Source organism: Aplidium turbinatum, chromosome 2, assembly GCF_918807975.1.
Source record: "Aplidium turbinatum chromosome 2, kaAplTurb1.1, whole genome shotgun sequence".
In the NCBI taxonomy this organism is placed as follows: Eukaryota; Metazoa; Chordata; class Ascidiacea; order Aplousobranchia; family Polyclinidae; genus Aplidium; species Aplidium turbinatum.
The window spans coordinates 56755947-56900125 of NC_137473.1; the positions used below are offsets into that span (position 1 = coordinate 56755947).

At 39.1% G+C, this 144179-nt stretch overlaps 3 protein-coding genes across 5 annotated transcripts; 2 read left to right on the forward strand and 1 right to left on the reverse strand.

Annotated features, from left to right (window-relative positions):
- The first annotated feature begins 17195 nt into the window (after nt 1-17195).
- LOC145787989 (mitochondrial adenyl nucleotide antiporter SLC25A24-like) lies at nt 17196-80427 on the forward strand. 3 transcript variants are annotated; one of them, XM_082599832.1, is made up of 13 exons: nt 17196-18199; nt 34061-34310; nt 39850-39976; nt 40283-40370; nt 57392-57503; nt 58376-58408; nt 59191-59349; nt 59527-59637; nt 70045-70197; nt 70399-70566; nt 71658-71808; nt 75291-75406; nt 79365-80427. In XM_082599832.1, exons 1-13 carry the CDS (start codon nt 17892-17894, stop codon nt 79434-79436), a joined length of 1848 nt encoding a protein of 615 aa, XP_082455958.1. In that variant the 5' UTR covers nt 17196-17891; the 3' UTR covers nt 79437-80427. The 3 variants fall into 3 exon arrangements, with proteins under 3 accessions (XP_082455958.1, XP_082455963.1, XP_082455969.1); XM_082599843.1 differs by lacking the exon at nt 17196-18199 and adding an exon at nt 32929-33310; XM_082599837.1 differs by lacking the exon at nt 58376-58408.
- A 22380-nt stretch (nt 80428-102807) lies between these two features.
- LOC145764674 (uncharacterized) lies at nt 102808-107706 on the forward strand. The gene is made up of 3 exons (XM_082576322.1): nt 102808-103085; nt 103488-103731; nt 106042-107706. The coding sequence occupies exons 1-3, from the start codon at nt 102856-102858 to the stop codon at nt 106345-106347; spliced, it is 780 nt and encodes a 259-aa protein (XP_082432448.1). The 5' UTR covers nt 102808-102855; the 3' UTR covers nt 106348-107706.
- A 6085-nt stretch (nt 107707-113791) lies between these two features.
- On the reverse strand, nt 113792-142838 carry LOC145764468 (sphingomyelin phosphodiesterase-like). Its single transcript, XM_082576082.1, has 12 exons — nt 142651-142838; nt 136036-136246; nt 135528-135620; nt 135160-135412; nt 134859-134975; nt 131496-131591; nt 130698-130868; nt 128884-129035; nt 123340-123483; nt 120844-121030; nt 116185-116290; nt 113792-114059 (listed from the first exon to the last, which is right to left on the reverse strand). The coding sequence occupies exons 1-12, from the start codon at nt 142836-142838 to the stop codon at nt 113906-113908; spliced, it is 1872 nt and encodes a 623-aa protein (XP_082432208.1). The 3' UTR covers nt 113792-113905.
- Between the last annotated feature and the right edge of the window lie 1341 nt (nt 142839-144179).

Below are 144179 nucleotides of genomic sequence, written 5' to 3' on the forward strand. Positions count from 1 at the left end.
ACCGTAGAAATAGAAGTTAGAAACTATGCATGTAGACTAGAGTAGGAGATAATTACATAAGGTTAAAATTTTTAGCATGCAGTGGTTTGTATGGCAACCACAAGGTTAAGGTGCCGTAGAAATAGAAGTTAGAAACTATGCATGTAGACTACAGTTAGAGATAATTTCAGAAGGTTAAAAAAATATTTGAAAAAACGTGGTACATTACCAGGTGGCGTGGATGTCTTTGTTGCAGGTCGTGAGTTCTGAAGATGTACTCGGGGTCACCATTGTAACAGAAGTGGCTAAGCTAACATTCTGTATACATAGATAGAGCACTACTGTTGTTTCTCCAAAAAGGTTTCTTTATTGATTACCCAGCATACAAGTCGATGTCATCAGATAGCCGAGACAAGGACGTGCTATCCCAAGTTGTGTCAATTTGAAAAGGAACGAATATTGCCATGCTAGCGTGTTTTATCACCAAATATTCATACGCGGGTTGCCAGGCGCAAAGCTAATTAAATAATAATTGAAACTTGAAAGGGCTAAACAGTAGAATTATGAGAACGTTGGACTGCACTGCAGAATAATGGCTGGTGACGAATATAAGACAGCAGTCGGTACAGGCCTATCAGTAGTTAGCACGGACACAAAACCCAAAAAACAAACAGCAAAAAAAAAAAAACAGAATCGAGAAGCACACATGTAGCCTAGTAATGAATGACAGCCTAATGAAAAGTGTTGTGGATTGAATTTGCCAGTTCCAATATTGATGTGAATGAGCAGTCATACGGTAGGCTAATAATAATAATAATAGGATGGAGAAAGAAAACTGGACATAAAAGAAACCCATCCTCAGGCAAAAGCCCGTTTCGATGTGGCCCAGGAGAGCAGGTGTTGAGCTCTTTCTATGGTCAGAATGCACATCACACAATAGCCTAAAACGATTGAGGTTGATATCCAGTTTAAGTTATTGTTTCTTGTCCTGGTGGGTGATGGAATGGATGAGTTGGTAGATGATGATGTCCTGATGGTGTTGATGAAGCTCTCATCCCTTTTTGCGGCGTGTCGTGTTGATTATGGAGTGTTGCGTTTGCTGTTAATATCTACAAACATAAAAGTAGCCTACAGCACAAGCAATCAATATTATTGTTAACTAAACCTTAATCTTTGTAAATAATGTCGGATTTCCACTGAAATCTTCACAAGAATGCAAGAAAACCTTTCTACGTTGTCTTTTTATTGCTTGTCCGTTTTGCTTAAATGTTGTTTTATAGTAGTTTGTGAATTAAAAGCAGGGACTTGATTAAAAGTGACTTTGTGTCAGTCTTTCTAATTGAAGAAGGAAATTCGTTCCATGTTTTCGCACCTGTGAATTCTATTGAATGCTGAGTAAGCGTTTTTGAGAAGTATGGAATGTTGAGAAAATTATTAATTATCATGGTTTCTTGTAGACATGCTGTGAACCTCTTTGACGGTAGGCTACCGTATTTAAAAAGGTTGGAGAAGCAATCTGGTAGTAAATTGTTGTAAATTTAAACACGAAAGCACCAATTTCCAGCTTGAACAATTGCTTAATTGATATCGAAATCTTGCTACAACTATCATTGTTGGGACGAAAAATACGATAAAATTTGTCACAGATGTTTTGAAGTTTTTGTATTTTAAGTCCTTCGTTGCCATATTTCTAAGTCGTAATGCAATCCCTCAGTTTACTTTCAATTAAAGAGTGGTAGGCTATAAGCAGATCAAATTTGACAAATTAAGACAGGGTCTAATCTTGGTAGGCTAATTATGATTATGATAATTACCGGAATGGCCCGTTTCGGCGAGTCCGATTCGGCGAGTCCAATTCGGCTAGTCCGATTTGGCAAGTGCCCTATTCGGCGAGAGCCTTTTTCCGCAATTTTTTGAATTCTTTTTTAAATTATTGGGTAGCTACCGTAGCTTAATCATCATTGCCGTTTTATGGTTAGGGGTTGGGGTAAGGTGTTAGGGTTGGAGATTAGGGTTAGGGGCAGTGATGTACGCGCATACAAAAATATTGACGCCGTCAGCGCAAACGCAAACGCCGTCACCGCATACGCCGTATGCGTCAACGTAACGTGTAAAAAGTTGGCGGCGTCAGCGCATACACTAGCGTAAACTAATTTTGTTTGCTAGGTGCCAAACATTCACAAGGTATAAACCACTCGAAACAAACAAGTTTTATTTTGAATTTCCACTAGAGAGATTTCCACGAAGAAACACGAGTGCAACCTAATTCGTACCATGAACAATTCGTACAATCAGTAATTCGTACCTTGAAAAGATCGAGAGAAAAAATTAAAAAAGCCGAAGTTGCTGGCTGCAGTTTCCTATGGGGCGCCGTTTGGAAAAACACAATTTAGCAATTTTGCAACACCAATTTAGCAATTTTGCAACACATTTAGCTATATTGCAACAATTTAACTAAATTGCAAAAATACGATTTAGTTATATTGCAACAATTTAGCTAAATCGTATTTTGCAATTTAGCTAAATTGCAACAATTTAGCTAAATTGCAAAATACGATTTAGCTAAATTGCAACAATTTAGCTAAATTGCAAAATACGATTTAGCTAAATTGCAACAATTTAGCTAAATTGCAAAATACGATTTAGCTAAATTGCAACAATTTAGCTAAATTGCAAAATACGATTCAGCTAAATTGCAACAATTTAGCTAAATTGCAAAATACGATTTAGCTAAATTGCAACAATTTAGCTAAATTGCAAAATACGATTTAGCTAAATTGCAACAATTTAGCTAAATTGCAAAATACGATTTAGCTATATTGCAACAATTTAGCTAAATCGTTGTTGTAATATGCTAATGAGGACAGCCGCGTTTCCATCTGTAATTTAAAGAATTGCCAAAGTCGAATGGGACGGTTTTTGCTGTTTAGGCTAGGCCTATTCTGTTTTGCATCTGGTACGGTACCTGTAGATAAGTAACGCGTCGTTTCTTACAGTTTGATATGTTTTAGAGCCCTAGATCAGTTGCGGCAGTTTTGGGATGTGGATTAACAATTGCTTTGGAGAACCAAGCTTAACTCAGTAGGCCTAACTGTCTGACTATTAACCGTCGAATGTCTTTCAGGCTAAAATTGACTGCTTGGACGAGGCATACCGTACCGGTGCAGAAATAAGTTGTGTGGCAAGTGTGTCTGGCTATTACAGTTTAGTGTGCTGCATATTGGTTAGCAAGATACCAGTAGTACCGGCAGGTTGCCATTTTGTATCGGTAGGTACAAGTAAGGTGGGTGCTTTTCCACAAGACGCCCTGTTGGTCAACCGGACAAAATGATGACGTCACACACATTGGAATGGACTATTATGAAGGAGGAAGTGCGGGGTGGAAATGCAATGAAACACACCAGAAGGAAATTGTCTCCCATTTATTGATTTGTTGTTCAATTTCAACAGATTTGCTATCGTTGAAAAGCACAAGCATAGATCTAACCAACTAAGTTAATACCAAGTCCCAAAATAGTTAATGCTTACATACATGATCAATGGGACAAGGGGCTATGTCCCAGGGGACACTTTGCTAGATACATCAATTGATTGTCAAGGGTATGATGGAATGAAAGAGACTCAAGAGAAAAAGAAGCAGAACTTGTTTTCTTGGTTTTCATCAATAAATAGACCCGCTTTTCTTTTCAGACATGATAAAATAGGACACTTTAAATGTTCAATGAATTGAAATCTAAAAAGGTATATACTTTTGCCATGATCTATAGCAAAGTGTAGTGTAATAAGGCTTTTCAAGATTGTACAAATTAAAGCAGTAGCTCTTATTTACATCCCTAGTGAAAAATACTTTTTAAGTGAAAAAAATTCCTTTTTATCATTGCAAATAAACTTTTGATAATGGTTTGAATTTGGTCAAGTTTAGGTGGCCACCAGATGGAGCTAGTACTATTTTGGGACTTGGTATTAACTTAGTTGGTTAGATCTATGCTTGTGCTTTTCAACGATAGCAAATCTGTTGAAATTGAACAACAAATCAATAAATGGGAGACAATTTCCTTCTGGTGTGTTTCATTGCATTTCCACCCCGCACTTCCTCTTTCATAATAGTCCATTCCAATGTGTGTGACGTCATCATTTTGTCCGGTTGACCAACAGGGCGTCTTGTGGAAGAGCACCCACCTTACTTGTACCTACCGATACAAAATGGCAACCTGCCGGTACTACTGGTATCTTGCTAACCAATATGCAGCACACTAAACTGTAATAGCCAGACACACTTGCCACACAACTTATTTCTGCACCGGTACGGTATGCCTCGTCCAAGCAGTCAATTTTAGCCTGAAAGACATTCGACGGTTAATAGTCAGACAGTTAGGCCTACTGAGTTAAGCTTGGTTCCCCAAAGCAATTGTTAATCCACATCCCAAAACTGCCGCAACTGATCTAGGGCTCTAAAACATATCAAACTGTAAGAAACGACGCGTTACTTATCTACAGGTACCGTACCAGATGCAAAACAGAATAGGCCTAGCCTAAACAGCAAAAACCGTCCCATTCGACTTTGGCAATTCTTTAAATTACAGATGGAAACGCGGCTGTCCTCATTAGCATATTACAACAACGATTTAGCTAAATTGTTGCAATATAGCTAAATCGTATTTTGCAATTTAGCTAAATTGTTGCAATTTAGCTAAATCGTATTTTGCAATTTAGCTAAATTGTTGCAATTTAGCTAAATCGTATTTTGCAATTTAGCTAAATTGTTGCAATTTAGCTAAATTGCAAAATACGATTTAGCTAAATTGTTGCAATATAACTAAATCGTATTTTTGCAATTTAGTTAAATTGTTGCAATATAGCTAAATGTGTTGCAAAATTGCTAAATTGGTGTTGCAAAATTGCTAAATTGTGTTTTTCCAAACGGCGCCCCATAGTTTCCGCAAACATTTTATAAGGGTTAGGGTATCGGATTATCGGTATCCGAAAACAAACTGGAAAGATCGAATTTCTCAATGTAGAGAGAAACAAGTTTTCTCTGCCTATAAAACGTTGAATTGTAGTTTTATTAAATATTTCTAAAAAAATAGAACATCGCTGATCGCAGTTTCCGTTTTTCCGCAGTTTTTGCAAACATTTTAAAAAGGTTAGGATTGATCGGAGTTTCCGCAAACATTTCAAAAGGGTTAGGGTGTTTCTGCAAACAAACAAACTGAAAAGATAGAGGGAAAAAAATAGAACAAAGCCTAAGTCGCTGATAGCAGTTTCCGTTTTTCCGCAGTTTCCGCAAACATTTTAAAATTTCTGGTAATGATCCTAAGAGTTTGCCGAAGTCGCTGATCGCAGTTTCCACAAACATTTTAAAAGAGTTAGGGTTGATCGGAGTTTCCGCAAACATTTTGAAATTTCTGGTAATAATCCTAAGAATTTTTGTTTGTTTGCGGAAAACTTTAAAATGTTTGCGGAAACTGCGATACCGTAAGTGACTTCGGCTTTTTTAATTTTTTCTTTCGATCTTTTCAAGGTACGAACTGATTGTACGAATTGTTCATGGTACGAATTAGGTTGCACCCGTGTTTCTTCGTGGAAATTCAAAATAAAACTTGTTTGTTTCGAGTGGTTTATACCGTGTGAATGTTTGGCACCTAGCAAACAAAATTAGTTTACGCTAGTGTATGCGCTGACGCCGCCAACTTTTTACACGTTACGTTGACGCGAAAAAAAAACAATTAAAAAAATTAAAAAGAAATTAAAAAAAAAAAAAAAAAAAAAAGAACTGATGGTACGAATTGTTCATGGTACCAATTAGGTTGCATCCAAGAAACACAAGCATCTGAAAGTGTTATCTGACACAGGGATTCATTTCATAGTATAGGGATCGCCAACTCGGCTGGATGTCTGACTAACGGAGTGTAAAAATGTTGCCAGATAATTTTGAAATTATTAGAAAAAAATCTCATTTTTGCGTTTTTAAAGTAGTAGTTGCCCAAAACTTGCCCGTGAATAAACCGATAAACTTTGGGCGAGCACTACTTTTTAAAAATGCCTAAAAATTAGTTTTTCTAAAAATGTTAAAAATATTTGGCAACACTTTTACACTACTTTGTCAGATATCCAGCCGAGTTGATCACCACCGTCATTCTGGCAGAATAATTCTGCGCGATCCGCCTAAAAAAATGATCCGTAAAAATTTGCGCGATAAACAATGCGATGAAAGTAGCAACACTCGGAAGCTGATAAAATCACTTCTCGTTACCACATCAAAGCAAATCTTATATTTTTTCCATAGCCAAATGAACAGTGAACACAGAAATTTAAATAAAAAACTCGACTTGTCAAAGATAAAGCAACTGCAATTGCGAAAAGTTAGACAAAAAATCGTATCTATTAAGACTGCTATATGTGATATGGCAAGAAAAGTAAGCATCACAAAAACGACTATAAAAATACTTTCCCGAAATATTTTTCGGAATTTTATTTTTGAATCGTGTTTTTGAATCGTGTATATAGTGACTCTGGTGGGGCAGACGAAGGAAACGCGAGCAGAATGGTTTAAAAATGGAAGAAATGTCTTACGTATTTAAAAATAAATAGAGATTTTAACGTTTATAGACGCCTTCAATCAAGCGCCTATAAAAATATTTTCCCGAAATATTTTTCGGAATTTTATTTTTGAATCGTGTTCAGAATTAAATTTGCTTTCCAGGGATGGCAAGCTTGTGGTGGGGCAGACGAAGGAAACGCGAGCAGAATGGTTTAAAAATGGGGTAAATGTCTTACGTATTTAAAAATAAATAGAGTTTTTAACGTATATGCACGCCTTCAATTAAGCGTCTATAAAAATATTTTCCCGATATATTTTTCGGAATTTTATTTTTGAATCGTGTTCAGAATTAAATTTCCTTTCCAGGGGTGGCAAGCTCGTGGTGGGGCAGACGAAGGAAACGCGAGCAGAATGGTTTAAAAATGGAAGAAATGTCTTACGTATTTAAAAACAAATAGAGATTTTAACGTTTATAGACGCCTTCAATTGACCGTCTATAAAAATATTTTCCCGAAATATTTTTCGGAATTTTATTTTTGAATCGTGTTCAGAATTAAATTTCCTTTCCAGGGATGGCAAGCTCGTGGTGGGGCAGACGAAGGAAACGCGAGCAGAATGGTTTAAAAATGGGGTAAATGTCTTACGTATTTAAAAATAAATAGAGATTTTAACGTTGATAAACGCCTTCAATTAGGCGCCTATAAAAATATTTTCCCGATATATTTTTCGGAATTTTATTTTTGAATCGTGTTCAGAATTAAATTTCCTTTCCAGGGGTGGCAAGCTCGTGGTGGGGCAGACGAAGGAAACGCGAGCAGAATGGTTTAAAAATGGGGGAAATGTCTTACGTATTTAAAAATAGAGATTTTAACGTTTATAGACGCCTTCAATCAAGCGCCTATAAAAATATTTTCCCGATATATTTTTCGGAATTTTATTTTTGAATCGTGTTCAGAATTAAATTTCCTTTCCAGGGGTGGCAAGCTCGTGGTGGGGCAGACGAAGGAAACGCGAGCAGAATGGTTTAAAAATGGGGGAAATGTCTTACGTATTTAAAAACAAATAGAGATTTTAACGTTTATAGACGCCTTCAATTAAGCGCCTATAAAAATATTTTCCCGATATATTTTTCGGAATTTTATTTTTGAATCGTGTTCAGACATAAATTTCCTTTCCAGGGGTGGCAAGCTCGTGGTGGGGCAGACGAAGGAAACGCGAGCAGAATGGTTTAAAAATGGGGGAAATGTCTTACGTATTTAAAAATAAATAGAGATTTTAACGTTTATAGACGCCTTCAATCAAGCGCCTATAAAAATATTTTTCCGAAATATTTTTCGAAATTTTATTTTTGAATCGTGTTCAGAATTAAATTTCCTTTCCAGGGATGGCAAGCTCGTGGTGGGGCAGACGAAGGAAACGCGAGCAGAATGGTTTAAAAATGGGGGAAATGTCTTACGTATTTAAAAATAAATAGAGTTTTTAACGTATATGCACGCCTTCAATTAAGCGTCTATAAAAATATTTTCCCGATATATTTTTCGGAATTTTATTTTTGAATCGTGTTCAGAATTAAATTTCCTTTCCAGGGGTGGCAAGCTCGTGGTGGGGCAGACGAAGGAAACGCGAGCAGAATGGTTTAAAAATGGAAGAAATGTCTTACGTATTTAAAAATAAATAGAGATTTTAACGTTTATAGACGCCTTCAATTGACCGTCTATAAAAATATTTTCCCGAAATATTTTTCGGAATTTTATTTTTGAATCGTGTTCAGAATTAAATTTCCTTTCCAGGGATGGCAAGCTCGTGGTGGGGCAGACGAAGGAAACGCGAGCAGAATGGTTTAAAAATGGGGTAAATGTCTTACGTATTTAAAAATAAATAGAGATTTTAACGTTGATAAACGCCTTCAATTAGGCGCCTATAAAAATATTTTCCCGATATATTTTTCGGAATTTTATTTTTGAATCGTGTTCAGAATTAAATTTCCTTTCCAGGGGTGGCAAGCTCGTGGTGGGGCAGACGAAGGAAACGCGAGCAGAATGGTTTAAAAATGGGGGAAATGTCTTACGTATTTAAAAATAGAGATTTTAACGTTTATAGACGCCTTCAATCAAGCGCCTATAAAAATATTTTCCCGATATATTTTTCGGAATTTTATTTTTGAATCGTGTTCAGAATTAAATTTCCTTTCCAGGGGTGGCAAGCTCGTGGTGGGGCAGACGAAGGAAACGCGAGCAGAATGGTTTAAAAATGGGGGAAATGTCTTACGTATTTAAAAATAAATAGAGATTTTAACGTTTATAGACGCCTTCAATCAAGCGCCTATAAAAATATTTTCCCGAAATATTTTTCGAAATTTTATTTTTGAATCGTGTTCAGAATTAAATTTCCTTTCCAGGGATGGCAAGCTCGTGGTGGGGCAGACGAAGGAAACGCGAGCAGAATGGTTTAAAAATGGGGGAAATGTCTTACGTATTTAAAAATAAATAGAGTTTTTAACGTATATGCACGCCTTCAATTAAGCGTCTATAAAAATATTTTCCCGATATATTTTTCGGAATTTTATTTTTGAATCGTGTTCAGAATTAAATTTCCTTTCCAGGGGTGGCAAGCTCGTGGTGGGGCAGACGAAGGAAACGCGAGCAGAATGGTTTAAAAATGGAAGAAATGTCTTACGTATTTAAAAATAAATAGAGATTTTAACGTTTATAGACGCCTTCAATTGACCGTCTATAAAAATATTTTCCCGATATATTTTTTTGAATTTTATTTTTGAATCGTGTTCAGAATTAAATTTCCTTTCCAGGGATGGCAAGCTCGTGGTGGGGCAGACGAAGGAAACGCGAGCAGAATGGTTTAAAAATGGGGTAAATGTCTTACGTATTTAAAAATAAATAGAGATTTTAACGTTTATAGACGCCTTCAATTAGGCGCCTATAAAAATATTTTCCCGAAATATTTTTCGGAATTTTATTTTTGAATCGTGTTCAGAATTAAATTTCCTTTCCAGGGGTGGCAAGCTCGTGGTGGGGCAGACGAAGGAAACGCGAGCAGAATGGTTTAAAAATGGGGGAAATGTCTTACGTATTTAAAAATAGAGATTTTAACGTTTATAGACGCCTTCAATCAAGCGCCTATAAAAATATTTTCCCGATATATTTTTCGGAATTTTATTTTTGAATCGTGTTCAGAATTAAATTTCCTTTCCAGGGGTGGCAAGCTCGTGGTGGGGCAGACGAAGGAAACGCGAGCAGAATGGTTCAAAAATGGGGAAATGTCTTACGTATTTAAAAATAAATAGAGTTTTTAACGTATATGCACGCCTTCAATTAAGCGTCTATAAAAATATTTTCCCGATATATTTTTCGGAATTTTATTTTTGAATCGTGTTCAGAATTAAATTTCCTTTCCAGGGGTGGCAAGCTCGTGGTGGGGCAGACGAAGGAAACGCGAGCAGAATGGTTTAAAAATGGGGGAAATGTCTTACGTATTTAAAAATAAATAGAGATTTTAACGTTGATAAACGCCTTCAATTAGGCGCCTATAAAAATATTTTCCCGAAATATTTTTCGGAATTTTATTTTTGAATCGTGTTCAGAATTAAATTTCCTTTCCAGGGGTGGCAAGCTCGTGGTGGGGCAGACGAAGGAAACGCGAGCAGAATGGTTTAAAAATGGGGGAAATGTCTTACGTATTTAAATATAGAGATTTTAACGTTTATAGACGCCTTCAATCAAGCGCCTATAAAAATATTTTCCCGATATATTTTTCGGAATTTTATTTTTGAATCGTGTTCAGAATTAAATTTCCTTTCCAGGGGTGGCAAGCTCGTGGTGGGGCAGACGAAGGAAACGCGAGCAGAATGGTTTAAAAATGGGGAAATGTCTTACGTATTTAAAAACAAATAGAGTTTTTAACGTATATGCACGCCTTCAATTAAGCGTCTATAAAAATATTTTCCCGATATATTTTTCGGAATTTTATTTTTGAAACGTGTTCAGAATTAAATTTCCTTTCCAGGGGTGGCAAGCTCGTGGTGGGGCAGACGAAGGAAACGCGAGCAGAATGGTTTAAAAATGGGGGAAATGTCTTACGTATTTAAAAATAAATAGAGTTTTTAACGTATATGCACGCCTTCAATTAAGCGTCTATAAAAATATTTTCCCGATATATTTTTCGGAATTTTATTTTTGAATCGTGTTCAGAATTAAATTTGCTTTCCAGGGGTGGCAAGCTCGTGGTGGGGCAGACGAAGGAAACGCGAGCAGAATGGTTTAAAAATGGAAGAAATGTCTTACGTATTTAAAAACAAATAGAGATTTTACCGTTTATAGACGCCTTCAATTGATCGTCTATAAAAATATTTTCCCGAAATATTTTTCGGAATTTTATTTTTGAATCGTGTTCAGAATTAAATTTCCTTTCCAGGGATGGCAAGCTCGTGGTGGGGCAGACGAAGGAAACGCGAGCAGAATGGTTTAAAAATGGGGGAAATGTCTTACGTATTTAAAAATAAATAGAGTTTTTAACGTTGATAAACGCCTTCAATTAGGCGCCTATAAAAATATTTTCCCGAAATATTTTTCGGAATTTTATTTTTGAATCGTGTTCAGAATTAAATTTCCTTTCCAGGGGTGGCAAGCTCGTGGTGGGGCAGACGAAGGAAACGCGAGCAGAATGGTTTAAAAATGGGGGAAATGTCTTACGTATTTAAAAATAAATAGAGTTTTTAACGTATATGCACGCCTTCAATTAAGCGTCTATAAAAATATTTTCCCGATATATTTTTCGGAATTTTATTTTTGAATCGTGTTCAGAATTAAATTTCCTTTCCAGGGGTGGCAAGCTCGTGGTGGGGCAGACGAAGGAAACGCGAGCAGAATGGTTTAAAAATGGAAGAAATGTCTTACGTATTTAAAAACAAATAGAGATTTTACCGTTTATAGACGCCTTCAATTGATCGTCTATAAAAATATTTTCCCGAAATATTTTTCGGAATTTTATTTTTGAATCGTGTTCAGAATTAAATTTCCTTTCCAGGGATGGCAAGCTCGTGGTGGGGCAGACGAAGGAAACGCAAGCAGAATGGTTTAAAAATGGGGGAAATGTCTTACGTATTTAAAAATAAATAGAGTTTTTAACGTTGATAAACGCCTTCAATTAGGCGCCTATAAAAATATTTTCCCGAAATATTTTTCGGAATTTTATTTTTGAATCGTGTTCAGAATTAAATTTCCTTTCCAGGGGTGGCAAGCTCGTGGTGGGGCAGACGAAGGAAACGCGAGCAGAATGGTTTAAAAATGGGGAAATGTCTTACGTATTTAAAAATAAATAGAGTTTTTAACGTATATGCACGCCTTCAATTAAGCGTCTATAAAAATATTTTCCCGATATATTTTTCGGAATTTTATTTTTGAAACGTGTTCAGAATTAAATTTCCTTTCCAGGGGTGGCAAGCTCGTGGTGGGGCAGACGAAGGAAACGCGAGCAGAATGGTTTAAAAATGGAAGAAATGTCTTACGTATTTAAAAACAAATAGAGATTTTAACGTTTATAGACGCCTTCAATTGACCGTCTATAAAAATATTTTCCCGAAATATTTTTCGGAATTTTATTTTTGAATCGTGTTCAGAATTAAATTTCCTTTCCAGGGGTGGCAAGCTCGTGGTGGGGCAGACGAAGGAAACGCGAGCAGAATGATTTAAAATTGGTGGAAATATCTTGCGTATTTAAAATTAAATAAGGATTTTGACGTTTTGGCAAGCCTTCAATTGAGCGTTTATAAAAGATAGTTGAAAAATTGGAAATTACATAAAATAATGGAAAAGACCTGTACAAAAATAAATTCCTTGTGTTACATTTGTTCATTAAGTTCTGTATTGTTGTAAGGTTTGCCCACCGCACCTTTGAGGCAACCTTATACGGTCGTTAGGTTTTTTGTTAACGCAGGACCTGTCGCCAGTAGCCATATTACACCTGCTTATACAGCACATCTTGAGTAGTGCAAAAAAATTGCACAGAATAGTTAATGATTTATCAATATTGAACTTTTCAGAATTTGACAAAATGATGTGTAAATTGAAGAGATCCTAATTTGAAAACTTAAATTTCTCTAGAAAGCGATTATAGGCTATACATTTCGAATGGGTATTTTTTTAAGTTTTAATAGATTACAGCATCTACAATGATTTGATTTAGAAATCACTAGGTTTGTTTGTCGTATCCAGACTTACACCTGGTGGTTGAAGATTTGGATTAAGTGGACACGAAAGCAATGAAGCCAATCTTCGTGTCCACTTTCAGGCATGCCTTTAAGTGTCCTGCCAAAGACACACCCGCATGCTCTTGAACGGTGTCGAACCCGGTGCTCTTTCGATTGCCTTTCCAAGTTCTCACCACTCGGCTATGCAGCCGACCTCACCACTCGGCTATGTAGTAGGTATCAGTTAATGAAGAATAATTTGTATTCTCTGAGCACAACATAAACTTCTAAACATTTGTTCAGCAAATCGAGTAGGATGCTGCGGATTCTTTTGCTGTATTCAGTCTTTAGCTTTTACGTAGAAAAACAAGTATCCGCGATCCTGTATTACCTTTGTCATTTCGCAGAACGAAATTCATCGAACTTTTTTGTCATTAAATTCCCAAACTACATTGGCTCCTTCTAGACAATAACAAATGTAATGGCCGTTTTCCTTCCCTTCACCAAAATGTGCAATGGCACTTACGAATTTGTAATTACATTCAACGCCATTTGCATCCTCAAGAGTAAAAGTTTCATCTGCTGTGACACATCTTTTGGATTTGATTACACCAGTATTTCTACCTAAAGACAGAACCAAAACTTTGGGGAAACTAAATATTTGTTTACTCGTAGTGCAGTTCACACTTGTACATTTACAACATGGTGACATTTCGTTGTCAACGAGCAAGTTCTTTAGATATAAGGATAAAAGATTATTTTCCGAAATCCAGTGGTACATTGGTAGAAATAATACTTTTTCGTTATTTCTATGAAGCTCTCTTTTTGAACCGCATTCAATACACTGGTGATACGTGACGTATTCCAGTGCCAATGTTATATCAGACCGCTCTAATAACAATGGCAATGACGATTCGCTAAAAAATTCGGCAGGGTCATGTTGCAAATCCAGTGGAAATTTACTTCTTATATCATTCAACGTGTTTTTAAGTAGTTTTTCTTCTACGTTTCTGTTAACAATAAGATTATGCATTATAAGAAGTAAATTTCTGTCTAGTTTTGCAATACCTTTGTCGTTTTCCAGCCACGATATTGGCACATCACATGTTATAATTACAAATTTAAGCGCTTGCAATGCAACGTTCAACCAACAGGAGTTACCTACAATTACTAAGCCAGGAGGAAGATTGCTATTAGGAGTTCCAGATAGAATCATTAAATCAGGATGAGCTTTGATAGCGTTTGTAACGATGTAATATATCATCCAATGTCGATAGGTTGTGAAAAAATCAACATCCAAATTTCTTTGGTTAAGCTTTTCATTGCTGTTGTTGCAAAGAATATCCGCTGTCATGCAAACGGCCACTCCACAAGTATTGTTGTCTGGTTGCATCAAGATGTGTTTAGTGTCTACGGCACAATCGTCCTTACATAGCCCGTAATCAACCAAGACATTTAATAAACAATCTACGCCGTCACGAAAGAACTTTGAAACATCACTGGACATGCCATTGTTTAATGAATCATAGCAATGTAACAACTCCTTTTGGATGGAAAAATGTAACAAACGAAAATGACCATTGCACAAGAAAGGCAGAAGAACGACGGGTCGCAGTTTGTCCTCGTTTTCTATCATGGCCGTTTTGAAAAATTTTATTGACTTTACGGGTGTTCCTTGAAGAAGCTTGCTTGTGGAATCGCAGTCTAAAGCTCCTATGGCGTTAATGTTGCTCGGTTCATTGACTTTTAGCAAAATGTAAGCGTCTACCAGACGTTTGCTTAGCCAACCAACGGCCGTTGGATTTGTATAGTGCTTTTCCAATTCGCTCTTGATTTTCCTACAGGGGTTATTACACGCCGTAAGTAAATCTAGCCAAGACACTTCGTGGTTTTTGTCTATTACGAGAGCGGCATCAGATAAACAGTTACGATTTATTGCCAAACCGTGCCACACCTTTGTTGAAAATTCTTTCATGTACTCGAAATCTTTTTTTATAGCAGTCCAAAAGTCATTTATCCGTTTGTCATCACACATAGAGGTTGCAAAAGCAGTGTTTTTATAAACAGCCGATGTGGACATGGAGTCACTTATGACATTGCCGTATCGAATATGCTTTTTTGATTCATTGTTAGTGTAAAACCCAGATGAACGACGTTTTTTTGGTTTTCTAAATTTAGAAACTACCAGACTAGTGCAATGGTTTGACTGATCTTTCAATGTTTGGTCGCTTTTGTTTTTGGAAGAAATGTGAGGTTTTCTGTAACCTTGGTGTATATAATGTGCAGAGTATATTTTTTCACTAGTTCTGATTTCATTTTCATATTGTTCCACAAAATTATCGATACTTACAACTCGCTTTCCTTTTAAATAAATTTGTTTCAAATCCCAAAAATGCTGCTCAATGATTCCTTGAGTTAAGTTATCCTGACAAATGTTTCTTAATTCGGAAGAAATAACATTTTTAAACCAAGAGGAATACCGAAAGTAGAGTTGATCATTTGGGCATTGATGATGAGACGAATGCCGGGATAAGTCTCCCAGAATTAGCTGCGAAGTTGTACTAATTCGACTTAAAACAATTCGAATGAGTTGGGAACAAAAGGTTTTGTCCATATAAACATTTTCGTGCTTTAGCTTTGAATTGCAATGGTTAAGGTGATACGAAAAGTTATTAGAATCTAAAAAAGCGACAAGTCGGTTATGGTAGCGTAAGTAAAATGGAGATTTCAATTCTTGTTTTTGATCCTCACGCATGTGCTGGTATGAAAATTGTCAGTCAGGTCGTTTACATCAGTTTCTTCAATTTCATTTGTTACTTTTGATTTAGTTTCGTAAGGTTTAACGCCTTGATGCAGTCTGTTAAAATGATAGTCCACTTGAAAAGACGTTCGTTCGCAATTGGTTACCCAAATAATGCTTTCCATTATTTCGTCCAGTTCACGCAGGGTTGTACATGCAAATAACAACGAAATCCAATGCATTGCAGTCAATCTGTGTTGTTTATGTTTGTAATGTTTTTTTGCCATAACTTTAGCTGCACGCATGGCATGACTCAAGCAATTGTGAACGAACGTTTTTTCTAAGTCGTACGTTATTGCCTCGCCTGTAACTACTCTCCAGCATCTGTTGTAATAATCTAACCTTGTCTCATTGCACATACCATTCTGCTCGCGTTTCCTTCGTCTGCCCCACCACGAGCTTGCCACCCCTGGAAAGGAAATTTAATTCTGAACACGATTCAAAAATAAAATTCCGAAAAATATTTCGGGAAAATATTTTTATAGGCGCCTAATTGAAGGCGTTTATCAACGTTAAAATCTCTATTTATTTTTAAATACGTAAGACATTTCCCCCATTTTTAAACCATTCTGCTCGCGTTTCCTTCGTCTGCCCCACCACGAGCTTGCCATCCCTGGAAAGGAAATTTAATTCTGAACACGATTCAAAAATAAAATTTCGAAAAATATTTCGGGAAAATATTTTTATAGGCGCCTAATTGAAGGCGTCTATATACGTTAAAAACTCTATTTATTTTTAAATACATAAGACATTTACCCCATTTTTAAACCATTCTGCTCGCGTTTCCTTCGTCTGCCCCACCACGAGCTTGCCATCCCTGGAAAGGAAATTTAATTCTGAACACGATTCAAAAATAAAATTCCGAAAAATATTTCGGGAAAGTATTTTTATAAACGCCTAATTGAAGGCGTCTTTTAACGTTGAAATCTCTATTTGTTTTTAAATACGTAAGACATTTACCCCATTTTTAAACCATTCTGCTCGCGTTTCCTTCGTCTGCCCCACCACGAGCTTGCCACCCCTGGAAAGGAAATTTAATTCTGAACACGATTCAAAAATAAAATTCCGAAAAATATTTCGGGAAAATATTTTTATAGACGCCTAATTGAAGGCGTTTATCAACGTTAAAATCTCTATTTGTTTTTAAATACGCAAGACATTTCTTCCATTTTTAAACCATTCTGCTCGCGTTTCCTTCGTCTGCCCCACCACGAGCTTGCCATCCCTGGAAAGGAAATTTAATTCTGAACACGATTCAAAAATAAAATTCCGAAAAATATTTCGGGAAAGTATTTTTATAGTCGTTTTTGTGATGCTTACTTTTCTTGCCATATCACATATAGCAGTCTTAATAGATACGATTTTTTGTCTAACTTTTCGCAATTGCAGTTGCTTTATCTTTGACAAGTCGAGTTTTTTATTTAAATTTCTGTGTTCACTGTTCATTTGGCTATGGAAAAAATATAAGATTTGCTTTGATGTGGTAACGAGAAGTGATTTTATCAGCTTCCGAGTGTTGCTACTTTCATCGCATTGTTTATCGCGCAAATTTTTACGGATCATTTTTTTAGCCGGATCGCGCAGAATTATTCTGCCAGAATGACGGTGGTGAGTTGATCATCCCTATACTATGAATCCCTGATCTAACATTTTGCTGTGTTTTGGTTCCAATATGTCTATGCCCATTGCAAACATTCTTTCAACTGCAGCGCTGGAAGGTACCGTATTGGTGTGTTGTAGCAAAAAAAAGACATTAAAAAGTATGCGTTGACGTTGACGCTATGCGTTAAAAAAACGCAAAAACTTTACAACGTAAAATCAAGCGCAAACTATCCAAAAAAATGTGGCCGCAAGCATTAGTGTAAACAAAAAGTCTATGCTGCAGGTCTGCGATGTAGAATTTGCGGCATATACGTACATCTCTGGTTAGGGTTGGGGTCTTATTTTAACGTTTTGCGTTATTAAAACGATGTAAAAGCGGCAATGATAATTAGGCTGCGGTACCCGATAATCAAAAAAAAAAAAAATTAAAAAAAATTGCCGAATAGGGCACTAGCCGAATAGTAGCAGACCCGATAATTACCGATGTTTCTTCGTCTACTTTATAAAGAATTTAAAATAGGAACTTCTGTCTGATCATGATTGTAGCCTAGTGGTTGGCAATATTTAAGCTTTCAATTGCGTTTAAGGTCTTGTTTACTTAGTTGCTTTTGATTAAGTTCTGATAGCCCAAGTTACATAAATTGTAAGTCATTGTTTCCAGTTATACAAATTAGTGTTTTATTGCAATTCAAAGTTTGCTAAAGGCGTGTAACATGTACCAAAAACCTACAAGTGCAATAGTCATAACTTGTTGTTAAAGTTTTGTTATGTGTGTTAATGTTTTGGTTCTGGAAGAAAATGATTATGTGGATGCTGAACTTCCAAGCTCATTAGTACATTCATCATCTTGCTTTGAACCTTTTTGTGAGAAACCAGTTCAACCTCAAACTTTGAAAGTCATAACAAGTGCTGCCAATAAGTCTATTGATCTGACAAAGCAATTTTTTTTTAACATTGATTGCAAATTTATTGTAAAGTTCAACTTGACTCTTCTGACCTCAAAATCTTTGTTGGATATTGGTTCATTTTCGTGTTTGAAAGAAATCTCATTTCACAAATCACAAACAAAATCCGGGTAAGATCTTGTCTTCACTCTTTTTTATTGCAAATTAGCTCTAGATATAATATATGGTGACTGTAGCTTTTAAGGCCATGGTCCACTCGCGACTATCTGCTGTGCCATAATTTTAATTACCTGTATTTTAGGGTGGTTCAAAAAAAATCAATTTTTGAAAATGATATGGGCTACCCTGCCAAAAGTTTCCATTTCCAGAAAAAATAACTTGTGTGAAATATTTTTGGAAAATATTATGATAATGTTTAAGGGTGCCCCAAGCCCCCTAAAGTTTTGGCGATTTTGTCATAAAAGCCTAAACTTAAAATGGCTGTGTTTCGAAAACGGTTCATGCTAACATACAAGTGTTTGGGTTCATTTTAATCAGCAAAGTGAGCTCTATGATTTGGCAAAGAGTAATAGTACAATAAAGTGAATTTTCAAATTTCCGATTTTCATGTTAAATTTTGTTATGTGTTCTAAAGTTGTGTTATTGCTGTACAATAGTAAGCATACAAGTCTATTGGTTATTACCAAAGTCCACACAAGGTCTTAGGTCATATTGGGTCCCCCCACTATGACAAAATGGGTGTTAGCTGTTTAAAACAAGGATTTTATGGCGACCAACCACTCACTGTTGCCCAATTAAGGTGTTCTTTGATGCTTGAGGAAAGCGTTTGCGATGCTGATACACAAGCTGCAAAAGGAACTGCAACTGGTCTTCACCTTTGGTCAAATGTCCAGAAAATGTTTTTACAAGGGCAATATTTCTTTCAGCATAGTCATTAGTGACAATCAGACATCTAAAGAAATCTTTGGTCATCTGATAATCACTGTTTCCATCCCATTCTGCAACTGGAAGGTGGAGAAAGGCATATGGGATTTTCAGTTTCTTGAACAGCAGTTGTGTGTTGGTTGTAGCGAATGTTGCCGATGTTTTGGTGTGTATGTTATCAAACAACACAGTAGCTCTTTTTTCTGGAGTCCTCGGTTTCCTCAGCGACCATTATTATCTAAAGAAGACAGACCCACCAACTCTTCAGAAAGGGGCCTCAAATGGCGAGCCATTTTTCTGTTGCGACTTTGGAGTAGGCTGTACCAAATTTTGGTGACTTTATCAGATTTCTTAGGAACTTTGCCAAAAGTTGTGGTTATACCACCGTATCAAAATGCAACAAAATTTTTTTTGTTTTGTTATGGTCTTACGCCTCCTAAATCTCGTTTCCATGACGACGCGGCTAAAATTGGATAAAACGTTATAACTCCTCAACCACTAGAGCTAGATCAAAAATTTTTTTTCCAAAAGATGCAGAATACCCAAGTTCCTATATGTTGTCAATACATTATATATATCTAACTGCTCAAGTTTTTGTGTACAATCCAAAAAATGATTTTTTATATAGCCTACTTTAGCTGACATTACAACAATAACACATGTATCGGCATGGAATTTTACTGGTATATTTTGTAATTTTCCATTTAGATGTATATGTCATAAAAGCTTATTGTTGTATATTTGGATTTCAGGTGAGCTTAGTCATTGAGCATTGCATTAAATTAAAAGATTGTTAATAACAATATTTTAATTCAATTTGTTTAATAATAATTTGTTATATTCAGCATAATTAATAAAATGACCTGGTTTCAGATGTGGTAATTACTGTATCTGATATTATAAAATGGGTAGTTCTAATCTTAGTACCGGTATTAGGTTAAGAAACAAACTATGGTTACTGGATGAATATGTACCCTTGAAGAATGATTCAGATAAAATAGTATTTTGTGGTGCATGCCCTCCTTCAGATCAAGATGTCTTCATGAATATTAAAGGACAGCATGCTAAACTTCAAGATGAAACCAGGAGGCAGTCTGAAGTTAGGGATGCTGCTGAGAAAACTGTTTTTGAAGTTCAAGATTGGTGGAAAAGAACAACTGATACGGACAATAGTTTGTCATCTTCTGGATTTGTAAGTGAATGAATGATAATAGCAACATGCTCCACATTTTTGTCTACATGATGCAGACCTTCAAGCATCTTCCCATCCTATTGTAATATAAACAAAGCATCAGGAACTTCAATTGATTGCTAAATATTATGATATGCTATATTTTGGAGCCAGCAACAGATCTTGCAGCATCTCTTTGACGATTACAGGTCATGATTGAAAGAGTAACCTGACCACTTGATGTTTCATGTGTTGTCACCGTATCAGCAAACACAATTTCAGTTAAAGCTCTATAACTGATTTGGTGTTTGTCAGCTACTTTACATATTTCCAGATTGATTAGATTTACTATTTTTGAGTATTTTTTGTGTGTCCAAGGAGGTTCAAAGTTTTCGTCATCTTGGCATATTTCAATTTCACTTTCTTCACTGTCAGTTTCTAATCTAGTAGTGGTTTTGATTGAATGTTCTTTTCTTTTTGCCAAAATATTTTCATTATTTGCTTTTCTCTTTAATTTTTGAGTTGTCTTCACATCTTTGGATCAAATGCTTTGTGGGGTCTTTCAATGCTTGCAACCATTGGAAATCTTCAATTAAAACAGGATTGGTTGAAGTGCTGGCTTTCCATTCAAATTCTGCAGATACAGCCCAAAAGATTTGGTTGCAATCTTGCAAAAATTAATTTCTAGCTTCTACTAGCTGCTTGGAAGAAATTTTTGGTTCTTTGGCAAATCCTGCTATCTTATATGTAAAGTCAAAATCATTTTGAGTAATCCTTTTTCAGATTTTAGTTCTATACCTGTTCTTTTCCACCAATCTTGAACTTCAAAAACAGTTTTCTCAGCAGCATCCCTAACTTTAGACTGCCTCCTGGTTTCATCTTGAAGTTTAGCATGCTGTCCTTTAAAATTCATGAAGGCATCTTGAACTGAAGGAAGGCTTGCACCACAAACTACTATTTTATCTGAATCATTCTTCATGGGTACATATTCATCCAGTAACCATAGTTTGTTTCTTAACCTAATACCGGTACTAGGTTGGTTGGTTTTGAATTTTTATCCTTGGACTGACAAAACTTTAATTGGTTATGCCTGGTAGTTTCGCATACTTGTAGAGGCTTTTGACCCAGGATCGATTACCGAGATTGGCATAGTGAAGTTTTCCAATTGTTGAAATGTTGTTGCCAGAGAATTATTCCATATTAAGATTAGAACTACCTATTTTATAATATCAGATACAGTAATTACCACATCTGAAACCAGGACATTTTGTTAATTATGCTGAATATAACAAATTATTATTAAACAAATTGAATTAAAATATTGTTATTAACAATCTTTTAATTTAATGCAATGCTCAATGACTAAACTCACCTAAAATTCAAATATACAACAATAAGCTATTATGACATACGTCTAAATGGAAAATTACAAAGTAGCCTATACCAGTAACATTCCATGCCGATACATATGTTATTGTTGTAATGTTAGCTAAAGTATATAAAAAATCATTTTTTGGATTTTACACAAAAACTTGAGCAGTTAGACATATATAATGTATTGACAACATATAGGAACTTGGGTATTCTGCATCTTTTGGAAAAAAAATTTTTGATCTAACTTTAGTGGTTAAGGAGTTATGACGTTTTATCCGATTTTAGCCGCGTCGTCATGGAAACGAGATTTAGGAGGCGTAAGACCATAACAAAACAAAAAAATTTTTGTTGCATTTTGATACGGTGGTATAACCACAACTTTTGGCAAAGTTCCTAAGAAATCTGATAAAGTCACCAAAATTTGGTACAGGCTACTTTGGAGATTGACTCATTGATGGTTGCATACTCCTTCAAGCTTTTCAGAAACACAGATTGGGAGCCTTCACAGCCAATGGAGCAGTAATCCATGCTTTAACATAAATACAAGAAAATAAAACACACAGTTCATGAAGTCCTCTCTGTTCATGCAAAGTCAAATGAAATTGACCGCGAAACATCCACACTTTGAATGTGTAGATGACTTAAGCCATCCATCTTTCGTGATGACAGCATCAGGATATCAAAACCTAGTTACATAAGGTAATGGGGCAACAAGAAACGATAACGTTAATTCCATGACCTCTCAATAATCATCTCGATATTGTCTTTCTGTGGTCAATTTTACAGTGGTAAACTCGATCATCTCTTCTCTAATACCTTTATATTATCTGCTGCATCATCCGTCAATGCATCTTTAAAATTATTTTGATCTATAAACTCTCAGGAATCTTTAAACCTTTTGAAAAGCAGGATGTCCGAGGCAGAAGATGATGGCATAATTTTATTAAAGACTGCGCCTGCAATCAGTTCTAAAACATGATGGTGACACACCAAATATAGCAGGTCTCTTCCAAGTAGCTGCTCATGAAGGACACAAGCTTCATTAATGCAACCAGTGTTTATGCTAGTGGTATCAAAACACACATGGCTTCAACGTCTTCTTCAATATGCCAATCTTTAAAGGCATCAAATACTGCATGAGCTTGAGCCTCACCTGTGCCAGATGGAAGCTTCGGTACTGACAACAGCTGTGTATCCCCTTGAAAGGTCACAAGGAAGAAAGGGCGATCGACGTGATTGTGTCCAGTTAAATCTGGGAGAAGGTTTCCATCCCAGTGAACCATTAAAGGAGCTTTCGGAGACAAGTTTTTCATGATTTCTGTTGTAAACTGTTTTCGATGCTGACGTCTGCTGCGCCTGATGCTTGAAGTACTGAAGGTTAGGTCTTTAATGTTATGTCCCAGACTTTTGGCAGTTTCACTAACGATGTACATTGCTGCTCGATTGGAGACATTAGCTCTGTATAGGCTTGCAAGTAAAGTAGGAGATAAAACCTTTTCTCTACCCTTCTGGGATAAAATGGAAACAGCAGATTACCCAGAGCTTTATTCCTCACGAGATAAATTCTTCAGCTGCTGATCTGCTGCTATCTTCCAGAATAGCCATTGTGGCTGATGTATCGTCGTTGCTTGTGTTGTTTTTCTACAGCATTTCGATGCCTTTTTTTCTTTTGTAATAGACTCCTATCGAGCTTGCCTAAACATCCTCTGCGACATCCTCAGCCAATCATCAAACATAGAATGGCAAAAGCAATAATGGTCGCTCAGGAAACCGAGGACTCCAGAAAAAAGAGCTACTGTGTTGTTGGATAACATACACACCAAAATCTTGGCAACATTCGCTGCAGCCAACACACAACTGCTGTTCAAGAAACTGAAAATCCCATATGCCTTTCTCCACCTTCCAGTTGCAGAATGGGATGGAAACAGTGATTACCAAATGGCCAATGATTTCTTTAGATGACTGATTGTCACTAATGACTGTGCTGAAAGAAATGTTGCCCTTGTAAAAACATTTTCTGGACATTTGACCAAAGGTGAAGACCAGTTGCAGCTTGTGTCTCAGCATCGCAAACGCTTTCCTCAAGCATCAAAGAACACCTTAATTGGGCAACAGTGAGTGGTTGGTCGCCATAAAATCCTTGTTTTAAACAGCTAACACCCATTTTCATAGGCGCCGACTTTTGAAAAAACCTTGGGGGGCGAAAAAGGTGATGACGTCATAACCATAACGCTATTTTTCTTAATTAAAATAGTGTTTTGATTAAGCTTAAGCTGTCTTGTTTATATTAACACCTAGGTCGGAAGCGAATTTATTAGAACCACTGCTTGAAACGATTAGTTTTATGCATGCAGTAGCAGTCCTCGAAATTAGCGGCGGCACTCGGCAATTGCCGTGGTAAATGCCGCCGTAAACGTCATAATGGCCATTCTGCTACGGCAATAAAAATGCCGCCGCAAAATGAGCACTTAATTAGGACAAAAATTGTTCAAAATTTCTTCCTGTGTTATTTACTCGCAGCGGGAGTTTAATCAGCAGAAACATCGTACCAAGACCTCACTTCGGACTATTTTACTTGCTGTGAACACTCACGCAGTCTTCGAAAATATTATATTTTATAGCATATTTTTACTAGGCAAAAACTTTGCCGAGGCCAAACAGCAAAAGTTGAAATTGCGTCGGCAATTGCTGTGAACGTTTATTACGACAAAATTGTACCAAAACATGTAAAACGAGAAAGGAAAAATATACTAGAGTAGTCGATCACGACCGCATCGTTTGATTTGTTGTGATGTTATAATACTAAAAGTAGCGATAAAGCGAGCAACGCAATACGCACGCTGTTACGTTAATTCACGTCAAATAACTCAGGGGGAAAGTAAGTTAATTTTGGGTTGATTCAACGTTCGAGTCAGCACAAATCGATATAATTTTCCAGGCTGGTTTATATTGCGCACCCAGACAGCAAAACCATCATTTCTACAGCGATTCAATGTCTACAGACGCAAAATCAATGCAAAAATAACGAATTTTGCTGCCTGGGTAACAACAATGCCCAAGAAGAAATTTACGTTTGTTTTTCGACATCTAGCGACGTTGAACCATCATAAAATAACGTTAATTGCTCAAACAGGTACAGGTAACAAATTATTAGCTCCCTGCGAGAAGATTGGCTCGATTTACGTATACACTCACATAATTTCGGCACAATTGGGATACTGCGTGCGAGCAACACCAAGTTTGTTGGATAAAGAACTAGTCAGAATCGGAATCATCAGATGCTATATCGGAGGATGAGGTTGTCGCGTCGTCACTGGAATAATTGAAGACGCAAAACTGCTCGTTCGTGAACGCGCGATGCCATATAATCAGAAGCATTATTTTACTGCCGAAGAACCATTTATCCAATTTTGTTCTACTTTTTTAACTTGACCCCGTAGCTTTTCTAATTTCGATTTATTTCCGTCATAAAATTGTTTATAAATTTTGCAAAATACCACACTAACTTTTCCTTCTGTTCCCTCTGTTTAATAACCTATAGCAGGTAAATTCCACTTTTTAACTGTATCTTCTTTCACGATAATTTATATTCGCAACGACATCGGTAAACAATAAGCATTCGATGAAAGAATAACTTTTTCGTAACAATTAAGCCAGTATTTACAAGATTGCAAACTTTTTACAGTTCACAAGAGCATTGTCAGCGCATAAAATAGCTTGCGTGATGCTCTCCGCTACCGCCGTATGAAACACGAAGAATAAGCGCATACAATTTCGTTTGTTTAAACTTTAAAGCATACGGCAATTGCCGCCGCAATCCAAGGTTTGCTGATTTGGCGACGGCAATGTTTTTGCCGTCGTAAATGGAAGCTAATTTCGAGGGCTGCAGTAGTAAGCTGCGCCCTTTTGGGGCAAATTTTTAATTTCAATTGGGGGGATATCTAAATATCTGTGTATGCCTGAAAAATGAAGGCAGGCAAAAAAAAAAATTTTTTTTGACAATGTTTAGACCCTGCTGTCGGCCCCGGAACATTTGCAGGTTACCGGAATTTTGAAATCCTCATAAAATCTTAATCTTTTGTGCTAGGTAGGGCATGTTGGTATTCATTTCTATTGTTTTTGGATAATTAATCCATTTATTAAGTTTACAGACAAATTTAGACATGTTTTAAAATTTTAATTTTTGCAACGGTGACAGATTTTCTTGCATTTTATGTAAATTTTTGTGGTTTCTGAAGGTTATGATAGTAGCAAGTTGGATTTACTGGTTCTGGTACATTCTGAAGCAATATAAATAGACTCATTAGTTAAACATTTTAACAGAAACAATGGCTAAGGAAGTCCAGATGAAAAAATGGAGTTATAATTCTTATATTTACCGGTATGTAACAAATTACATCACAGGCATGTAAGTATGTATGCTGTTTCTCCGCCCATTAACTTGATTCCGATTTTACCTTTCAGGATACTACGAAATATACCTACCTGATTTATTCTATTGAATGTATTGTATTAGCTGAGTGTAAGAATGGCATAACGATCTTCAATAAAGGATGATCCTTTAGAAATAGGGAAGTATGAGTCACTGAAAACATCCAAACTTCCGCTTCGTTTGAATGTACTCAGACATTTTCTCTATCTCCGTACATTTCAATTTATGAATTCCACAACATCTAGTCAACGAACTGCACAATCAACTCTACGAAGAGTCGAAGACATCATCAACATATATTCGCCTGCATCTATACCAGCCACAAAGTGCAAGAAGACCATCATAGACCAAATAAAAGAGCTTGTAGAATGTAGATTCTTAGGTTCAATAAAAATGTTTTAGGAAGTCTTAACTTTAAAATTTGTATTCTACAGAAAATGTGTTGCTGAAGGTGTCGTGGATCATCTAACCTCAATGAAAATTAACATATCTAACATATGTGTTATAATTGAGGAGATGGTACAAACTCTAATACTGGCTGGAAAGATGGTTCAATGGCCCATATCGAAAGAAGTATAGAAAGACCTTGTCAGCGTGTAGTTTGCTTACTTCACCACTGCGAGTTACCACTTCGCAAACTTTTTGAACACATTGATAGATCAACTTCAGGGCCAAACAGTTTTAATGGCCCAATCGGAAAATTGCTTGCCAAAAATGTATGGGAAATGGAGCCAATACTATTTGAACCACTAAATAATAAATATACCAAAATATCCTGAAATTTCAGTTCAAGTTGAGAAAAATCTTTCAAATGATGCAAAGCACCTGCAATCCTGCATAAGCAGGGCAAGGTGACCAATAGTGAAAATCTTCCAGAAAGTTTGATCAAGAAAAAAACTGGCCCATTGTGTCACTCGCGTTGGTTAACTCTAACTTATTGAACCTAAGAATCTATTGGTTATTTTTGTTTTTGTTCACAGTCTTTCTTTTGGTTTCAAGCTCTTTTATTTGGTCTATGATGGTCTTCTTGCAATTTGTGGCAGCTATAGACAGTGCTGTATTCGAGGGTATACGGCGGTATACGCAGTATGCTCTCTGCTTTTTCGAGCAATTATAGTATGCCCTCTGGTTTTCCAAAATAAATAATTTTGTACCTCTCGTCCAATTTTGATGTTGATATAATTAATGTTATGGTAGAATAAAGATTAGTATTTTGCAAGTTGTGTATTATTTATCATTTTGGCAAATCTGACAGTATACCCTGTGCTTTTTTTACGAATACAGCACTGGCTACATATGCAGGTGAATATATGTTGATAAGGTCTTCGTAGAGTTGATTGTGCAGTTCGTTGACTAGATGTTGTGGAATTCATAAATTGAAATGTACGGAGATAGAGAAAATGTCTGAGTACATTCAAACGAAGCGGAAGTTTGGATGTTTTCAGTGACTCATACTTCCCTATTTCTAAAGGATCATCCTTTATTGAAGATCGTTATGCCATTCTTACACTCAGCTAATACAATACATTCAATAGAATAAATCAGGTAGGTATATTTCGTAGTATCCTGAAAGGTAAAATCGGAATCAAGTTAATGGGTGGAGAAACAGCATACATACTTACATGCCTGTGATGTAATTTGTTACATACCGGTAAATATAAGAATTATAACACCATTTTTTCATCTGGACTTCCTTAGCCATTGTTTCTGTTAAAATGTTTAACTAATGAGTCTATTTATATTGCTTCAGAATGTACCAGAACCAGTAAATCCAACTTGCTACTATCATAACCTTCAGAAACCACAAAAATTTACATAAAATGCAAGAAAATCTGTCACCGTTGCAAAAATTAAAATTTTAAAACATGTCTAAATTTGTCTGTAAACTTAATAAATGGATTAATTATCCAAAAACAATAGAAATGAATACCAACATGCCCTACCTAGCACAAAAGATTAAGATTTTATGAGGATTTCAAAATTCCGGTAACCTGCAAATGTTCCGGGGCCGACAGCAGGGTCTAAACACTGACGAAAAAAATTTTTTTTTTGCATGCCTTCATTTTTCAGGCATACACAGATATTTAGATATCCCCCCAATTGAAATTAAAAATTTGCCCCAAAAGGGCGCAGCTTACTGCAGTAGCCTGCGCCTAGTAAAAAATTTTGATACTGTTAGCTCATAATTGGAACAGTTGGAAAACAAGCCGATTCATTTCCTTTTCGTGCAAGTGAATAACAACGATCAAGACAGTGAAGTTATCGAAATAAAACGCAAAAAATCATGATCTCAAGCGGAGTGGGAACCCACTATCGGTTTTATTGACCTCGTTTTGCTAATTACTTACCTTCAAAGCGTTAACAACGACGAAGTGTTTTCTCTTCTGTTTTTTATCGAATACCTTATATACTCGAGTATAAGTCGACATGTTCGCAAATGATTTTCACCTCAAAATAACAGGGTCAACTTATACGTGGGACAAGCTGTTGTCTCCAGCTCGGCTGTTTTCAAAATGAACGCATTTTTACTGCGGCAAAATCATTGCCGACGTAGATTACAGAGTTTAAAATGGCGTCGGCCGAAGTAAAAGTTTTGAATACGTTTATTTGCAGTGATTTAAACTTAATTTTCAAATTTAATGATTTTTTGTCAATTCTAAACTTTATGCACTTGTTGAGCAATATGCAAAGCTCACGAGACAAAACAGCGGAAGGAGATCTTTTAAGAGATCAATTTTTTTATTTTTACATATAGGATATAATCGTTCTTATTACGCAACATTCCATGATCGTTGAAGTCGATGTCAAAGCTTAGCGGCCGCATAAAACAATGATTTCAGGTTAGCTAGGTCATAATAGCGGTAAGAGACGTCGTTAATGCAAGCAATATCTGCGACCAAGACCATTAAACACCTTTTCTTTTATCGGTTTTCGATTTAATTCTCACACATTGCGAACAAAACAATGCGTTCGGTTCTGTTGAAACATGATTGATCTCACAGCGGGAAGACCTTATTGAAAATAGCGCTTCTAATTTAGCTGGTTTACTTGATATTGCAGTGAGTAGTTACGTGACTATTCCAGCAGCGTAAGTTACTCTACCATTTACTTTGAAATTTCCTTACCTTATTATGAGAAAGTCATACGATCAGCTGCTGTTTTGCGGGCAAGAGCAACGTAGGCTATTTTTCTCTTTCGGCATTCTTTAAGTCCGTTTAAATGATCTAACTCTCTTTCGCGAAGTGGTTTATCTTTGAAATACCACTTGTAATAACCATTTTTGTTGCCCCTCAACCATAAGTTTACCGGGGGCGCCGCCCCCCGGCCCCCCCGGAAGTCGGCGCGTATGCCCATTTTGTCATAGTGGGGGGACCCAATATGACCTAAGACCTTGTGTGGACTTTGGTAATAACCAATAGACTTATAGGCTTACTATTGTACAGCAATAATACAACTTTAGAACACATAACATAATTTAACATAAAAATTGGAAATTTGAAAATTCACTTTATCGTACGATTACTCTTTGCCAAATCATAGAGCTCACTTTGCTGATTAAAATGAACCCAAACACTTGTATGTTAGGATGAACCGTTTTCGAAACACAGCCATTTTAAGTTTAGGCTTTTATGACAAAATCGCCAAAACTTTTGGGGGCTTGGGGCACCCCTAAACATTAATATTTTTCAAAAATATTTTACACAAGTTATTTTTTCTGGAAATGGAAACTTTTGGCAGGGTAGCCCATATCATTTTCAAAAATTGATTTTTTTTGAACCACCCTACTGTCAGTGTTGGGCGCGATAACTCATTTTTCAGTTAAGCGATAACGATAATCGATTAACGAAAAATGCCTAAAGCGATAACGATAAACGATAAATCAAAAAAAAGTTAAGCGATAACGATAAACGATAAATTATCGCCGATAATGTCCGATAGCGATAATTTTTTTTTTTGTTGATTAGCGCTGCCCCATCCCATGCAGCACGAACTGTTTTTATCAACATGACGAAAAATCGAACATAATGTACTGTAAAGGGACAAAAACATTTTGTAAGTTATGCATGAATAGAATCGCAACAGCGGCAGTAGGTATCGAATCTTCAACCTCTTGATCCAGAATCAAACCACTGAGGTAACCGCCGTGCTTATAATTATACCTTCAGATACAGTGGCGTATTTAGAAAGTTTGTTAGGGAGGGGCCAAGACATTGTGTCAGTCAGCCGCATAGCGGCTAACTCAGCGGCTGGAGGCCAATAGGGGTAGTCTCAACGGTAGTACATGGAAAACTCAAATTTGGTGAAAATGGTTGTTAATTGTTTCAAATTTTTTCTACTTGGGTAAAAATTAGACTTGTTTGATCCTTTAAATAGGGGGAGTATGCTATACCAAAATGTCATATGATGCGTCAGAATGGGGGGAGAGGGTTAGTTGAAGCCGTCAGATAGGAGGGGAGGGGGTCCAAAATCAAGAGCGAATCCGTAGAAGTAAGTTACTGTTCCAATCAATGAACCAACAAAAGATATCAAACACTTCAGAACATAAACAATAAGTTAGTCCTTCCGACCTCGAATAGCCTACCTTTTGAACATTCTCGGCGATTCGCAATGACAATTTACAGTTTAATGCGATGGGTGCGCTTGGCAAATATATCAAGGACTGCATCATACTCGAGTATAATATCCTTGTTTAAATACATCTGAGCTAGACCATCCAAACGTGGCTCGGTCATGGTCGTGCGGTAATAATTTTGCAGGTAGGCTACTTTAGTGAACTGAAACATCGCTCATTGGAGGCAGTTGTAACTGGAAGCGTAGCAAAGATTCGAAGTAATTTATGGATAATTGCCGAGTTATTCAACAGCTTGACACGCATCCACAAAAGTCGAATGTATTTTATCCACAGAAACTGCAAGCCAATTCGCTCTTAGTAATTTAATAGTACAGTAGCTGCAAAGCAATTGCTTGGTTCAACATCCAGCATTTGATGGTAGGCATGGTAGAAGTCGAAAATCTCGTCGATCGGGCAGTTCTCATCTTCATGAATCAATGAAGGCAGATATATCATGTGCTGACTTTAAAAGCTAGCGAGCAGTGCTCATTGGATCTCTCGTGAATTTGTGCCATGCAATTGTCAAGAAAAGGAAGAAAAACTGTTTGTTTGAAATAGATCTCCGCGGTTTCAGCTGGAATGTTAGGTCAATGTTGCTGTCTAGGTGCTCTCCGCGGCATTCGGATTTCTTCGCCAAAAACTGAGCAAGTCTTGCCAAAAAGTTTGTGAAAAAGCCTATTATCGCCCCTTAGGTTTTGTGACACAGTTGCGCAGGATGAATCACCCAAGCAATTATGTCTTGTGCTACAACTTTTTTTTGCAAAATTTATGATTTTTTTTACCTGATCATTATAGGGGAGGCCATCACCCCTTATCCTCCCCCCTAAATACGCTACTGTTCAGATACCAGTTGGATGCTTTTATCAATTGAGTTACACTGCCGCTGACGTGCAGTAGGCAAAATAATTAAATCAAATGAAAATACCATAAAAAATTCCAAACTTTGTATTTTGCTTTCTGCTTCAAAGGCTGTTTACAGCAAAGTCAGCAATAATTGAAAAAATTCTGAAAAACGCAAAATGCTTGAAAATTTATCAGTAATCTTAAGCGTTATTGGTAGTAAAATTGTGCATACTGTGAAATTCATCAAGCTTGTCAAATTAGTCGTGTTTGTTCAAGAACAATAACATAATTATCGTAATTTACTGATAATTTCAGATAAATTTTTCTGTTTTCTTTGTGAACACCATCATTAAAGCAATGGCAGAAAGCTGAGTTGTTGAGATAAGAATTACAATATAAGGCACTGTATTAGTGGGATTAAAATATTTGATTGAGCGTTGGCTATGTCGCATAGGTAAATCGTCGTCGTATCCAGGCTTACGCCAGGTGGTTGAAGATTTAGATTAAGTGGACGGGAAGGCAAGGAAGCCAATCTTCATGTCCACCTTCAGGCATGCCTTTAAGTGTCCTGCGAAAGACAGTGCAAAGTAGTTGATGTTGCATGCATTTCATTGCATTGCAATTTGCAACTCTAAAAATGGTTGTGTTGTCAGGGCCTTCGCTGCAGGGGGCATGTCCCTCCCATGACAACGACCTGAGCACACACACTTCAGGCACTGAAGAAGAACTGGTTATAATTTTAGTTTCATGAACTATAGGTGGCTAGTAAAAATATTACTTTTCATGTTCTTTCCACTTGTGTGTTGATCCGAAATAAAATTTATCGGCGATTAATTATCGGCGATAATCAAATATTGCCTTTGGCGATAACGATAAACGATGACTGAAAAAATAATTAAGCGATAACGATAAGCGATAAAAATTTATCGCCGATAATCATCGCCGATAAATTATCGCCGATAATGCCCATCACTGCCTACTGTATTTCTGTTATTTTGATATGAAAGATAAAAAAAATTCACTGCACCTTATTGCACACATAATACTACATTTTCACTGTAAACGAGTAGGTTTGATACCGTAGCTGTACAATTAGGGATGCATAATACAGAATATCGAATCTTAGAGGTTCGAATCTCAATGTATTCGAATCACATTTGCAGTTTCTTTTCGGATATCAGGATTCGAAAATAAATCTGTTAAATGAACAGTGTGCGACGTTGACCAAATGTAAAGTTGATATTTTCCATCTTGCACGCCGACTTTTTTTCATGAGACTGTTTGTTCCAAACGCCTTTTTTCTTGCTTCATAGGGTTCGCCTAGTTATCAGAACTACAGACACGCAGTGCGTTTCTGTGTGACCGTATGATGATGCATCGTATGATGCTTGATTTATCATATTATGTTATATATTACTCTATTTGACATGTGATACTATTACTAATACAATTTAAAATAATGTACAAATATTTTTGCTTTTTGTTCAATATTATTTGGAAAAAATTGCCGCGTAATTTCAGAATAGATTCGAAATTCTGGATTCGAAATTAAGTATTCTAGAATATTCTAGAATAGCCACTAGCCAGGTATTCTGTATTGTGCATCCCTATAGTACAATGTATGATAAGATACTCTACTGATATCTAAACAAATCTTTTTATAAACATAATGATATAGTTGTATTTGTTGTTGTATTGGTGCCTAGCTTATGGTACCGGTACATGCTCAAAATTCCATTTCATCAAAACATCCACTTGAGCACATGATGTCATTGTTGAGTGGCCCTCTGCCTTTTGTAACTATACAGTTCAGTTGTTTTTTATTTCTGACCATCATATCAAAAACAATACACGTCAACATAGCAAAGGTCGAGAAAAGGGTGGAAGCGACAAAACGCAAACGTTAAAACGTGCTTGTGACCGAAGTAAGTTACAGTTACACGCAAGTGTTGCTTATTTAGAACAGCACATTGATGTATTGTATGTCAATGATGTGTTGTTTTGCTTTTTAAAATCGTGTTTTATTGCAGATTTTTAAACTTTGTGAATGGTTATGATGTGAATTTGATTGGGCAAGATATAGGTGCAACCAATTTCGTCCTAAGAAAAGATCGAGAAAAAAAAAGCAGCAGAGCCGAAGTCGCTGATCGGAATTGCCGAAACAGTTGACCACGCTAAGCATCTTGAAAAATAAAAGTTGATAAACCGGACCTCACTTTCGGGTTAAGATTATCAAATTAGGGTTTGGGTTAGTCACACTTATTTTGTGGTGGCCCATGAAAGTTCAATGATTTATTTAAGTGGAAAATTTTTAAATGTTTGCGGTAACTCCGATCAGCGACATTGGCTTTGTTCTATTTTTTTCTCAATTTTTTCAAGTGACAAAATCAGGAGGATGGAATTGGTTGCATCCACAAGATATAGACAATTTAGCTTCATTTCTATCAAAATAATTAGTCACGGTCAGTGTTGATGAATCCATGATTTTTTATCAATTAGAATTCTGCATTCCAAGGTTTTGTAGTTTAGGACAGCAACAGCTTAATGTGAGCTTATACTTTGTTCATTTGTTGCATATCTTAATTAGCTACTTCTTTAGCATAGGCAATGATGAGTTGCCATTTTAATAAATCCATGTTTTGGACTTTCACTAATTTCATTTTTTATGTAAACAGACACTACAAAACAATTGGATCATCGGATTTGCAACTTTGCAGTTTAAATTTTAATGACTTGACTCTTCTTGAGGTCCATCAAGCTATGGGAGTGGAAGACTCCTCACAGGGGATTTCCCCTAATAAAGAGGCATATTATCGTGAAATATTTAACAAACTTGATGTTGATAATGATGGAAGGATCGACGTTGACGAATTGAAACAAGCTTATGGCAAGATGGGGTTGCTCCAAGTGCCGGGCCAGGCAGAGGTTAGAGATGAAGGTCTAATTTTAGTAGCGTAGGCCAGGGGTCCGCAAATAGTGGGTCGCGACCCAAACTTGGGTCGCGAGACCATCCACAGTGGGTCGTAAAACGGTTAAAAATTACCATAAATATAACTTGTATGGCAAAAATAAATAGGCTACAATCATAAAGTTTTTGATGTGCTGAGTTTTGTACAATTTGGTAATTTAGGCTACAAGAAAATTTATACTTTCGATTGCATTATAGGCTACAGTAATTAAGCCCACGGTTATATAGCCTGGAAGACACCTTGAGGCAGGGCATGAAAACTCTCTCAGCTTATCTCCAGAACTGGCGACTGAAACCCAGCGAAACCAAAACATTGGCAACAGCTTTCCACCTACACAATCGGGAAGCTGATCGTGAGCTACAATGGAAAACTTCTGTCCTTCTGCCACGAACCAAAATATCTTGGGGTGGCACTAGACAGATCGTACACATATCGCCAACATTTGGTGTCACTGCGCAAGAAAATGACATCCCGCGCTGCACTACTCAAGCGCCTGGCAGGTTCCAGCTGGGGGGTGAGTGCTGACACTTGCGTATAGCAGCCTTAGCCCTTGTCTACTCTTCAGCAGAGTACTGTGAACCTGTTTGGTACTGCAGTGCTCACTGCCATAACACCGACACTGCCATAAACAGCGCCCTGCGCACAGTGACCGGATGCCTGCGTCCAACACCATTGAACAATTTTGCCATTCTCGCTGGCATCCAACCTGCTGAGCTTCGTCGCGAAGAAGCCACTCTGTTTCTTGGCCGACCGGCACTAGAGCCTAACCATCTTCTCCACCACAAGATATCTGCTCCCCCAAACCAGCACCCCAGTCGACTGAAATCAAGACACCCATTCGTGCCAGTCGCTCAATTTCTGATCAACGAAGCAGATGAACTTCATCTCTGCGGCTACTTGGGCGGACTATAAATGGAATTATGAAGGAAAGTTAAGTACCACTAGACTCCATTCGTTCATCCCCGACGCCGACACATGCTCCATTGGCCTGACACTACAAAGACAAGCATGAGAGCGCCTCAACCGTCTTCGTACGGGTGTCGGATTTTTCCGCTCATCCATGCACCAATGGGGAATCGGCCTCTTTCTCCTCCTGTGATTGTGGTGCCGAGGAACAGACTACAGACCACATCATCAATGATTGTACCATCTCCAAACCATCTAACAGAGTGGAAGGTCTGCGTGTGATGGATGATGAAACTATAAAGACTGATGGCTGCTCTCTATAGTAGCCTTCCAGTGTAGTCCGGGAATATCTTGAGTCAGGGGTGGTAAAAGGATTGAGTAGACCCTCGGCCCAAGAGGCTTGCACGACGAAGCACAAGGTTAACAGGTCCACCCGCTTATTAAGCCTAATTTGGTCCATTCCGGAATTACTGAAGGTATAGAAGTGGTAGAAAATTGTCCCCTGCTTAATAAGCCAAAATCGTCCGGTCCCGATGTGGCCTTAATAAGCGGGGACCACCGTATTGGAATTGATATTAATTTGCAAAGTGTTTTGCGCATTCCGAAACGTTTGGGTCGCGAAGATTTCGAACGATTGCTTTTTGGGTCGCACCAAAAGTATTTGCGGACCCCTGGCGTAGGCTATCGTAAATGTGTTTCCTTCTGGTATGCTTTTATGTAATGTTTATCAGCAAGTTTTATTACTTGAATGCATGAACAGTTGTCTTGCTAATAATTTACTTCAAGAGATTCATATTAGTGGTTCACACCTTTACCTGGTTAACCTTTACTATTTATAAGCTAATTCCGTTGAATAAACAGATGCCGCTGTGGTATTTTAAAGTTCTTCTAAAAAGGCTTTAAACTCCAAACATTAGCAGACCGTTGGAATGCCTCTCACCCCTTGAGAAAATCCTGCGTATGCTACTATCTGCAGTATTATCATCAAGCACAGTTTGTGGAAATAGACTTTACTGGGAATAGCACCTAAATGACCGCCTGGGCGCCGCACCTTAATATCCTAATGCCACAGTGCATGCATCTTTTTAGCAGCACCTAACTGTCAGCACCTAAAAGTGCTCTGATAGTTGGCCAGGCAAGGCTTGTGTATTTTTTGTTGTTGTCAAATTTCGAAATTGTTTGACCCAGAGATTTATTGTATATATATGTATAGCCAATAACCATTCCTCCTAGTTTGATCAAGCACAACAATATTTCAATATGATCACTCAGGTACAAACATTTCAAGTGAACCAGTTTAGGTGCAAACAGATTTGGATGCCAAAACCTTATTCAGACTGACAGAGTTTGTTGCATTCTTTGGGTGACAATAGTGTATACTGTATGTGTATTAGGGAGGGCCGTCGGAAACAGATTGCTTAGCAACTTGAGTTTCTTAGGAGGTTCGTCGAGTAAATGGCGAAATCGAAAACAATTTTTTAATTGGAACGCCAGGAAGATGGCGCACAACCAGGGGCGAGTTTAGCTGACAGGGGCTCGGGACACCCTTAGACCGGGGGGGCCGTGCAAAAAAATTTTTGCGCCTAGGGCGCGAAAAACTTTACAAAATAACTTGAAAGTCACCCACACGGTTGCTAATGCCTTTACGCCAAGCTCAGTCGCCACCCTGTGACTAAAATTAACCTTGAAAAAGAAGGCATTTTGCAGAAACTTCAAAGGCTGAGAGAAAATAATGATAATAACACAAAATCACATTTTTCACGTCGAGAGGCCCTTCAAAAGGTTGTCCCAGGGCAAATGCACCCTCTGCCCCCCTTAAATCCGGGCTTGTGTGGAACATGGTCCAAATAATCAGTAAATCACCCCATTTCATGGATATTACCCCCCACCAGTGGTGACGTTCTCCGCAAAAGCGCCCTAGTGAAAAAAATAAAAGCATGAAGAATAAGGACACCGGAGATTAAAAGAAGGAAATGGAGCTGCACGAATTGGCGGAAGCAGTGTTGACTAAAAAAGTATCTACGATTTCGCCACAGAGGCGATTGTTACGTATGAGGGAGTGATCAAGAAGATCTTGAAGGAATGGGCCATGGTTAAGATGAAGAAAAAAATCCCCACGGCGAGAAAGAAGGCTGAATGGAAAACTTCATTGAATGCCAGTCTTTGCCCCCACACGCTTTTCGACGTCGTTGACGACAAATTGCTGTAATCACCCGAAGTTGATTTCGTTATCGACCAGCATGGAGCACGCATTGGTTTCATTAGAAACGTCGATTGGGAGGCGTAAAATATGAAAAGAAGAGGGACGAGGGAAGGAGCAACTGCTTTCGCGAGAAAACGTGTGAAGAACGCAAAGATTGTACTCACGACTCGGATGACTACAACACAGAAGAAACTCCCCGCTGAAATTCCCAAGTCGAGCAGCAGCTGCCCTCGCAACCGCAACATTGCTGGACACAAAAGATGATTTCAATCCGACGATGATAGTCGACAAAAACAAGCTCGTTCGTGCACGAAAACTGCTCCGTTTTGAGACGAGTCACTTCGCTTCCAGTTCGCTCGACACAATAGTTGAAAGCCTTTACTTTGACGACAGAAAGGATAAAACCCTTAAACTGAATGGCATAACTAGCTATCGTCGAAAATAAATCGAAGCCCACTAGGCAACGAGATGCTGAAATTCCCAGGATCTGAATATATCGACCACGTTTCCATTCAAGGGTGTTCAACTGGGAAGACCATTGCCAAAACGATGTTGGCTGCTCTTGGCTGCGTCAAGGGACTAACGTGAAAGGCATTCGGGTCGTTGGATGCGACGGAACTGCCCTCAATGCAGGTATGCACAAGGAGCCATCACCACCATTGAGCAACATATTGGAAGTACGGTGCAATGATCGATTTGCCAGTTTCACCTCAATGAACTCCTGCTTCGGCATCTCTTCGGCGAGCTGGAAGGGAAATCATCAGGACCGCAAACCTTCAAAGGATTTATCGACCGTGTCGTCGTTAATGATAAGTGCAAAATGGGAGAACTTGCAGTCGTCGAGTTCGAGAAAATAAAATCCAATCTGACAGAAGTCGATGAGGTGATGGAATTAGTGGCGATCAAAAGTATCTGCTCGATGTGTTGGTCATCGAGAGAAGTCTGCCTCCAGAAAGCATTTGATTCCGTGATCCAGGAAAAACATGGTCATGCACGATGGCTTAATCTCGCTTCAAGGATATGCCGACTTTATATCTCGGAGCCAGAACCAACAGAGGCGCTGATAGAAATGACGACGTACATCGTTAAAGTTTACGCTCCCATCTGGTTTACTACCAAGCAAAACAAGAAGGTCACTTTGCTGCTCGGTCCTTCCTTCGGTTGGTTAAGCTGACTCGCTATCTGACAGGCCAATTAAAAAAGTCATCGACAGTGGCCTACAATCAAACGCCTTCGCTGCGCATTCGGAGAATGTAGTGTTGGCCCTTCTGCATGACGATTCTAAACCAATGCGTACCGGTAGCCTAAATCGGATCCAGAAAGCAAGAAATGAGTACACGGGTGGAATACGTCGCTACGAAATTCCTAAACTAGACTTTGAGTAGACAGATTTGACAACAAACTCGTTGCTCCGGTGGAACGAGCGGAAACTCATTGAGCTACTAATTCGACACGATTTCAGCATGGAACAGCTCACAGAGCTTTTCGTCGAGACCGATGTTCCTACATCGATTGACAGTTTTCCGTCCGGCACACAAGCAGTTGAGCGCGAAATCAAACTCGTCACCGAAGTAAGCGATGAAGCCATCGGCCATGACAACAGACATGAACTTGCTGACGCGAACTGCTGCTCGCTCACATCGTTCACGTTTTGAGTCAAAAAAAGATTACGTTCTGTGATTGTTTTCGTTGTTTTTCGTATTTTCTATTTTGTAATTATTTAATTTTTTTTTGGAAAAAAAATGTTTTTTTTACTTTTTTGGGTAATATTGACTTTTTTGTGCGGCGTCTTCCCACGCCCCGATCTAAAAAATATTTACAGATTATTTGTTTGTGACCTAAGCCTCCTATCTGAGCCGAGTTGCTAAGTTATTTGACAAAAAAAGTGCATTGACGGCCCTCCCTAATATGTATATACGGGTCTGCTACTGTTGGGTGAGTCCGATTCGGTGAGTTCCTAACCTCTAACCCCTAACTCATAACCCCTAACCCTAATACGACAATGATAATTAGGCTACAGTACCCAATAATTTAAAAAAAAAATTGAAAAAATCCCCCATTAAGGGATCGGACTCACCGAATTGGACTCACCGAAACGGGCCATTCCGGTATATACTGTTACAGTACTCGCATTTTGTTAGAGAATGATTGGTTGCTGAGAAAATTTGCAAATATATATAACAGTGAGAAGTTTGCACTGAATAGAACCGATCCAAAAATGGCAACTTGTAGAATTCCTTTAACTATTTTTATCTGCTTTCTTGATATTCAAATTTTTAGCACTGGTTTTTTAAATTTTTTGCAAAGGTGTACGTTTGGATTGAAGTGATATTTTTCCAGAAACGACATGCATTATAGGATCATGGATGGTTTCACATATTTTCAGAAATTTGTAAGCGCAAGTGACAAAAACAAAGACGGAGAGCTGGACGTGGCCGAATTCATTCGTTACCTCCATGAACATGAAATGAAACTGCGTCTAATGTTCAAACGGCTCGACAAGGACAAGGATGGTTTGTTTCATTTAATTCCTTCATTTGTTTGCTGAGTCAAGCTTTGACCGTCTAGAAATATTAACAAATATTAATACGTAAGAAACATTAATAGAAATATACGTAAGAAATATTAATAAGAAATAATAAGCCGTAAGAAATATTAATACAGGTAATCCGGTATCGACTTGATATGCTACCTTGCGTCCAATTTATACCACTTTGCACTTTATGTAATTGTCAATGTATAAAAAGCTTTGTCATGCTGCTTGGTAGAGTATTTACCAAGAGGTTGTTGCCAGTAGATACTTGTTGTTCTTGTTCAAGGTCGTTTGACCGCTGGAGAAATTGAGGAAGCTCTTCGAGCTGTTGGTGTCGAAGTAACTGAAGAAGAAGCGAAACAAATTACACAAAGGTTAGGTCTGTTGCTTCGTATCAGTAGATCCCAACCAGGGTGCCAGGATACCCATGATTTTATCACATCAGTCAGGGCATTCTTTGTCATACCCTATCCTATGTAATATTTCGTGGTCACCAATCTTTAGTGCGGCACCCTTGTATTGTTGTGGCTTGGTGATGTCTGTGCTGATTGTCGATTGTAGTTCAGTAGGTGCATGTTGTGAATGGAAAGGTTTTTGCCCATTTTGTCTGCTAAGGGAAGAGCGGTACAAGTTTCACACTGACTTCGAAATAATTAAATTTAAATAATTTGTTTTTTTAACATTCCGTTTCAAAATGGCGTTCAATCTCCAAGTAAAATTGAAGTGTTATTTTTAACTTCTCAAGGTGTTGCTATTAATCGCCTTTCCTGAGGGCAATACCGCGCAACAAGCGAACTTGCCTACTTTTCTTCACACTGCATTAGAGCTGAAACTGAAGTCATGTAGAGAAGCAATGAATAGCAACCATTTTTTACAGTCTTTGGTATGAAACGGTTGAGGTTGTAGTAAAACCATCCACAAATTCCTCTATTAGAGGAGTTTATCCCGATAAAATGCAGCTAGGTTGCAAACTGAAATCAAACTGAAAATAAACACCAGTAAAGCGACAAAGGAACTTAAGGCAACGTAGTAACAAAGCAATCACCAACAACATAAATTACAATGCAACGTAAAGCAATAACACGTCATTATTGCTTTACGTTGAGTGGAGTGAAATTCTTAAATACGTTGGTTGGGTGGACAACAATACGTACGTTGGGTGGTCAACAATAGGGTGGAGTGAAATTCTTAAATAAAAAAAGTGTAGTTCTTAAAACCCGACACATGGTCCAAAACCACCAAAAAAATTGATTTTAGGGGGGTTGCTACTTTCATTGTTCTGGTAACCGGCCACAAGATGGCCGGAGAGGCCCCAATTTCTGAAAATAACCATAACTCCTCAACCGATTACTCTAGAAACACGTGGTTGGTCTTAAAAGATGCAGAACTATCAAGTTTCTATATGTCCTAAAAGAAGGTTTTGGTCTAAAGCCACTAGAAAAAAAGTTATCTGAAAAAATCTATATTTTAGAGCAAGTGCTTCCAAAAGGCATTTTTAATGTATGTACACTGTACAGTGTACAGGGTGGTCCACAAAAATGTGGCACATTTCGTTTTTTCATAATTTCTACAAATCTGAAGATTTTTCAAAATCCTTTCAGCCGGAGATGGGTCATAGCTATAAGTTTTTGCCCTCAAAAGCACTTTTGAAAAAACGAATCGGTTTCTGAGTTATTTCAATATGTGATAATATGTTTGATCCATGCTCCTCGCTGCTGAATCATCGCTGCCACTCTCACATTGAAATTGTCCATTCCTCTCCCTAACATGTCCCTTGGAATTCTTCTAATTTCTCTTCTAATGTTTTCCTTCAGTCTGTCAATGGTATCAGGATTGTCCTGGTAAACTCTATCTTTCAGATATCCCCAGAGGAAGTAGTCAGGAGGGTTAAGATCAGGTGAATATGGCGGCCAGGGGTTGTTGGTCTTCCTTGAAATCAATCGATCCCCAGGAAAGTACTGATGCAGATACTCAAGGGTACGATTGGAACAATGCGGTGGGGCACTGTCTTGCTTGAATACAGCTGTATTCAAGTCGGTCCCCCTTCTCCTCCTTACTGCTGGAATGAATTGTCGTCTGAGCAATTTGATGTAATGTTCAGTGTTAACAGTCACCTGGCATCCCTCGTCGTCCTCAAAAAAGTAGGGACCAAAAATGCCATTACGTCCTATTGCACACCAAACTGTGACTTTTGTTACACTCAAGGGTGCTTGCACATGCACATGAGGCTGTGCCTCTGCCCAAAATCTCATATTTTGTTTGTTCACATGGCCACTCAAATGGAAGTGGGCCTCGTCGCTAAAGAGAACCACATCCAAAAGACCGGGATTGTTCTCAATCCGTTCACTGATTTGCTGACCAAATTCAAATCGTTCATCCTTGTTGGCTTGACTTTGAGTCTGAAGAAGCTGAATTTTGTATGGGAAAAGTTGCAAGTCAGCATGAATAATTCTATTGACAAAAGATCTTGAAATCCCCACTTCCTGAGAAAGTCTTCTGGTGGATTTCCGTGGAGACTTCTCCACACGAGTTCGAACATTGTGAACTTTTTCGGGGGCTCTTGCGGTGGAAGGTGGACCACTATGTTTCTTATTGTTGCTACAGTAGTCACACTGCCAGTGTCTCTGAACTTCTCCAACAAGCGTTTGATAGTATTCCGAGACGGTGTTTTCCTTCCAGGAAAGTCATGACGAAAATGTCTCTGGGTCAAGATTACAGATTTTCTCGAAAAGTAATGTTCAATGATTTTTGTACGCTCAGCCACTGAAAATTGATATCCCGGGTCCATACTGCTACACATAAAACTTATAGCTGTACTCTATAACTAACCTGAAAATCAAGAGGTAGAATTAATTTTTATGGAAATGACAGATAAACAAAATATGTCACATTTTTGTGGACCACCCTGTAAATGAGCTTGTTCTTTCGATCTAGAGGCATGATAAAGTGATATAAGAGTGCATATGTCTTATATTTCCTCAATCATCATTTGTTGGTTTACTTTCATTCACACTTACACAATATGTTCCTGTTCATTTTATTATTATTATTACTATGAAAATATACAAATATAAACATTAAACAATTCATTCAATTTGGTGTTTTTTTTGTCAAAAAAAAAGATATCTTATGTTAACATTTTTCTACAGAATTATTATCTTAAAAACAACTTCAGGCTTTTAATTGATTTATCTCATCTAATTACTTGACTCACCATGGTTACCAGAAGCCACTCCAGTTTTACGAAGGTACTTCACAGTGGCCACACCTTCTCAAGCATTGAAAGGTTTTATCAACAGACCCTTCCGACAAAAAGAGATGTGATTCAAAGAGTTCTGCACTTTAAGGAAAATTTCAGAACAAAAGATGTTGCAGCAAATGTGGGCAAAGAACTAAACCAACTGTGGATATGGTGATCTTCATCACCTTACTATCACCTTACTATCACCTTACATCTCTTCATCACCTTACTATTTCGAAAAAAAATACATGACATGATAAAGACATTTAGTGGAATAGATCGTTACAGTAAAAAGAAAAGAGGGGATACATTTTTGAAAAGGGAGGCAGACTTCATGAAAGACGTTGATAAACTATTCGATATTTTCTATGAAAACCTTCAGCAAAGAAAGATTCTGGAAGAGGAACATCATCTAAGAATGACAGAGGATGATAACAGATTCTATGAGGATCAAAAAGGACCACGTATTGGCAGGTGTTTGAATTCAATTGAGCCAACAACAGAATCTGACAGGATGTTCATCCGCAGATCAAGAGCCAAAGAGCCTGTCCAATCACGTATAATAACTCAACTGAATTTGCCATCACACTCACAGGTAAGCACACCACAATCACCACATGTTTCGGAACTGACATCAGATACTGAATCTACTTCAACTGTGGTAACATCCACATCAGAATACTCTCTACCTGATGCACAATCACTCGAACAAAATAGAAAAAGTTGGCCAAATCTCGCAAGAATGTGCGAACGATTCCAGCTATCTGATAGGGCTGCTGCTGCTGTCACAAATAGTGCTTTAAAAGATGCTGGTGTAATAACTGATACAGATGAATCCTATGTGATTGACAGAAGCAGGTTGAGAAGGGAGCGAAATAAATATAGATGTATAGTGCAGGAAGAAGAGAAGAAGTACTTTGATTTGGTCGATAGTTTGTATTTTGATGGAAGAAAGGATGCCACTCTGGTTATGCTTATGGGGGAAAATGAAAAATTGTATAGATCGACACAGTTACAAGAGCATCATGCTATAGTTGGCGAGCCTGGAGAGTTTTACCTCACACATATATCCCCTGAGAATGGTAAAGGTTGCACTATAGCACAAGATATATACAACACAATCAAACAGGCCTTAAAACTTGTGTTTTTTCCGGCAGCTATCGTGGCCTACCGAGAGCTCCTTCTCGGCGGCCAAATCTGCGTGCTTGGAGGCCAAAATACAAATAACGACAGCACAAGTTAATAGAATTAAACTTGCAACAATGCCAAAATGATCACTTAGTGTTGCTGAAGTCTGGGCGACGTCCTGCTATAGAATCGTTGTACCACACAATAACTGCTTTATCGGGACTGTAATCCGGTATTGCGGAACCAACTAACGACACTAAATTGTTTCAACTGCATACCGCTTTTCACAAAAACCTGGTCATTTACGAGTATACCGTTATGATGTCACCATTGAGGGTGTGAAGTCACTAACCCACAACGGAAACATTTCTCAACTCTGAAGACACGTGTTTTCCTTTTGGATGTCAACTAACCCACCCAGACAACAAAAATCCATCATTTTTACATTGATTTTACGTTTGCAGTTGTTAAATCAGGGTAAACATGACGAATCTTGTTGTCTGGGTAGTTCTCCTTTTTAATAACGATTCAATATCCGTCGTCCGACAACATTGAATCGACATAAAAACGACAATATTGCCAGCCGATGTAAATTAGCACTTCGGATTAACACTTTGTTAAAATAAACGTGACTTGGGTGATCACAGCTGGATATTTTCCATGCAATTGCAAATGTTTCCGCATAATGCAACAGTGGTGATTATGACGCGGTGACCTAATTCTGCGTCACTCTTTGATAATACATATTTTCGACAGTTAATCCACGATCATTCTATTGCGAAATTACATAATTAGCTAGAAGAAACCGGCGGCCGAATTGGCCGACTGAGGAGGTAGCACCGGCGGTCATTCAAGCACTACTTAGCGGCCATGGCCGCCGGCTGCTTTAAGGCTTGATCAAAGGTACCGATTTAGAGGAAGCGTTGGTTATTGCTGGGACAAATGGCACTGCATCTATGACTGGTGCAAAAAATGGGTGCATCAGAGCTTTGGAAGAACTAGTGAACAGGCCAGTACAATGGGCCATATGTGTTTTACACTGCAACGAATTGCCCCTGAGACATGTCTTTCTTAGTCTGGATGGGACAACTCAGAGTCCAACTACATTTTCAGGACCTATTGGCAAAATGTTGGGTGGGGTTGCTTCAGACTGGCCAGTGGAAAACTTCAAGCGGATACCAAACCAAAATTTCCCACCACTTCCAAATGAAATTATTGATGATTTAAGCCATGATCAATACTATGGCTACAGAATATGCATGGCAATCATTCTTGGTACGGTAGACACGGATCTAAAATTGTTGGAGATAGGTCCAATTGCTCATGCAAGGTGGCTTACTCTTGCTTGCTGAATCCTCCGGTATTATACCTCAACAAGGAGACTTAGTTGGTCTGTCTGCACTGTCTAAATACCAAAGGATCGGTCAACAGTCTAAATACTTTATTAGAAATCGATTTCATGAGAGGTCGTAGCCTTCACATCTTCAGTCTCGTATGAATGAAACAAGTTACGGTTCGTGCGAAGAAATTGAAATATACACACTATGACGTAATAAGAATAAAACAAGGAGACCATCCAAAAATTTAATACTCCTGGCTGAGTTCTGTGTTCATATCTATTTTCCTACTTGGTTTTAAATAAAATTAAAAAACAAAATCACTGATGGATCCAAGAATTTCTTCAATCTTGTGCAGAATCTTCAATTTCCCAACCAAGAAATTCGAGATATTTTATTGAAAGTTGTGCAAAGAAATGCATTCTTTGCACACCCTGAGAATGTTCTTCTTGGGATGCTTGCCGATGAGGAGGAAAATATCCGCAGGTTAGCAGTCAACAAAGTCCAGGCATTAAGGGGTCAAATACCTTTTGTAATAAGTGATATTTATCCTGTTTTAAGCTATATTTATCCTGTTTTTCCTTGCAACTCTGAAACCTGGAATATTTCAACAAAAATGGCAGAAAAGATTAATGCTTTTGAAATGTGGTGTTTCCGTAGAATGCAACGCATTTCATGGCTGGCAAAGAAAACAAATAAAGAAATTCTACACCAAGTGAAGCAAACCAGAACTCTGTTAAAAAGTATGAAAACCAGACAATATAAATTTCTCGGCCATGTAATAAGAAAGCAAAAACTGGAGCATCTCTCTTTAACTGGTAAAATTTTTGGAAAGCGGGCACCTGGCAGACAAAGACAAACACATCTGGAACAATTTAACGACAAAACAGAAACAATTATCCATGCAACATATAATAGGAACATTTGGTCTAATTATTCATCTGAGGCCGTCGATGCCTGGTTCAGGCAAGGCAATTGAAGAAGAAGAATAAGTGATAATAATTTTAAAGGAGGTTATGTTGAACGTGATGATGACAAGGACGATGCCAACTCTGATGCCAGATGCGGATCAATAAGGCGATTTCTATTACCCCGTCTCAGCCTCAATGCCAAGTCTTACCACAGACTTGTTAACCTCGATGCAGTTGACATCGAAGAACCTCCAGCAATCCTAAATCTCACTGACTCGCTTATTGAAGAACTGAGGATGAAACCCTTAACATTTAAACAACCCTGCCACAATCAAGCCGTACAAAGGCATGTCAAGTTAATTTCGGAAGCTTCCTCTGCTGTAATAGGACATGATCGAAGAGGTGGTATGATTCGTCAAAGAATAAAATCGAGGAGGCTGATGAAACGATTTGACACCAAGAAGCAATTTGTGTAAATAGGTCTGTGATGTGTATTTTGTAGGCCTATTGATCCTCAATGACTCTATTGTGTCAATGCAATAATTTAACTTATTTTTAACACTGATGATGGATAATTGGATATAGTCTTTATCCAAAATGTCTCATGAAGATATGAGTCTATTTGATAATCTGTTGGCTCTTATATTTTAGCGTTGATTAACCAAACGCTCCACTCATTTTGCTCCTGAATATATCTTTGCTTTATGCTTTTGGTCGTTCTGGGAGAAATGTACATTTTTTCACATAACATTTTTCTAGTTGACTTTAGACCAAAAACTTCTTTTAGGACATATATATAGAAATTTGATAGTTCTGCACCTTTTAAGACCAACCACGTATATGTAGAATGATCGGTTCAGGAGTTATGGCTATTTTCAGAAATTGGACAATGAAAGTGGCAACCCCCTAAAATCAATTTTTATGGTGGTTTTGGATCATTTGTCGGGTTTTAAGAACTACACTTTTTAGAATTTCAGGAAAAAATTTGTTTTCACTCCACATAGACTCAACATAAAACTAATGACATTTAACGTATAGGGCAGACTGTATTGTATCGACCTTCCACTCTCGCATGATCAGCAAATTTTGTGATTTCTGCATTGTACATGCCACAAGTAAGCTCGTTAACTATACGCTAATTTTGATGTAAAAAAACGGTTTTAAGCAAGTAGGCCAACGCAAAAAAGAAATCAAAAGTTGAAAAGAGATTAGTAAGTGAGCCAGATGATTTAGTTGTTATTGCGAAAGTGCTGAAATAAATAAAGAAAAGGCTACAAAGAAAGCTTAAAGTTAAATTCAGATTACCGTTCTGTCGTGCGACTGCGAATAACTGGATGCTTAGTTCCAAATCTCAGTCAAGAAAAGAAAGAATTTAAAGAAAAAGTGAGTTGTTCTGAGAACCCCCCCCCCCCATCCTAATTAACTATTTCCACCCCAATCAAACCCTGGGATCTGCAATTCCAGCCCGGGCTTGGTATCCCTATCTTTTCCCCCGAAGAACAAGGTTTAAGAAGAAAAGGAAAAACATTTCACAAGAAAGGAATCATATAAAACTGTAATTATCTATGTCGTGTTAATTGTGTACTACAGTAATTGCTATATGTTCATTGTTTAACCTAAATTTAGCTTTATCGAGTTTTAAATTAATTCCTAGCCTATTTTTCCATTTCACTTTGTTGTTTCATTTTTTAACCTTTAATTCTAATCAGTTAGTATCTTGCTACTTAAATTAATTAATTCGTAGACTTGTGCCTCTATTGCAATAATAAATCCATCCGAAAATCCTTTTTTTTACCCAAATTAAACACCCTTGTTCAATTAATTTTCTAAATCTCGGCATTCAAACTCCTGCATTGGTAATCTAGTGTTGCCAGTTGTCTGCCAAATCTTCCTTTTCTTGCATCTGAAACACGCATCTTCCATAACTTCCTTTCTCCTTGAAGTGTTCACTTGAATCATAACCTTATCTTGTTAAAATTCTATACCGTATAATTTGAACAATAATCCTCTCTTCATCTTTAAAGTCTTTTGAACAATTGTTTATATCGATCCTAACTAATCGTACTTCAAATCAAAGGGTCACCCTATTTTTTGGTTTAAGTTTTCAGTAGTGACGCCACAATTGACTTTTTAGTCAATTGTTCTCAAAGCATTTTTTTAACCTCCTAGCTCATCAAACTTATTTGCAGTACCGTAATTAACTGATATTCAAAGCCTAATTGCATTTAGTAACGTTGAGTCTATGTAAAAAAAAATAATTATCAAATTTTAAGTAGTAACCTCTGATTCAACCCTCTTGTAATCCGTCAGTAGTTCTTTGTTTTTGTAATCCGTTACCTTTAATTTCTAAACTTTGAGCTGTTGCTGTAAACTCCGAAACATCTTAAACTTAACCAACTTTTTATATATTATATTTATACATTTTCTACTGATTATGTCACGCCCTTTAAGTCGCACAGGTTCAAAGACTTTTCAAGATAACCTGGCCGGTGTTGATTTTACCTCCCCGTCTGCTGAGTCCACTAGTTTAGGCTGGCCGACGAGGAAGCAGGTTCCTGTGAGTGGGCACTCAGTCCCACTCAACCCAGATGGTGAAGCCTCACCGGTAGACTCTATTGCTTTCACGAACTCGTTGCTTCGTCGTGGCGACGAGTGTCCGATCCGTGATCCCACACCACACAGTGGCTTACCTGTCGCATGCCACGAGTCAGCTCCACTATATCTGAGGTCGAATAGACTGCAGTCCGTCTGCCCTATTCGCCTCACCCTCCCCAATCTATTCCCCCTTCTCTGTCCTTTCTCCACTTGCAGGAGGGCATCTCGACCTTACCGAGATGTGCAGGCGTATCAGGACCATATGCGAGCATTCCATGGTTCGCGCGCCGAGTTCCTGATCACCTGTAGCAGGTGCTGCCGTGTTCTCCCTCGAGCTTACAAGCTGGATGGGGCCTTAGAGCACTGGCGATCCTGCCCCAAGGGCCTTCAATTGCCAACCTGCCTTCCCTGGCCGAGCAATGACCCGACGCCGTCGGAGAGCCAAACCAGGCCCCCAATGATGACCAAGCCTGGGCCTTCCTACGTCTTTGTTGTTAGGCATGGAAGGCACCGGCCCTCGACTGCAGGCGCATCGGTCGAGGGGTCATCCCTTCCTTCCTCTTCCTCTGTCATCCGCTCTCAAGTCTTCTGGCGCCAAGGCCTGGATAGCACTTCCACTTTGCCCCCCCCACCTGACTTTATACCAGAACTTTTCCGTACTGTTCTATCCCATTCAGGCAAGACTTCGCTCAGCCCAGCTGATGCTGACAGCTTGCCTGATCTAGATGTGCTGTTTCTTCCTCGCCTGTCTTCGGCCGGACCTGGGTCGGAAAGTGGGGACTCTTCCGACTCGTCCGACTCGTCGAACAGCAAATCTCTTTCCTCTTCCTCCACTTCCTCGCCTGATAGCCCAACCACGGACGGTTACGGCCCTACTGTCAGTGCGAATCCTTTTCTATATGCACCTCTGCGCAAGCCGACCTCCACCGGAGCCGTGGCAGTGGACTCGCTCGGTTTATCCAAGCCGGCTTCGCGCCCATCTTCCCTGCCTCGGACGGCTACCACCGGAGCTGAAGCTGGGGACTCAATCAGCTCTTCCAAGCCGCCCATGCAGACCTCTTCTTCCAAGTCTCTCCAACACTACCCATCTCAATCCTCCTTATCTTTTAATCCTGTTTCCATCTGTCCTATACAATCTTGTACCTCGACGCTGTCTGCCGAAGCCCGACCCTTTACCCCACCTACCCAAACCACCCACAATGAATTCCATTTAACTATCTCTTCCCAAACCTTGACTCGACCCCGAAGCGACACCATGGCATGCAACCAAGCCACGCATGACCCCGGACTCCCACAGACTACCCCAGGGATGTCCATCACACCCAACACTCAACGATCCATCCAAGACCCTGTTGAACCGGTCAGGGAAAGTAAGACGAAGAGCTCCAGGCGGGCTCTTTGCAGTTTAGTGAACCTTACTTTAGCGGGTGGCATAAATTTCGACCAGTTCTGCATTGAATTGGAAGAATGGACCGCTGGCACTTCGCCGCCCAAGAGGACACGTCCTCGCAAACCACGCTTCAATCGTGGCGCCCGGGCTCGCGCGTCTCGCCGTCGTTCGAACGGGGGTTCTCCTCGGTCGGACGGCGGGGGTTCGCGCGGGAACGGAGCCCGATATCGTAGGGGAGTGGAGTTGCGAGCCGCCTTCTCGCGGGACGCGAAGGGAACGGTCCGTCGGATTGTTGAAGGAAAAAACTGCGACCTTTACTGCGAAATTCCCCCTCAAGAAATTGAGGAGAGATTTCGACGTGACATGACCGCTCCTAAAGCTGGGAGTTGCTCGCGGATGCCTGAGTGGATGAACGCCCACCGTTACGAGTATGGCAATGTAAACCTCTCCCTCATCGATGACGGTGAAGGTCCCATTACGGCCCGGGAGGTGGAGGCGGTCCTCCAGTCGCTTGATGTCGGTTCCGCCCCTGGTTCTGACGGATTATCCTACGGTTTCTGGAAGACCCTGGACCCAAGAGGGAGACTCTTGGCCAGCCTTTTCGAGACCTGCCGGATCAACCGTCGTGTACCGGACCAGTGGAGAACCAGCAGGATCACACTCATATGCAAAGACCCTGAGGGTGATCTGCACGACGTCAGCAACTGGCGGCCCATCTCCATCTGCCGAAACATATATAAGATTTACGCCGCCGTATTGGCCCGACGCCTGCAGCGATGGGCGGTGGAGGGGAATGTTATCAGCCGAGAGCAAAAGGGATTCATGCCCACGGAGGGCGTCTACGAGCATGTGTTCATGCTCGACACCATCCTCTCGGATGCACAGTCACGCAAAAGGCCTGTGTCGGTTGCGTTTCTGGACATTCGAAACGCCTTTGGCAGTGTCCGGCACGAATGCATAGCCGAGGTCCTGCGTCATTTCGACGCCCCCACAGACCTTATTGAGTGCATCTCCGACATATACGTCGCTAACACCTGCACCGTCCGCTGTGGCAATGGTGAAACCGACCGTATCCCTGTGGGGCGGGGAGTCCGTCAGGGCTGCCCGTTGTCTGGGCTGCTATTCAATTTGGTCATCGAGGTGCTCCTCAGGGGCGTCCGTGACAAAACGGATTGCGGCTACAACCTTCCTGCTAAAGAAGACATCAAAGTACGTTGTATGGCATATGCGGACGACATCTGTCTCGTTTCTTCCGATCGCGAGCAGATGATCTCCCTCTTATCTACTACTGATCCCTTCTCTTCCTGGTCCGGGCTACGGTTCAACCCACGCAAGTGTGGCACCTTATCCTATAGGAAAGCGTCGGCGTCCCGTCTGCGGGTCGACCCGGAACCTTTCTCCCTAGCCGGGGAGGAAATCCGAGTCATCCCCAAAGGCGAAACGTACAAATATCTTGGCGCTCGAACCGGTTACGCCTCGGATGCGTCCCTTACCCAACCTTTCATCTCCACCCTGGAGAAACACATTTCCTCTTTAATGAAATCTTTCCTTACTCCAAGCCAGAAACTTCTGGCACTTAATTCTATCATTCTTCCGTCCGCGTCATACCATCTGCGAGTGCGGCGCTTCAGACAGTATGAGCTTCTGAAGCTCGATCGACTGGTATTGCAGTGTTTGAAGGTGGCGTGGCGTCTTCCCAGGTGGGCGTGCAGCGCTTTCTTTTACTGTAAGCCTGCATTGGGGGGCTTTGGTGTGTTGAATCTGTGTCGCGAAAGCGACACGCTTTCGATAGCCCAGGCCTTCAAGATGCTGACGTCTCCTGACGACCGTGTCTCTGCCATCGCTTTCGGGCAGCTTAGGCGTTGTGCCAGTCTGAGGTTCGGCACTCCAGATCCTACCCCGTGCCAATTAGCCAGTTACTTGAATAAGGACCCCCCTCCTGAAGGTGCCCGTTCTCGACCGTGCCCAACAGGCGAAAGCTTGTGGGGCCGCGTCCCGGCGGCTACCCGTCGTCTAAATGTACGTTGGTCCGCACGCCCGGATGGCGGTCTCGAGTTGACCGCGGGGAGCTCCAAAATCACCCCTCCCCTAAGAAAAAAAGTGGTTCCGACCCTCCACCAACACAATGACTTGTGGTGGAGGAGACAGTGGGAATCCAAACCTGACCAAGGCAAGACGGTCAGTGCCCACTGTCTGTCCGGATTTTCGAACTCTTGGACTCGGCGACCGGAGCTCCTGGATCACGCGAACCGTGCATTTGCTTATAAAGCCCGCCTAAACCTACTTCCCTTGAAATCAAAACCAAGCCATGGCCACCCATATAAACCTGCCATATGTCGCGCGTGTGGGAAAGCGGAAGAGACTCTCCCTCATATATTGAACCACTGCCCTACCGTGATGCCTGTTGTCACGGAACGACACAATTCAGTATTGTGGGAGATCGTGAAGCATGTACCTGCCGAATGGCAACCCTTGCTTACCATAGATAGTACGGTTCCACAACACGTGGAAGCGGGCGGTGCTGATCTGCGCCCGGACATTGTCCTGCAACGCCCTGACGGTGTCACGGTTGTATGTGACGTCACTTGCCCGTTCGATTACGGCGCGGATTCCCTTCGAAAAGCCGCCGACAGGAAACACGACAAGTACGGCGAGTTATGTGTAAACATATTGGAAGACAGGAAGCGCCCTTGCAGGGACGTCCTGTCACTTCCGTTCGTCGTAGGCTCCCTCGGGAGCTATGCTCCGTTGAGCTCTCGGGCTTTGGCGGCCTTGGGTGTTCCTGCTCGTGGGGTAGCAGAGGTGGCTAGAAAAGTGGCCTCCCTCTCAATTGAAGGTTCCCTCCGTGTCTGGAAAGCTTGGCACGCCGGGCTCACTCGTGGAGGGGCTACGTCATAGAAAAGACGATTCCAGCGATCAGAAGCTCAATTCCCCAACAACAGAAGCTCTGCAGTAAGCATCCGAGCGCGCAAGACAGCAAACCTCAAAACCCGCCAGTAATTGTGTGACGTCATAGTATGTTAAATCCATTGTTTCATTATCAATTTACCTGTAAACAATTGTTGTTTCATCAGCATGCTGCAGCTCAATGAAGAATACAATCATCATCAATAAAATAAAATAGCAATATATGAATTAAGTATATATTGCATATCGTGAATGGACTCATATCATCTATCAATGACGTAATATCATTAACAACACTGGATCTGTATTTTCATATTTCAATATTTTAGACTATCACACACTACCCTCTTCCGATACGCTGCTCTTTCCCGCTCGGATCAACCTCGCGTTGCTTTTAACTCATCGATAAACATGATTTCCTGATCAACTCGATGCAACCTCCAAAGTTTCATCCCACTATTCTATATTTTTCCTGGTAACGTAGCCTAGTCATATCTACGCTTCGATCGCTAGTCCCCCCGACCCATCTGGGCGAACCTGCCTCAACGTCTGGCCAGTGCACATCCGTGCTCGTTGGTTCAACGTCAACACTTTTTCGGTAGGTAAAGCATACAATATATTCCCACTTACCATCTTTTTTTTTTACACCAATTAATTGAGCCTTTGCTCCAGATTTTATATAATTTTCGTCTCCCACGAGTATTCAAATCGTTCTTGTAGCTAAGCATCTCTTCCTCGTGGGAGACCCCAAAGTTTATCCGGTCTGCCTACGGGCAGACCGGGTATAGGAGTTAAACGTACCTGTGTTACGGTCACGTGATGGAGACGTGGGCGCTGCCTGGCTTTATAAAACTTCTGTCGCCCGGCCCGTCGTGAGCTGACCTTTTTGCGTTTGCAGAAAGCAAAGCCCGTCTCCCTGGCCCGTTCCGCCATTCTAACTTTTGCGGACGAGTCGCACAAAATTCTCGATCCACACTTTCCTTCCACAGGTACCTAGACTCCCCAGCCTGGCCCCCGCGACCTAAGCTGGTGGACTTCCCTTCCGGGTGCATCGCCACCCCATAATCACGCCGCTCCCCGCCTCCACGGGGCGTGGCAGGCCGGTTCTTTAAAGTCTCTGACCTGGCTATGTTTATTGTGTTCTTCTCGCCGTGTCAATTATTTTGTACTCGTGCGTCGTTGATCGAAATAAAACAGTTCATCATCAATGTATAATACAACGTTTTCAAATGTTAACAAATCTGTTTGGAAGTAGCCTTAAACGTGATGAGCGCCGGGGTGCGAAATTTTTTTCCCACGAACTTTTTGTCTCATTTGCATATTTCTGTAAGTGTAGCCATTACTGGTTACCGTGCATAACTGTTTTTACCGATTTTCACCCTCACAGCAGCCGATTTTCAGTCGATACGCTCCAGGTTCAAATCTAAACATTGAACTTGAAAAAAAACATAGCCTGGAAACACACCTAGTCTAGTCAAGTTTAAAAAAGTTGAAAAAAGAATTTGATTCTGGTCACTAGTTTAAATATAAGATTTTCCGAATTGATTAAGAATTAAACCTAAACCATTATTATTAACCCTAACCTATTAACCTTTACCTTAATTTTTTTGAAAAGCTTTTGTGCAGCGCAAAATTTAATTTAAAAAAAAATTGACTTCGATGGGCGTCGAACCGATGTCCTCACGAATATAAGGCAAAAGGCGAAACCAATGAACCAAACCTGCCAACGAAAAATGTTTGCATTCACACGGTATAAATGCAAACTCTATGCGAAGTAACAAAAAGTTCGTGGGAAAAAAATTGCCGCCGGGACATGGGGCGATCGCTGGAATCGGTAGGTACAGGAACGTGGCAGGTGCTTCCTCATCTTCGTTAAATGTATTTTGTTCGGAAAATTTAACGAGTGGCTCGTTTATATCTTCGTGTCCAGGCAGATTATTGGGGTTTGAATGGCTCTCGGAATCTGGTAAACTAAGATTTGATTCGTCCAGGCAGATCCAGGCCATTACGAGCAGTAGGAGCGATGTGGTTTCGCGTCCGTTCGCGAAACGAACGTGCGCGTAGTTCGGAGTTGCATGAGTCATTTCCACTTCTTCGACAAGCGGTTCATACTTGCTAGCACGAACGTGTCGTCTCAATAAAACCTCTTGATGACATTTAACCTAAGTAGGTAAGGAAATGACCAGACTTGAACGACGCTGAAAATTAAAAAATGAACATGAAAAACATACAAAAGCAATAAATCGGTAATTCCTGAAAAGATATTAAATATTATAACCATAATCCAATCTGCAAAAAAAACCCTCAGAATTACAAAGGGCTACCTCCATCCGTTACCACAAAGCCTCAATTGAAATGTTCAAATTGAAACCAAGCAGATTGATGCCAACACCTGTGACATCACAAAGAAGCAAAATGCAATAACGATAAAGTAACCTGTAGTAACCTGAACAAATGAAATGAAATTTATTTTTAAAAAACCTGTAAAAAATAAAATAAACAAAATACTTAGGAAAAACAAATTTTACTGAATGTGTCCGCCATTTGCGTCGATAACAAGTCGGACCCGCTTCGAAAAGGACCTGCAAGAGTCACGAATAACTCTTTGAGGTATTTAGGTCCATTCTTTTTTCAGATTAGCCTTCAGCGCTTCCAAACTTTGGTGGTGTTTACTTAATCGAAACCTTGCTCTTCTGGTAAGACCAGTTGCCAAAGTATAGGGGGTTCAGGTCTGGGGATAAATGAGGCCATTCTTCCTTGGAAATGAAGAACGGCACATTGACTGAAAGCCAGTTTTGCGTTCTCTTAGCTCCATGTGAACGGAATGGCCCGTTTCGGTGAGTCCGACCCCTATTCGGTAATTTTTTCAATTTTTTTTAAATTATCGGGTACCGTAGCCTAATTATCATTGCCGTTTTAGGGTTAGGAGTTAGGGTTAGGGGTTAGAGGTTAGGAACTCACCGAATCGGACTCACCAAATAGTAGCAGACCCCCATGTAAAGGGGCAGAATTTTGTTGGAATGACCAATTACGTTTTTTGAAGTGTTTGTTTGCCCAAGGCAACAATGAACCCTCAAGAATATCATTTCGGTGATTTTCTTGGTTCAATTTTACTCCTTGGTTCACAGCAATCAATGGACTTCTTCCCGCTTTCTTGACTGCGGCCCACGCCATCGTTAATACTGCCCTTTGTCTCCGAGTGACTACCCAGGGTTCCACGTCACTATTTCTTGACCAAACACGATCATTCTCACTGTTAAAATGATGCTGGATATCAAATTTCTTCTCATCGCTGAACACAAGGTTTGGCAGCGTGCCTCCTACTTCAATGCGTGAGAGCAGAATTCTGGCTCTGGAGAGACGTTTCTCAATGGTATTGGCAATTAGCAACGGTTTCTTCATGTGTTTGAATGGGCTCATCTTCAAATCCTTTTTGAGAACTGTGAACATGGTTCCATAGGCCACGTTCACTTCCTTTATACCAGTTTTTGAATTGGATTTCTTGTAACGTTAATTATTGATGACCCTGTATAATAAGCGACAAAAGAACTGGAGACAAGCTTAAGTAATGTAGCAACAAAACAATCAGCAACCACGTAAATTACAAAGCAACTTAAAGCACAATAACACGTCAAAGGTTCTTACAAGCTGCTCCACATTCGAGGTGAAACATCGTTGGTCTACCACGGGGTGCCACAAAATATTTTTCTCCCCTATGTACTGTATGTAAGGTGTCGTAAGCCTAAAAAGGTTGGCAACCGCTGCATACACGAAAGTTATATAGTTCTGTAATCTTACATTGATACTATTTCGTCTGTGCGCTCATTCAAAGATATTTATTTTTGTGTCTCTGGAGTGTGTACGTGATGTTGTGTGGTTCCTGCAGGATGGACAAGGATGGGACCTCCACTGTGGATCTGGATGAATGGGTCGAGCATCATCTTCTTCATCCATCCGACGACTTCAGGGACATCGTCAAGTACTGGAAGCATGGAACAGTGAGTGGTCTGTGACGTAATTGATTGTGCTTCACAATAGAAGCCATCACACTGTGACGTAACGCAATGAACATGCTTTACGTTGCCGCCTCTTTAAACAGTTGAAGTTTTTGGTTTAACAAGATATATTATAACAAACATAGGTTTTCACAATCCCCCATTGCTATCGTTGATTCTGGCTTAAACTGTTTCGCGTCAAGGTTGAAGTTGTTGTTGCTGCCAACTAACGTCTTCGATTGGTTGCGGGCATTGTTACAGCTGAAATAAACTACTGTTTAGTGTCTAGCATGCACGTCAACCTGGGCCGCGCAGGTTTCGACCGATAGACGACCTTGTTTGCTTGTTTGTTAGTCGTTGCTGTGTATCAGCAAACATGGCGGTCGTTTTATGATCAAGGCTGGTAACTACTTCACTGTTATTTATTGCTTTGAAAGGACATAAGCCTCGCCCTGTTGTGATGTCACTCAAGCGAAGAAATTGATTTTTAATGATTTTGTTCCTTCCTGTTTGTAGTCAAGCAAGGACAATATTATTTTGGCTATCTTATATTTAATAAACGTACATTGTGTGAATGTGCAATATCTTTCGTCGACAAATCGTTCCGATCACTTTCATGCGAGCTCTAACGTGGAATTACGTCTTTGTACGTTGCCTTTCCGTCATAAACCGGTAGTAGTCTGCCGCTGACTAGGTGCAGTTGAGTTCATTTGTAGTACTGATCGTATTTTACTTGAGCAAAGCCATTCCGAAAACCCTCGTCGTATATCCGGCTACTCCATAAATGAGCTAATTGAATGACAGCAAGGTTAGATGGCAAGTCTATGATAGAGGTATCGAAGCAGCAAGATATGTCAACGAGTTTGTATTGGCAGGTGGAGATGCGAGAGATGCTGCATCATGACTGTGTAAGTCGTTGCTAGATGGCAGTGGTAAGCAGCCTGATTGATGAAGATGTGAAAGGTTTGGTTGTATAAGTCAGTAGCAAGATGAAGGTCTCCCATAAGGCCAGAAGGTTTATGTTGGACGCCATTCCTTCGGGTTTCAAGCGCCGCACGTACTTGACAAAAGTTGCAGTTTAATATTCAACCCGTGCAACAGATTCTGAAAGCATAGGTTGCCTGCTTTGTTGGCGTTAAATAAAAGTGTTGCCAGATGATTCATCAGCCCAAATTTAAAGCGACTTCACCTTCACCAAGTAGCTACGAGGAACTTTGATGTAGAAGTAGATTTTAAGTAACTATGATTCATCAAGTAGATCCATGCTTGTTAATTGTAGTTCAAGATTTAGAAAATCGTGCAACGTCATTAAAGTGACGTCATATAAACTCGGCAACGATGCTGGGAAATTTAGGTTCTTTTGGCTGATAAAGAAGTTCGGCTATACGTAGCTTATACATGTTTAGAAACGGTAACCCGAGTATGCATGCAAGCACTGGTCTACGTTTGAACTGTGTGGTTAAAATAAGCATTTAGGTTGAACATTTAAAGAACATCTGGCAACATTTGTATTGAACCGCTCCTGATGTCCATTCAAGGCTCATAACGTTGTGTTTTTCACAAATTTGTGCATAATCGCATAACTTTGAAGCGCTCACATACAGCCGCGTTGTAACTGTGACCACATAGTGGTATGCTCGCGGCCTGTTGTCATCGTGCTTCAATGGTGGTGTAATTGTTATCTCTTCAGTACATCGACATTGGTGAAAGTTTGTTGGTTCCCGATGACTTCAGCGAAGAGGAGAAGGTCTCGGGATTGTGGTGGCGCCAACTACTAGCGGGGGGAGTAGCTGGGGTGGTATCCCGGACATGCACAGCTCCTCTGGATCGGCTCAAAGTGCTCATGCAGGTGAGTGGGAAGTTGACATCGGTTCATGAAATTCTTCATGTAACAACCACGGGTCGAGGTGACGTTGTTCTCACCTCTTGTCACGTCATCACATTGGTTGAAGTGACAATGAAATGTATATATAAGTTGAATTGTTCACTTTGGAGTGTTGGTTGCAAACTAGTTGCCATTGTTCAGGTACACGCTTCGAAATCGAACCATTTCGGAATCGTATCCGGTTTCCGGGGTATGCTGAGTGAGGGAGGGATCAAGTCGCTATGGAGAGGAAACGGGATTAACGTTTTGAAGGTTGGTGACTAACCGCGCGGCCGCAGCGCTTTCAAACTTTATTGCGTCATATTACGTGTTTTTATTTAAGACAATATTTTTGTCAAGTAAATTTATCGATCAATCTTTCCTCGTAAGCAAATCAGCGCAAAACATCGCCGGAAATTGTGGTCTGTTGTTTCAATAGTTTCAGTCTCCCTTGAACAACTTACTTCAGTTCGGCACTATTAGGCAGAAATGACCAATCAGAAAGCAGGAAGCCATTCACACTTCTCAAGAACAGGAAAGTTCTCATAAGAAGAATAAAGTTCTTCCGAAAACTCCTGAACTCACTATGTAGACCTTCTAGCCATAGAAGTCGGGTCTGAGACAGAAGGGAACGAAATACCTCGGTTTTTGTTGACATTAACAACTTTCGTTTCTAGGACTAGTTGCTACGTTCATCTGATGAAAGTGAAAGCAACAACAAACAAGATGGTTTATTGCTTTACTGACGTTTCGCGCACCATGACAATGCTCATCTTCAGAGCGAATAACATACCAAATAAAAATTCACAAAGTTATATACTGCAGTGCGATTGAAGGCAAGAAAAAATATAAAAAACACACAATATTTTAAAGAAAAGGTGGCGAGTCGGATCGTGCTGTGGCAATTTTATCTCGTCTATTTAACGTTTGAGCAATGAACTTCTCTGGAATGTTTGTTACGACTTTTGGCGATATGTAGTCTAACAGTAGGCCGGCCCTTTTTTGGGTGATTTTGGAAATTGATTAGGCCTGGGTGTTTTGTTTTGACCCAAAAAATGAGATTCCCAAATTTTTTTTGAAGTTGAACCATGTTTAGACCCTGCCCCGGGCCGCGAAATTTTTTTTCCCACGACATTTCTATCTCATTGATTTTAGTCACTTTGAAAGTAAGATTTTCCGAAAGTGTTTGAGAGATTGGTTGATTCAGATTGCGAAATAACTATTTGCCAATAAAATTCTGCAATGATAATAAAATATAAGCTTTCCCTAACCCTACTTTTTTGAAAAGCACCGCAAAAATTAATTTAAAGAAAAAAAAAAGTTTGACTTCGACGGGCGTCGAACCCTCGTTCTCACGATTACTAGGCGGAGGATGATACCACTGAACCAACCGTGCCAACGAGAGAATGTTGCATTCACACGGTTTTAATACAAACTTTTACCAAAATATGTAAATGAGACAGAAATCTCGTGGGAAAAAATATTTCGCCCTCGGACCCCGGTCCGTCTCGCCAGTTGACGAAATTTAAAACAGCCGTAACTTTTACAATATTCATGTTAACCAGGTCATGTAAGTACTCATTTTCATTGGTTTTTCATGGAGAACAAGTATGTACAGGTTTTTGATAGGTTTGGCTTAATTTTGGAAGTTTCGTTTTTTAGTGTACAAGTAATACGTTGGCATATCGGTGCAGGTATCGCATACTACAGTCTACATGTTGTGCTACTTCCAGTTTGTCCTTGAATAGTACAGGTTTATCACATGCTTGTATTTCACAATCACTTTTTTTAAATGAAATTTTACTGTGTATTTTCAAGCACTAAGATGTAGTAAGAAGTACAACCACAAGGTTTGTAACTTGGGTGGTGCATGAAGACCACAGCTTATTGCAACCATGCAATTTTCACTGCAATGGAGGACCAACAAACGGTACACAATAACAACTATACACTGAATGGCACTTGAAAATACACATTACATTATAGTATTAGTAAGGTTGGGTTGCATGTAAAAGCATAGGCGCCGAGTTTTCAAAATAGCTGGGCGGGCGAACACATACTGTCACGTCATAAGGTTATTTTGTGCGTTTTTCAAAAGAGCGATTTTGCTAGGTTGTTGGTCTAGCCTAGTTTTACATTTAAGTCTATCTCTCCTCTAACTTGATTTGGAAACAAGTAATAAATATAATTGGTACGCAACAATGTCTGGTCCTGGTAATTCAGTTCCGCATATTTTTTGTGATTGGTATGTACGGGTTGCGGGACGAAAACTGCAATACTGTACTAGTTCCATAATTACATTACTATTGTTGATACAACACGATAACACAGACACAATACATCGGTGGGTTCATACGATAAGTCGCTCCTAGCGGGCGCACAGATAAGAAACAAGATGCTGTAATGCAACGCAGAAAAGCGATTTTACGACAATTCAGCTCCCGAGAAGCCATCTAGCGATAAACTGCGCTTACATTGAATCTACAATCAGAACAGTTATATAACGAAGGAGCTGAATTGCAACTAATGACAACCAACGGTTTCATCCCGCCAAACCAACAGGTGTGCACAGTTAAATATCAGTGACGTAACAGACGCAAATGTGATGATTGGAGACGACAAAATAGAGCATTTTGGCAGCAGAGTTAAATGATAACGTCGTTTGAGAGAAAATTACTCCTTTGAGGAACAATGCTACAGTTTTTAAACCGATTTAACATCTGGCGATGTTAAAACGATGTAAAAGCAGTGGAAATTGCGGTCAGACTTTTGCCGCGAATGAAGTTCCTCGCAGGTTTGCGCAATTTGCTTGATTTATAGCACTGGGCTACGAGTGGCAGAGTGGAGACAAACGGCGCGGCCGGACACTTTTGCTTGTTTAACGGCGAATCAACGTTGTTTAACGTTGCATGAATGTAACAGTGGCAATAATTGACGAAAACTAATCGCTTAATTAGTAGGTCTAGTATAGATATCCCTGGTCTAGTAGGGCCTATCATATGGCGACAAAACCTTGCGAATAAGGTAAGTAGGCTAGTATTAGAAGGTGGCAGATGGTTACAGAAATTTTGGGACTTAAAATTGCATTAATTTTTTTTTTTTTAACTCCTGAAATGTCCTGCGGGCGCGGCCCGCCCCGCCCGCCCGGGACTCGGCGCCGGTGTGTAAAAGCACACATCATGACAACCATAATCTGGTATCAATGAACTCTTGTTATTCTCGCAATGCAGCCTTTCTGGTTACACGGTAGTGTGGACCATTCCACTTCTTGCTTCTGCCAGAAAGCTTGCATAGTGCTTCTCCAACTTGTCGGCCTTTGCCAGTGATGCGGCTTGTTGACTCTGTAGTTAGCTTAACTGCTCGTTCAACTGACTGTGTATGATTAGGGTAATTGAACTGAACTGGGAAGTTAATACACTGCTTGATGTCACAGTTTTGCAGGAGTGGCGGCTCATGTATTTGCTGGTATCCTTTGTTTTTTGTCAGGTATGTTGGTGCAGCTCTTCCATCACATGCCATTGTTATCATTTTGGTATAACATGTGGCATCAAAATTTAATTTCGGAAGGTAGAATTCTCGAAGTTTACCTTGTGATTTGGTTTGTCGGATTTTTAGAATGATCGTCACAGCTTCTGAACGAATAGCTTTATTGTCATCCCCCAGCATTCCAAGTAGAAGGTTTTCAGGGTGAGCAAAGTAGCAGTTATTCTGAACACAAGTTTGCACAACATTGAGATCACCAACATCTAAAAGTAAATCTCTCTGAGTTGCTATTTCTTGGTATAAAAGTAAGGGACCTTGTTGAATTGATCCTTGTTGAAATGTTTTATGTTGATGTGCAGTTTCCAGTATACACTAACAATATATGTTGCCAGCTTTTTCACAGCAGGATAGGATGGAGATTCAGGTGTAATGGAAACATGCATCCTGAGGAAGCGAGATGCTAAAGTTAACCATCGTGCATGTGATACCGGACCATTTTTTTTTTCAGCAGTGCCCCAGAAATATTTCCATCATTCACCATCATGCACATTTGATAAAGATATTTTGAATCTGTTGACAAACTATTTTCGATTTCTTTGCTTAGCAACGGAAATTCTGCAAGCTTGAGAGGATCAAACTGCTGGCAAGGCTGTTGCCATACATCTGTTGCTGCCAGCTGACCAATTGGTCCAGAAAAGCTACATGAGCCTGTTGTTGAACCATTAAGTTTTTCAAACCGCTTGCGTAGTGGCAGTTCACAATGATGCAACATGCATACTACTCTACTCGTTGTAAAATTCTCTCTCTGGTATTGGTACATCAGTTGTACTTTTAAGAACAGAGAAAATCAAACTTAGATGATCTGTGAAGTCAAGAATTCGTTTGGGATTCTTTCTTTTGTTAACTTCCTTCCTCAGTTTTTCTAGTTCTTGCATTTCGGCTATTATTCTGGTCTTACTTTTTGTTACTGGAATGGATGCAGCTGTGTAGATTTTACAAATGCAGTCATAAACTTCATTGTAGAGCACAGTTTGTCCTACATCATTTGTGTACTTAATATTTCGCAGATACAGATAATGCCTCAGGACATCTAGCTTAAGCGGAAGCATTGACTGACTCATGGGTTGGTACGTACCAATATCAAGCGGATCTTTTGCAATTTTTCTTCTTTTTCTCTCATCCATATTAAAAATTTGACAAACCTTACAATACTAATCAAGAGAAATAAATCAAGTAATCTGAAATCAAGAGAATAAATACAGTAAACACAAAGGCAGTTGCTTCAGACATTGCTATGCAAAATGAGGCTAATAAGCGTAATAACAGTAATTTTTCAAATAATTACAAAAAAAGCAAGATTTCTAAATCATGCCATATGTATCAAAAACCTTTAGATTCTTGTTCTCCATGAAAAACCAATGAAAATGAGTACTTACATGACATTATTAACATCGGAATGGCCCGTTTCGGCGAGTCCGATTCGGCGAGTCCGATTCGACTAGTCCGATTCGGCGAGTTCCCTATTCGGCGAGAGCCTTTTTCGGCGAGTGCCCTATTCGGCGAGTTTTTGAAACTTTTAAAAGAAAATTATCGGGTACCGTAGCCTAATTGCAATTGCCGATTTTACATCGTTTTAACGTCGCTAAACGTTGAAATCGTGCAGAAAGGAATAAAAATAAAATGTTAGAACTATTAAATTAAAATTCGTCATGTCAGTTCGGTTGTTTTTATTTTTGACCATCATATTAAAAACAATACACGTCAACATAGCAAAGGTAGAAGCGACAAAACGCGAACGTTAAAACGTGCTTGAATTCGTCATGTCAGTTCAGTTATTTTTATTTTTGACCATCATATCAAAAACAATACACGTCAACATAGCAGAGGTAGAAGCGACAAAACGCGAACGTTAAAACGTGCTTGAATTCGTCATGTCAGTTCAGTTGTTTTTATTTCTGATCATGATATCAAAAACAATTCACGTCAACATAGCAAAGGTGTAGAAAAAGGTAGAAGCGACAAAACGCGAACGTTAAAACGTGCTTGTGACCGAAGTAAGTTATTGAGTTGAAAGAAATTTGGCAAGGTTGCATCACCTTCAGAAAAATTTAAGATATGAAGGAAAAATAAAACAAAGAAAATGTTACAAAAAAAATAATGTTTATGTCTATAAGTTAGTACTTTTGAATAGTTAAAATCATAGGCGCCTAACTATTTTTTTGGCCGTGGGGGCGAAAGCGTGTTTCATCAGCAGCAACGTAAATTCAGCGAAATGTCACGCAGATGGATGACGTAATTATGTCGTCACACTAGGATTGCTTTTATTGCCACACTCGGAGTTATCGCTACGTTCGACCTACCGTTAATTATTATAAACAAAGCTCGACCAAAACACATGCTATGCGTCTGCGTTGGCTAGCGGTTGATGGACTGCGACTCTTTAAGCTAAGCGCAACATAAAGTTTAGCAACGAACTAGATTTATTAGCATGAAACAAGAGACGAAAAGGTTTACTAAAAGGTATACTGTAAATGGAATGAAAATACTAACTTGATCATATGCTTGAAAATATACCTGTTGAAAGCCAAATCATTCATGTTTACATCAATTCAACAGCACGTCACCTTGAATGAATTTAAAAGTTGCTGACATCCGTAAACAGCCCTTGAAAAATAGTTACAGAGAGACGATTCATTAAGTTTTCGACTTGACATTGCTCCCTTTTCACTACAATATCGCAACTTATGGCTGACCAGCTTTCAAGTTTCAATTCGCTGTAATACGCCCGTTTTCGTGTTGCAGATGAAACAAAAGATGCGCATATTCCCAGCCTTTGATCGGGTTTCTATGGCAACGGACGTGTGTGCGCCATGCAGTTTGCGCGAGTCCGTTGTTGTGTTGATTATGCCGCTTGTGCGACTTTGGGCACTGGGCAGTGCGGTTTGTACCAGCCCTTGTTACGTTGGTTTGTGGTAACCTCGGGCCGAGACTTCAAGTTCATTTTCACAGCAACCGATTCACTGCCGCGACAATTCTCTGCAGAGGTTTCGACTTTCGAAAGCGACAGCGAGGCAGTTTGCAAGCGCATTAAGTTAAACGCACGCTGCGTCAACGTAGCAAATTATGTTGTTTTTGGGTGCATTCAACATCTGATGACATTGAATCGACGCAAAATAGTAGATTTTTGCTATGTCACAGGCAGCAAAATCAGTCATTTTTACATTGATTCAACGTCTGCAGACGTTAAATCAACGTAAAACTGACAGATTTTTTTGTCTGGGGTGGGATTGTAGCATCGCTACTCGTTCTAGTGAGTATTTACTGTGTAGCTGTTGCGGTTTGCATTTAAAAATATTTTCCTGCTGCCGATCGCTAGTTCATCTATTGTTTTATGTATCAATGCCACATAAAAAGTTGCTCCCACGCGGAAATATGCGTGGGGGCCTGGCCCCCACGGCTTAGGCGCCTATGGTTAAAATGATTAGTTTGGATCAACAAATGTGTGACCTACACTCCTACAGCTTAGATTGAAAGGAAATTATCGGGTAGGCTACCGTAGCCTAGTTATCCCGACCAGCAAAAATTTGTTCCAATAACCCAGTTACAGGCCTCGAAATTCGTTTTTGTTGACGGCGGACAAACGTGTCCGGTCTGAGCAGCTATCTCGGCGGACAAATTAAGTAACACGGCGGACACACCAGTTTTAGCGTCGATCGTCACGCTTAATCACTTTATCTTGATAATTCTTCGCCATTTGAGAACTATAGCTACGGTTGAGAAGTCTTTTTAAAATTTCAGCGAAGTCACTTTGAAAGGCTTTCATCAGACCAACGACGTGCGCTTGAAGAGTCAAAGCGCCGCGTAGCTGCTTAATACGCCACATAACTAATTAACTTCCACCGAACGAGGTCGTGTGGCTTCTTGCGTCACAATGCTCTGGACACGAGTTGAAAAACTTCTACACTAACGCTACTATTTTCTGTTGTGCAAAGTTTCACTAGGCTTTTTTCTTTAGGTTTATTTTTGCGAGTCATATGAGTGAAAGTGAATTTTCCCTGGGCCTTTTCTTTCTTACTGTAATACCAAAACTAAACAAATTTTGCTGCATCTTGCTGTAATAGCCTACTCGTATAATCTAATTTTGTAACCAACCTTGCCTTATCAATATTACTCGGAGATCAAGGCCAGACATTGTAACGTAAAACTTGAACTAAGTTGCGCGTGATTAGTGTGAAAGTACCGGTACTCCCATCGGTTCTTAGCGAATAATTCACCTTTGTTACGCTGATTCAATGTCACCAATCGTTGAAGCAACGTAAAAATCGAAAGTTTTCCTGCTTGAATGAAAGCTAAAGGATACAGTATTAACATTTTCTAGATGCGCGCTAGAGTACGCGGGAAATTATATATTCGCAACAATTGTTCGTGCTATGCAATGACGATTTCTACCGCTATTTCTCGGCGGACAAATATGACCGATCTAGATGGTACTTCCCGCGGACATCACATGCTGTGACGGCGGACATGACCGCCGTGTCCGCCGTGAATTTCGAGGCCTGAGTTAGCCTAACAGTTCATTTTTACATTGTAGTAACAGAATGAAAAGGCTAACCAAATGTGTGGCCTATCGTTTTAACGTCGCTAAACGTTGAAATCGTGTAGAAAGGGGTGCTTTTGCTGACTAGGATACGTTGAAACTGAGAAACATTCACAGAAGCCCTACGATACGTTGCATTTTTAAGATAATGTATTCAGACGTTGAATCAATGTACAAATGAAATGTTATGCTAAATGGGTTCTTGGAACAAATCGTAGGGCTTCTGTGAATGTTTCTCAGTTTCAAAGTATCCTAGTCAGCAAAGGCTCCCTTTTCTACACGATTTCAACGTTTAGCGACGTTAACACGATAGGCCACACATTTGTTTAGCTATTTCATTCTGTTACTACAATGTAAAAATGAACTGTGTTCTTGGAACAAATTTTTGCTGGTCGGGATAACTAGGCTACGGTACCCGATAATTTCCTTTCAATCCAAGCTGTAGGCCACACATTTGTTGGTCCAAACTAATCATATTAACTATTCAAAAGTACTAACTTATAGACATAAACATGATCTATTTTATTTTTTTTTGTAACATTTTCTTTGTTTTATTTTCCCTTCATATCTTAAATTTTTCTGAAAGTGTTGCGACCGTGCCAAATTTCTTTCAACTCAATAACTTACTTCGGTCACAAGCGCGTTTTAACGTTCGCGTTTTGTCGCTTCTACCTTTTTCTACACCTTTGCTATGTTGACGTGTATTGTTTTTCATATCATGATCAGAACGAAAAACAACTGAACTGACATGACGAATTCAAGCACGTTTTAACGTTCGCGTTTTGTCGCTTCTACCTTTGCTATGTTGACGTGTATTGTTTTTGATATGATGGTCAGAAATAAAAACAACTGAACTGACATGACGAATTTTAATTTAATAGTTCAAACATTTTATTTTTATTCCTTTCTGCACGATTTCAACGTTTAGCGACGTTAAAACGATGTAAAAACGGCAATTATAATTAGGCTATGGTACCCGATAATTTCCTTTCAAAAATTTCAAAAACTCGCCGAATAGGGCACTCGCCGAAAAGGGCTCTCGCCGAATAGGAAACTCGCCGAATCGGACTAGTCGAACCGGACTCGCCGAATAGTAGCAGACCCATTAACATGAATATTGTAAAAGTTACGGCTGTTTTAAATTTCGTCAACTGGCGAGACGGACCGGGGCAGGGTCTAGACATGGTTCGAATCCAAAAAAATTTGGGAATCTCATTTTTTTGGGTCAAAACAAAAATTTAACACCCAGGCCTAATCAATTTCCAAAATCACCCAAAAAGAGGCCAGCCTAGTCTAACAGTGTAGTGAACTTGAGTTGCGACTGTGGTCACATACTTTTACATGCTTCAGAATAACACGCAACAAATATAATCACAAAAGCAAGAAATTATGCGTAAACGGCATCTACTGTTTGCTCCATTGACGACTGAACCATTCTATCTCCATTGACGACTGAACCATTCTATCTCCATTGACGACTGAACTATTCTATCTCCATTGACGACTGAACCATTCTATCTCCATTGACGACTGAACCATTCTATCTACATTCTACATTGACGACTGAACCATTCTAGCTCCATTGACGACTGAACCATTCTATCTCCATTGACGACTGAACCGTTCTATCTCCATTGACGACTGAACCATTCTGTCTACATTGACGACTGAACCATTCTATCTACATTGACGACTGAACCATTCTATCTCCATTGACGACTGAACCATTCTATCTACATTGACGACTGAACCATTCTATCTCCATTGACGACTGAATCATTCTGTCTACATTGACGACTGAACCATTCTATCTACATTGACGACTGAACCATTCTATCTACATTGACGACTGAACCATTCTATCTCCATTGACGACTGAACCATTCTATCTACATTGATGAAACCAACAAAGAAATTGCACTCTAGCAGATATGGCACCAAACTTTGTTTTTGTATTGAAAACTTGCATTGCTTTTCCCAGCTCCGCATGCGATGCAGAGCGATATTTTTCTATGTTGCGTAGGTTGAAAACGTATCTACGTTCACCACAAACACAGTGCAGCGTTTAATCACCTGGCTATCTTGAATACACATCCATTGATATCACGTGGAAGCCCTTGCTCTCAACGAAGTCTCTTGGCTCCCGGCAGCCATGGCCTCCGAAACTACAGCGACGGTAGGCCATGTTTGGTCGCTGGTCTAGCGCTCCAAAAGTTACTACACTCCAGGATTGCCAAGTATTTCATTATTTTTATTTTGGAAAAATAAAGAAATTTTTAACCCCTTAGAAAATCACAGTGACAATTTTCAGCTTCGATTAATTTGAAAACGAGATAAAATAAAGACAATTCTTAGAAATAAGGTAGCTCAGGCCTATTTTGGTAAGCCAAAAAAGTTCATCAGGGATGAAAAATAATGTTTTAAAAAACATGACCTTTGACACAAAATTTGTTCTGGCTGATGGTGTCAAACAGAATTAGGTTTTGCAAATACTCCCCCGGTCTTTTTGCGAAGTTCGTGCGCTTCCGGTCCGTGAAGTTTATTTGCAGGGAACAGGTCGCGTGAGATTGAAACTTGAACCTGTCGAGGTTTGTTTCCAGATCGCGCCCGAGACAGCCTGCAAGTTCATGGCTTACGAACGAATGAAGGCGGTGATTGGCGGCCAGTCCCAGGGCGAACTCGGAGCCCCACAAAGGTTTCTGGCAGGGTCTATGGCAGGTGTTATTTCCCAAACTATCATATACCCCATGGAGGTAAAAGTCTACTTAGAATCTGTCTTTGATATATTCGGTAAAACTTACACCAATCTTGTTTATCCGATTGGTATCCGAAGTATTCGTGGTACATTGATATCCGACATAAGTCGCTGCAAGTTTTTCCCAAAATTGGTTTTCATTCACAAAACCCTCGTTTGCAAATTCTTTTAGTTTCCTTGATGGATATTACCTTTCCAGGTCGTAAAGACGCGGCTAGCGCTACGGAAGAGCGGGCAATACAAAGGAATTATCGATTGTTTCGTCAAAGTGTTCAGCAATGAAGGTCCACGCGCCTTCTTCAAGGGCTACATTCCCAACTGCCTGGGCATCATCCCTTACGCGGGGATAGACTTGTGCATATACGAGGTTGGTTGAAATTCTATAATCTTTTTCCAAAATAGTTTTCATCTCAATCCCAGCAACTTGTAGCCGGTGTTGCGAGAAAACTGAAGTGATCTCTACTTGTCTGTTCATCATTTGTTTGTGTACAATTCATGACCACCTGGAGATGCGGCCTGATTTGTCACATTTTGCAGATTTTGATTACAGCTACTGCTAGTGCTTGACTAACATTTTTTGAGATGTTTTTACTTCTTGCGGTTTCCTAATGACATAAAAGCTTTTTGTTGCCTTGGGGAAGCAGTAGCAAATGAGAAAAAGTACTAGTTGCAACGTTCATCTGATGAAATTGAAAGTAAAATTAACAACAAACAAGATGATTTATTGCTTCGCTGACGTTTCGCGCACCATGACAATGCGCATTCTCAGAGCGAATAACATACAATTGCCATGTCATGGCGCGCGAATCGTCAGTGAAGCAATAAACCATCTTGTTTGTTGTTAATTTTACTTTCAATTTCATCAGATGAACGTTGCAACTAGTGCTAGAAACGATAATTGTCCTGATGAACACCCAAACTTTTCAGTATTCAGAGAAAAAGTAAGTTGAAAAACGCTAAATCAGACTGTTATTGAAAAATTAACAGTCTGACTAGAATCTTCGAAATCAAATTTTCTTTGTTTTTCAACATGTGAGGATGTTAAAACCTATTGTGTCATCTGGGGAAAAGAGTAAAGAAAGCGTAAAAGTATAATTTTTAGAAAAGTTTATTTAAACATTCGACCAAAGTTAGAAAAACCGGGAATTTTCTGCAAAATGTGACAAATCAGGCCGTATCTTTAGGTGGCCATGTGCAATTAAAGTCTAAACGTTTCGCTTCTTTTTTTCGAACAGAAACATTTTTTACCGCTTTCCACATGGCAGTGACTGCTGTTTGAAAAGTAAGAAATCCTTTTTTCTCATGACTGCGCTAGGACTGTCGGTTGGGTTTGTACGTTCAGTGACAGTTTTATCTGGTGATGTATTCGAACTGCATCACTTTGCAGAACTGAACCATTGAACTAAAGTGCCTTGTTTATAAAAAGAAGTGGCTAACATCACGCGTCGTTTGTTGCAGACGCTGAAGAATTCGTGGATTAAACGTCACAGTTCAGAGACGACGGCGCCGTCGGTGCCACTGTTGTTGGCATGCGGCACCATCTCGAGCACCTGCGGTCAGTTGTCCAGCTATCCACTCGCCTTGGTTCGGACCAAGATGCAGGCGCACGGTGAGACGCGATAAATGAAAACCTCGCTGATCGTCGTCGTGTGAGCCCCTTGGGCCGAGGGTCTATCCTTTTACCACCCCAGATTCACGATGTTCCTGGACTACACTGGAAGCTAGAGAGAGCAGCCAGTCTGTGGTATCATCATCCATGATACGCAGACCTTCCACTCCGTTAGGTGGCTTGAAGATGGAGCAGTCATTGATGATGTGGTCTGCGATCTGTTCCTCGGCACCACATTCACAGAGGAGGAAGAGGCCATTTTCCATTGGTGCATGGTTGAGCGGAAAAGCCCGTACGGAGACGGTTGAGGCGCACCCATGCCTGTCTTTGTAGTGTCAGGCCGATGGGGCGTGTGTTGTAGGGTGGTTCAAAAAAAATCAATTTTTGAAAATGATATGGGCTACCCTGCCAAAAGTTTCCATTTCCAGAAAAAATAACTTGTGTAAAATATTTTTGGAAAATATTAATGTTTAGGGGTGCCCCAAGCCCCCTAAAGTTTTGGCGATTTTGTCATAAAAGCCTAAACTTAAAATGGCTGTGTTTCGAAAACGGTTCATGCTAACATACAAGTGTTTGGGTTCATTTTAATCAGCAAAGTGAGCTCTATGATTTGGCAAAGAGTAATAGTACTATAAAGTGAATTTTCAAATTTCCGATTTTCATGTTAAATTTTGTTATGTGTTCTAAAGTTGTGTTATTGCTGTACAATAGTAAGCATATAAGTCTATTGGTTATTACCAAAGTCCACACAAGGTCTTAGGTCATATTGGGTCCCCCCACTATGACAAAATGGGTGTTAGCTGTTTAAAACAAGGATTTTATGACGACCAACCACTCACTGTTGCCCAATTAAGGTGTTCTTTGATGCTTGAGGAAAGCGTTTGCGATGCTGAGACACAAGCTGCAAAAGGAACTGCAACTGGTCTTCACCTTTGGTCAAATGTCCAGAAAATGTTTTTACAAGGGCAACATTTCTTTCAGCATAGTCATTAGTGACAATCAGTCATCTAAAGAAATCTTTGGTCATCTGATAATCACTGTTTCCATCCCATTCTGCAACTGGAAGGTGGAGAAAGGCATATGGGATTTTCAGTTTCTTGAACAGCAGTTGTGTGTTGGTTGTAGCGAATGTTGCCGATGTTTTGGTGTGTATGTTATCAAACAACACAGTAGCTCTTTTTTCTGGAGTCCTCGGTTTCCTCAGCGACCATTATTATCTAAAGGAGACAGACCCACCAACTCTGCAGAAAGGGGCCTCAAATGGCGAGCCATTTTTCTGTTGCGACTTTGGAGATTGACTCATTGATGGTTGCATACTCCTTCAAGCTTTTCAGAAACACAGATTGGGAGCCTTCACAGCCAATGGAGCAGTAATCCATGCTTTAACATAATTACAAGAAAATAAAACACACAGTTCATGAAGTCCTCTCTGTTCATGCAAAGTCAAATGAAATTGACCGCGAAACATCCACACGTTGAATGTGTAGATGACTTAAGCCATCCATCTTTCATGATGACAGCATCAGGATATCAAAACCTAGTTACATAAGGTAATGGGGCAACAAGAAACGATAACGTTAATTCCATGACCTCTCAATAATCATCTCGATATTGTCTTTCTGTGGTCAATTTTACAGTGGTAAACTCGATCATCTCTTCTCTAATACCCTTATATTATCTGCTGCATCATCCGTCAATGCATATTTAAAATTATTTTGATCTATAAACTCCCAGGAATCTTTAAACCTTTTGAAAAGCAGGATGTCCGAGGCAGAAGATGATGGCATAATTTTATTAAAGACTGCGCCTGCAATCAGTTCTAAAACATGATGGTGACACACCAAATATAGCAGGTCTCTTCCAAGTAGCTGCTCATGAAGGACACAAGCTTCATTAATGCAACCAGTGTTTATGCTAGTGGTATCAAAACACACATGGCTTCAACGTTTTCTTCAATATGCCAATCTTTAAAGGCATCAAATACTGCATGAACTTGAGCCTTACCTGTGCCAGATGAAAGCTTTAGTACTGACAACAGCTGTGTATCCCCTTGAAAGGTCACAAGGAAGAAAAGGCGATCGACGTGATTGTGTCCAGTTAAATCTGGGAGAAGTTTTCCATCCCAGTGAACCATTAAAGGAGCTTTCGGAGACAAGTTTTTCATGATTTCTGTTGTAAACTGTTTTCGATGCTGACGTCTGCTGCGCCTGATGCTTGAAGTACTGAAGGTTAGGTCTTTAATGTTATGTCCCAGACTTTTGGCAGTTTCACTAACGATGTACATTGCTGCTCGATTGGAGACATTAGCTCTGTATAGGCTTGCAAGTAAAGTGGGAGATAAAACCTTTTCTCTACCCTTCTGGGATAAAATGGAAACAGCAGATTACCCAGCTTATTCCTCACTCTCTGAGACAAATTCTTCAGTTGCTGATCTGCTGCTATCTTCCAGAATAGCCTTTGTGGCTGATGTATCGTCGTTGCTTGTGTTGTTTTTCTACAGCATTTCGATGCCTTTTTTTCTTTTGTAATAGACTCCTATCGAGCTTGCCTAAACATCCTCAGCCAATCATCAAACATCGAATGGCAAAAGCAATAATGGTCGCTCAGGAAACCGAGGACTCCAGAAAAAAGAGCTACTGTGTTGTTGGATAACATACACACCAAAATCTTGGCAACATTCGCTGCAGCCAACACACAACTGCTGTTCAAGAAACTGAAAATCCCATATGCCTTTCTCCATCTTCCAGTTGCAGAATGGGATGGAAACAGTGATTATCAGATGACCAAAGATTTCTTTAGATGACTGATTGTCACTAATGACTATGCTGAAAGAAATGTTGCCCTTGTAAAAACATTTTCTGGACATTTGACCAAAGGTGAAGACCAGTTGCAGCTTGTGTCTCAGCATCGCAAACGCTTTCCTCAAGCATCAAAGAACACCTTAATTGGCAACAGTGAGTGGTTGGTCGCCATAAAATCCTTGTTTTAAACAGCTAACACCCATTTTGTCATAGTGGGGGGACCCAATATGACCTAAGACCTTGTGTGGACTTTGGCAATAACCAATAGACTTATAGGCTTACTATTGTACAGCAATAATACAACTTTAGAACACATAACAAAATTTAACATGAAAATCGGAAATTTGAAAATTCACTTTATAGTACTATTACTCTTTGCCAAATCATAGAGCTCACTTTGCTGATCAAAATGAACCCAAACACTTGTATGTTAGCATGAACCGTTTTCGAAACACAGCCATTTTAAGTTTAGGCTTTTATGACGAAATCGCCAAAACTTTTGGGGGCTTGGGGCACCCCTAAACATTAATATTTTTCAAAAATATTTTACACAAGTTATTTTTTCTGGAAATGGAAACTTTTGGCAGGGTAGCCCATATCATTTTCAAAAATTGATTTTTTTTGAACCACCCTATTGTGTTGGCGTCGCTGGTCTTCAGATCTAATTGTGTTATTTTGCAGCTTCTGTTTCGTCACAAAGCAGTGAGAAACCGACGATGGTGTCGCTCTTCCGTTCCATCGTCCAATCAGAAGGCGTTTTTGGGCTCTACCGAGGTATCGCTCCCAACTTCATGAAGGTGAGCGATGTTATCAGTACCTGGTCGGCTTGTCATCAGTACCTGGTCGGCTTGTCATCAGTACCTGGCCGGCTTGTCATTAGTACCTGGTCGGCTTGTCATCAGTACCTGGTCGGCTTGTCATCAGTACCTGGTCGGCTTGTTATCAGTACCTGGTCGGCTTGTTATCAGTACCTGGCCGGCTTGTCATCAGTACCTGGTCGGCTTGTCATCAGTACCTGGTCGGCTTGTTATCAGTACCTGGCCGGCTTGTCATCAGTACCTGGCCGGCTTGTCATCAGTACCTGGTCGGCCTGTCATCAGTACCTGGTCGGCTTGTCATCAGTACCTGGCCGGCTTGTCATCAGTACCTGGTCAGCTTGTCATCAGTACCTGGTCTGCTTGTCATCAGTACCTGGTCGGCTTGTCATCAGTACCTGGTCGGTTTGTCATCAGTACCTGGTCAGCTTGTCATCAGTACCTGGTCGGCTTGTCATCAGTACCTGGTCGGCTTGTCATCAGTACCTGGTCAGCTTGTCATAATAAATGACCAAACACACTCGGTAGCGTACTCCTGGGGCTTCTGCTTTAAAATCTTAATAATCGTATGCAAGCTAAGTTATTTAGCGTGCCGTAAATTTAACTAAGCCATCAGTACACCAGTAGGCTACGAAAAATCAAACTGATCGGCGAGACGTACATGATACGGCATTTAATGGAAAGAAAAGCTAGTGTGTTCGGACCGGACATTTTTAGGCTACATAATTAAGCTTACCTAGTACGGTACTTAACAAAATGTGAATAGATAAAAACATGTGTGAATTCACAAAACGTGAATTAACAAAATGTGAATTGGGATGTGGTTGGTCTAGCTGAAACCAAAGTCATGAAAAGCCAAATCACAATCCATAACACCTCTAATCACAAACTGTTCCTATCAAGTAATGAAAACTCTCGAGCTAACGGAGTCGGCTTCCTGGTACACAAATCTTATGCTCCCTTTGTGGAAGGATACCAACCTATATCTGACAGACTTGCTGTGTTACGTCTTCAAGGAAAATTCTCAAAACTAGTCCTCATACAGTGCTATTTCCCTACCTCATCCCACCGCGATGAGGAAGTCCAAGAACTATATCACAAAATCCAAGCTATCATTGACAACGTACCAAAAAGAGATCACCTCTTTATTATGGGAGACCTCAACTGCAAACTAGGTCAACTACATAAAACTTTCCCGTCATCAATTGGAAAACACACTCTGGCTTCCGGAAAAACAAAAGGCGAACTACTGGGCCATTTCTGCGCAAAAAACAACCTCCAAGTCACTAACACATGGTTCCAAAAGAAAAAGATAATGTTGTTTACTTGGACCTCCCCTGACGGGAAGACAAAAAACCAAATAGACTTTATCCTATCACGCATCTCGCCCTCTAGACTAAACGTCCTGGGAGCCTTGTGCTGATAGCCGGGAAGAACGTCTCTTTCTTCACAATGTCCTCTGCCCTGGCGCCTGCTGGTTTTGTTGGCTCTTTTCTTTCCACAAAGATAAGAGTTAAACTGACTGGTAAAGCGGTGATCGATTACCTTTGTGGCAGAATTCTGAAAGTCTTCGACCTGGCTATGTTTGTTTGTGCTCTCTCGCCGTGTCAATTATTTGTACCCGTGCGCTGTTGATGCAAATAAAACAGTTTAACACTTAGTGGTGCGATACTGACGAGCCCAGCCTCATGGGCGAAACACGGTGTCTATCGCTGTCAATTCTTGCTACAAATCGGCTGCCGAGAAACATATTGGGGAATTGAACATGCAAAAGGAAACATCCTCACGAGCAAAAGCTGTATCCTCGAACGTTGGGCAAAATTCTATGAAGAACTCTATCACGACAATTAACAACATATATTCATCGATGCCTCTGACGAAATCCCATCTATTTTAAGAAGCGAAATATCTAATGCTATAAGCAACTTAAAGTATGAGAAATGTCCCCGTATAGACGGAATTTACTCGGAATACCTCAAAGCAGGAGGCGAACCTCTAATCACAGCATTGCTTCACCTCTTCAATTCCATCTTAACGAAGAAGATACCCAAAATTTTAAAGAAGCTCTAATAATTGTAATCTACAAGAAATGCAATAGACTCGACTGCAGCAACTACCGTCCACTAAGTCTACTCAGTCATGTATACAAACTCTTTATCACTATCATTGCGGCACGCGTAAAAAATGACCTATATGCATCCCTCCCCCCTACACAAGCAGCCTACCAACCAGGAAGAGGAACAATCGAGCAAATCTTAGCGCTTGAACAAATTATAGAAAAGTCTATTGAATTCAACAATCCCGTCCATATTATCTTCATTGACTTCAAAAAAGCGTTTGACAGTGTTAAATTACTCTACCTTTGGCAACTTCTGGCTAAAACTTCCATCAACAAAAAATACATCAACCTCTTGAAAGCAACGTACGACGATTCGAAAGCACTAATCAAAACAGACATCGGAACAACCAGACGAATTGATATTATAAAAGGTGTTAAGCAAGGAGATATCTTGTCTGCTATCCTGTTTTGCATCGTAGCTGCTGCAATAATCTCAGAAACAGAAAATGAGTGTAGCCTACAACTGGATTCACCATCGGCGGTCATGTAATATCCAACTTAAGCTACGCAGACGATATGGCCATTTTGAATAATTCTAAACTGAAACTGCAGGAATACCTAGACGCCCTGTCAAAAAATGCTGCTAAATTTGGCCTACAAATAAATGTGTCCAAAACCAAATGTATGACAACCGACAAAACTAACAACACACTCAATCTCACTCTCTACGGAAAACAAATAAAACAAGTACCGGAATTCATATATCTTGGCCACCGACTATCCGCAACCAACGATGGAAAGACTGCAGTGCAACACCGAATTGGCTTAGGCTGGGCAGCATTTGAAAAGAACAGAAAGATTCTAACATCCAACAGACTCCCCATCAAACTGAAATCAAAAATTTTCAACACCTACGTTTTACCAGTTTACAACTCACTACCTTCCAAAATCACATCATGAGAAGCATGACCAACAAAAGGCTACTTGACCACACGAAAACAGAAGATCTTTTAACTATGACAAAACTACAACCAATTGCAGCAATAATAAAATCAAAAGTTTTAAAACTGTTCGGCCACACTAAAAGATCACAATTCGGAATCAGCAAAGTTTGCACAGAAGGCAAAGTAGAAGGAAAAAGAAAACGTGGCAGACAACCAAAACGATTGCAAGACAACATCCAATCATGGACCCGACTCAACTTGGCGACACTGGGCGAGTTGGCTCAAAATCGCCACTCTTGGAAGCAAATAACCCATGTTGATGCGCAATCTGCTGCAGGCGGAGATGACGACTGATAATGAGTGCTTAACAACATTTTAGCGCAATCTACTTTATAGAACGTATTTAAATCCGCTTCACGCAACTCAAGAGATGTAAGACGTGGTGAAGTAGCCTGCTGCAATGCTGCTGAAATTTTGCCTGTCATGTGACGATATCCTGTTACGTGATTGGAGTAGACGAATATGTCATCATCATCATAATCCATCGTCGGTTTGTTCCCCACTAGTGGAGGTGGTCGATTGTTTCCGCGCAGCAATTGTTTTAATCCCTTTTCTCCATTTCACCCTGTCCCTTGCATCTTCCTCCTCAGGTTTCAGAAAATTATTCTTGCACAAATTAGAATATGTTAGGTTTTATAACTTACACCAATTATCACAAAAACCATACTACATTGGGGCACAAATGTTGTCAGGAGATGCATGAAGTCTTTAAACGTAAAAAAATGCAAAAAAATCATTTTTGACAAAAGTGGATATTAGGTAGGCCTACTTACCAAAATCACGGCAGAGCTGCTCGATGCCAGCAACGTCCCTGGTCGGCTTGTCGTCAGCTCACGAAACCAAAATCACGGCCGAGCTAATGTCGACTTTTCCACAGGTTGTCCCAGCCGTCAGCATCAGTTACGTCGTCTATGAGAACATGCGGATCCGTCTTGGCGTCTACAAGTGATTGTGACCTCACATGCAAGGTGACGTCATTACCCCGGGGACCAATCCAGCGCAAGAGCGTCACGTAGGAAATTGCGTATTATTGTGTCGTCATGATAGTGATGATTGTGTCGTGATGCCGTCACAGTGACGAAACCTATGTCGTCATCAATGCAAAGGTGTGAAATTTCATTGTCGCTTGATGTTCATGAACTTGCAATGACATAACAATGCAGTACCCTGTGACTGATGATAGTTGAACTAACTCCGTGGGGCAACACTTGTGTTCTGAGGTGCTCATTTCTAATGCATACATTCTTAAAGAAGTTTATTGTCACTTTAGTATATTCTTCGCCAACCCTCCAAAGGAATGGTATCTGGTGGAATGTTGCAGATGTGAAGTCGCTAATTGTGTCCTCTTTCTGTGCGCATTGAGTGCTACAACAATTTGAGTATTTTCTCCGAAACCTTTCAGGACGAAAGCAATCTCTGATCTTTGTTTCAACATCATGTGATGTAGAAGTCCATCATTGTGACTTTCATCACTGATCATCTTCAAAACCCTGCTCTTGTACTCTTCCTGTGCGCTTTGTGTCATCATTATACTGTGACGTAACGTGTGGACGCATTCTTCCGTGACCTCTTCTTTTTGTAGACAATTACTCAAGTTTAAATTTCGTCAGTAACCAAAAGACCTTGTTCTGCAACCCGCTACGTCATCTGATCAATATCCGGTTAACCGGATTAGAAAATGAACCAGAACAATTTGTTAATGTCTGTGTGTTGAGACTGCCACCTAATGGAAGGATTTACATGCTCGTCTGTCACTCGCGACAAAATAATTTGATATTTAGGAAATGAGTTAAGGAAAACTTCTTTCTATCCATCGTGTTACCCTCGTGTGATTGTTAAGTGACAATGGCTTTAAAAAAAATGAAATATTAGTTGTTTGTGCAAATGGTTCATTCCTTTGTTGAAAATCTGTAATAAAATAAAAATTATTTTTTATTGCGCCTTCAGTAATGTTGAGTTTTGAGGTCAGGCAAAATCTCCCGGAATGTGATTGCCGGTAATAGATTCTCCGCGGCGGTCATGGCTGCTCAGCATCGTATACTTACTATCTCAGGACAAATCAAGACGAATGAAAACGTAAAGTAGCTGTGGCGATCCCAGCCAGAAAATCATTTTTTTTACATTGATTCAATGTTTGCAGATTGATTTTGTGGATGAAAAAAACTCTAGTTTATCACATTCTTTTAGAAGTAGGCTATAGGTAACACGATTTCCACTCAGCTGTAGCTTTCATTTCAACCGGCCAAAATGAATTAAAATCAGAAGAAAAAAAACTTCTTTTTGATACTTTTCAATGAGCTAAACGTTATAAAAATCAACTTTTTCTGCCTGGGCTGCTGCTTCTTGCTAAATTTGTTAACTTGAGTCTGGCAATGTCGAGACAAGTAAGAATAGTTAATTTTATTTTTCTAAATGAAATGTAGGCTACCGGTACCTCAGTTCTGGATCAGCACACATCGAATGATCATGAAGTTATGAAATATTTAGTTTAAAAGGTATTTTCTGACAAACGCTTGTCATGAATGGCATGACATAGCCTACATAGTTTCAACATGTGCTTTGTGCACAGAGGCATATTGCATTTAGTGCAACGATGAGAAACTTTGCCGTGATTAGGCTATTTCTTTTTTGGAATAGGCTAGGCCTATCCCGTTCCTCTGATGTCGTCTACACATATGGCATAACGCTTTTTGGATGGCTGTTGATGATTCGGTTGTGGTTAGCCAATTATTTGTTGTCAAATGCACTGTTTTTCTTTTCAGAAGTAGCAAAGTACAAAATAGGCTACCGCACTAAAGTAGCGGATCGTGCTTTTCATATTTTGAACACGTCGAGTCTTCGTAAAAACTGGTCAACTTTACCAGCTGAGATCGTGCACTGAGGCAACAAAACTGCCTGGATTGAAACGAAACGATAAATTGTAGCCTAGCCTACTATGAGTCCCACTGCGTTTAGTTCTTAGTTTTAATGTGTGATTGATGACTTGACTCGCGGTTGACTGCGGCCACTGTGTACACAATAGCAAGAGCGATATGAGACATTTCCACGCCGATTGCTAAAATATAGGAATTTAGACAAATTTTCTGAACAATCTGTGACAAAATGCTTATTGTGAACCATATAATGTTCCAAAAATAACCAAATCAGGTTTAAACGATGCTCAAACAATAAAAATTGAAGTCTAGAAATATCAGCGTTTTAGGAAAATTCCTTCTATAGGCTATATAGTAGGGTGTTTCATTTTTTCACCATTTTTGAAATTCAAAATGCCTGGGGTCCCATCTGGTGGTATTTGGGGAAAAAAGTTTACACCCCAATTTTTTTTTCAATTATGACGTCATATTGAGGTGGTCCACGAGGTTTGAAATTTTTGGGCCTCAAAATCTCGAAATTTGGGCGTATCTCCGGAACCACACATCATAGATCGACAAAATTAGTATCAAAATGCGCAGAAGGGTCGGTTTCCTATACCTGATGTAGAGAATATTAAGGTCTATCTGCTTGAGAAAAAAGTTATTTCAAAAAATCTGATTTTCGGTCTATTTTCTCCTGATGAACAGAGATCAGGTGATCAAGATAATAAGTTTTTCTGTATTTTTCCACTCTTGGAAGCTGCTATTGCGTAATAATAGTCCTTGTTCGTTTTGCAAGAGACGAAAGGGTAATAATTGAAGGTATTACTATTATAATGATGATGATGGCTATTCCTCGTCGAGGATATTATAATGTAACCGTTGAGGAAGAGGTATGTTGCTCACCTGCTTTAGATTTTGATTAAGTGTCATTATGGCATTAAGGCCAAGTATTAGTAAGTCGATGCAAAACTTCAAGGAATCGGAGAAAAATGTGCTTCCCCTTAATTCAGATATAATCATCACTATTTTTACTTGAGGAAGAGAGTACGGTAGCCGAAACTAATCCCAAGTTTTTGAAGAAAATACGGTACTCTATTTCAAAGATTTGAAAGATGAACTGCTGAAAGATGTAGTTGGCATATGGAACAAAACTGGTCTTCCAGTGCTTAGCAAACAGAGAATTGAAGCGAAGTTAAAAGACGTGATAGAGAAGTACAATACAGCAAGAAAGAAAGAAATGAAACGCAGAGGTAATGAGGTTAATCAAGAATGGTTGCAGAACTTGTTCGATATATGTGCATGTAAGTGAAGTGTTCGATCTCCGAAAATCTGGTTGTTTTTCAAAAAAAACTCTCTTGCAGCTGTGAACTCGAAAACCGAGTCCAGGAGAAAGAAATCGCTTTCTTGAAAGATCAGTAAAAAGATTGAAAAATGTTTATCGGTGGCGTAGATGTCAACCATGTAGAAAAGGCTTTAGAACGGGAAAATCATAAAAGGAGGTGGGAAACGAGCAGTGAAGTTGAACAACCGAGCACTTCTGGCATACAATCTGTCAAAGCATCGGCATTACTATGTTCGAAACAGAGAAAAAGAAATGAAGCAGTTAGATGTCTACACAGTAGCGAAAGCGACTCTGATGGGGATATGAATTGGGAAGATGATAGGGAATACGAGCCTCTGAAACCAGCTATTGGGGGAAAAGTGTACAAGAAAGTATATTCTTTTTCAATAAATGATAGAAGTTGTTTACTTGCTGATCGTAGGATGACTTCGGTACGCCAATAGTCAGATCTTATGAGGTCGGTTCTTGGAAAAGATCAAATAGCTGCAGCACCTTCGACAGTATACCGCCAACGACAAAAAACAAGAGAAAAATCTCTGATGGAAAGTGAGAATCTTCTGCCATGCAGTTATGTTATGATGGGCGCGTTGTCGATAAAATAGATCGATACGTTTTCTTGGGTCAACTTGTTGATGATAATGGCATGAAGTACGAAAGTGTGCTTGCTGTTAAATATTTTCCCAAAAGTGTGTCGGTCACTGCAGCACTGATTTTTGACACCATCATCCAGGAGGCTTGCAGAGTTCACCTATCCCAAGTATATTCAGTCATGGCTGATACGACTGCTCTCAATACAGGAAAAAAGTCCGGAGTCAATACTCGACTGGTCAATTATTTTAATGATGAAGTTGGTCATGATATTCATACCCTTAAATGTATGTCCCACATAAACGAAATATATCTTTCCCACGTCATTTCTTTTGTGGACGGCGCCAAGAAGGGTCCCGGAGCAATGCAAGATGGGGCTTTGCTTAACCAGATAGCAAGACTAGACAAGCCCAGTATTGAAACCTTAACACCAACTATTACTACGCAACAACAGCTTCCAAGAGTGGAAAAATACAGAAAAACTTATTATCTTGATCACCTGATCTCTGTTCATCAGGAGAAAATAGACCGAAAATCAGATTTTTTGAAATAACTTTTTTTCTCAAGCAGATAGACCTTAATATTCTCTACATCAGGTATAGGAAACCGACCCTTCTGCGCATTTTGATACTAATTTTGTCGATCTATGATGTGTGGTTCTGGAGATACGCCCAAATTTCGAGATTTTGAGGCCCAAAAATTTCAAACCTCGTGGACCACCTCAATATGACGTCATAATTGAAAAAAAATTGGGGTGTAAACTTTTTTCCCCAAATACCTCCAGATGGGACCCCAGGCATTTTGAATTTCAAAAATGGTGAAAAAACGAAACACCCTACTATATAGCCTAAAATTTCAAAACTAGTGAAGGACGGGACCATTTGGCCACGTCTAATAACAGGTCGAGTTAAGCGCCAGGACAGCGATCAGAACTCACAAAGATTTGGACAACGAACTCGACTAAAACCGGGCCCTAAGCAAATCAATATGCTAACTTATAACTAAATTACGCTAATTAAAACGACCGCAAAAATAATATAGACACCTAGTCCTTTGCGACATGAGAAGTTATATTCTCACACTCTGTTACAGTTCTACAAGTAGGCTACAATCGTAAATATATTATGGAAATTTTAAATTACGAAATTACTTACCTTTTCTTTTAATCTGAAAGTGCTTTATATATCTCAATACAAACAAGTTTTGTAGCCTACATTACGTTTCATTTTCATAAAATAAATTACTATCAACGCCCCATGGCAGAAAGGTGCTTCATCAACATTACGTCAAAAAACAATGCAATGTACTCAGTGTTGGGCGCGATAACTCATTTTTCGGTTAAGCGATAACGATAAACGAAAAATGCCTAAAGCGATAAACGATAAATCAAAAAAAAGTTAAGGGATGAACGATAAAATTATCGCCGATAATGATAATTTTTTTTTGATTAGCGCTGCCCCATCCCATGCAGCACGAACTGTTTTCATCAACATGACGAAATATCGAACATAATAATTATACTGTAAAGGAACAAAACTTTTTGTAAGTTATACATGAATAGAATCGCAACAGCGGCATTGGGTACCGAATCTTCAATCTCTTGATCCATAATCAAACTACTGAGGTAACCGCCGTGCTTATAATTATACCTTCAGATACCAGTTGGATGCTTTTATCAATCGAGTTAGTTAGCCTACACTGCCGCTTAGGCTACGTGCAGTAGGCAAAATAATTTAATCAAATGAAAATACCACAAAAATTCCAAACTTTGTATTTTGCTTTCTGCTTAAAGGGCTGTTTACAGCAAAGTCAGCAATTTGCAGCTCTAAAAAGTAACTTATTGTGTTGTCAGGGCCGTCGCTGCAGGGGGGAGCGTGCCCCCTCCACTAACAACGACCTGTGCACACACACTTCAAGCACTGAAGAAGAACTGGTTTCAATTTTAGTTTCATTAACAAGGTGGTTAGTAAAAATATTACTTTTCATGGTCTTTCCACTTGTGTGTTGATCCGAAATAAAATTTATCGGCGATAATCAAATATTGCCTTTGGCGATAACAATAAACGATAACTGAAAAAACAATTGAGCGATAACGATAGGCAATGAAACTTTATCGCCGATAATGCCCATCACTGAATGTACTCAATTGGAACGATGGAAATCTATTAGTACTACCAGTATGTCATCTATGGTATTACCGAGAGCTTATAAATCTTTATTGTCTTAATTGGTACACAGGCTTCATGTCTATTTGAACACAGTTGGAAACGTTATAGGCCTAGCCTACCGGTAATAATTTAATTTCGTCTCGAATTTCTGTTGATCTCTACTCCTTCGAATATATATTTACTGTTGTGTTTTTACGTAAATTAACGTGGAAAGTAACCGCTCACACATCATTGGCCAGTTTTTAAAATATTACGTGTTTTATATTTTTTCTTTCCTTCAATCGCACTGCAGTATATATTCTTGTGAAATTTATTTTGTATGTTATTCGCTCTGAGGATGCGCATTGTCATGGTACGCGAAACGTCAGTGAAGCAATAAACCATCTTGTTTGTTGTTACTTTTACTTTCATCAGATGAACGTTGCGACTAGTGCTAGAAATAATAAAAGGGAAGTATAATTAAGTATAAGAAATAAACATAGGCTACGTGCAATTTCTTTTTTAGATAAAGTTTGGTTTATAGCATGATTGATTGAATTTTTATCCTCGGACTGGGAAAGTTTCTTGCAGAGCTTATTCCTGGCAGTTTCGCATACTTGTAGACTTGTAGAGGCTTTGAATCACTGACGCAGGCCCGGTCACCGAGATTGACAGAGTAAAGTTTCTGATTGTTGAAGTCTTGTTGCCGGGGAACTATTCCATCCATTAGATGCCGCTGAATGGAGAGCAGTCCTAAACGTGCGTTGCTCAAGCGCACACCCCGAGAGTCGAACCCGCGCCGCTTGATCTTGAAGCTTCTTCGTTCCAGAAGTGACGCGCTAACCAATTGAGCTATCGGGGCGGGCAATTTGAATATACGTGCAATGTCACCGATGGGTAGCCTTAAGCGATAAAAGTTAATAAAAAAATTAAAAACAAACTAAAAAGAATGAGTATTATTGTGAAAGTTTGCACAAAAAATGAAGGCTGCAAAAAGCAGTTTTGATGATACGAATTTTCGATACATATACAAATGATCTTAACACGTTTGGCAGCACTGCTGTTGATTTTTAGTGATAATTTCAATTCAATTCAATTTATTTTTTGCTGCTGGTGCAAACATGTACAAAACGGCAAAGTAAACATACGAATTTGACACCAACAAAAGGGAAAGATGGCAAAACCCAAAAGTTTAAAATATACATCGATAAAAGAGTGTTACCACCGACTTAAAATTGCACAGCCACCAAACCTAGAAGCGAAATAGAAAAAAAAAACTTTATTTTTTGGGAAAATAATCCTACAATTACAATTAACACTTACAAGTGCAAATGTTTACAGTGATAAAAATACCTAGCCTATTAAGTATAAACCAATTTCCACTCAGTCCAGAGAAGTTTACTTTTATAATAGTCAATTGATTGATTGATTGAATTTTTATCCTCGGACTGGGAAAGCTTCTTGCAGAGCTTAATCCTGGCAGTTTTGCATACTTGTAGAGGCTTTGAATCACTGACGCAGGCCCAGTCACCGAGATTGTCAGAGTGAAGTTTCCGATTGTTGAAGTCTTGTTGCCGGGGAACTATTCCATCCATTAGATGCCGCTGAATGGAGAGCAGTCCTTAACGTGCGTATTTGTAACATTTGTAAGCCCACTTGTTGATTCAGCAAATTTCTAACATTCCTTCAAATCGCATTTTCTTTAATCAATCAATCAATGTTTTATTTGTCAGTAACAGGAACATAGATAGGCTACATGTTTAAAATATGCAATATACACAATGCAAAAGTTACACAAGTTCCCATACCGACAGGGAGACAACGAGACGACCATACGGTCTACTAGTCAATTGCCACTCTACGGAAATGACGATTTTGCGATTTTAAACACGTGCTGAAGTTAAACAAAACAAGCCTAAACCCTCTCTTTAACAAAAGAAAAAATAGGCCGAATCTTACTGTACAATGAACACTTGCAACAAGGGCGATTCAAGCTTTACAGTACTACACACAATAAAAATAGTGACAAGTTTCCAAAACTTTTCACTTTGAAAGTTTAACGAAATTATGACGTCACAAAATAAAGATTTAGCAAAGTGAAAAGTTAAGGAAACCGGCTTAGTGTGACCAAATGAATTCAGGGAAAAAAACTAAGTCCAACGTGAGATACAATTAAGTACAATCAAATACCAGGGATCATAGGCTACGCACTATTTATTTTTTTAGATAAGGAGTGATTAATCAACTTTAGTTGAAATTTATCAAGATTTCACAAAAATTAAAAACGAAAAAAAAAAATTTGGCGATTTAAATGCATTTATAATTTCACAGTAAGGTAGACTTAATAAAAATAGTTTCAAAAAATATATTTAAAAGCAAATTATAATTGCAACAATTTGTATAATAAATTAAGCCACATAAATGAAGCAGTTTTGTGATAATACGAATTTTAATTCAAATATCCAATAAGGTCTGGCAGCACTGCTTTTAGAAATACAGGTTAGGCTACCAGTTAACAGTTAACTGTAGTGGCAATTTAAAGATAAAATAACTATTTAATACAAATTAAAGTTGCATTTCAATAATAATTAATAGTATCTCATTCCAGACCAGTCTACTTGTTTATATGATGCAATTTCCGCTCTTGCATGCCTACTTCTTGTCTTCACTTTCTTTACTTCTTGTTTTTACATTTTTCTGAAATTCCACTTGCTGATAGTTTGGAAAATTTCTGACGAAGATCAAATAAGATGAAACAGTGTAATTTTCTTGAATTTGATTTTATCTCCAGGTCCTAAATTTGAACAAATTAAGTTTTTAAGACTTGGACCTGGAGAGCAAAAATCTTGCAACCTACTTCCAAAAAGCGCGGGAAAAACCCAAAGAGTTTTGATTAAGAGTTTCTGATCAATTTTAAACGGTAGTTTTCTTACGGTATATCAAGTTTCTGATCAATTTTGGAAATCTTTCCATTGCAGGTGCCACAAACAAATTTTTTTCTACTTTTCCCAACTTGATGTATCTCCAGGCTATAGTGTTTTATTAGCCCAATTTTTGAAATTGCGACAGAAAAGACATAAGCTAAGCTATTGACACTTTTTACTTTTAAAACTCATGCATGAAATAAATCTGAATAGCCTACATACCGGTACTAATCATTAAGAATAGGCTGTGGCTATATTTACACTATATAGTGTAAACATAGCCTCAATAGCATTGCCAGATAAGGAATTCTGCCCTAATTTGAGAAAAGTTTAAAGCTGTTGAAAACAAAAACTTGTATTTTGGAAATTTTTTAGTTCCGGGCAAAGATCAAAACCTTAACCTTATTCCTAACTCTAACCCTTACCTTAACCCTTCCTAACTTTAATCCTAACTCTGGCAACACCTGATTGTAACCATAGCAACAAGTGTGTAAAATAGCCATTTAAAGTGGGCAGTGGCTATTTAACCGGCGCCGGTCTTTGAATCTGAAACACTATTTGACCGGTCATGACGTCACTATACAGTCACTTTTTTCTTTTTCTCTTTCAAAGCAAAAGACGAGAAGCGCATATAAGTTCTAAATCCAACCATCTCACTCAACTCGTAACGTGGCGCATGCGATACGTCGCCGCCTCCGACTCTAGAGGGACTGAGTTCGATACTACCCGGAAGCGTTCTTTTTTTTTATTTATTTTTTTTTAACTAAATTTTGACACGAAGTGCATTTTTTAGTCAGTTTTTAATCATTTTTTATGTCTTTTCAAATGTGAGTAATAAAGTTAGAGTTTTTTTAATTTGTTGGAATTTGAGAATTTCTCTGGGTAATTTTCCGATTGTGGCCGTGCTAACTACTGATACGGTATATAGCCTACATAATTTTTCAATTCAGGCACGTTTTAAACTTTTCAAGGTTTTGCCACGTCTTCCCGTTCATTAACGTGCTGGGAGGTCTATATGTATCGATTTTTGTAGTTAGTATCTTTTTCGTCCCGGACGCGTTAATGACGAAAAATAAAATGATTGATTGATGTGACCGTGTTTGCCGAACGAAGCAATACATTTTTGCTCTCAACAAAATGCACTTTGGGTCAAAATTTAGTTAAAAAAAAGGAACGCTTCTGGGTAGTATCGAACTCAGTCCCTCTAGAACAGGAAGCGGCGACGTACCAGACGCGCCACATAACGAGTTGAATAAAATGGTTGGATTCAGAACTTATATGCGCGCTTCTCATCTTTTGCTTTGAAAGAGAAAAAGAAAAAAAGTGACTGGACAATGACGTAATGACGGTCAAATAGTGTTTTAGATTCAAAGACCGGCGCCGGTCAAATAGCCACTGCCTTTAAAGTGCCCCTGACAGGTTGGATCCAAGTATAGTAACTTTTTAAAGCATTTCCTAGCGCAGAATTATACTTAGCGAACTTTTTAATCTTAACCTCGTAGCTCGACTGGTTAGGGCGTAATTTGATCAAACGACTGCTCCACAGCGCCACCACAGACGAAACTCCATCTTTCACTACTCTGGGACGACTTTGGTGGTATTACGTCATCCTAAGTGGGCGTCGTTAGCAACGCATGAAACAAACGTTTCCTAGATGTAATTGGTGGATCACAGTTTGGTCGGAGTTGGTACAAGTAGTTGCTTTTTTTGAAGATTTATTGTTTTTTGCAGTTTAATAAAACTGTGCTGATACGTTCCTACAAAACCTAAAATATACTTGAAGAGAAAAATGAAGAAATCGTACGAATCATCATTCATATTTACTTCATCATCACTATTCAAAAATAAATAAAAGTTCTCTCTCTCATAATGTGTCTTCAGTTGGCCATTGAAATCCGTTGTAACGGCCATCTGGATCTGGAAAATTGTTTCGGATTCGCCAAACAATGCATGACGGCATCACAATCTGATTGTTGCTTCCGAGAGCATCACCTTGGAGTATCCACTCCAATACATGCCTGTAGGCATTTTTACTTGAGTGGTATTAACAAAATCATCTTCAGTGAAGTAAAGAGAACATATACGACTAGATTTGTATGGCCCATCCCACTTTCGAACACTTGAAGAAAACTTTGACCATTTTCTTCTCAGCACCTTGTTTTGTGGGAAACTGTGAAAAGAAAGCACCCGGTCTTTGTCACTGACAATGTCAAATAAACAGCAATTTGTAGGCATTGCCTCAACCATAAATTGAAGGTACTGTTTGTGAGATACTATTGTTACACTGCAAATGGCTATATCCAGATTAGGACAAATAAAAAATTATGAAAATTGTAGCCCTATGAAACTGCAATTTCAATTGAATTGAGATGCTGTTTGATAAAAGTAAACTCAACCTATTTGATCGAAACCTGATAGTAATAATAACTTCACTTTTTCATTTCGGTAATTCTTAATTTGCACATGCTTTAGACCAACAGAGCCCCACACATTCACGTTTTGCGGTAGCCGTACCGTACTTTACCAAGTCATCACAGAGAAAGAATGTTTACTTCCCGCTTACTGTGACGTCACAGCGGTGTTGCCGTTTTTATTTTCGCAATTAAATGAGTGCCAGATTCGCCGATGTCAACGAAAGTTTGCAAGCGTGTAACTTAGTAGCCTGTTGATATTTTTTACAATTTGCTGGTCAGGGAAGTTTGTTAGTGTAATCTTTTTGGTATCTTAGGTAAATTTAGCAAATTTATTTACCTGTCAGAGGCACTTTAAGAATAAGCTGAAGAAGTGAAGATGCTATTATTACCGTACTTATTACAGCATTAAAAGCCAATTCCTTTATTACTTATCTCCATGGACCACCAATTAAACAAATTGAATTTGTTCACTTGGTGGAATGGTGGTCCATGGAGTTAGGCTACTTTGGCTCATAACCCAAGTCATCAATCATTGGTCTGTAAATGGGGGTCACAACCTAAATTTGGGTTTGAGACTTTCTACTTTGGGTCACAAAATGATTTTAACTTATGATGAATAATCATTGCATCTGTGAAATTGTTTGCTACAAAACAACAAAGATAATGTGATGTCATAACAAAGACAATGTGATGTCATAAGCTTACAACGTTAAACATAGAAAGCTAAAAGCTCAATTGCTAAGGTAACAGGGATCAGTTGTCAGTAGATGTTACAGAAAATATATTTCGCACTTATTCAGTGCATCGTCAGTATGATGCACTGAATAAGTGCGAAATATATTTTCTGTAACATCTACTGACAACTGATCCCTGTTACCTTAGCAATTGAGGTTTTAGCTTTCTAGATATGGAACAGGGATCGTTTCAGAATAAGACTAGGTCAGAAAGCGAGGCAGACTCCGACGCAGCTCAGCATCAGCCAAGAGCAGTTAGCTAACATTAAACATATAACAGTTCTAAGTCAAAACAGAAAAGTGCCGTACTTAGAAACAAATTACAAACATTTTTTTGACTTCACAAGATGTCTTCTTCAGGAGTAATAATACTTTTACATAAAATGTCTCTTTCCTGGCTCTTGGCAATAAGTGTCTTGTTTATATACCGATGCATGTCAGGTTTACATCATGCAAACAACTAAATTTATATCATACACAACATTATTGTATTCATCATCATTAAGTTCCTTCCTCTCGTCGAGGGTTGGAGGCAATGAGACGCCAAGTTTCTCTGTTTTGAGCTTTTTCTTTTGCAGTTTTGTAGTTAAGTCCTGACCAGTCTTCAATATCATTAGTCCAAATTCTTGGTGGTCTGCCCCTATTTCGTTTGCCGTTCATTTTTCCTTCTAGTAGTTGTGTTTGAATAGAATTATTGCGAATCACGTGGCCAAAATATTTCAATTTTCTTGATTTAATTGTTTGTAGAACTTCCATGTTGGTTTGTATTCTGGATAGTACATCTTTGTATGTGATTTTATCCTTCCATGAAATTTTAAGCATTCTTCTATAAATCCACATTTCAAATGCCTCAAGTCGTTTAACCATTTGTGATGACAGTGTCCATGTTTCTGCATTGTAGAGTAGTGTAGCCTAGTCCATATATAGCATTTCGCAATTTGTTTTCGATTGTTGATGTTAATTTTGCGTGTTGTTAATGTCTTTTTCATTTTCACGAAGTTGTTTCTTGCTATTTCTATTCGTCTCAATATTTCCGTATTGCATCTGCCATTTTCAGTTATTGTGTGTCCCAGATAAGTAAAACTTTTGACTTGTTCGACCAGCATTCCGCCAATAGTAATATTTAAACTTGGTACATTTTCTTTTCTTGTAATAATCATAGTTTTCGTCTTGTTTATGTTGATTTTCATGTTATATGATATTCCTTTCCAATATTGTTCACTTTTTCTATTATTGTTTGGAGAGCTTCTGCTGATTCCGCCAATAAAACAGTATCGTCTGCATACCTTAGGTTGGATATGTTCATACCTCCTATGCTGATACCCTCCATTCCATCAATCTGTCTAAAAATCATTTCAGTATACAGGTTGAATAGACATGGAGATAGTATACATCCCTGGCGAACTCCACGTTTTATGTCCTTTGCACCAGATAAACCATCTTCCATCTGAATAAACGCCTTTTGCGTCCAATATAGATTTGCTATCAGTCGCAGATCTTTTCCATTTAAACCTATATCAGCCAAACATTGCATCAATTTTTCGTGTTTAACTCGGTCAAAGGCGTTTTCATAGTCTATAAAGCAAGTATAAACATCTTTATTGATTTAGTTGTAACGTTCACATATAGTTCTCATATTGAAAATTCCTTCCCGTGTTCCCTTTCCAGGCATAAAGCCACTTTGAGTTTCATTAATTTCATTTTCGATAATTTTTCTATTTCTTCTGAGTACAACTCTCAGCAAAATTTTTAGTATTATTGTATTACAGCTATTGTATATCTGATGAAGAGCTGCTCCCTAGAGACTCTTTCACATATGTAAGTGATTGCCATGGCTCAACTTCTTGGATTGATCACTGCCTAACCTCTTTTTCTGTTCATCAATCAATTTCCAAAATGACTATACTGCATGACTACATCTCTTCAGATCATAGACTACTTTCTGTGTACTGTTCTTGTACAAATCTATCTGTTCTTGAACAAGTTTCAAATGTCTCTCCTCATAATACGATCAATTGGAACTGTATCTCTGAGCAAAAATGTGTCTTTGGTCTGGAATCTAAAAAATATCTATCCAAAATTTTTTTACCAACTGAAAGTATTGAATGCAATAATTCTTATTGTTCAGATGCTTCTCATATTGCCTCAATAGACTCTTTTTATAATAGTACGTATAACTGCTGCTCTCAAAGCAGCTTCTGATCAAATCTTTGTTGATAAGAAGAAATGCAATAAATTTTCTGTCCCTGGTTGGAATAATGAAGTTAAGCAGGCTCATGCTATTGCCAGAGAAACTTACATCATGTGGGTGAAACATGGGAAACAACGAAATAGTTATCTGTATGAGTTGATGCAGAATAAACGAAAGGAGTTTAAAAAAAGCCTTTTGCCGTTGTAAAAATGCCTCTGAACAACATAGAGCTAATGCACTTGCCTCAGCACTCAACTTGGACAGCTCACAAAAGTCATTTTGGCAGAAGGTAAAAAAATCTACTTGCAAAAATAGTTCTCTTCCTGTAAATGTTGGTGGAGCAAAAGGTCCTGAAGCAATTGCTGAGATGTGGAAGCATCATTACAGCTCCTTGCTAAATTCCAGCAAAATCAACACTGAAAAAGAATTTGTTAACTCGTATATTTCTTCTAGGGATAAATATCATAATCTTTCAATATTTCGTTGCAACATGGACACAATTGGTCCCTTGCTTGCCAAACTGCCATTAAATCGCGCTGCTGGTGCTGATAAAATTTCAGCTGAACATCTTGTTTATGCTGATTATTCTATTCGTTTTTATATTAGTGTATATACTTTTTAATATGTGTCTTAGTCATGGTATTGTACCAAATTCTTGCTTGGACACTGTCTTAGTCCCAATTGTAAAGAATTTGAATGGTGACATTCAAGATTCAGGTAACTATAGACCTATTGCTGTAGCTACGGTAATCTCAAAACTGTTTGAACGTTTTATTTTGAATCATCTATTGCCTTTTTTGAATACTAGTGACAATCAATTTGGGTTTAAGTCTGCCCATAGTACTGACATGAGTGTTTTCTTATTAAAACAAGCAGTGTCCTCTTATATCAGTCATGACACTCCTGTATATTCTGTTTTTTTGGATGCTTCAAAAGCCTTCCACATAGTCAATCATAATTTATTGTTTAAAACACTTATCACACGCAACGTGCCTATGTATTTTGTTCGCTTATTGGAATACTGGTATAGTAAACAAACCATGCAAGTGAGGTGGGAGGTCATCTGTCTCAATCATTTAATGTGTCCAATGGAGTCAGACAAGGTGGGGTGTTAAGCCCCTATCTTTTTGCAGTATATATTGATCAGCTTTCTTATGAGCTCAATAAAACAAAAGTTGGTTGCTATGTTGGCAACTCTTGTCTAAACCATATTATGTTTGCTGATGACATTTGCTGCATCTCGCCTAGTTTGTGTGGCTTACAAAATTTGTTAGATGCTTGCCACAAGTATGCTGTTGAACATGAAATTACTTTCAATTCTAAAAAGTCATTTGGTATGTTATTTTCACCAAAAAACTTTTATCGTTTACGTGCTCCTCTGCTACATCTAGGAAAATCTGAAATTGTGTTCACAAACTCTGTAAAATACCTGGGTGTATTTATTGAGAGTTCTCTCTCAGATGAAAATGATATTTCAAGGCAGGTACGCTCTCAGTACTGTGCTGCAAACAATGCAAAATCTCATTTCGCTAAATGCTCACTCGCTGTAAAAAACATTGTATTTCGTTCTTATTGTATAATATGTCCTTTTACGCATCCCAGTTGTGGAACAAGTTTAGATCTTCTAGTATAAAACGATTACGTGTTGCTTACAATGATTTTTTTAGAATATTGCACAACTTGCCTCGTTATGTCAGTGCCCGTGAATATCAAGTATTATAATGTATAATATAACAACGTTTGATGCTTTATTGAGGAAAAACATGTTTTTGTTTATCAACTGTTGCATTCACTCCTCAAATCGCTTTATATCAGACCTGATGTCATCTGATTGTTTTTATCGTTCTGAATACTTTCAATTCTTCCAACGCTCATTGTATATAAATTTGTAACAGTAGATAGCCCATTTAGTGAGCTTTTAAACCGACGGCATCCAAAGTGGCTCTCTGTGACCTTTGTGCATTTGCAGTTTGTGTATTATTTTGTTGTTTTTGTTTTGGATATGGACAACTTTGTCTGACGCAAATAAATAATAATAATTAGAACATAGAGCAAAGGGAGTAGGCGACTTTAGGTGGAAATATCTGCCTAACTTTGAACGTTTTATATACAGGATAAATATTATAATTGAATTTCTTTTTAACAACTTTAGCTAGATTTTTTTTAAATCTTACCAAAATGTTTTCTCAAAAATGGTACGAGTCATCAAAAAAGTTGTAAAAAAACTTGCTTCTTTGGTTAAATTAAATCTTTGGAAACAAAGAGTCCGTGAGTTTCAATTTGAAAAAAAAAATTATATAATAATCATTTAATCTTTGATGTGCTAAGTTTCATATGTATGATACAATATTGTTTAAGAGAGTTTATGCCATGTGTGTTAAAACTGATATTAAATTATATATATATACAAAATTTTCCACAAAATTATGTAATTCCAAAATGTTTAGGTTGTTCTTCTTCTTCGTTTGAACCTTCTTCGCCACTCCAAGGGTCGAGGGGCTCTGCCTTTTACCACCCCTGGGCAGTGGCGGCAACGCGGTCTAGATGTTTAGGCAGGTGTCGAGCAGCCATTCAATTGATTTGTCATCCAGTTCACGCAGACCACTCACACCATTTGGTGCATGGTAGATGGCGCAATTACATATGATGTGGTCTACGGTTTGTTCCTCCTTGCCACACTCACAAATTGCGGATGGAGCCATCCCCCATTTGTGCATGTTGGAGCGGAATAGTCCGACGCCAGTACGCAGGCGGTTGAGCCGCACCCAGGCCTTCCTTGGCAAATGCATTCCGGTTGGGTGGTTGCTGGTGTCGGAGATGAAACTTTGGAGTCTTGAGGAGTTCTTCTTCCACTCCGAGCTCCATTGGTGGTCCGCCCAGGTAGCCGCACTGATAGATTGGACTTCAGCGGTTTTCATCAGGAGTTGCGCGGCACGTACAAATGGGTGTCCCGATTTCAGTCGCTGAGGTTTCTCGTTCACAAACTCATAGAGACTTGAGTAGAGCAAGTGGTTGGGGTTCGTAGCGCGACGAGAAAGAGACAGAATAGCTTCTTCGCAACGAAGAAGGTTGTGATAAGAGGTATTTGCAAACCACTGGACTACATAACTGCTTGTGATATATATAGTCTTTCTCTACCATTTTGATTATGTCATAAACTAAGTCTTGTTTTGAAAACACTTACTGTTAACAATATATTGCAGGCCTCGAAATATCCGGCGGTCATGGCGGACATGACCTCCGGAATGACCTCGAATGTCTGCCGAAGCCGACTCATTGGTCGGTCATAAATGACCGCCACAAAATTCTTGACAAAAATAGAGCTAATGCAGCAAAATATATTTTAAATTTGAATTGTTACAAAATTTGTTTGTTTAACGCGAACAAATACGGAGCTGAAACAATAATAGTACAGTATAGGCAATTGCTTTAAACATCATATTAGAGTGGCGTGGTTAACGAGCTGATGGCAAAAGTAGCCATTTTTACATCATTTCAACGCCTTGCAATGTTACCTTGAAATAAAGTTGTCTGAACTTTTCGGCAGAATATGTATTCTAATTTTAACAATGAGGATTATTGCTGAAAATTGAATGAGGCTGTTCACCAGGCATTAAATTAAATGATATGAGATGTTCTACTGGTGCAAATTAAGCTAAACTATCACAAGATGTATACAGTGACAATCTGCTTTTATTCCGACGTTTCGTCAATCAGACACGACTGACTTCTTCAGGGGGCTAGACCAGGTAGTGACTACCTGTCTAGCATGGCAAAACACAGGACATATTGCTGAAAACAACTAAACATGCAAAATGAAAATTCAACTTCTGGACAAAAACTTATCGCGCGCAAAGTTTGAAATAAGTTAGAAAAAAGGGGGACTTAATTGCGATCAACAAGAAACTTAAATAACAACAAGATAGGAGAGTGAACGGCATGAGTCATGAATCGAGTTTTGTACGCACTACTGCACAGTTTTACAATCAGCATGAAACCAATTTAAAAAAACGTCAAATCAGCACTTACAATAGTTTTTTGTAGATAGCGGGAAAAGAGATGCCATCATTGCGATTCATTACATGAGGCTTTTGATTGATGAACCAACTTTCAGAAAACATTCGCTTTTTATAATCACTTTCAACTTTTAGAATTTTAGAATTGCTCCAAGTTATTTTATGATCTGAAGTTATGGCATGCATGCAAGGAGCGGAATGTTCAGGGCGTTGATATTTGAAAGCTCTTTTGTGTTCATTAATGCGAGATTTGAGATCTCGTTTTGTTTGGCCAACATAAATTAAATTGCAATCATCACAAGAAACTTGGTACACTAAACCTGAGATTTCGCTTTGATTCAAGGGGTCTTTTAAAGATGGCAAAAATTTACTTATTGTCAAGAAAGGTTTCAAAGCGACTTTTACACCAATTTCATTTAAGATACGCCGAATTTTTTCAGAAACTCCCTTAACATAAGGTAAAGAAACAAAAGACTTATACTGGGTAGATGGGGGTACTAAACTTTTAGGTTGTCGTTGGCAAGCATGCTTTCTTGGAAATCCATTGAGGCGCAAAGTATTGTGTAATGCTTTGTTCTGTCGTGAACGTTCATGCGGATCTGCGACATGTGTGTCAATGCGGTCATACAAAGTTTTAGCTACAGTAAGTTTTTGATGTTTGGGATGGTGTGAATTAAAATTTAAATATCTGTCAGTGTGTGTGGGTTTTTTGAAAATTGTAGTGGTCAACGTGTTTGTGGCATTGTGACGAATAACTGAGACGTCTAAAAATGATATGGAGTTGTTTTTTTCATGTTCTGTTGTGAATTGAATTGAAGAAGATATGCTATTCAAATGTTGATGAAATTGGTTGACCGCAGACTTTTTTATAATGCAAAAAGTGTCATCTACATATCTCACCCAAAGTTGCGGTGGTGTATGGAATGAAGTGATGGCAGTGCGCTCAATGTATTCCATGAAAATGTTAGCCACGACCGGGGAAATGCAAGAACCCATCGGCGTACCATAAATTTGACGATAAAGAACGTTATTATAACAAAATACAGTAGACTCAAAACACAATTTCAAAGCTTCTGTGACGTCATTGATAGAAAGTTTAGTGCGTTCGTGTAAAGACTTATCTTGCGAAAGTAGTAGAGAGATAATCTGCAAACATTCTTTGAGAGGAACGGAAGTAAATAAGCTCACAACATCAAAAGAAACAAAGCAATTATTGCAATCAACAGAGGTGTTTTTGATTAATTGTACAAACTCAGATGAATTTTTTACAGTGTATTCTTGGTTCAACAATGGCGATAAAATATCAATTAAAAATTTCGATAAATTATAAGTAGGCGAACCGATAAAGGAAACGATAGGTCGAAGAGGGGTGTGGTTTTTATGAATTTTGGGCAATCCATAGATTTTCGGAGTTACACTCTTATTACACTTAAGACGATGATAAACTGGCATGGTGATTTTTCGTTGAGTTGCAAATCGCCAAACTAGTTTGTTTACAGATTTTTCAATAGATGCAATAGGATTAGGTCTACGTCTTAAAATTTTATATGTAGTATTGTCATTTAAAAGTTCAGAGAGTTTGTTATGATACTCAGAACTGTCCATAATTACCGTTGCGTTCCCTTTATCGGCTTTCATTATTTTGATGGAGCTGTCAGATTTCAGTTCTTTTAAAGCTGTCATTTCTTCTGGAAGCAAGTCTCAGCTGGGTTCCGCACGTGCTTAGGCGAATGTGGCGACCTTATTCACGCTGATACTGATAGAAATAGAATTTCTGCACTGCGCCAGCAGTGATCGCTTGGCACAACGATTCTATAACGCGAAAACCACGGAATAAGTGATCGTAGTTGCTTTTATAATAAGGAAATTTGGATTGTTGTTTTCAATTGTGTCTATTGCGTCATTACACGACTGTCATTAACGCACTGATTTATTTACAAGCAATCTGCTCCAGTACACTTCAGGGTCGGTTAATTAAGCCATCAACCACTACAGAGTTATTCTGTTGCAGAAAATCTTCTTCTACAAACACAACTACACAATACTGATAGTGTGATTTTGTGCAAAACCTACATGCAAAAAATATGTCCGATTGAGATACTAAATGTCCGCTGAAAGGGCCAGTCCGGTAGGACATGCTTGACTGCCGGAAAAAAGTACAAATTTCGAGGCCTGTATTGTTTTAAAAAAAAAATTTGCTCTGTTATATGGTTCAGCAGTAGTAGTCCAGTTTTAATCCGGTAATATTCCCGTTATCAAAGGTGGCCGGATTTACCTCCAAGTGCCGCAACCGTCTTCACATCCTGCATCTACACCGATCTGTCTACCTCGTCCTCTCTTGTCAAGCCCACCTTGCTGCTTTCCTGAGCCTCAACTTGCCTTTTCTACGTTTTCTTGGGTCTTCGTTGTTTTCTATGACCCTCCACTTTCAACTCCAGCGCTCTTCCCAAAACATCATCTTTTTCCCTTCTTAAAACATGCCCATACCACCTCACTCCATTTGCTTTCGCCAACTTATCAACATTCTCATTCAACCCAAGCAAGTTCATAAGTTCTTCAGTACCGGTATTTCTTTTGTCTATCAGCTTTACACCTCACATTAATCTCACTATCGCTCTCTCAGTTCTTTTTAAAATCACTAATTCGTTTTCCCGTAAGCACCATGTCTCACTTTCGTACAGCATTGCAGATCTCACACAACTAGTATAAATTATTCCTCTCATTTTCAACGCAAATCTTCTACCACATAACAAACTCTCGACATTCTCTGAATTTCACCCAGCCAAACCTTACTCTTGCAGTCACTGCCGCTTCACAACCACCACTGGCACTCAATCTATATCCTATTCCTAGATAGCAAAAGGCATTCACTGATTCAACTTCGTCATTCACTTTTCAACAGGACCAACCATTCCTTCTTCAATCTTCTTGTATCTTTCACATTCAAAACCATCTCTGGATCTGCATGTCACTTTCTTCGTCTTTGCACAGATTACTTTTTCTGAAATTTGATTTACGGTATGTAATCTAATTCAAAAATGTAGAGATGTCAAGCAATTTCAGGTCAATACATCTTCCAGTAAAAAAGTTATCCCTATTTAACAACGCAAAAGTTACAATTGTATATACATACCTATGCTGCCGGCTGAAGGTTAAATGATTTTTCTTTTTTGACAGAATGCCTGAATGGTTATTATTAGGGCAACCAAAAGTCAATAAAGTCAAAATTTTTCTGCCTTGTTCAAAGTTTATAAAACGTCCACAAACTAAATTTCAGGCTGAAACAAAGAGAGGTTTCAAAGTTATTAAGTAAAAAAAGTCAAAATTCATGGTTAGGTCAAAATTTTCTTTTAATGTAGTTTTTCTTCTCTCTATTGATATTTTATTAAAGCTACACAGATACTGATTTTTTGTTGCAGTTTCTGTTGCTATTCTGACGTAATAATCGATTTGTTGCAATTTCTGAGGTAATAATCTTGTTTCGCCCACTACTGACGATTGAATATTAGCCAACTACCCTGCTGTTGATGAGTTGGTTGCCAGGGTTAAAGCAGTGACCATTAAAAACAGGTCAAGAAGAGCTAGTTTTACTTCCATTGGCCAACCTCCACAGCCAAATGTAACTAGATGGGCCCTTGGTTGAAAGCTGCTTTCTATTATTCAAGAAGTCTACCGGAAGTAAGAAATATTGTGGAAGGCTTTCATGATGGTGGTGTCTTGCTGCGGCGTGCTCAAGATGCTGTAAAAGCTCCCAATTTAGCTACTCACCTTGTAAAAATAGAGGAGCAGTACAGCACACTGCTCGATTCAATTCAGAAGATGGAAGACAGCCGATACACCATTCAATAAGCTTACCAGAAAATGAGGTCCCTTAACTTTGGTGTTGATGGCTGCCGAATTGGAAAATATATTCAAGCAAGAATCTCAAGGAATGACATCAAGTGCATTGTGAAAATGGGACGAGATGATATTTCACCACATTTTTATAGCCTGCTGAGGAACTCCCAAGCAAGTTCTGTTTTTCTCTATTTTAGGAAAAAATTTGGCGAGAGACAGGAACTTCAAAGGCGATAATGTGAAATATTACTTGATGTTGAAGTATAACAGTGCAGAACCCTCTCAGTAATTTCAGGACATTTAAAAACTCTCCATATTTATCTTTTGCAGTTTTTCGAGTGACTTTCATTATACCTGTTCGCTGTTCGTTAGATGTGGTGTCCTTGAGTCTTCCACATTTTTCTCATATTTCATTAGAAAAGAAGATATCCTTACCTAACGGTTTGATTTCTAATATGCTTTGTATTTCGCACTTGGGTTGCAAACGCAGAAAGCTATTGGTCAAAATTAGGTCAAAATTTGTAACTTATAAAGTCAAAATTTCAAGTTTTTAGGTCAAAAAATTGGTTGCCCTAGTTATTATAATCTTTGATGGGTTTGGTACTTTTTCTGTTTAATATACGGTAACTTCATTGCAAGCTTGTATGCAGACTTGACTTGCAGGCAGTGTTGTATTTAGTAGACAAGAAGTGTTTTTGTAAAAAGTGAGATTGTGGACGCTTAGGGAACGTTCAAATATTACGTAACGCCTTCGAGGGGGAGGGGGGGTTTATGCAAAGCGTTACGTTAGCGTCACATCGGGGGGGAGGGGGTTCAAGCAAAACGTTACGTAACGCTTTCGAGTACGGAATGGTAGTTTTTTGTGCTGAATTCGTAGTGAAAAAGCGTTACATGGGGGAGGGGGAGATTGAAAAAAGCGTTACGTTGGCGTTACATGGGGGAGGGGGGGTCAAAAATTTGGAGAAAAAGCGTTACGTAATATTTGAACGTTCCCTTAGCCTATAAATGTCAGACCTGATGCATGACGTCACTTGTCTTTGTACAATTAGTCAGTGTTTATGACTTGTCAAAAATTTGTCAAACAACCACAGGTTGTAATTGGTCTGTGAAATGCCAACGTAAGAATTTATGCAAAAATAGTTGCAACAGTCCAAGCCGGAAGGCCCTCCACTCCACACAGAGTCTTGATTCAGGCATTTCTTATAAATTAGCAGTGATGGGTGATGGCTATAGTTATTTTTTTGATAAATCAATTATCTTCTAGGTATGTTTACTAGAATATGCTTGCTGTCTTAATTCCTTGGTAGTACACTCTTTTAAATGTCAACCCGTGGTCGTTGGAAAATGACCGATTGTGGTGACATTAGCAAAGGCTTGACTTCAGTTGCCACTGACACAATTTGTTGGGAGAAGTGCAAGAATGGAGCCGTCCCACAAGGGGCTGTCATCGGAGGAAAATGTTCAGATTATGAAGTTGTCTACATTGGCCGTGCAAGGCTGCGAGAAAATCAGAATGAGCTCACTCCGGGAATGGTTATTCCCAGTGAAAAGTGAGAAAGTATACCTATAAAAGTTTTAATGGTTTAATGTCTTTAGAAACTATTTTATTATTAACATTGTACAGAATGCAATAGACTGAGTTGTTACCCTGATTTGACAGTCTGATTTGCTTTTATGTTAATATCTTTTGAAAAGAAGCATGATGGAATCTTATTTTGAGTTTGTTCATCCCCAGCTTGAGCTTGGCCTGGAATGACTGTGCTTTGTACTCAATAATAATAAGTAATTACTTGACATTAAGAATATGAAGATTTTTAATAGCCAAAGGAGGAATATACCAAAATATTGCTAATCACCTATAGATTCCCTATTTAGTGGAAGCACAAGTGATTGAATACCGAGATCTTGACGCTCCTAAACGATACATCATCGTCGTATTTCGTACCTTGCAGTTGTTTGATCACTTCCTATGGAACGGGTGTTCGGAGGGCGGATGAATATGAAGTCCTTGTTTCAAGCAATGATAGAGCGATCCGCTGGGTGGCGTGCGAGAGCGATCATGTTCCAAGCAATGCCGTGATTGGAGGGATTGACTGTTCGTATCAGGAGCCCCTTTACATCGGTCGGACACGGGGTCCCCTCAACAAGGGGAAAACCTGGAGGGGGCAACGGATATCTCTCCCCCCAGATCATCAGGTGCGGTTTTGCACGGGTCTGCTACTATTCGGTGAGTCCGATTCGGTGAGAGCCTTTTTCGGTGAGAGCACTATTCGGTGATTTTTTTGAATTTTTTTTTGAAAATTATCGGGTACCGTAGCCTATGTAAAACCCCTAACCCCAAACCCAAACCCCCAAAAAACCCCAAAACTTCCAAAAAACCCCAAACCCAAACCCCCCAAAAAAAACCCAAACCCCCAAAAAACCCAAACCCCCAAAAACCCAAACCCCCAAAAAACCCAAACCCCCAAAAACCCAAACCCCCAAAAACCCAAACCCGCAAAAACCCAAACCTCAAAACCCCCCAAAACCCCAAAAACCCCCTAACCCCTATATCCCCTAACCCTATAACGGCAATGATAATTAGGCTACGGCGCGCAATAATTTAAAAAAAAACTCACCGAATAGGGCTCTCACCGAAAAAGGCTCTCACCGAATAGGGAACTCACCGAATCGGACTCACCGAATCGGGCCATTCCGGTTTTGCACACCTTTTACATATTTTCCAAAAAGTTAACTTTGAGTAAAAAAGCAAATTTAAGGCAGGCATCATTCTATCCCAGTGGTTCTTAACCTTTTCTTTTCCACGCCTCCCTTTAGAAACTTGTTTACATGCTTTGCCCCCCTCGAACCCCCCAATTTTGAACAAGTGCAACACTAAAAGCAGTTTTGTTTTTCTGTACTTATTGATCACATACATGTTAGTGAGATGCCGTATTTAAATTAGCTTCTGAGCAACTAGATTTTTCTGCACGGCTGAACTCCAGAAATTGCGCAACTTAAATTAAGTCTGCAAGTTTTGGCTTGATCTTGATAACAACTGCAGCAGAAAATGTAGTTTCACAAACACAAAGATGTGTGGATCCGAGCAGTGTTAGTATTTGAATATCCCAAGTTGAGAGTGAGACCAGTGAGTAAATAGAAAGTTAATCTAAGGATTATGAGGAGAACTAAACTTCAAGCAAAAAACATGTTTTTTCAAAAATGTTTTATGGATTTTCAGATTGTTCTTTATGTATCTGGAAACTATTTCATTATTTTTGCTTTCAAGACATTTAGATGAGTTGTTGTTTGATTTGTCCACTCAAACTTATCATCTGCGAGTGCAGCATCCAAGTTACTGAAGCTCACTGCATTGCCTTGTTCAACTTGACTCTTCCAGAGGTAGAGTTTGAGTATCAAAGGTTTAATTCACATGTTTCTATGGACAACCATTTGTGTGGAAAAGTTGCTTTTACGATCAGATTGCATGTCCTTAAACCTACACAGACGATTGAAAAGACGCCTGTAACGAGCTCCAGTTTTACAAACCCCCAGCTTGGTAAAGTTGAGCACTTCGATAACTAAGTTTAGGACACCCTTGATTGGTTGATTAGAGGTAAAGTTTTGGATGCTAAGACTTCGCAATAAGTAATGCAATGAATACTAGCAGGAAATCGATTTTATTCTTTTTCGCATACAACGAAGCCTGATTGCAGAGTAAGCGCAACAAAAGCTCCGTCGGCATATATCACTTTTTCACTACCATTGTGCCCAGTTTCCAAAATATATAAACTGCAAAAACAGTGCTGGACATTGAAATCGCTACACACCGCATAGGGCTCGTGCCCCCCATGAGAAGTGGTTGGTGCTGCTTAGGGTGATTCATAAATTGAATTTTTTTTAATTCAATGGGGCACCCTCTTAAAGTTACTATGTCATGCAGCAAGCAACGTATCTACATCCAAAATGTAAAGTGACATAGGCCACGTGAAATTGTCGAGTAGGTAATGAAAAAAAACAACCGTTTTCTCTTTTTATGAACGTGTTATTTATATATGTTTGTTGATCGTCCCCTTCAAAATATTACACATTTGCAAAACTTATAAGCCAAGTTTTACATTAAACTTTTTATCACAATTTAGAGCTAAAATATGCTCAGAATGCACCAAATCAAGTGTAATTTTTTGAAGGAGACCCCTCTCCCGCTGTTGTATTTGCCTTCGGCGGACACGCGGACGGGCGAAGCCCGGCCGCAGCACCCCCATTTCTAGGACTCACCAGCCGTCACTGCATATAGATATGAAACGGAATCATTGTGCAACGCCCTTGAAAATGTGAAACCACGCACCAGGGCGTTGCGACGCACAGTTTGAAACCTCTGGGCTTATTAATGAAGTTTTTCTTGAAATAAAATGAAAATTCAAGTAACTCATCTACTCAAATCAAAGACTAATAAGTTGGAAATGAAAATGTTTTCTAGACGTGAATGTAAAATATTTTTATGAAAACAAATTGTTTATTTTTCAGAACCAAGATGTTCATATCCCTGGGAAGATCCATCAGACTCACCAATGCCTCTACATCCCGTACATGGGCAAAGAGTACTTATATAGAGATTATGAGGCGTTAGTTTTGAATGAAAGTCCGGCCTCCCTTGCCGCCCACTGCAGAGTGGTGATCCAACGACGTCTAATGGAGGAACACAGCAGCAACAAGATGTTGAAAGATTTTGTCGCAGATGATATCGTTGCTGGACGAGTCAATCACGCAATAAACCAACTCCCACTTCCCGAGAAACTAAAGGGGTATTGCAGGGAAAGGTTTCCGAATTGATGATAAGTTTTGAGTTTCGCTGTTGCTTCCAGCTTGATGAAGGCGATCGGTCATTGCTTTGTACAAACGCCGCGCATGATGCGAAGTATTACCAGATCCTGCGATCTTTGGATGAAATTTCTCACCCCTGCTCCGGAGCTGTCTTCGAAACTCTGCGGGTGTGATGCGTACATGATCTCAATAAGTGGACTATCCTTGCATAATAGCTTTCGCCAAGATGCGCAACCTGCATTCGATGAAACTTGGTTTCTGAAACAGTTGACTTGCATTGCATCGTCTGTCAACTTCCACCATCAACCCTGGATCCGTGGTTTGGCTCGTTTTTATGCTCATGTTTGATGACGTAACGGTCAATATGTTTTGCCAAAACAACATACATTGGGATGCTGACTTGAAGCTGATGCATCCTCCAGAACAGCAGACATTGGGATGCTGACTTGAAGGTTTTGCATCGTCCAGAACAACAGACATGAGATGCTAACTTTAAGCTATTGCATCCTCCTGAACAACAGACATTGAGATGCTGACTTGAAGCTGATGCATCCTCCAGACCAACGGACATTCAGATGCTGACTTGAAGCTGTTGCACCCTCCAGAACAACAGACATTGGGATGCTGACTTGAAGCTGTTGCATCCTCCAGACCAACGGACATTGAGATGCTGATTTGAAGCTGTTGCAATTGTTGCATTCTCCAGACCAACGGAAATTGAGATGCTGAGGAAGATGATCCATCCTCCAAAACAACGGACATTCAGATCTTGACTTGAAGCCGTTGCATCCTCCATAACAACAGACATTGAGATGCTGACTTGAAGCTGTTTCATCCTCCATAACAACAGACATTGAGATGCTGACTTGAAGGTGTTGTATCCCCCAGAACAACAGACATTGAGATCTTGACTTGAAGCTGTTGCATTCTCCATAACAACAGACATTGAGATGCTGACTTGAAGCTGTTTCATCCTCCATAACAACAGACATTGAGATGCTGACTTGAAGGTGTTGTATCCCCCAGAACAACAGACGTGGGATGCTGACTTGAAGCTGTTGCATCCTCCATAACAACAGACATTGAGATCTTGACTTGAAGCTGTTGCATCCTTCAGAACAACAGACAATGAGATGCTGACTTGAAGCTGTTGCATTCTCCATAACAACAGACATTGAGATGCTGACTTGAAGGTGAAGCATCCTCCAGAGAAATGTTTCTTTGAGAAACAAATGCTGTGCACAAGAACTCATACTGTGCATGTTTGAGAATATTGTATTTGGCTTTTTAATGCCTGTATATAACGCTTGAGCAATCGGTTATTTTGCTCCCGTGGTATCGACTTGCAATAAATAATAATCATGTTTCATTCTGCACCCGTTGTGACAACACACAGTACACCGCGATCACAAATGCAACACAATAGGAGTCAGACACATGCCATTTAGTAGTTTCGTTTGGCGTTTTTACGCTTGTAGCTCGTTGTCTTTTAGCCAGTTTTTAACTACGTTTCCACATTGGGAAACTATGTTGAAGCCACCGGGTAGTGTAGTCCATGGGCATTGGACAGTCTGAAATCATATGATCAACAGTTTATCACTGTTAATGATCAACGTCACTTTGCTTTGGGCTACATGATAACTCATGTACTTGAGGTTACTGATACACTGGTCAACACAAAATTTGGTGTCAAGAAAGTTTTAACGGTTTTGGGGTATTTTGATTCCGCTGAATCCGAAAATGACCTTGGTTTTTACGAATTGGCTCTAATTTTTGAGATATTCCATGATTTTATTCCAAAAAAGTGCTAAAAATATGCAAATTTTGACATTGGTATTTTCTTTATGAGGTCAATTGGTAAAAACACAAAATTAAGATTGCTGCGAACTCTCGTTTTCCCAATTGCCACATATGGATGTGAAATTTGGACATGCAAAAAACGTGACATTAAAAAGTTAAAAAGTTTTGAAACGTGGTGTCACAGAAGACTATTACGCATCAGCTGGATGGAAAGAAAAACAAATGAATTTGTTTCCCAACAAATAAACGATAAATGGAGTCTGATTAATAACATTAACCTTAGAAAATTGAGATATTTCGGACACATAGCAAGAAGCAACTCGTTGGAAAATTTAATGTTGACTGGGATGGTGCAAGGCAAACGAACAAAAGGACGACAAAAAATGAAATATTTTGACAATATCAAGCAAATTACAGGAATGAAAAGCATACCGAAAACACTAATAAAAACAAAGGACAGAACAAAATGGAGGCAGTTCATAAGGGAGATCACAGCTGATCAAACATGATCAATCTGTTGAAGAAGATTTTATTTATGAGCCTATAACTTTGATGAGACCTTGTCTGTCGTTTACAAGCATGTCCAATCCATGCCTTATTCTTACATTTTTGATGCGATTCTGTGAAATATGACAATTGTTATTGCAGAGAGCCTTCTTTAGGCAAATCATGTTTTATGTGAAAATCAAGCAAAAATTTAAAAAAAATTAAATAGTATTAGCACTTATCAGTAAACAACAGATTTTCGTTTGCAAAAACAGGTGGCGTCAAAGCACAAACACTACTTTTAGTAACAATCGAAGTAGCCTACATTTCGTAAATTGTTAAAGCACATTAATCAATCATATAATGCGAAAAGATTAGTCGATGTTTACAAATTTTCTTTTATAAGATATTCTGGAATGTGATGTGGCCAAGCAGTCATTTGGAGTGGCCAAGTAGTCAACCATCATGTGGGCATCCCACCTGCCCTGGTACCGCTCTTATATGACGGTACGATCTAAGGGGCTGAAGAGATAGTGAAGCTTGATACTCATCTTCACACCTTAATCTTTCAACTTGGAAAGCATATCTTCCACCAATTCTTGGTAATTTTCATCTTTTTTGTTTTCAAGGAATTTCTGTGTGACTAAAACAAACGACTGTCATGCAACAGACTCCGTCGGTAGGCACTTTAACATCACCCACTCTTCGACGAGTGGGTGATGTTAAAGTGCCTACCCTCCTTGTCGGTCATAGACTGCACAAACGAGCATCTTTTATGAGTTTGCGGATCTGAGGGCCATCAAAACTGCCTGCTCTCAGCTTTTCGATGGTCAAAGCAGGAAATGCTGTGCAAATATAATTGAAGCAGTCGCCTGTCGTAGGCAAGGCTTTCACAAACTGCTTCATCAAACCAAGTTTGATGTGTAGTGGTGGAATGATGATTTTCTCTCTGTCAGCTAAAGGTTCATTGATGATGTTAGCTTCACCAACTCTCGTGGAATCTCTAGATGGGCACCCTTTTTTCATCGAGTCATTATTACGAGCTCAGCTGTCCCACAAGCAGATGATATATGGATATTTTATATAGCCGCTTTTCTGGCCAAGAAAAAAAATTAGCATTTTCAAGTCTACACAGATTAATCATTGGTGAGAGTCGTAATCCAGTTTCTGGAATATCGTTTTAATGTTATTGTACTCTTTTAGTTTTGTTTAATGGCCAATTGGGAGAGATGCATATCTGTTACCGTTATGTAACAATACACTCTTTAAACTTCTTTTCGAATTGTCTATGATCAAGCGCCACTCTTGAGCTCTATATTGTGGTACTCTCATTTACAGCAGAAGCCCTGCGATGTCTTTGCAGTAAACAAATTCATCTTGCTGGAAAAAGTATGGAAGCAATTCTTTGTCTCTCGCACAGTAAAATATTATGGAAGATCCGGTTCCAAGACAGTTTTTGTCTTTCAGTCGGGATGCCAAAATTTCTGCTGCTTTTTTGGTAGGTTGAGATCCCTGATGAGATCACTCAGCTCCTCCTGTTTGAATGTATCTGGAATAGCTGAACTACTTTTAAACACATTTCCATCGCTGTCACTTGCAGAGCTTTCTTCCTCTTCATGAAACTGATCATATTCTTGGCTATGTCAAGTAAATCACTAAATTCAGACACAGGCACTTCCATACAGTGAGGTACAGGTCGTCGAGCAGATTCTAAATCTGGGTAATTTCAAGTGCTTTTTTTGTGACGATTGATCCCCTGCAGGTCTACCAAACAGAAGTAGCAGTCATTGAAATCGCTTTTTGGTTCTCTCCAAACCATTGGTACACCAAAATTAAGATTTTTAAGTGTACCTTTAGTTCACTTTTTCAGGCTTTCTACACATGGTTTGCAGACAGTAGCCTATGAGGTGCCCATGGCTTATCTTGGTCACATAGCCAAAATTTGAAAATATCGATATCTCAAAAACTGGAGCCAATTCAAAGAAACGGATGTTATTTTCGGATTCAGTGGCCCAAAATTGTCCAGAAACCGTTAAAATATCTTCGGCGCTCGGAAAAAAGTTTTTTTTGTTGGCCAGTGTAATTTTTTATTCATTTGTTGATTTATGCAAACCAATTTGTATCCTCTATGGATCCTTCTCTTGTATCATGGGCCAATCATTTTCTATCTATTCAAGATTCCATTTACGGTTTAAATTAGTGATTCCCAACGAAACACAAGGCTGAACTCGCTAGAACAGCGAGCTATTTGCAAGTCGCCCACGATTGCTGTGTGGCATGCTCGCTAGCCATGACACTCCGATTAACTATAGTAGGCCTATGTGTTCGTCGGAAGCCGATTGCAAGCAATGAATTTGTAAGCACAATCAATAAAATCTTCTGAAGGTGTGAAGAGAAATTTGCTGCCACCATTAGGAATTCAATTGACGAAAACAGCTGCAGTGGTCACGCAGCAACTCTATGACTGACATAAATCAGCAGAGGTGGACAGTAGCGCGCTTCTTTTGTGGCGCCACTAGGCCTACTTATTTGATAAAAGTAGTGGTAGCGCCGCTACATTTTTGTTGCAGAAGCGGCGCTACTTTTTTCAATGTGGCGGAGAGGCGCTACATTTCTTTCAGTCGCACTCCTTTACCCGGCTACTTTCCAAGTTGAAGTGAAAAAAATGAATCGTTTTTGGAGATTATTCATGGAAACAATGCGTGAAAAAATCATTCGACTATTGCAAGAAACATCAAGCCACGTTGGTACCAACAAGAGTGGCACCAACACCAGTCACGACCCCGAGGATAAACTTTTTGGTGTGTTGGTGTCATCGCATGAAACGTCGGTACGATAAAAAGTCAATTGTGGAGGACTTTTTTCAGACAAAAGCAAGTCCTTGAGCTTTCCTAGTGCCGATTTACAACGTCTCATTATTAATTACAACTTCCCATTCTTTCCAGTGCTGCGGTGGAGAGTTTTTTTCACGTTGGAAAAGACCCGCTAAAGCTAAACGACAGGACTCGGCGATTCGCATTTTAAATTGCTCGTATTTTTGGAAGATGTGTAACAGTAAGTTTCACCTTAAACGTATTTTCTATAACGACGTTGAAATTGCAGTGTAAACAAATCGTAGGCCTCTCATTCATTTACCAGGTCATTTTGACGTTTCAGTGCTTTCTGTGTCAGTTTAAGTTGGGAGAGAAGTAGGGGTAGCGTGCGCTACTTTAACTCGAGTTGCGGGTAGCGCTACTTTTATCGGTTGTTAGCGGTAGCGCGGGCTACTTTGGTTGTAGTAGGTAGCAGGTTACTTTTAAAGAAGCGGATGCACACCTCTGTAAATTGGTGATGTGATGCTGATAAGCTCAGACTTATGGTTGAATTTCTGCTTACCCAGCCTCTTTGTCTGTTCCTGTAAATTCTTGCTACAATCGTCTACCGAAAAGCATACCTGGAAAAGGTAACTCTGATTTGTTTACGCACTTCTTCATTCACAACATCTTAATTTACTGAAATTGACGACAAGTGGCTCATTGTGCCCCGTCCTTTGAGTAACATCTGCATTCAAGAAGATTCCAAACGAAAATTGTCTACGAAATTCCTCCACCCCGGACGGCACAGCTGCAGGGGGCAGTGGACAAGTTCAGACGCCCCACCATTCTGCGCTTCAACGTTGAAGGTTACACAACATGCAAGAGTTTACTGTAGGAAAAATTCAGCTAATCAGTAGCCTACTTTTTAGCTGGTTGGCTTATCTACGCAAGACCAAGGAAGTTATTAACCTGATCCAATATTAGTATTGCAGTTCCGGTTTACAGAAACGATCTTCCCGATGCAACCAATTTAAAAACTATACTTTATGCTGATGATACAGTTTTTTATTTGGCTCAAAAAACTACAAGCAACCTACAACCGATGATAAACAAAGAATTATGCAAACTGTATACTTGGCTTGATAACAATCAGTTGACACTCAACTTGAGTAAAACTAACTACATACTCTTAGCAATTTTGTTTACCAGGTTTGGTGGCCTTTATCAGTGAAGAGCTGTAGAAGCTGTAGAGTTGTTATCACTGAAGAGCTGTAAAAGCGACATCCACTACCTGACTTTATTTCCATTGTTATTATTATTTCCTGCGTCCGTATTTGTTTTGTTTTTCTGTTCTTCTTTCTTCTTTTTTGTGTCAATTTGCTATTTAAAAACGCAATACTTTCTTTCGTATAACTGTTTGAATGAGAGAGTGCAGACTCGACGACCTCCTACGCCTTCGGGGCTACGGTCTTTCGCACTCTCTCATTGGATGCGCACTGTACGTTTTTGTTTTATGTACGTTTCGCATCCAAACAAAAATAAAATGACCGTCCATCCAAACTGTGCTTGAATAATTTCATTTGGAGTTTGGCCTTTTCTTACACTTTTGAGGCTAGGCTTACAAAGAAAATTGTATACTGAAAAGTTTGGGTGTTCATCAGGACAATTATCGTTTCTAGCACTAGTTGCTATACGTTCATCTGATGAAATTGAAAGTAAAATTAACAACAAACAAGATGGTTTATTGCTTCACTGACGTTTCGCGCACCATGACAATTATTCGCTCTGAGGATGCGCATTGTCATGGTGCGCGAAACGTCAGTGAAGCAATAAACCATCTTGTTTGTTGTTAATTTTACTTTCAATTTCATCAGATGAACATAGCAACTAGTGCTAGAAACAAGAAAATTGTATTTAAACATTGTTCACAAAATAACTCTAATCACTGGCGGCCGAACGTTCAAAAATGATGCTGCTGACGAATCAGGTCACCGAAGCAACAAAGTATTGTGCGCACCTGATCTAATGCATTATCTGCGTATTAACTATTTTATTTTTCAGAATTTGAGATGTTTTATTTGCTAAAGTGATGGAAGTAAAATTGTTATTTTGCTCCTTGTACCGGTACATCAAAAGAGTGCGGTCCTCACCTAATACTTTCTTTGAGCCATGTTTAAACAGGCTCATGATTTGAAAAACATTTTGGCACCCTCACTAAAAGATAAGAGGCCATTAGGGGTCTTTAGAAAGGAGTGAAGATGGTGATGACACATGTTCTACTTAGGGATTACACGTACTGGGTCGTAGTCAGTGTTATAGACTTTCTAAAGTTTGATCAAAACCATGACGTCAGTTCATTGAGAGATGTTTTTATTTTGCATGATTTCAGTAGATTTATGTTGAAGAAGAATCATTACAACAACTCACAAGATTATCATTGATTGATGTCGTGACATTGCATGAACGTTTGTTTTACGTTGGAATCACTACTTAGTTGCACAGAAACTGTGATCGCCTGATCTCGAAGTCTTTATCGAACAGATCGTGGATTGTTTGCATGAGCTATCACAATGAGATGTGTCTTCACTTTTTGTGATGTGTTTGTAGTAAAGTTGGAAAAGTTCGTCGTCTTCTTCAAATCTAAACCACAATTCAATTGATAGATGTCAAATGAATAATACTTTCAATTTTTATAAGTTGTAAAATTAAAACAAAATTCAAAGTCTTATAAAAAGGTATAAACCAACTCTGCAAATTGGTTTTGATGTTCTTTCATCAAAAATGGAAGTTTGGCTCCGCAATATTTCAATATGTTTGTTAGCTTTCATAAAAAAGCAATTTTTTTTTATTTAAAACTTACAATTTTTAAAGCTCAGTGAATACGGCCGTTAATTAAATCAGAACAACTAGCTTGATGCTTAGGGGCGCTTTGGCGTACGTCGGGGCTGGGCAAGTAGAAGTGGGTGTCCGTTTCTTTGATAGTAGATTACTTTGGATGATTTAACACGGAGTCACGCTTCATTGATTTCTTCTCCGTGAGCCCAGTGTTTTATGTGTCCGACTCAAGATCAAGCGGTGCTGGTTCGACTCTCGGGGTGTGCGCTTGAAGAACGTATTTTAGGATAGCTTTCCATTCAGTGGCACTTAGTGGATGGGGTAATTCTCTTTCAACAACCGGAAACTTCACTCTGTCAATCTCGGTAACCGGCACTGCGTCAAGAGCCTCTACAACAGGGGTTTCCAACCGGAGGTACTCGTACCCCTTGGGGTACAAGATTAAACATCAAGGGGTACGAAGATCCTTGGGCCACAAAGCAGCTTTTCAACAGATTTCACATTACGGTTTTATTTTAGAATTGTAAATGATATTATGCCATTACCGTCTTTGCTTTGAAAAAAAAAATTATCTACAAATAATTTTTGTTATTTAGTAAGCTAAGAAGCCTCAATGTCTCATAACAATGTGTTTTTTTTACTTGCTGCTGCTGAAAGTGAAAATGGAAAGTTTGCTAATTTTCCTTGTCTTGATCAAATTGCAAATAACTCTTTGCTGCAAAATGTCAAAAAATGAAATTATTTCCGATTTAAAGATGCTGGTTGATTCTTTCGATGGTTACTTTTTTGCTGGTGAATTAAATTATTTCCAGCATTGGATTATAAATCCATTTCTTTTTGATTTAACAAAAATGTCGGATGAGAATAATTTGAAAAAGAACATCATCGAAATGAAAAGCTGCCAAAAATTGAAACTGCTATTTGACAAGTCAAAGTTAGAAGATTTTTGGTGTGTTGCCATGAAGCCTTCCCAAGTCTTTCTATGGAAGCCATGACAGTGTTAATTCTTTTCTCAACAACTTATTACTGTGAAAGTGGCTTTTCGACCATGATGTATATCAAGAATAGGCTAAGTACAGAAATTGTCTGCAACTGGAAGATGATTTACGTCTTGCCTTGAGTAAAATCGAACTATTGTTTGAGCAAATTTTATCAATGAAGCAGCAACAAATATCTCACTGAGAAGTGTCAAACAAAATAACTGACATTTAATTTCTTTTGGTAATTTTTGTGTGAAATATCGGTTTAACGTTTAACTGAGCAATAAAAGCAATTTAATTTAGCAATGTAGCCTATACCTAAAAAATTCAATCAGAACTTTTGGGGGTACGAAGAATGCTCTGACTTGACAAAGGGGTACGAGCAGCAATAAAGGTTGGGAACCCCTGATCTACAAGTATGCGAAACTACCAGGAATAAATAATCAAGGCGTTGTCAGTCCGAGGATAAACATTCAAAAACAACATCACCCTCTACTGATCAGCGCCGCTCTGATTGGTCAGATTTTAGGATAGGACAATTTGTATTGGTACGTTTTCAAAAGTTGCTTCCCGACTGTTGTGATTTGCAAGCTCTTGCGTTAGGTGTCGCTAAGTAGCGTTGTGGTCATAAAGCAATCTAGCATGATACACGAATGACCTATTACAAACAAAATGGACGAGGAAAAAGATTTGGTACTTCATGTAGTATTTCCTGTCCTTTCCTCCTGTAGTTTATATGAAAATATTAGGCCAATTTATAGGCTGCATAGTGCATAAGCTCCAGCATGCTGCATTATGGTGCCCACACTGATTCATTGCTGCTTGGTTTGGCTTTCTTTGACTAACGTTGATGTGGTGTATAGGCTACTACGGTCAACTCTACAGGGTTAAATAGCCTAGTGAGGTTTACTTGTAACGTTTATGAACAAAAGTTAAAAAACTCTACGCACCTTTCGACAAGATGTTGGAATTCTGTAGGTGACAAATTCTTCATCTGGTAATCTTTGGAAAAAGAATATTCAAGATCCCATGACTGGCGGCCTTGAATGTTTGCGTCTATCATCGCATAAAAGTTATTTAACACCGTTGCGTAACCTGCCCTGCCCTAAAGAGCTCTTCGAAAGCGAAAAACAGTCAAATATATTTTCATTTTTAAAAAACTCAAAAATCTTTTTTTTTTCCATACGCTGCAGCTATTTTTAAGGGCTCTGATGGGTCGCCTTAAAGGTATTATGTTTTTAGTGTATGAATATATTAGAGTATTTACGATTAACAAACATATTACACGAGAAGATGTTTGTAGTAATCAAGATATCAAAGAAAAAGTAAAGTTGAAAGTTTATTTCCAACATTGTGGAAATTCATTCATCTGATCGTAAGTTTTGAACAGTGTTGAGCCACAGATCCATTCAACTACAATCTAACCCAACACGACCTATCCTTGTTATGAATAAGTAAGTTACAGCAACGTGATTGAGTTGCCTTTCTTATAACATCTTGATTCCAGTATGCACCAACGACATCGGATGTAGGCTACACAACTTAAAGACATAGTCACACAGAACAGTCTGTTCTCATTCACTGTCAGTAATAGCAAAACAGGACAAATGTTGCCAGTAGACTAAACGAGAATTGATGTTTATTTTAGGCACTTAGAATAGTTGATTGGTTGGTTTTGAATCTTCATCCTCGGACTGACAAAGCCTTGATAGGTTATTCCTGCTAGTTTCGCTTACTTGTAGACAATGTAGAGGCTCTTGACGACGGCCGATTTGCAGAGTGAAATAGTTTCTGATTGTTGTTGACGTGTTCTACGCAAATTATTTTATCCTTTAGGGGAAGGGCGGTGAGTTGATATGGAAATTCAATGTGGATACACTCCCCTTTTAGGAAAAAAATGAAACTTTTGCCAACTAGCAATAATTCAGGTCAAAAAGCAACAGTGAAAAAATAATTAAATGAATTTGCCCGAAAGACTAAGATGTAATTTGAAAAAAACAAAATGTGTGGTCTATGAGCAAATTATTTTAATATTTTTTTTATCGTTGTTTTATAAAAACCAGAAAATTTTTCACCCAAAATAGAATAATGTTTTAACTTAATCAGAATTTTATTAACGAATCAGAATAAAGATTTTAATGTACGATATTTTTTATTTGCTCCATTGCATGGGTAAACTTCAAAAAGGAACATTTATAGGTAGAGGTCATTAACTGACCTGCGCTATATAAGTTATTGGCAAAGATACAAATTTTAAGTGATATGTTTTCTTATGATGCTTATTCAATAAGTTCCATTATTTTATGGCAAGTTTTGCTACTTTTATGCTGCAAACTAAATCTCGAAGAAAGTGAATGTCGCATTGCTTTAGCCGTGAAAGGATGTTCATCGCAAAGTTTAGGAATCTGTATCATGAAAGTTGCTCTTTTGGACAAGAGTATGATACTGCAGGAGTTACTGTTTTAAAAAATTACTGACCTAAATTATCGGAAAAACTTTCATGAACAGCACAAAAGCGTGAGTATTCAATTTGGAGGTCGTATGCCAAAACTTCTTTTGAAAACTCGAGTTCTCCCTATTTCTAAATGAGAGTGTGTTCTACCTGATGTTTTACATTCCATGTGCTCTTCAATATGTACTGCAACAAACGTGACGCCACACGAGCGATTTTTAAATTTTTAGTGTCGTTCAAGTCTGGGTCTTTCCATATACCTACTTGGGTTAAATGTTCTCTAAAGGTTTTATTGAGACGACACGTTCGTGCTAGCAAGTATGAACCGCTTGTCGAAGAAGTGGAAATGACTCATGTAACTCCGAACTACGCTCACGTTCGTTTCGCAAACGGACGCGAAACCACATCGCTCCTACTGCTCGTAATAGCCTGGATCTGCTTGGACGAATCAAATCTTAGTTTACCAGATCCCAAGAAACCTTCAAACTCAAATAACCTGCCTGGACACGACCCAATGACCTGCCTATACTTTTATGTTTGTAGATATTAACAGAAAACGCAACACTCCATAATCAACACGACACGTCGCAAAAGGGCATGAGAGCTTCATCAACACCATTAGGACATCATCATCTACCAGCTCATCCATTCCATTACCCACCAGGACAAGAAACAATAACTTAAACTGGATATCAAACCTCAACCGTCTTAGGCTACTGTGTGATGTGCAGTCTAACCATAGAAAAAGCTCAACACCTGCTCTCCTGGGCCACATCAAAACGGGCTTTTTTCTGAGGATGAGGAAGCACCTGCCCCGTTATCGGAAATTCTTGTACCGACCGATTCCAGCGAGCGCCCCATGCCATGCCCGGGGCTCATCACGATGGTGACCTCCAAACAGATTTGTGAACAGTTGATCACGTTGTGTTTATTTCGATGCACTACTATAGCATAGTCTGCCCTAGGCCTATAATTAAAATATCATTAAGTTTATCTTGACCCTTACTTACAATCCTTGGAAGGGGTTAATGAGGTGTTATTGCTTTAAGTTACATTGTTTTTACGGTTTTGTTGATTGTTTTGTTGGTACATTGCCGTTTGTTTTAGAGTTTTTTTGTCACTTTTATACTGATGTTTATTTTCAGTTTAATTTCAGTTTGCAACCTAGCTGCATTTTAGCAGAATAAACTTCTCTAGTAGAGGAATTATAGATAGTTTTACTACATTCATTCAGTCTTGCACACATTTTTATTCATTACACTGGTCTACGCAATTTTTGCGGCATGAACTTTGAAAACTGATTTAGGGTAATTTTGGGGTAGCCTACTGAATCTAAATCTGAGCTCAGATTTTGCCTATCACGTCAGGTTTGTGAGATATGATACCAACAAATTGTTACTTTTGTCAAAAGTGGAAAATTTGACGTTGCGTTTATCACACATACACATTGTGCTATATCCAGAAAATTAGATCATGTGGTGCATAAGTAGCTGAAATACACTCACAAACTACAAATTTGATAATAATTTGTATTCTTAGAGAATGGTTCAACAAAGCAAACTCTCTACCAAAGCTTTATCAATTTGTTTTCTGTTAACCATACAGTAATAACAAGCTAAAAAGGAGGCTAAAAGTATAACTGACCCTTCCTTCGTTAATGTTTTGCATGAAACCACAAAAATTTAAGCAGGCCTATGGCGATGCTTGTTCACTAACCTTATTTAAGCTCTTTTGGCCTGTCTAACACTAACCTTTCGCCATAGCACTGCATACGTTGGTAGTAAACGCAATGCCAAATCTTTCACTTTTGGCAAAAATAAAGTATTTTTGTTATCATATCTCAAAAATTTGATGTGATAGTAAAAATCTGAGTTCAGGTTCGGATTCAGCACCCAAAAATTACTTGAAATCAGTTGCCGAAGTCCAAACCGCAGAAAAAAATTATTTTTTGTAGACCAGTGTTATTGATAAAAATTTACATGATGATTGAATCTTCCATGCATAAGTCTTGTAAGCCAATGTATAATTATTTCTTCATTGCTATATGAAGTTTTGTTTTTGCTTGTGTGCAAGACATGTTATAAAGATGTTTGTAACATTGTAATTTAAAAGTTATTTTTTACCAGAGTAGGCTACGCAGTTTAATCCTATCTTATAGTACGAGCTGTTTTCGTACGCGGAAAGTAGGTCACGGGCTACCTTAGCCCTGTGCTAACGGAAGCTATGAAAATCACTGAGCCAAAATATTTTAAAAGCTAATAGCCATGTGTGCTGTGCGTATAGAAATTAAATTTTTACCCAAAACATTTATTGAAATAAACTGTTTGAGATGAAAAAATCAAAAAGTCGGCTTTTATTCTAATTTTCCGAAAATAGCTTCAAAATTGAAATTTTTGAATTATAACATAAAGTAGGCTAATGCTAAACTAAAGAAAAATTACTTTTGCTCATAAATATAAGGCATTTTTGGGGGTTTTTACATTTCAAAGTAATTGCACTAACATTTATATTGCACTAACATTAACATATATGTAACTACCATTGCACGAAAATGTCTAGCCACCTACGACGAAATGCTTATTGTGAAGGGCAGGAAGGTAGAAAAATGGCCAGTGTAGATTTAGACAATTTTCAAAGAATAAAAACTAAAAGTCAAGAAATTTTATATTTCTAGCATAATATTTCCTTCTGTGAAATATTTCAGTACTAGTGAGGGACGTCCTCATAAAAACCCCGCGTCGCTACAGATAGGGTTAAGTAGTAAACCAACTGACCTGCGGTTGCAAGTCAGTTGATACACTTGAGTTCACCTTTTAATTGCGAGCTATGAGTAAACTGCAGAAGATGAGAAGATGAAGGATTTCTAATGAAAATATGAGATAATATCCCACTAGACCTGAAAATTTCAAGCTTTTATGATGTTTCCATTTTGCGCAACGTGAACAAATGTGAAAATTGTATCAACTTACAAGCCCTTCCCCTAGGTGCAGGTAAATGGAGGGCAGTCCTGAAACGCGTTGCTTAAGCGTAAACCCCCAGAGTCGAACCAGTGCCGCTTGATCTTGAGTCCTGCGCTTAACCACTCAATTAATGGGGCGGATGACAGTTGGGTCATAACTTCGTTCTTGGAACAAAAAAAATAACAAAGTGCATATACCGGAGATGTTGAGGAAGTAGCTTTCGCCGTCCAATAACGAGAAAGTTGTTTCTTCGAAGTCCCCTTCCATTGTGTAAATTCGATAGCCAGCATTCTTGTACGAATACGTCGTAAATGCTGGACCAATCATCGCCGTTGCTAGAACACGTGACTTCTCGTTGATGTCATAATACAAAGACAACTCGTCCTGATATCAGAAATAGAAACAATTAGTCTGTATAGAAAAATAATTAGATTTTACAAAATTTATATCAAGCAAACACCAGTGCAGTATCAAACATTTCCAGTTGTGCTACAAGTTCTATACACCGCATGCCAATCGTCAACGCTTAACAGCAAACTTCCCAAACGCGTTATCAGCACCCACAATAGAGTTGGCTTGCAAACCTTTCCACAAGCGCCCTTCTAGACAAGTTTATCCTTAAGATTGTGTCCATTAGGAAGGCTGTAAAACTGTTGGAACACTGTGGAACTGTTGGAATGCTGTGGAACTGTTGGAATGCTGTGGAACTGTTGGAATGTTGTGGAACTGTTGGAATGCTGTGGAACTGTTGAAATGTTGTGGAAGTGTTGAAATGTTATGGACCTGTTGGAATGCTGTGAAACTGTTGGAATGCTGTGGAACTGTTGAAATGTTGTGGTAGTGTTGGAATGTTGTGGAACTGTTGGAATGCTGTGGAACTGTTGTAATGTTTTGGAACTGTTGGAATGCTGTGGAACTATTGGAAAGTTGTGGAACTGTTGGAATATTGTGGAACTGTTGGAATGTTGTGAAACTGTTGGATTGCTGTGGAACTGTTGCAATGTTGTGGAAGTGCTAGAATGTTGTGGAACTGTTGGAATTTTGTGGTAGTGTTAGAATGTTGTGGAACTGTTGGAATTTTGTGGTAGTGTTAGAATGTTTTTGAAGTGTTGGAATGTTGTGGAACTGTTAGAATGTTGTGGAACTGTTGGAATATTGTGGTAGTGTTAGAATGTTGTGAAACTGTTGGAATTTTGTGGTAGTGTTAGAATGTTGTGGAACTGTTGGAATGTTTTTGAAGTGTTGGAATGTTGTGGAAGTGTTAGAATGTTGTGAAACTGTTGCAATGTTGTGGCTTGTGGAAGTGGTAGAATGTTGTGAAACTGTGGAGTGTTGTGGAACTGTTGGAATGTTGTGAAACTGTTGGATTGCTGTGGAACTGTTGGAATGTTGTGGAAGTGCTAGAATGTTGTGGAACTGTTGGAATGTTGTGGTAGTGTTAGAATGTTGTGGAACTGTAGAATGTTTTGGAAGTGTTGGAATGTTGTGGAACTGTTGGAATGCTGTGGAACTGTTGAAGTGTTGTAGAACTGTTGGAATGTTGTGGAACTGTTGGAATGTTATGGAAGTTTTGAAATGTTGTGAAACTGTTGAAATGCTCTGAAACTTTTGAAATATTGTGGAACTGTTGAAATATTGTGGAACTGTTGGAATGTTGTAGAACTGTTGGAATGCTGTGGAAATATTGGAACGTTGTGGAACTGTTAGAATGTTGAGGCACTGTTGGAATGCTGTGAAACTGTTGTGTAGTAATGCTGTGGAACTGTTGGAATGTTGTGGAACTGTTGAAACATTGTGGAACTGTTGCAATGTTGTGAAATTGTTGGAATGCTGTGGAACTGTTGGAATGTAGTGGTAGTGTTGGAATGTTGTGGAACTGTTGGAACGTTGTGGAACTGTTAGAAAATTGTGGAATTGTTGGAATGCTGTGGAACTGTTGGAATGCTGTGAAACTGATGAAATGTTGTAGAACTGTTGGAATGTTGTTGAACTGTTGAATGTTGTGGAACTGTTGGAATGCTGTGGAACTGTTGAAATGTTGTGAAACTTTTGGAATGTTGTGGAACTGTTAGAATGTTGTGGAACTGTTGGAATGCTGTAGAAATGTTGGAACGTTGTGGAACTGTTGGAATGCTGTGAAACTGTTGAAGTGTTGTAGAACTGTTGGAATGTTGTCGAACTGTTGAAATGTCGTGGAACTGTTGTAATGTTTTGGAACTGTTGGAATGTTGTGGAACTGTTTGAAAGTTGTGGAACTGTTGGAATATTGTGGAACTGTTGGAATGTTGTGGAGCTGTTGGAAAGTTGTAGAAATGTTGAAATGTTGTGGAACTGTTGGAATGTTGTGGAACTGTTGGAATGCTGTGGAACTGTTGAAATGTTGTGGAACTGTTGGAATGTTGTGAAACTGTTGGAATGTTATGGAAGTTTTGAAATGTTGTAAAACTGTTGAAATGCTGTGAAACTTTGAAATATTGTGGAACTGTTGAAATATTGTGGAACTGTTGGAATGTTGTAGAAATGTTTAAATTTTGTTGAACTGTTGAAATTTTTTGGAACTGTTGGAATGCTGTGGAACTGCTGGAATGTTGTAGAACTGTTGGAATGCCAGCGTGAAACTGACAACAACTTCAATAGCGATGTTACATATTTAATTAAGTGCAACGTCTTTAAACCCTTTGTTCGATACTCACCGTGTGTGCGTGTCCGAACAGCTGGGCGATGACGTTGCCTTCGTAGCGGTGAATGATGTCATAATAATTCCAGCTCCATGACTTCATACAACCCGATGTGGGCCGATGGGAAATTATAAAAACTTTCTCATTGTTGTCTTCAGCCTGCCATGTGGGGTAATGAGTTGGTATATGTCATTGACTGTAACGTTTGCGTAACAGCACACAATAATTACACATGACATTAATACAGGGCCGTGTTAACCACTCCCCAGTGCCCTCCGGCCACGGGCTCACAGCTGTTAAAGGTTTACTCATTTTAGTTGGTTAATTGTTTTTTAACTGTTTAAAAAAAAAGAAGTATGCTAGAGAAGCTTGACAATATCTTAAATCATGCAAAGCCGTATTTTCTACTTTCCAAACCCTGGCTGAGGGCCCACCTCCGTCTAGAGGTTTACGTATAAGATTTAATATGTAATTTTTTTCTTTGCTTCAACCAACCAAACCAATCAAATCAGCATTGCTGATTTGGCAATGTTTGACAATAGGCATGCAAAGTTTCAGAAGTGGATTGAGGGAGTTAAAAAACTTTTTGGTTCCACAAAACACTAACAAAATTATGTAATATTTCGAAGTAAACAATGCTCACCCAACTGACCTATTTAATTACATAATTAAATTGAAAAAGTTCATTGTAAATCTGGATTTTCAAAGTTCTATCCTGCCAAAAGGCTACACTAGGCTATCTAAATTTTCAAGAAATGAATTATTGAAATCATTCTGTGGTTGTGAATGAAGCTTTTGTTAAAATGGTAGAGTAACTTTATCCAAACCTTCTATCCAAATCCGACTGCAATTTGATAAATTTAGTTTCATACAAAGCTACCTATGGTTAGCCTACATACAAAGCTACCTATGGTTAGCCTACATACAAAGCTACCTATGGTTAGCCTACATACAAAGCGTGCATCTTGATACAAAAAAACATTCTAGCGCCAAAAACGCATAAAAGTGACCAAAACGGGATTAAATTTCTCAAAATTTTTCTGGGGTCAAGTCCATACACCCAGAGATGGGCAAGATCACCAGTATATGTGATCTTGAAGATCAAGATCATTTTTTGTAAAAAAACAAAACATTTCTTTAGAATTTACAAAACAGAATTGTAAACAAAGTTGAATCATTGTTTATCATTAGTCAACATAAAGTATATACAAAGTTGACTAACTTATATAACCAACACAGAAAACTTTTCAAATTTTGAAATGGCAACACTGACTAAAATATATTGCCAAGTGCAGGGGCGCCGGAAGCGGGGGCGCCGGAAGCGGGCCTCAATTTTTCTGCAGATGGAGGGGCAGGGGGTGCAATGGTGCCCTTTTAAAGTCATGTAAGCTACTACACATTTTGCAATATAACAATTTCTGCTATTCGCTTTTAGCCTAATTATAATCTTTCATTTTTGCCTCAAAATAATATTTACTGTGCAAAATTTGCAACACAGTACAGGCCTTAAAACTCGTCTTTTTTTTCGGCAGCCATCGTGGCCTACCGGGAGCTCCTTCTCGGCGGCCAAATCTGCGTGCTTGGGAGGCCAAAATACAAAATAAAAATAACGATAGCACAAGTAAATAGAATTAAACTTGCAACAATGCTAAAATGATCACTTAGCGTTGTTGAAGTCTGGGCCTGGGCGACGTCCTACAATAGAATCGTTGCACCACGCACTAATTGCTTTATCGGGATTGTAATCCAGTACTGCGGGACCATCTAACGACACTCGCACGAGTGTCTCCAATGTGGCTGATTTTAAAGAAGTTCGCCATTCCCCTAGAATTCTTTTTAGCAACGAAAAACAACGTTCGACATGATTGTGTTGACGATGACGGCAAGGAAATAAAATTAGTATTTCAATGATGTGAAGGACATTAGTAAAAGAAGCATAATTTTTGTAAAATACGATCAAAAAATGTTTTCCCTTCAGATGTCAACTAACCTGGTTCCCCTTTTTAACAAAGATTCAATGTCCGACAACATCGAATTGACATAAAAACGACAATATTGCCAGCCGACGTAAATTAGCACTTCGGATTAACACTTTGTTAAAATAAACGTCGAGAATTACAAACAAGACTTACAGCGCCGGTGATTGCAGAATGCAGATGGATATATTCCATCAATAACAAATATTCCCGCACAAAGCAACAGTGGCGATTATGACGCGCTGACCTAATTTTGCGTCACTCTTTGATACTACATATTTTCGACAGTTAATCCACGATCATTCTATTGCGAAATTAAATAATTGGCTAGAAGAGACCGGCGGCCAAACTTGGCCGATTGAGGAGGTAGCACCGGTGGTCGTTCAAGCACTACTTTAGCGGCCATGGCCGCAGGCTGCTTTAAGGCTTGACAGTAGGTTACATCATTATAACATAGCATGATGCTCTTCTTTGTATACCGAACGGCGGACACTTGTAGGCTATCATTACTTAATACATAGTGAGCTGATAGATTAGCATTATCGCTATATCTAATCCTAAAACTTGAAAAAAAATTAACCTTTCAGTAAACAAAAGTGCCCTTTTTTCGTAATCTTGCCCCCCCAGTCAAAAATCGTTCCGGCGCCCCTGGCCAAGTGGTGCCGGCTGCATTGCCGAATGGTGAGAGCCCTGGAACGACGTTCGAAAGGGCGCCGGTTCGACACCGCTCAAGAGCATGCGGCTGTGTCTTTGGCAAGACACTTAAAGGCATGTCTGAAGGTGGACACGAAGATTGGCTTCCTTGCCTTCCCGTCCCCTTAATCTAAATCTTCAATCACCTGGATACTAAAATGGATACTAAAAAAAACTTGAAATTCCAATCTACTTTTCTTCGACACTTATCATATCACTGACTTAATGTTGATAATTGCCAACGATTATTTTGTACAGTACTGTACGAATTATAAAACAATGTCTCAATCTAGTTACTCTAGTATGTAAACTACAGTTTTAAAGTGATCTTGATCTTATTGTTCTTGAAGATCAAAATCACAAAAACAATGTGATCTTAGATCAAGATCATGCCGATCTCTGCCCACATCTTCTGTCCAACATCACTTTTTCGAACATTACCTAAGTTTTGCATTCTCCATGTATCTTATAAATGTTAATTTGTTGAAATTCTGGTACTTCCCCAACTTTTTTGTAGATCCGCTACTGAATTCTGGTAGCCACTTTAACAAGTCGAAATTCTGCAACTGCAAATGACTACAATGCAACCGCCAACCAATCAGAACATGTTATAAGAGGCTACCGTCCAATTGTGATCCTTCGAGCACTCATCCAGAGAGTTAATGCTTGTTTTTAACTTTATTTGGTAATTACAGAAGAAAAGAGCAATAACAGTAGTGGGAATCGAACCCGCGTTAATGAATTGACTACTTTCTAGCCTTAACCCTAACCCCTAAGCCAACCAGTTTACAAAAAATCCATCACTTAATTTGCTTTGTATCATCTTCTTTTTGCCATTTTTTACGTCACATAAACCGTACCTTATGATTGGTTGGCGGTTTCATTCTAGTCATTTTTAGTGGCAGAATTTCGACTTGTTAAAATGGCTACTCTGAATTCTAGGCATATTTACTATTTTTATGTATTTTGAAATCATGTATATAATTTTTCGCTAGATTGAAAGAGTTTGCGCTAATAATTTAACACTTTTTTGTCCTTTTTTAAAGTGCCATCACTAAACATAGGGGCCCAGTAGTAGATTTCTGAGAGGCCCGAGATGGTGCCACACGACCTTTCATGCGTAACAATACGACTTGCATGACAAAGAAAGCCTACAAAATCATTAAACTATTTCTGCACGTTTTGTTTTCGGAAGTAAAAGTTCGTCCTGGAATGCATATTTATTATTCATAATATTGGAATAAGACACTAAAGTTTATCTTTAGTGTCTTTTAAAATCAAAGTAAAATACACCACGAGACCTGCGGTGCAGAGATAAAAGGACCTGGCGCCGTGATAAAGGGACTTGGTGCAGTGATAAAGGGACTTGGTGCAGTCATAAAGGAACTTGGTGCAGCGATAAAGAGAACTGGTGCAGTGATAAAGGAACTTGGTGCAGTGATAAAAGGACTTGGTGCAGTGATAAAGGGACTTGGTGCAGTGATAAAGGAACTTGGTGCAGTGATAAAGGAACTGGTTGCTGTGATAAAGGGACTTGGTGCAGAAATAAAGGGACTTGGTGCAGTGATAAAGGAACTTGGTGCGGCGATAAAGGAACTCGTTGCAGTGATAAAGGACCCTGGTGCTGTAATAAAGGGACTTGGTGCAGCGATAAAGGGACTTGGTGCAGTGATAAAGGAACTTGTTGCTGTGATAAAGGGACTTTGTGCAGAAATAAAGGGACCTGGTGCAGTGATATAAGGACTTGGTGCAGTGATAAAGGAACTTGGTGCAGTGATAAAGGAACTTGGTGCAGTGATAAAGGGACCTGGTGCAGTGATATAGGGACTTGTTGCTGTGATAAAGGAACTTGGTGCAGTAATAAAGGGACCTGGTGCAGTGATATAGGGACTTGGTGCAGTGATAAAGGGACTTGGTGCAGTGATAAAGGAACTTGGTGCAGTGATGAAGGGACTTGGTGCAGTGATAAAGGAACTTGGAGCAGTGATAAAGGAACTTGTTGCAGTGATAAAGGACTCCGGTGCAGTAATAAATGGAGCTGGTGCAGTGATAAAGGAACTTGGTGCAGTGATAAAGGAATTTGGTGCAGTGATAAAGGAACTTGGAGCAGTGATAAAGGAACTTGTTGCAGTAATAAAGGGACCTGGTGCAGTGATAAAGGAACTTGGTGCAGTGATAAAGGTACTTGGTGCAGTGATAAAGGAACTTGGTGCAGTGATAAAGGGACTTGGTGCAGTGATAAAGGGACTCCAAATAAAATATGATAATAAGTTAAAAGATTTGTTATTTATGTTGCATCGAATCACCTACCCTCGAAAATTTAACAACCTTGTTTTGGAGGCAATTAAAATCGAAGTTTTAAATTTCAACAGTCGCAGTTGAATCGCGTAACATCCGATTGCGATAACAACAATGTCTATTATTTTCATATTTTTTTTCAATAATATTGCTGATGTCTTTAAACTTATTGCTTTGTCTGCTACAAAAGTATGTGGTAATTTTCGTAAGTGTTGTAAGAAGTTGCTTTTAGGTGAGACAACATTTGTTCTTGGAATGATGCAGCCTTCTTTGAAGGGCAATCATAACAACAAGTTCTCTTTCTAGTAGCGGTCAACAACACTTCAACAGCAATCAGAAACTTCACTCTGTCAATCTTGGTAACCGGCCCTGCGTCAAGAGTTTCTACAAGTAAGCAAAACTACCAGGAATGCCAGATCAAGACCTTGTCAGACCGAGGATAAAGATTCAATACCAACCAACCAGAGGTATTGAACCAATGACCTGCACAGCTCAATTTGAAAGCCCCATTTGAGGGACTACTTAAGGTTTGCAGGCCACTGGCTTACCGCGGAATCATCGAAGGAAGTTGTTTAGAATATGGAGCTTATACCTTCTGCATGACTTTCGCGAACCAATCGAGCTGTCCGTTCGGGTCAATTGAATTTTCACCTACGAGCAACCACCATGAGTCGTCGCTACAATAATTTGTGTTCAAGGAAATTATCCGAAGTCCTTTCCGGATCAATGTCGTGTAAAAACCACCTGCGATAAATGAACAGAATTCATCTCTTGGTGAGCAGCAGTTCTTGAATGAACATTAAGCATCTTCCTATTTTATTTATCAGATATATTTTCTTGAAAGATCAAAGTAATGTGAGCTAACAAATAGTTCAAAAAGTAGTTTGGAGTCGTATTTTGAGCAGGCTTGAAATCTTTCTGCTTTTAACTTATGTACATATACATATTCAGTCTCCATCTCCGCCTATAGCAGACTGCTCATCAACACGGGTCATCTTTGTCGTGTGAGCCTCTGAGGCTGAAGATCTATCCTTTTATTACCCCAGACTTACGATCCCGGCAGATTTGTATAGCGGATGTAGGATTTTCTGAACATCTGCCCATACCTAGCTGTAAATGCTACAGCAACATCCCGAGTACCAGCTTGGTAGTGGGGATGATCTGAGGAATGACACCTTATTCCTCTGCGATTATGAGTTTATTGTAACGAAAGTAACGAACTCCCAGATTGAGAACATCGCAGCCAAATAATGCCTTGATTACAAATACAACGAATTAAACTGATTTAAAAAAATGAAAAATAAACTATAACCATAACTAAGATGACACAGTGACTGTCAAGAAAAAGAATCGGTGGTGAACTGACTAAAATAACGCAACACCCAATTGACTGACCAAAACCAAACCGATAGGCCCTACTGACTTTTTGTTTAACACTAAGCAGTTGATTTTAAGGAAGCTCAGTGTGATTAGAATGCTTCAGGCAATGCAGCATGCGGCAGATGCACAACGCTACTATGATGTAAAACTACTTGTCTGTATATCAAACTCTAATAAGTGGTACAATTCTAAAGCAACGTCCAAATTGTAGCGTTTCAAATTCCTAACAAACACAGATTTCACAACGGCAATGAGACGTAAAGAAACGTAAGAAAAGCCGCAGGTGCTACAACTCCATTACATGGCTTGGAGATGGTGCAATCGTTGATGATGTGGTCTGCGGTCTGTTCCTCGGCACCACATTCACAAGTAGAAGAAGAAACCATTCCCCATTGGTGCATGGTTGAGCAGAAAAGCCTGATGCCCGTAGCCTACGGAGACGGTTGAGGCGCTCCCACGCCTATTTTTGTAGTGTTAGTCCGGTAGGACGGGTGTCGCCATCGGGGATGAACGAATGGAGTCTGTTGGTGTTTGACTTCCATTAAGAGTTCCATTTATGGTCAATTAGACGCAGAGATGATTTGTATATCAGCTTCGTTGGTCAGAAGTTGAGCGACTGGTACGAATAGGTTAAGTGTCTTTATTTCAGTCAACGGGGTGCTATCTTAAGGGAGCAGAGATCTTGTAATGGAGAAGATGGTTAGGCTCCAATGCCCGTCGACCGAGAGACAGAGTGGCTTCTTCGCAACAAAGCTCAGCAGGTTGGGTGCCAGCAAGAAAGGGAACATTGTCCACTGCGACTCCAAACAAGTGCACAGTACTCTGCTGATTAGACAAGGGAAAGGGATGCTATACGCAAAGTGTTAGCCCTCGCTCCTCAGCTGGAGCCTTCTAAGCGCTTTAGCGCAGCGTGCGATGACAGTTTCTTGCGCAGTGACACCAAACGGTGGCGATACGTGAACCATTTGTCTATTGTTATTCTAACAAATTGTGATTGACGTATGGGAACGGCATATGGTAGCCTACCTTGCATCACTGTAGCAAGGTCGTTCGCCGGGACCCAGTTCAGCCAACTTTTGTGGATACTTTCGTACAGCCACGTTATGTTAGCCCCAGGTTGGTTGTAGATGGATGAAGGTGGGTACGAATTTACGGGAGCGCTCTCATGGTTGCCTAGCGAGGAGTAGACGGGTTTATCTGTAAACGAATTCGGAATCATAGTTTGGTAAATACACTTTGGTCTGTTTACCAATGATCACTTTGGTAAAGATAACAGATTTAAGGCCATTAAGTCAAACAATTCCCTTGTGCTGCAAGACTTAGAGCATATGCAAATAGGCATCAAAAGGAATTCAATCCTTTTATCTGCAACAGTCAATACAATCACAAAATTACGAATAGCAGTTTATCAAATTGCGCTGAGTCTGTAACTTTGTGGGACTTGATATTATAGGCCGGCCAGTACCGTAGACATGTTCCAAGTAAGCGACCATCTTGATTGCTGTTTGAGGATAAAGCTAGTCTATATTGACCAGTGTAGTCGAATATAAACTGGGAATAAACTAATTGATGATAACATTGACTCAATAAGCGGCGGAAGCTGCAAAGGATTGTAGCTAAGCTACCAAGTGAGTGCGCTCTAGTCTACAATGCACCACATGGCGAAATTTTCAAAAGCAACTTATCTTTCAAAACGTGTTGATAGGCTAGAATAACATTGACTGATCTGCTAAGCAAGTTGATCTTTGTAGCTGGAGTTTTTACAGACAATTCCATCTCATCTACTTTTGATCAGAATTGTTTTAACTTTGTTTATCAACCTACTTGGAAAATATTTCTTCAGCATCTTTGTCCAGCGATTGATTTTATCGATTTGATCCGAGCTTGTCTGGTTCCATACGTCATGAGCAGGAATGTCACCTGGTACGCAATATTAAATTATTGATGGAAATTACAAATTTTGTTTCAACTCGACTATTTGGCGGATCTATTGTAGTTCTAGCCAGCTCTTGCATAAAAAGCAATACTTGTTTCAAAGCCATAGACAAATAAAACCTAACAACCAGACGACATGTAACATGATAACATGAAAATAAACTAAAAATTACAAACATTTTCGTCCATACTCATGTTAGCCCTTTTGAAGTAACCAACTGACTGATGTTCTTCGTAAATTGAAATTACAGATCTGATCTACATACACAAAAATCGAAAAAAGAAACGCATAAAAATGAAACGGCAAGGCAGAGGAGAGGCAAAATCACATGACGCTTAATTGCCTAGGAAAAACACTTCGTTGTTTCTAACTACCCTTTTTGCTTCTTAGACAGCAATATATGTAGGCTCAAGAGCAGTGGCGGCTCGTGTCATGGGACTGCAGGGCTGCAGCCCCACCTGAAAGAAAGAGAAGAGGGAAAATATGTTTTCCTCTGTGTTTGTCCGACCCGGTTAGTTTTTTCACTTAAGAATTGCGGATCGAAAATTAAAATATTAAAAGTTTCGTTTGGCAACACCGATTTTGGGAAAACTTCTTTGCAGCCCGAGATTCTAGATTTCAAGCGCTCTGACTGGCTAAAAATTATTCTTGAAGCTCTACCCTTTTTGGTATTTTACAGCAATTTTTGAATCAGTTTGGGCTGCATGGAAAACAACCCCACCTAACCGAATAACTTTACAGACTTTTTAAAGTTAATTTTATTTCGCGGAGTAGCGATGAGCCATGAATGTAGAAGTGTTAGCTGTAGAGTGTAGAGTTAGGGTATTCAACAGGTTATAGGAAGTGCTAGGGCATCTCAAAATCACTTGAACCTTGTATGCCACGGCTAGGCTAGTCAAGACTAAGCTCAATACTAGTAAAGTTTGTCTCCAAAGCAATACTGTTAGTTCTTTTTAAATACAGCTTAGGAATACATCATCTTTTCAACAAAGTTTGAATGCATTTTTTCAAAATTTGGGGTATAAACATGCTCAGAACGCACCAAATTTAATGCAATATTTCAAATTTTTCTGGGGGGAGACCTCCCCGCGAAATCGCTGGTAGCCCCACTGCTCACTAACAGCACAAGCCGCCACTGTAGCCTATACAGGAAACCTTCCAATCATTATGACATTATCATTGTAATGTAATCCAGACATTTAATAGATCGGGTACGGATCTGACCAGATCTTTAGCAGATCTGGTCCAGATAAAGTTGCTGTATGGGTAACTCAGAGTCTCCTTGTCGGGGCTTGAGTTCATTATTTGCTGCACTTCTGAGTTCAAAGGTTAAAAAAGCAAGTAAAACGGAATTTAGCTTCGATCAGACGCAGATTTTTTGTGTTGATTTCGTTTTGAATTCTCTTTTTTAGTAAAGAATTTCGTTTCAACAAGCATTCAAAAGCATTCATTTCAAGCAACCCTAGCTTGAAATTTGGCTACAGCACGTCATAGTCATTGGTTTTGTTGATTCGACTCTACTTTTTGATTACGAGAGTCATGACTCGTGAATTATGCTTGGTGTACAATTGCTGTGTTATCTACGTTTTGCGTTTTTATGATCATTCAAAGCAAATAGACACGTTATCAACAAACACCACAACAAAAGTATGTATGCTACTGTAAAACAGATTAATGTATGATGAAACAGACCAGTGTATATGGTGAAACAGACCAGTGTCTATGATGAAACAGACCAGTGTATTGTATATGGTGAAACAGACCAGTGTATGATGAAACAGACCAGTGTATTGTATATGGTGAAACAGACCAGTGAATGATGAAACAGACCAGTGCATATGATGAAACAGACGAGTGTATAGTAATGATGAGACAGACCAGTGTATATGGTGAAATAGACCAGTGTATGAGGAAACAGACCAGTGTATATGAGGAAACAGACCAGTGTGTGAGGAAACAGACCAGTGTATATGATGAAACAGACCAGTGAATGATGAAACAGACCAGTGCATATCAGTGACGTTCGGTGGCTTAAACCATTGGGAAAGCAACTTGGAAATATGTTGCAGCAAGGTAGTAGGCACGAGGGGCGTAACCGTCCGGCGAAGCCCGAAGGCAACACTTCCAGCGGGGGGTCTGGGGGATCTCCCCCAGAAAATTTTGAAAAACACTTCCAATTTGGTGCGCTCTGAGAGCATTTCCAAAACAAAATCTTCGGACTTTCCCAGTCCGAGGATAAAGATTCAATCAATCAATCAAACTGGGACTAGTCTAGAATGTTGGCTGCTTTTTTAGACTAAGCACAAAAACTTATTGTCAATGTCATCTGTAAGCATTTACGACATGCATTGGACTGGTGCACTAGTAAAGAGCAAATAATTAGCCTATAGGCTAAATTAAGCTAGTCCATTCTTGAAGAACACAAGTATGTTTGCTCTGAACTTGTGATGTCAGTCTATTGACCCAAAGAATTAAAAAAACACTTGTGCTGTTTCCGTACTGGTTGGTTAATGTACCCTTTGGAATTGCATGTCTTATTGTAGAATCTATGTTTTTTTTTGGTAAGAGAACCAGCTTTATTTTCAGCGTACTAAGTAGCCTATAGTTACAAGCCCGAAAATCACTCATGCGTAGAGGCTGTATTCCTTTCGCCTGAAACCAAAAGCAGCCGCTATGAGATACGCATTGACGTCACTGGGAAAGCAATTTTAACCATAACACCAGATAACACATCTGATTGGCTAAGCAGCTGGTGTCGTTTTGCAAAACGATTGAGGATTGGATAAAACGAAGGCGTTTTTCAATGTAGGGTAAGCACTTTTGAAAGTTGATTTCCCTGGAGCTTCAGTGATGGTTTCTGACAAAAGCGTTTGCGTTAATTGGCATTTATAGGCAAGAAATGCGGTTTGGTGAGGACTTAGACTACTCACAAGAGTTACGAGTAATTCTAGTCTCGAACACAGTAATTTTCAAGTTAAAATAGACTTGATAAAAATAATAAGAAGTTAAACCTAGAATTCAGTCATTATATTTTGCATAGTTTTCGCTCAGGTAAGCACTGCTTTCCTTGCTTTCCCTCACCGATCGTCACTGGTGCATATATGATGAAACAGACGAGAGTATAATAATGATGAAACAGACCAGTGTATATGGTGAAACAGACCAGTGTATGAGGAAACAGACCAGTGTATATGATGAAGCAGACCAGTGTATGATGAAAGAGACGAGTGTATAATAATGATGAAGCAGACCAGTATATATGATGAAGTCGATGTCCTTCCCAGCGATGCTTTCCATCATTCCATCCACGGTCCACTCAGGCATGTCGCAGTTTCTATAATCCCCAAACATCCAAGCTTTGTCGACCTCTGCCAACAATTTGAAAGATGACATGATTCGCAAACTTTAAAATTTATTTATCAATTTTTAAAGCTTTGCATATTACTTTTACAGACTTTAATTGTCAATTTTTTATCCTTTTTTAGAGCCTCCCAGCTAAAAAGCGAAAGTTTTCTGGAATGCATCGATTTAGCAATCGCGTTACAACCTCACCATTGTTTGGGATGGCGTCGTTGTCACGACAGCAAAGAGGTTCCCCGCAGACTGCGCTGGAGCCCGCTGTGTATCGAACGTCCATGTGCATATCAGTGAAGAAAAGAAACTTCATGGTGGATTCTACCGAGGATGGTGTCGATAGGGAACGCACAGGGGGCTTGCTGGAATTTGGGATTGTTACATTCCAATCGGGCAAGTAGCCATCAGGTTTAGGACATCCAGCCATCCCTCCTATAGCCCAATAACAAAACTGGGCAAGAAAAAAGTGGTAACAAAAGTTTTTAAGAATTCAGGACCCAACAAAAACTTATTGTAGTTGTCAAAGCCAGCAAGCAAGTGAACGTTTGGTGTAGAAAAGTAATCACCTCTTGCGGCCTTAGATTGTAGAGGAGGTAGAAAACCATATCTTTAAACTCTTCAACAGCCATCACGCACACTCGGTTATCTTCTATCTTCAACTGCAAAGTTCATTTATTTTAGTGTTAGTCATTTAAGAAAGAAAATGAAGTATCTTCTGACAGGAGTCAAACCCACAGCAATGCTTGATATGCTTGATATGAACAGGAGTCAAACCCACATTAATGCTAGCTGATCGAAATCGATTTTTAGCTATTTATGATTGAACTGACTCGTGTGAAAATAAATTTCTTTGCATCATTTAAGAGAGGATATAAAACTTCGATTGCTAAAATATACACAAGCATTCGACTCGCTCTAATTGTCATAATCAATGGATGCAATTATAGTGTTGCTGATTGCTCTATTTCAGGTTGTCCTTTGCTTGTTGTAGTTGAAACATATTAAATAAATTCAAAATGATCTGCGACCACTGCACTTTTTACGTTAAATTATTTGACAATAACAGAAACTCACCGCATGACAAACAACAACAGCAGCGTCCGCTATAAGTGATTCTCCAGCATTTGTGTTAAAAATCTTTTGAACAAGTTGCATTCCAACAGAGCAGGCTTTGCACAACGTGGGTTTGTCGTCTGCCACAATGTGATCTAGCACCTTGATTTGCTTTTCTCGTAATATGTCACCCTGGAGCAGTATCTTTCGCACCAACAAAAGTGCAACTTTCCTGCGAAGCACAACTCAAAATGTAGAAATGGCAAAAATTGACCTTGATTTTAGATTAGTGAATAATAAAGAGGGTGGTTAATTTTAACTTTAACTTTAGCTCTGATTTTAGGATACAACAGTATATTCAAATACTTCTTGTATAATTCTTTTGAAATTTTTATCCAAACCCCTTTTCCTAGACTGAAATTTGCTTTTTGCTTAAAATTGCCTCATATTGTATTCATGTCACTTAAAGTTCAAATATTATTTTCTACTGTACTAACACACGATAGAAATGTCGCAAGACATTGGCAAAGAGTTTTTGTCTGGTCTTGGCTTTATTGTAAAACACGGAAAGTTGGTCATTTTGATTTGTGCGCATGACTACGCGCATGTACAAAAACGTACCGCAAATACAGACACTCGGTGTTGCAGAAATATAGAATAGGCTACCATATTAATTTGAACTAAGAGTTTTGTCCAGCTTTTGCCACACAAGTATGGCTTCGTCAGTAGGTGTCCCTCTTACAAAGGTACTGTAGAACTTTAATCCTTTCTCGCGATAAGATAGATAGTCTATGAAGCCTAATTACTAAAAAAGCCACACTTGTTGTCTGGCGGCCTGTACCAGCGCAAAATTTAATTTAAAAAACGGCTTAAGTTTTCAATAAGACGCGCTGGTGTATGCATAGAAATAAAGTTGCATTGTAACGTTGAAAGAACCTTCAAAAAGTCGTGTTTTGGACAAGTCTTGTTCTTCAACTCAGGTATTCAATTATTCTCGTGCGAATAGACCTATAGCCTACAATATGTAAATACCTACTCCAGGTAAAAATTCCTAACAATAACATGTTTATAATAGACCTAGTTTATGTGACCTTTTCTTCCAGGATACAAATAGTGTACTTTTGGGTTAGTGGGTTCCACTGTAAATAATAATTTTCTATGGAAATATTTACGTGGAAGATTTTTTAGAAAACTACTGTAGGCTACGCGTGTACAGCTATATCATGTATTTTACAGTGTATGTTGCATGTTGTAGCATATCATAAAATTACTTTTTAGACACTGTGAAACTTTTGATGACAAGGTCCGTTGTAGGTCATGTCCAGGATTATGGCTAATGCATGTAAAATAGTGATGGTTGCAACTGTTAATAGTTTGTGGCAGAATTAGTAGTGCGATACTGGCGAGCCCATGGTTAGCGAATTGCAATTGCTCGCTGTACTAGTGAGTGCTCACTGCTCAGCCTTGTGCTGATAGCCAGGAAGAACGCCCCCTTCTGCACAATTTTGCTTGAAAACTTATTAATGGCAATCGCCTTCTTGTAATAATTGTCCATCTTTGGATATTTGGTCGAGCTAGTCAGTATTCACAGCTGACTGGGCTGTGGATATAGAGTCAAGCTGACTGATCCACATACGTACAGTGTACACATGTTAACTAAATTTTATAGATTCAAAGCTCTCTATATAAGACTTGTGGGTCAAAACCTATTGAGAAATACGATAGTTTTTAACCCTTGAAACAGCGGATATTTTTTCTTCAAGAACTACCAAAGGGGTCAATTGACCCCAGCAATTAACTTTGCCTGAAAACAATTTTCTGGGCACTTTGCTGATGAAATAATTCTAATTTAATTGTATCTGAAATCAGTTGAGAACAAAGGAATTCAATTATGTGATCAAACGATATTTAATTAACACTTTAGTCAGAACTACTGTGTAGTATATGATGGAAAGGCAGTTATTGAAAGGTGGTTTGAAAGATTGACAGAAGGTTCGATAGCCGCAGTTTTGGCTATACTGTAGGAAAGGTCGTGTACAGAAAAATATTTACTGAACAATAGATGATTGCAATTGCTTGCTGAAAGTCCTACCGGGAGCTCATTATCAGATGGAAATATTTTCACTGTGTAAATAATACCACTGAGCAAGTGTTAGCAGTCTTTATTGCATAATAATTTAGACGGAAATGCTGCGCGATATCTTATTGAAAGCAGTTGTTGAAAGAATGTTTGAAAGCCATCGTTTTGGCTATAGCCTAAATCAGAAAGCTTTTATAGTCATTCATCGATCGCTGGTGGAGTAGATTGATTCTTATATGAGACGGGAAGAATAACGTAGGTTGGCACAAAGTAGTAAACCTGCGTTGACCGGATCAAAAACTATTATGTAACATACTAGCAGTTTTCAATCAGTTGAGGGTAGCATTAACCTAGTCTAATTTGAACATCAATTGATTTTCTTTTAGCTTTTAGAGACTGTTATAGCACAACCTAGGCCAGCCTGTCGAATATATTTCCGGATGACACATGGCCACCTGGATCTTTAGGTGGCCATGGCTGACATAACGTATAATGCTGGTGAAGTTGTGGCATTGCTTGCAGCATATGTTGATTCTGACGAAGAAGATTTTGATGAATGCAAACCTATTATAATAGAACAGGAAAACATCTCTCAAGATGATGAGGATGAGTGTGCTGAAGATGAATTTCTGAAAAACGAAAATATTCATCAACTGAACGATAACTGCGAAAGCATATTGAGCAGGGACGGAACTGTTTAGGAAAGTCGACAGCCGAATTCCGATGGAAGAACAAGCAGGAATAACATCATTCGAACCAAACCAGGAACAAAGCAATTTATTCTTGCTCGAGTTGATACGGCATTGGATAGTTTCAAAGAGCTGTGGGTCACCAAAACTTCGAATGCATTTTACGGTACACAATGGCTGAAGCTCTTAGGCAAAGAAATAATATCATTTCTATCTATTAAGCAAGAATTAGATGCATTTTTTGGACTTTGTCTTCTTCATGGAGCATTCAAAGGAAGAAACGAGCCACTGCCAAGCTTTTGGGAATCAGAATATGGACGACCCATCCTTCGTGAAACAATGTCAAGAAATAAGTTTCCATCTATTCTTAGCAGTCAAACTTCGATACTATACCACCCTCGCTAGTATACCACTTTTGATTGTCACCAACTAAATTCAATAGAAAATGTATTTACTATGCCACCCTTTACCCTCGCTAGTATGCCACATGAGAGTACAGTTATTACTGTATTGACGAAACAACAAACGCTACGTACGAAACGATTAAACGGTTGTAAAACGCCAAAGTATACGTACGTGCACGTAATGTTTCTTTCAAGTTATCTACTGTAGCTCAGCCCAAAACTCTGAGGAATCGCAGCTGGCGCATGTTCTTTCGGCGGATTTCGTGCAACTCGTCGTCTAGCCGATCACATGCTTGCATCACACTGGGCTTCCCGCTTCTCTGCTGCATAAACTTCTGGACAGTATTCCATGCCCGCTGGGCTTCCTCGAACGAAACGATTTCCTCCTCAACAGGTATCTCATTATCTTCGCTTTCAATCAGCTCCTCGCTGCGCAACATCTCCTTCGCAATCTCATCCAGTGTGAAAGACCCACCAGTCTTGAGGCGCTCATCAGCTTCAAGAAAGTCAGACAGCTCGATCTCCTCGTTCTCGTGCATCTTTTCCTCGGCAGGCAGCGCTTCCCAGATTTCGAGCAGACATCGTCTGGCTCAGATTGGATTTCCTCGTACAATTATCGTCGTACAACACAACGTGGCATTACATTGTCACGTCACAAGGCTGTTTTTACAAACTCTCGTTACTATGCCACTCTCGCTACTATGCCACTCTCGCTACTATGCCACTTTCTCTCGGTCCCATAGGGTGGCATAGTATCGAAGTTTGACTGTATATTCGATTTGACGATATAAATTTCAAACTGATTTGCCGAAGAACAGACAAGTTTGCTGGAATTCGAGAACTTCTGGAACACAGTAGATAATTGCCAAAACTCGTATGTTTCTCATACTGAAATAACAGAAGATAAGCAACTCTTTCCATGTCGATCAAAGTTCGTATGTATTTAAGATAAACGATTTATTATCGTCATGCGCGTTAGTCTGTTCAATTTGATTTTTTTACGACAACAACATTAAATACCCATAGACACTCTTTATACAAGTGACTTATTTTATATAAAAACATATTTTCTAATGCTGCTTTTGATATTTAGATGTCCGTTTATTTAATATATGCCCCCAAAACCAGCAAAATTTGGCATAAAATTTTGGATGTTTTGTGATGCCACAACGTACTGCAGTAGCCTACGTTTTATGAGCTTTCCCTTACGTCGACAAAGAAGAAGATTGAGTCTAGGCTTGCTGAATTTGTAACGTTGTCGTTATTGGAGCCTTACGGAAATGCAGGTCTGCATGTGACTTATGACATTTTTTGCATCTTTGTCTCTTGCAAAAAAACTTTTGCAACAAAATACAACATTGGTGGATATCATCAGAGGTCATCGAAGAGAAATTCCAAACGAAATCTGCTTTGAAAAAGATGCTGCTCTTTGTTCATCTAAGTTTATCTTTACATTGCCACCCGAGAGCATCATGATGCTCAGCTACAAAGCAAAGAAAAACGAGGTAGTGTTCTTGCTTTCCTCTTTACATAAAACAGTAGAAGTTCATGAGGGGGAGAAGAGAAAGCCAGAAGCACTTTTTGACTACAGTACAACAACAAAGGCGGAGTTGACACTGCAGATGAAATGCTTCGGTCTTATTCTGCCACATCTTTATCTACAGTAGAAGATGGCCTTCGGCAGCATACTGTATTTCAATCTGCTGGATATTGTGTCACTGAGTAGTGAGTAGCCTACGTACGTTATATGTAAGGATATTTCCTTGTCTGGCCAAAACCGATGTCAATCAAGCTGGGAGAAGAGCTCTGCGCATCCAAACGGAGTGGCCAACATGAAATCCCCCATTTGCTTCGATTGAAACGTGTTCGCGATGGAGGTGATGGAGAATTACCACCGAATAAAATAACCAAGTGCAGGTTTAGCAATTGTAATAAAACTCGCACAAAGTGTGGAAATTGCTCTCGCTATGTTTGTGGTATATGCTCAACACCGATGTGTAAAGAGTGCATCAATTTGGAATAGAAGTTTGTTTTTGGGAGCTTTTATGCAAGGAAGTAGCCGTGGGAGTCAATTGACCCCTTTGGTCGTTGAAGTAAAGCTGGATAAAAACGCACAAATTCTTCATCTAATTTTTTTGCTACGCAATTAGAGTGGGTAATAATCTAAACACAAAGAAGTCAAAAAATATCATCCTGCTATATTATGTATGCTTTGTATATTTAAAAAAAAAGCAAAGGGTCAATTGACCCCTTTGGGAGTTCTAGGGTTAAGAAAAAAGAGTTCATTCATTCTTGCCTGGAGTGCAGTGCCATGCACTGTATCTGTAAAGAGCTTTGAAAAGTTTGCTTTCCTATTGTTTGATGTCCTTTTGATAGAGCATTAACCACCTTGCGTGGACAGCCATCCATTGCAGCAACTTCACACTCAATATTGCTGCTTGGAAGCTTCTTGTGCAGCAGTTCTCAGCCTAAAGTTTTCAATTGGTTGTTGCAGCAAAAACATACAAAAATAAGTATAACTTTGGCTTTACGACTTACAAAAATAAGTAAATTAAGGCGAGCAAACTGAAACCAGCAGATGAAATAGACAACTAGATGGAAAGGAGTTGAGCGGAGAATCTCCGAATGAGGGTTTGTTGTAGCTTGAATAGAAAATGCAAAGCAAACTTGCTCAAATAGAAGCCAAAGACATTTGATCAGTAGCCTACAATCAGTCATAATAAAAATAAGCTAAATGAGATTTTATAATTTGAAAAGTAATTTTTCGAGATAGGATTTGGTCAAATCAGGACGATTTCAATATAACCAGTTTTATACAAACTATTTGTAGCCTACGTATTTAATGTTTTTGCGCGTGGTCATGCGCAGAAATCGTAATTATAAATTCATCGTGTTTTACTGCAAAATCGACCAAAAAACCGTTTGTGGCTGTTTTGCAACAAGGTTGGCGAGTGTTAGCAAACAATCATATATGTTATTTGAACTGGAAATGATGTTAGCAACAATAAAAAGTAAAGATGAGTCCCATACTTGATGCAAGCTTCAGGGGATGAAAAGATAAAGTTCTCATTGTACCAAGCCACCGGCACTAATAAGAGTAGGGTGGCTAGTTCCTTTCGCTCAGTCGCCTTTCCTTCAGAAACTCCTCCTACCCAATTTATGACACCCTGGATAGAGTTGAGCGGTGCTTTCAACAACCAGTTTAAACCCGGAGTCAAACCAGGATTGCATGATTAAAGATTGAGCGCCTTATGCGCTGCGCCATACTACCGTCAAGTACCCAGTAGGAAAGCAATTTTGGAGACTTGATATTGGTCCTCACAAAAAGTTATTTTCAAAGTGAGGGGATAGATAAAAATTAAAAAAAAAATTATCAGAAGTCTTGCATGTATCCTTAAAACTAGAGCTAAAGTTGGATGTAAAAAAATTGCCAAATACCTCCCATGAATAAATCCTCTCATACCTTTTTAATGCCAAATCATCGGGAACGCCGGAGTCTTCCTTTTGATACGTCACAACTGGATTTTGCCACTTCAGTTTACTCTCAAACGCGATGTCGTCGGTTGGAACCGCATTGCCCCTGAGAGTTATTGGACTGGAGTGAACGCGAGCTAGAGCGGCAAGAAGACCGAGAAGAAAGAGTCTCTTCATTGTAAGTCGCTTAAGTCTACAAACAATCTATGAAATTGAATAGAACATACTGGCATGACAAATATATTTAAAGTTTTTATCGTTTTCCTCAGTGATTGAGGTTCATGGAAGTTTCTTTGGCTGTTTCCACCAATCATGTTAAGATTATTATGCTACAAAGTGAACTAACTTTAAAACATAATTGAACATTGAGGTGAGGCGCTTGTGGAAGGCGTTTGGTCACCCGCCCATCGCCACCCCATAAGAAAAGAACGTGTAATTTTTCTGGGTTATATAAACTTATCTTCCTCATTTCAAATCCCTTTTCATTGAACTAACCGGTAGGAATAGTTTCAGAAGCGGATTTAACGAAAACAAATTTTTTCATGCCTACCAAAATCTTCGAAAATATTACAATACTCCAAAGTGAAAACATTGCACGCTCAATTATTTTAAGCTAATAATTTAGTCTATAGCAGTGGTTACAAACGTATATGAGGTTATGTCTTGCAAAGCATAAAGAAATAGGCTATGGGAGGATTGTGATGTCGATAGCTCAACCCTTCAGCACTTGTTCTGTACATTAGGCTACTAACTCTATTTTTTCCTTACATAATCGACCAGTGATATCTGTACTTGGCTGGAGTTGCCATCATCGTTCAACTTAGGAGGTTTTCAATCTAACTATTTTTCATACTAACCGGCTTTTTGGTGCTGATTTTACCCAGTCAGCTTTTGTTTGTGCACTTTCCATTCATCATCTGATCGGTTTTTTTTTTCATTAAATGTACATTGTTGAACCATAGGCATACGAAGCCGAGTAACGTAATCAAGTTTAACATCTTCAAGTTTATTACATATAGAAACACAAAACTACGCAACAAATTAAGTATCGAAAGTTTTCGACATCACAAGATGTCCTCTTCAAGAATAATATACATACATACAACTTAACTACATCTAAATAAAATACAATGGTCAGGAAAATGAAATATCTTCTGACAATTTATGATTGAACTGACTCGTGTGAGAATAAATTCCTTTGCATAAAATACAATGGTTAACTAAATCTATAAACAGGAAAAGATAAAAACTGCACAGTATTTCTGACTAGCACAAACTCAACGATCTAGGCTCCACGAGAATCAAAGGTAACTGCATCAAAAAGTGTTAAACAGATCACATGATATGGTAGAAAGGCAAGGTGCGAAAAACTAATTTTAAAATACCGAGAGCAAGAAAGACGAGCCGCAAGCATACAATTGTCTGTTCAAAAGTGGATTGTGACGTTTTATGTACAAGGCTTCCAGGATCATTTATCGACTAGAGCTGGGGCACACCTGAATTTGAATTCTATACAGA

Excerpts from the sequence above, each read along its gene's own strand:
- LOC145764468 (XM_082576082.1), bottom strand. The coding sequence starts at position 142,838 with ATGAAGAGACTCTTTCTTCTCGGTCTTCTTGCCGCTCTAGCTCGCGTT. Across the intron at positions 131,592-134,858 it reads CGACTTCATCATATATACTG|GTGACATTCCTGCTCATGAC; the intron begins GTCTGCTTCATC and ends ATTGCGTACCAG. Across the intron at positions 129,036-130,697 it reads CCTTGCTACAGTGATGCAAG|GTGGTTTTTACACGACATTG; the intron begins GTAGGCTACCAT and ends CATTTATCGCAG.
- LOC145764674 (XM_082576322.1), top strand. The coding sequence starts at position 102,856 with ATGTCAACCCGTGGTCGTTGGAAAATGACCGATTGTGGTGACATTAGC. Across the intron at positions 103,086-103,487 it reads ATGGTTATTCCCAGTGAAAA|TTGTTTGATCACTTCCTATG; the intron begins GTGAGAAAGTAT and ends CGTACCTTGCAG. Across the intron at positions 103,732-106,041 it reads CTCTCCCCCCAGATCATCAG|AACCAAGATGTTCATATCCC; the intron begins GTGCGGTTTTGC and ends TTTATTTTTCAG.
- LOC145787989 (XM_082599832.1), top strand. The coding sequence starts at position 17,892 with ATGTGTGTTAATGTTTTGGTTCTGGAAGAAAATGATTATGTGGATGCT. Across the intron at positions 40,371-57,391 it reads GCGAAACAAATTACACAAAG|GATGGACAAGGATGGGACCT; the intron begins GTTAGGTCTGTT and ends TGGTTCCTGCAG. Across the intron at positions 58,409-59,190 it reads AGATGCTGCATCATGACTGT|TACATCGACATTGGTGAAAG; the intron begins GTAAGTCGTTGC and ends TTATCTCTTCAG.